The sequence below is a fragment of the Lathyrus oleraceus genome, chromosome 6 (genome assembly GCF_024323335.1).
Source record: "Lathyrus oleraceus cultivar Zhongwan6 chromosome 6, CAAS_Psat_ZW6_1.0, whole genome shotgun sequence".
Classification (NCBI taxonomy): domain Eukaryota; kingdom Viridiplantae; phylum Streptophyta; class Magnoliopsida; order Fabales; family Fabaceae; genus Lathyrus; species Lathyrus oleraceus.
Genome location: NC_066584.1, coordinates 151,425,700 through 151,569,878, shown reverse-complemented (window position 1 = coordinate 151,569,878; position 144,179 = coordinate 151,425,700). Strand labels below are relative to the sequence as shown.

General features: G+C 36.2%; 1 protein-coding gene across 1 annotated transcript; it reads left to right on the top strand.

The window, feature by feature from the left end:
• The first annotated feature begins 97,068 nt into the window (after positions 1-97,068).
• Positions 97,069-98,241, top strand: LOC127094495 (uncharacterized). Its single transcript, XM_051033322.1, has 2 exons — positions 97,069-97,244; positions 97,359-98,241. The coding sequence occupies exons 1-2, from the start codon at positions 97,069-97,071 to the stop codon at positions 98,239-98,241; spliced, it is 1,059 nt and encodes a 352-aa protein (XP_050889279.1).
• The last annotated feature ends 45,938 nt before the right edge of the window (positions 98,242-144,179 follow it).

Genomic DNA, 144,179 nt, shown 5'->3' with positions numbered 1-144,179 from the left:
TCAATTGAATGGTTTGCTTCCATCTTGTTAATGATGGGTAGATTGGTGCTTGATGTACTTTCATCATTTCCAATCTACCTCTTATTAATCTTGGATCATTTAAGGTAATTTGGATTGATGCTAAGTTTGTCCTAAGTATGATGAAGTATTGATTGATGTAATGGACCAATCTACTAGCCTTTATGCTTGATCCTTTCCTCTTTTTCTTTTTGTGTGGCATAGCCCTAGGAGAGTGATATACATATTATTTCTCTAGCATGTACTAACACAAATATTATTATTGACCGACCTCAGATAGTTGTGACTTCTACATGAGTCCCATTACAATTTTTTAACATATCGCTAAATTTGTCCCGAAAGTAACTCATTTTCCTACTCCTCATGGTATTGTGTGAAAAATATTGTTTTCTTTTCACTTATGAGAGCTAGTGGCATATTTTTTTATTTTATTCAAGTTCGAGCCCTTCTTATGATGGTGTAGAGGTCCATATTTTCATACTTGTGGGTGAATAGTTGAGTGTTTTCTAAAAGAATGACCAAATCATCTTTCCTTTTCTTGATTACGAACGTCATTTAGTAACATCATTTTGTATTAACTTTACTTTAATGTCATTTAGCTTATTTTCTTTATCCTTTTGTCATTTACTTTATGCTTTTATCTTAGCATCTCATACCATGTTGTTTATGTTTATGTTCTTTTACTCTCTGTCAATTTGGATTTCTTTTTCTATTCAAGATGTTAATAAAGGAGAACCCCCCTAAAAAACAAGGTTCTCTGGCTTCATGGACTTGTGGTGACTATCCCTAGCATTTTTTTTGGAGTTATGGACTTAGAACTAGGACCTTGACCCTTTGCTTTAGGAGTTTGTAATTTGAGACCCTGGGATTCATCTAGTACGTTTGACTTTGGATTTTTTTGGAAGACTTGGCTTGGTTATCCTGGTTTCATATGATACATGATTTATTCTTTGCTTATTTGGCTTGATTGAGGCTTAGTCCAAAGGAGGGGATTCTTATTCTACTTATGTCATAAAGCTTTCTATCTCTTGGTTAGATCTTTCCTCTCTAACTTTTTCTTTATGCTCTAGGATAGTCGCTTCTTCTCCTTAGCCTTCTGATTTTATTTCTTTCTTCATTTTAAATTTCTTTTTAATTAAATTCATATAAAAATTATTTTACATCCGAAAAATACCAAAATGATTTCTAAAATTCTTTTTTATTTTTCTTTATATGACTTTTATTTTTTATCATTTTATTTCCTTGATTTTCTATTTTTCTTGAATTTTCTCTTTTCTCCTTTGTTTTAATTGGTTCAAAAAGACTTTTGTGCACTTTAAAATTCTTAAACTTTTATAATATGCTTTTTATTTTATTTCCAACCTTACATCATTTTCTTGCCATTTATTTAGTGTTTTGAAGGACTTAATGGATTTTCTGTTTTATTTCCCTTTAAAATTCATTCTGAAAAATGTTTTTATTTTATTTTATTTTATTTTATTGCATTTTGTATTTGTTTTACCTTTGATGACTTATGTTCGGCTTGGATCATGATTGTTTTGATCATAGGTCTCATCAAACTCAATGGATCTTGGGTATTGATGGGATGAAAACCCTAATCCACCAAAATGGATGATTGATTTTGATGATGACTTGATCAAACCCTTGATACAATTTGTGTTTGGTCTCTCTTGTCCTTTTCTTCTTCATCTATTTCTTTTCACCTTGATCAATTGAATGGTTTGTGTCCATCTTGTTAATGATGTGTCGATTGGTGCTTGATGAATTTAATTCATTTCAAATCTACCTCTTAATTGATCTTGAATCAGTTAAGGTACTTTGGATTGATGCTAAGTTTGTCCTAAGTATGATGAAGTATTTACTGATGTAATAGACCAATCTCCTAGCCTTTATGCTTGATCCTTCCTCTTTTTTTTTGTGGCATAGCTGTAGGAGAGTGATTTACATATTATTTCTCTAGCATGTATTAACACAAATATTGTTATTGACCGACCTCAGATAGTTGTGACTTCTACATGAGTCCAATTACGATTGCTTAAAATAATGCCAAATTTGTCCCAAAAGTATGTCCTTTTCATAAGTGAGGTTATAAGTCTCCTACTCCTAATGGTATTGTGTGAAAAATATTGTTTTCTTTTCACTTATGAGAGCTAGTGGCATATTTTTTTATTTTATTCAAGTTCGAGGCCTTCTTATGATGATGTAGAGGTCCATATTTTCATACTTGTGGGTGAATAGTTGAGTGTTTTCTAAAAGAATGACCAAATCATCTTTCCTTTTCTTGATTACGAACGTCATTTAGTAACATCATTTTGTATTAACTTTACTTTAATGTCATTTAGCTTATCTTCTTTATCCTTTTGTCATTTACTTTATGCTTTTATCTTAGCATCTCATACCATGTTGTTTATGTTTATCTTCTTTTACTCTTTGTCAATTTGGATTTCTTTTTCTATTCAAGACGTTAATAAAGGAGAACCCCCCTAAAAAACATGGTTCTCTGGCTTCATGGACTTGTGGTGACTATCCCTAGCATTTTTTTTGGAGTTATGGACTTAGTACTAGGACCTTGACCCATTGTTAAGGTTGTCCTAAGTATGATGAAGTATTTATTCATGTAATAGACTAATCTCCAAACCTTTATGCTTGATCCTTCCTCTGTTTATTTGTGGCATACCTGTTGGAGAGTGATTTACATATTATTTCTCTATCATGTATTAACACAAATATTATTATTGATCGACCTCGGATAGTTGTGACTTCTACATGAGTCCAATTATGATTGCTTAACATAACACTAAATTTGTCTCGAAAGTAAGTCCTTTTCTTAAGTGAGATTGTGAGTCTCCTACTCCTAACGGTATTGTGTGAAAAATATTGTTTAGTTTTCACTTCTGAGAGCTAGTGACATTTTTTTTTATTCAAGTTGGAGCCCTTCTTATGATGATGTAGAGGTCCATATTTTCATACTTGTGGGAGAATAGTTGAGTGTTCTCCAAAAAATTGACCAAATCATCTATCGTTTTCTTGATTACGTTCAGCATTTGCTTTAGGAGTTTGTAATTTGAGACCCTGGGATTCGTCTGGTACCTTTGACTTTGGACTTATTTTAAAGACTTGGCTTCGTTATCCTAGTTTCATATGATACGTGATTTATTCTTTGCTTATCTGGTTTGATTGAGGCTTAGTCCAAAGGAGGGGATTCTTATTCTACTTATGTCATAAAACTTGTTATCTCTTAGTTAGAGCTTTCCTCTCTAACTTTTACATTATGCTCTAGGATAGTCGCTTCTTCTCCTCAGCCTTGTGATTATTGGATATACCACGTCAAATAATGAAGTCCGATCCAACGCTCCGTGTTTTTTCTGATTTTATTTCTTTTTTCATTTTAAATTTCTTTCTTATTAAATTCATAGAAAAATTATTTTACATCCAAAAAATACCAAAATAATTTCTAAAATTCTCTTTTATTTTTCATATGATTTTCTATTTTTCCTAATTTTATTACCTTGATTTTCTATTTTTCTTGAATTTTCTCTTTACTCCTTTGTGTTAATTGGTTTAAAAATATTTTTGTGCAATTTAAAATTCTGAAACTTTTATTATATGCTATTTATTTTATTTCCAACCTTATATAATTTTTTTTGGACATTTATTTAGTGTTTTTAAGGGCTTAATGGATTTTCTCTTTTATTTCCCTTTTAAAATTCATTTTGAAAAATGTTTTTGATGCATTTTGTAACACGGTGGGAGAACTGACTTTAGTTAAATGTTGCGGATAGCAAGAGTCGCCACCGACTTTTATTTTATCCAAAAGGAAAGGACATAAAAGAACAGGAAAGACCTTAAAAAGATTTTGGGTTCGGGGGGTAAGTTATACAAAGGGAAGGTATTAGCACCCTTTATATCCATGGTTATCCATGGGCTCTTAGTTACTTAGCTCACTTCGTTTGTTTGCAAGAGTGTAGTGTGTGATTAGAAAAATTTCTTTAAGTACTTTGTAATGACCCTCGTATGGGTGTATACAAAGCCTAGTTTAGAAATTGTGAGGTGTAAAAGTAATTTTGAAAAGTGTGAGCAAGTAACTATGAGATACCTACCCTAGCTTAAGTCTTTCGTGTTCTCGTATATTCTTTCAATGGTAAGACTGTCCCTATTATTAAGAAATAGGTTGTCATTACCTTGGATGTGTTTAAGGGACGGGTGTAGGGTCATCGTATGGTCAATGAAGGCAACATAAGGGGTGTCTTTAGCAACTCGTAGGGACTATCATCATATTTACCGATGGGACAAGATCATTATATCATAGGCAACCTCGTAGGGACTTGATCTTTTAAGTTTATAGGGACTTGATGATTTTTCTGTTTGATGGGACTTTGCTTAAGACACCCCTATTTTCGAGGGACTTGACCATTTAAAGAAGGCAACCAAGAGGAATACCCTAGGAAGTACAGATGGCGATCAAAGATTGACTTACGTGTGTGAGTGTTATTTTTCAGATATTTGTCGTGAATTTAATTTTCTAAGTTCAATTATTTACAGTTAGTTTTTTTTTCACTCCTTAAATTACTAACCACGCAATAAATATTTACAAAAATAAAAGCAAGAAAAATAAATTCCTAAACTATTACATGGCTATGGGACAGATACATAATAATCAGGCGAGAAAGAATAAATTTACAACCTATACATTTGTTCCTAATATTATAAACAAAATTAAAATAAGGAAAATAATGAAGCAAAAATAGAATAGATAAAAGCAAATAATGATAAAATAATAAATAAACAATGGTAATAAAGCAATAATAAAATAACAATAATAATAAAGTGATAATAAAAAGGTTAGAATTTTAAAAGAAATTATTTTAGGTTAAACAAGTTAGATTTTTTTAGAAGTTATTAGAAAAATATGAGTTTAAAATAAATTAGTAATAATAAAAGAATTTAAAATACATTAATGTACAAATTATAAAATAAAAGAGTTATATGAAAAATATTAAGTTAGTTATTTACAAAATAAATAAAGATTATAGAAAATATCAAATTATTAGATTAATAGGTTTATTATTATTATTCAATTAGAAAAATGGTCAATTAGATTTTATTTACAAAATATATAAGGATTTATTATTATAAGTAAGTAATAAAAAAAAGTTATTAAAATAGTTACTATTTATTATTTATTTACAAAAAAAATATAAAGGTTATAGAAAAATATTAAATAATTAATTTAGTAGGTTTTCACGCCCTACATTACTAAACCACGCAGTTAATATAGGATCAATGGCATGAATTTAAATGACAGAAAAATAAATGGCAGAAAAATAAAATGGCAGAAAATCAATGGCAGAAAATAAAACCCTAATTATTACAACGCTTTGGTGCAGTTACATAATAAAGATGGCGAAAAATATTACAAGTTAAAACTTAAAATATTACAAGGGCGAAGCAGTTACAGTGTATGAATAACATAAATATGAGCGAAAATAGGAAATAATAATAAGGTTTGTTAAGTTTTAAGAAAAGGTTTATGGTTTAGAGGAAACAACACGGTTAAAGTTTTAGGTTTGAAATTTAGAGTTTGTGGCAAAATTGTCAGGGTTTAGGAAAAATCAGGGTAGTTAGTTATGAAAAAAATGTGCAGATCTAAATATATGTATATATAAAAAAAATATGAATTAAAAAAAAACAACGGCGTTGCTAGCGCAAAATTGCGATCATCGCAACTGGATCGGATAACACAAATGTCACGCCTCATACACGTATATGTGAAAACGGCGTATTGACACGATCCGATCCGAAAACATAATCAAATTATAACATAAAATAGAAATATATATATATATATATATATATATATATATAAACTATTACCAAACTGTGTGTATATATAGGAACAAATTAGGTTAATGATAATGGGCCTAAGTTTATTTTGAAACCCAATATTAAATTAAAAACTGAATAAAGTTAAATAATTAAAATAGTTAAAATTAAAATAAAAACTAATTAACTTATTTATTTATTCTAGACCCAATATAAAAATAAATAGACTCAAAAAAAAATATATAAACTATAAACTATAACTCTCAGTTTCTCTTTTTTGTTCTGTCTTTTCGGCCCCTTTCTATCAGTCATGCTAGTAAATAAATATAGGAACAAATTAGGTTAATGATAATGGGCCTAAGTTTATTTTGAAACCCAATATTAAATTAAAAACTGAATAAAGTTAAATAATTAAAATAGTTAAAATTAAAATAAAAACTAATTAACTTATTTATTTATTCTAGACCCAATATAAAAATAAATAGACTCAAAAAAAAAATATTATAATAGTTAAAACTGAATAAAGTTAAATAATTAAAAACTGAATAAAGTTAAATAATTAAAATAGTTAAAATTAAAATAAAAACTAATTAACCTATTTATTTATTGTAGACCCAATATAAAAATAAATAGACTCAAAAAAAATATTATAATAGTTAAAACTGAATAAAGTTAAATAATTAAAAACTGAATAAAGTTAAATAATTAAAATAGTTAAAATTAAAATAAAAACTAATTAACCTATTTATTTATTCTAGACCCAATATAAAAATAAATAGACTCAAAAAATAAAAGTCGGGCACCAAAATGCTCGAAAAAATAAAATGAACACGTCAAAATAATCATCGCGAAATAAATGACTCGGAAAAATACAGCGTTTGGTCGGATTTTGAATTAAAAATTATGACCGTTTAAACTGCTCAGACTGATCAACATATGACCAAAAATAGTCGTAAAAATATTTTTAGCATGTCAAATTAAACCACGTGAACCGCAGATTAATGTTACCGACATTTGCAAACTTAAACTTGACATTTTTTCGTTGACTAATTTTAGGCACAGTTAAAAAGTTAATTTGACCAGTCTGTTTGTAAATTCCGAGAAATTATTCCGGCTAATATTAAGACAGAAAAAAATGTTATGCTATGAAGATGATGCAAATGAATGTGAAACAAAAAATTGGTTAGAGTTAAAAATAGAGGGCAAATTTTGGGGTGCAACAGCTGCCCCTGTTCAATTTTCTGAAACCTAGGAGTTAGATTGGCTTGTGTGCCATTCGTGACTTGGAAGGTTGAAGGGGATTGAACACAAAAGCCCAAAAATTTGCACTCGCCGGTGCGTAAAGTAACACTGATGACTGGTTGTATATGCTTAAGTGGGCTTGAAGATGCCACTTGGAAGAACTGGAGATGGGCTTATAGATGCCATCCATAATATCAGGAGGTGATAATATCTTGATGTTGATACTGGATATCAGTACTAGGTCTTCGTATAGGCCGTCTCTGAATCGTATCTAAGAACATACTTTTAATTTAAGTGTCAGAACCAAATCTTCGTGGCGATTTCTTTCTGAATTAAGTATCAGCACTAGACCTTCGTATAGATCGTCTCTGAACTGTTTTGAATTGTTGAATAGACCAGTAGAAATAAATCTTCGTGATGATTATCTCTTCTGGAAATATCCTGGATTAGGGAATAGATCTTCGTATAGACCGTTTGCCTACTATCCGAGGACAAAAGAGTATCAGGATTAACTCTCCTGAAAACATCCTGGACTAGGGAATAGATCTTTGTATAGACCGTTTGCCTACTATCCAAGGACACCTTGAGTAATGATTAAGTATCAGCACTAGATCTTCGTATAGATCGTTTCTGACCTGTTGTGAATTGTTGATAGTATTTTATCTGTATATAACCATCCTGCAAGGAAAAGGTTAGTTTATGCAATATGTATGCATGCATGGCATGGTGCATCTAAGTAAATGTATTATGCACTTATGGATATGCTATGGTATGATGTAAGTGATGTATGTATGAATCATGCGGCCTGAAGCGTCTGAATATCTTTGTATAACAACTGTTGGCTAGGGAAAATAAATCCCGATTCGTTGCTGAAGAGTATGAGGAACTCGTTCCCGTCTTGTTTGATAGTATAGTATTTGTCACTTCCCGTATTCGTTCGTCATACTTCTATTGAAGGAATAAGTTCCTGAGTATCCCGACTGAGGATAAAAGAGATGGACATAAATTCAAGGGGAGACGTAATTCGAAGTATCTATAAAGATAGATTTGCTCTACTGGGGATTTGTAGTGGGGATGAACCGGCGAAGCTTCGTTGAACTACTACCCTCGTTCGTCCTTAGTAAATACTATTACTGCATTTTATGCATTTCTGGTAGACATCAATCGTATTCAAAAGCATACATACATTCAAACACAACCAATGGACGTTTTCGCTTATGTAAATAGAGTAAAAGTAAATCTGGATTCAAAGATGAAATTTTATTTATAGCACAAAGTGACCTATACATAGGCAAGTTTGTACAAGGAGACAGAAATCCTAGTAAGAGGAATTCGTCGTAAATTTTTTATAAAACAAAGAAAACAGCTATGTGAAAAATGATCCTATTGAGTTTCAATTCTACTATTGCCATTATCTTCAAATATCTCATCTTCTGCTGTTGAGACAGAAACGATTGGATTGATCTTTATCTGTTTGAACTTGATTTAGGTAGCACCATCAGTTGAAGTTACATGAGTGATCCAAACGAGACATAGTCATACGCTTTAATCCCTAACTTTTGCCTGGATTGCCCTTTCAGGTTTTCAATCCACCGGGATACCCTTTTTTGCCCAAGCCGCCTTTTCAGGTTTTCGACTTGCCGGGTGTACATTTTTTTATATATATCCCTAATTTTTGCCCGAACCCTTTTGGTTTGCCGGGATGCCCTTATTTTTGCCTAGGCCAGTCAACCTAGCGGGTCTCTTTTTATGTGTAGTATTTTTTAACTATGTCTGCGTTTACAGGCTGTGGAAAGTCTTCACCATCAATAGTAGTAAGCATCATGGCACCTCCTGAGAATACTCTTTTGACCACAAATGGTCCTTCATATGTAGGAGTCCACTTGCCCCTAGGATCACCCTGTGGTAGTATGATACGCTTGATTACCAAGTCACCAGCCTGATATACCTTTGGCTTAACCTTCTTATTGAAAGCTTTGATCATCCGTTTCTGGTACATCTGACCATGACAAACAGCTGCCAACCTCTTCTCATCAATCAAATTTATCTGGTCGAGTCGAGTCTGAATCCATTCATCCTCGTCTAAACCTGCCTCTTTCATGATTCTTAGAGAGGGAATCTGAACTTCCACTGGTAACACGGCTTCCATTCCGTAGACCAAAGAGAAAGGAGTTGCCCCTGTCAAAGTGCGCACTGAAGTGCGATAACCATGAAGAGCAAAGGGTAACATCTCATGCCAGTCTTTGTATGTTACTGTCATCTTTTGTATGATCTTCTTAATATTCTTATTAGCAGCCTCCACGGCGCCATTCATCTTTGGCCGATACGGAGAAGAGTTATGGTGTTTTATTTTGAACTGCGTGCAGAGTTCAGCAATCATCTTGTTGTTCTTCCGGAGAGAGCAGGTTTCTCAGATGTATATTTGATAAGATCCATCTTAGATATCAATAAAGTGGTATGATTCAACATATACTGTCTTAGTCGGCGAGCAGCCTAAGCCAAAGCATAGCAAGCTTTCTCGAGCTGGGAGTATCTTGTTTCACAGTCGGTACCTTTTGCTAAGGTAGTATATTGCATGCTCTTTTCGACCAGACTCGTCATGTTGCCCCAACACACACCCTATTGAATTTTCTAACACGGTCAAATACATGATTAGAGGTCTTCCTTCAACTGGTGGCATCAGATTTATAGGTTCTTGGAGATACTTCTTGATTTTGTCAAAAGCTTCTTGACATTCATCATTCCATATCATCTCTTGATTTTTCCAGCGAAAACCTCTACATAGTCACGTAACATCCGACTCAATCTTTCTTTGACACTGTTTTCCAAGCCTGCTTCTATTTTGACTTCTTTCTTGTCTACTTCAGTACCCAGATTTACAACCTCAATTGATTCCTCATGCGGCTGTGTAACTTTCTCTTCTTGTTGTAATAACCTAGCAAGCTCTACAGGTACTTCACAATCTTCATCCTTTCCATCTTCAGCTTGATAGATCGGATTCTCGAAATTATAATTGGCAATAGTAGAATTGTTATCAACAGGATCCAGAATGGATGAGGATATGCATTTTAGTGATGTGGGTGTGTGTAAGAACACATAGCTAATGAAAATAAAATAAAAGAAAAACAAAGAGCCCAATATTTACGAAAACGAAACGTCCATTGATTTTTATTGAATGAAGTATGCAAATGAAATGACATCCCGAAACAAGCATACCATTGTGCCCCGGGTAAGGCACAAGGCTTAAAAGTTTAATTACAAACTTAAAAATAACAACACAGTAATAGTATTTACTCCTGACTAAAGGAGATAGGAATAACGTCTTCAGCCTTCCAATTATTGAGCCCATCACCCACAGTAGGAAAAGTCCAGTTATCCAGATTGTAGTCTTCATTATAGTCACCCACAACATTGATTTGATCTTTCATGTTCCCTGGATTGGTGATACGAACAGCACGAGCACGACGAACAGCCTTCTGGGACTCTGCAGTGAAACCCAGACCAAACTTGTCAGACGTGTAAGGAATGTCGGGAAGCTGACCCCAAATAGTACAACCACCTTCTTCAACCACAACTCTAGCATCTTTGAGGGAAGCCATTGTAGGAGGTACTCTGGTAACCACAGGAACTCTTTTAACCACAGGAGGAGCTTCAGTAGCGGGAACGACCCAAGGAACTACTTCAAATGTCTGGAAAGGAGTCTCAACATATTCACCTTCCCCTTCAACATACTTAAATGTATTCACATGACTGACCATATATTCTTCCTCTCCATAAACAGTTACGATCTTTCCCTTCACTGGATATCTCAACTTCTGATGTAGAGTGGAGGTCACAGCACCTGCCCCGTGGATCCAGGGGCGCCCAAGCAAACAAGAGTACGCAGGACGAATATCCATTACATAGAAGGTAGAATCGAAGACTTGAGAGCCTACTTTGATCGGGAGATCTATTTCTCCATGCACCACTCTTTTTGAACCATCAAAGCCTCTCACCACTATATTACTTGATCTTAACATAACATCTTCAGGACTGAGCTTGTTCAGAACCTCTTTGGGAAGTACATTCAATGAAGAGACATTGTCTATCAACACATGAGACAAGGTAGTGCCCCTACATTCAATGGAGATATGTAAAGCTCTGTTATGGTTTCTTTTGGCAGGAGTCAAGTCAGCATCAGAAAAACCTAACCCATTATCATAAGTCAGATGTGCAACACAATTTTCAAATTGATCCACAGAAATTTCATTTGGTACATGAGCAGTCCTTAAGAATTTGATCAAGGCTTTAGCATGAGCCTCAGAACACAGCAACAAAGACAACATGGAAATTTTGGAGGGAGTATGCCCCAACTGGTCAACAATATCATAATCACTCTTACGAATGATCTTCAGCACTTCTTCCATCTGTTTAGAGAGATTTTCAGCAGTGGGTGCTTCAGCTTGCACAGGTTCAACCACAGGACCTTTGCCTCGAGCATCAGTACTTGGACCAGAAGTGGAGGTAGTAGTTGGAAGAACTGTATTTTTTTGAGGTAGCTGGAGGAGAGAAAATTCTTCCACTTCTGGTGATCTTACTAGATCCAGCAATATTATCAACATCAAGGTTATCATGAGTAACAGGTGTATCAGTCAAAGGTTCCTGCTTAACACCATGGATATAAACATCAGAACCATAATTCCAGGGTATAGCTTTATCAGAAGTATAAGGAATAGGGCCAGGAGTGGTTGAATCCTCCGGACATAGGATCTTAAATGCAGCTTGGGACATGAGACACCATCATACATCACAAAAGCAGGAACCTTGAAACCAATAGGTATAACCACTCCAGATATTAAACTCAGATCTTCAAAATCCAGCCCAGAAGATTTTTGTAACTCCATAGCATTCATTCTATCCACCAGCATCTTGTACTTATCTTCATTAGGATCATGATAATAATTTGCTTCAGAATCAGAATCTCCCACAGTATCATGGGGACTACCTCCCTCTTTCTCAGAATTTTCAGACTCATAATCATCAACCTGTTCCTTTGTCTTGATAGGGCCTCTGAATCTTCTTCCCAGATTGATAAGGCCTCATGATCTTCTAGTCTTCTTCTTCTTCTTAGCCAGCAATGTCTTCAACTCATCTTGCCCTTGGACAAGTTCAGAATCAACTCTTGGAATTGTGCATTCTGAGCCTGGAGATCTTTGACAGTCTGTTCAAGAGCCATTTCTGCTGAAATAAACAGCGAGAAGATAAGATACCTGTTCATAAGAAACCTGTGATGCAATAATATGGTATGTAGATGCTTATGCAATGTTTTCAAGGACCGTAGGATTTAAATTTGTTTAAACCACCAAAAAGTAAACTTTTATTAGTAATAAACTTGTTTGCCCCTTGGGCTTACAATAAAAATGAAATGAATACAAAAAATGGGGTTTTAAGTCTCCCATGGACGTTTCCTCTTTGTGTTGAGGTATGAGTTGAGATTCCGCTCCTCGTGAAGTTGTTTTGTTAGCTCCAGGATTCTTTCCTTACTTGCCTTGTAATGAGTCTCAAAAGTATCTCTTTGCTCCTTCAACTGGATCCAGGACCTCTGTAACTCTTCCATGTCAGTGGGCATGTCTGGATGAAGAATGATGTAAGAAGTATCTCCTTCAGCAACAGGCTCCATGGTAACTGGCAGGATAGCAGGATATGGCATCATAAGAGTCTGAGCACGAGATCGTACCCATCTGAGATATGGTTCCATAGGAATAGTGTACTTGGGTTCCAGAGTCTTGCTATCAACCTTGTTCACTTTACCCCATGCTCGTATGAACCTTTGACGGTAACCTTGAAGATCGTTGTCGTAGTCGAACACAATACCCTGAATAAGCATGTCATGGGGACCCTCAGTCCGAGCGTAACCCAAACCGACGTAGAGCTAAAGAAGGGTTGTAGGTAATGCCCCCTCTTATGCCAAGGAGTGGCACATTAGGGAACTCCCCACAACGGTCAATGATGGTAACATTCTCCATAGATCTAGAGCACCAATGAATATCTGAATGAGAAAGTGACATAATCCTCTTGGACCACCTGAACCCTTGTTCATTCTTCATCACTGATCGAGGAAGGTGAGAAATAAACCACCTAGATAATAGAGGTATGCAACACATCAGAGTTCCTCGTGCCTTCGTAGTACGGGTATGAAGAGAGTGTAAGATGTCTCCAAGTAATGTAGGCACTGGATTGCGAGTCAGAAATATGTTGATGGCGTGTACGTCTATGAACTGGTCTGGATTGGGGAACAGTACTAAGCCATAAATCAATAGGGCTAAGATCTCCTCCAAAGCATCATAATTCATAGCCTTCAGGAATACTTGAGCTTTCTCCATCAATACCTTAGCAAGAATACCCTTAACTCCACTCCTTGTTTCTAGGACAATGTCTGATTTCTTTAAATGTAAGGCTGCAGCAATGACTTCAGGTTTAGGCTCTTTTTCCAAGCCTGTGAAGGGTTTCTGATCAAGAATAGGTATACCCAGAAGCTTGGAGAACTCTTCCATTGTAGGAACCAGCTGATAGTCGGGAAATGTGAAGCAATGATGTTTAGGGTCAAAGAACTGAAACAAGACACTCATCATGTCTTCATTGAACCCTGAAGTGACTAGATCCAGTAGGTGACCATGCCTCTTGATGAACTGGGAGTTTTCAGAAACTTGAGAGACCAATTCCTTAAGCTTAGGAGGTATTCCTACAAAGTTGATCCGGATAGTATTCCTACGAGCAGAAGCCATGACCTGCAACAAAGAACAAAGAAAAATCCTTTGGTCCTTGAAATGGTTAGTGAAAATGCTATGCTTATGATGCATGATGATGCTATGATGTTATGCTCAATCACAAACATGTGGCACACACAAACAAGTCACATAATAGCCCTAGGTTTGAAGGCTTGCATGAGGTTTAAAGGTAAGTACCCTCCCCTGAAGTTTAGTTGATTCATCCTGTCCTACAAAAGTAACCAGGTTCTAAGGGATCTCAAAATCATTGATCCTTCACAAGGGTGGTTGTTCAGTAGGCAACTTACTTGCCAAGCAAAACCCTCCAAGTTTAGGATCTCAATGAGTGTAGTATCGAGTATCAACCAACTTCAGTCTTCACCAAAGCCAGTTATCTCACTACTTTCTAAAGGCCAAGATGGGATGACTAGGGTTCTAAAAGTCAGTTAGTGTATTGACAACATATGGCAGCCTCATATTATCCTCAACTTGCTTAAGGAACATAAGCACCAACCAAGAAGTCACACTAACTATGGCCACCAGATCAACCATATCGATATACGCCGTACAGTTTCCTTGGTCTACTGCCATTTACCTAAGGTAAACTAGATCCGGGTTAGGGTCTTTCACACATAAGAGCACCCAACAGATAAGTATAAAGCAAACAAGGCAAAAAAATTTAAAGTGATCTAATTCCTAAGGGTACCCCTCTTTTATTAAATCCCCAGCAGAGTCGCCAGTTCTATAACACGGTGGGAGAACTGACTTTAGTTAAATGTAGCGAATAGCAAGAGTCGCCACCGACTTTTATTTTATCCAAAAGGAAAGGACATGAAAGAACAGGAAAGACCTTAAAAAGATTTTGGGTTCGGGGGGTAGGTTATACAAAGGGAAGGTATTAGCACCCTTTATATCCATGGTTATCCATGGGCTCTTAGTTACTTAGCTCACTTCGTTTGTTTGCAAGAGTGTAGTGTGTGATTAGAAAAATTTCTTTAAGTACTTTGTAATGACCCTCGTATGGGTGTATACAAAGCCTAGTTTAGAAATTGTGAGGTGTAAAAGTAATTTTGAAAAGTGTGAGCAAGTAACTATGAGATACCTACCCTAGCTTAAGTCTTTCGTGTTCTCGTATATTCTTTCAATGCTAAGATTGTCCCTATTATTAAGGAATAGGTAGTCATTACCTTGGATGTGTTTAAGGGACGGGTGTAGGGTCATCGTATGGTCAATGAAGGCAACATAAGGGGTGTCTTTAGCAACTCGTAGGGACTATCATCATATTTACCGAAGGAACAAGATCATTATATCGTAGGCAACCTCGTAGGGACTTGATCTTTTAAGTTTATAGGGACTTGATGATTTTTCTGTTTGATGGGACTTTGCTTAAGACACCCCTATTTTCGAGGGACATGACCATTTAAAGAAGGCAACCAAGAGGAATACCCTAGGAAGTACAGATGGCGATCAAAGATTGACTTACGTGTGTGAGTGTTATTTTTCAGATATTTGTCTTGAATTTAATTTTCTAAGTTCAATTATTTACAATTAGTTTTTTTGCACTCCCTAAATTACTAACCACGCAATAAATATTTACAAAAATAAAAGCAAGAAAAATAAATTCCTAAACTATTACATGGCTATGGGACAGATACATAATAATCAGGCGAGAAAGAATAAATTTACAACCTATACATTTGTTCCTAATATTATAAACAAAATTAAAATAAGGAAAATAATGAAGCAAAAATAGAATAGATAAAAGCAAATAATGATAAAATAATAAATAAACAATGGTAATAAAGCAATAATAAAATAACAATAATAATAAAGTGATAATAAAAAGGTTAGAATTTTAAAAGAAATTATTTTAGGTTAAACAAGTTAGATTTTTTTAGAAGTTATTAGAAAAATATGAGTTTAAAATAAATTAGTAATAATAAAAGAATTTAAAATACATTAATGTACAAATTATAAAATAAAAGAGTTATATGAAAAATATTAAGTTAGTTATTTACAAAATAAATAAAGATTATAGAAAATATCAAATTATTAGATTAATAGGTTTATTATTATTATTCAATTAGAAAAATGGTCAATTAGATTTTATTTACAAAATATATAAGGATTTATTATTATAAGTAAGTAATAAAAAAAAAGTTATTAAAATAGTTAGTATTTATTATTTATTTACAAAAAAAATATAAAGGTTATAGAAAAATATTAAATAATTAATTTAGTAGGTTTTCACGCCCTACATTACTAAACCACGCAGTTAATATAGGATCAATGGCAGGAATTTAAATGGCAGGAAAATAAATGGCAGAAAAATAAAATGGCAGAAAATCAATGGCAGAAAATAAAACCCTAATTATTACAACGCTTTGGTGCAGTTACATAATAAAGATGGGGAAAAGTAAAACTGAAAAAATAAAAGTTGGGCACCAAAATGCTCGAAAAAATAAAATGAACACGTCAAAATAATCAGCGCGAAATAAATGACTCGGAAAAATACAGCGTTTGGTCGGATTTTGAAATAAAAATTATGATCGTTTAAACTGCTCAGACTGATCAACATATGACCAAAAATAGTCGTAAAAATATTTTTAGCATGTCAAATTAAACCACGTGAACCGCAGATTAATGTTACCGACATTTGCAAACTTAAACTTGACATTTTTTCGTTGACTAATTTTAGGCACAGTTAAAAAGTTAATTTGACCAGTCTGTTTGTAAATTCCGAGAAATTATTCCGGCTAATATTAAGACAGAAAAAAATGTTATGCTATGAAGATGATGCAAATGAATGTGAAACAAAAAATTGGTTAGAGTTAAAAATAGAGGGCAAATTTTGGGGTGCAACACATTTTATTTTATTTTATTACATTTTGTATTTGTTTTACCTTTGATGACTTATGTTTAGCTTGGATCATGATTGTTTTGATCATAAGTCTCATCAAACTCAACGGATCTTAGATGTTGATGGGAAGAAAACCCTAATCCACCAAAATGGATGATTGATTTTGATGATGACTTGATCAATGGTTTGATACAATTTGGCTGTGATCTCTCTTGTCCTCTTCTTCTTCATCTATTTCTTTTCCTCTTGATCAATTAAGTGGTTTGTGTCCATCTTGTTAATGATGTGTGGGTTGATGCTTGATGAACCTTCTTCATTTCAAATCTACCTCTTAATTGATCTTGGATCATTTAAGGTACTTTAGGTTGATGCTAAGGTTGTCCTAAGTATGATGAAGCATTTATTCATGTAATAGACCAATCTCTAAACCTTTATGCTTGATCATTCCTCTGTTTATTTGTGGCATAGCTGTAGGATAGTGATTTACATATTATTTCTCTAGCATGTATTAACACAAATATTATTATTGACCGACCTCAGATGGTTGTGACTTCTACATGAGTCCAATTACGATTCACTAAACATAACACTAAATTTGTCCCGAAAGTAAGTCCTTTTCATAAATGAGATTGTAAGTCTCCTACTCCTAACGGTATTGTATGAAAAATATTGTTTTGTTTTCACTTATGAGAACTAGGGACATACTTTTTTAATTTATTCAAGTTGGAGCCCTTCTTATGATGATGTAGAGGTCCATATTTTCATACTTGTGGGTGAATAGTTGAGTGTTCTCCAAAAAAATGACCAAATCATCTTTCCTTTTTTTGATTACTAACATCATTTACTAACATCATTTTGTATTAATTTTACTTTAATATCATTTATCTTAAGTCCTTTATCCTTTTGTCATTTACTTTATGCTTTTATTTTAGCATCTCATACCATATTGTTTATGTTTATGTTCTTTGACTCTTTGTCAATTTGGATTTCTTCTTCTATTAAATACATTAATAAAGGAGAACCCCCCTAACAAACTTGGTTCTCTGGATTCATGGACTTATCGTTACTATCCCTAGCTTTTTTTTTGGAGTTATGGAATTAGAACTAGGACCTTGACCCTTTGATTTAGGAGTTTTTAATTTGAGACCCTAGGATTCGTCTGGTACCTTTGACTTTGGAATTCTTTTGGAGATTTGGCTTGGTTATCCTAGTTTCAAATGATACATGATTTATTCTTTGCTTATCTGGCTTGATTGAGGCTTAGTCCAAAGGAGGGGATTCTTATTCTACTTATGTCATAAAACTTGTTATCTCTTGGTTAGATCTTTCCCCTCTAACTTTTACTTTATGCTCTAGGATAGTCGCTTCTTCTCCTCATCCTTGTGATTGTTGGATATACCACGTCAATTAATAAAGTTAGATCCAAAGCTCCGTGTTTTTTCTGATTTTATTTCTTTTTTCATTTTAAATTTCTTTTTTATTAAATTCATAGAAAAATTATTTTACATCCAAAAAATACCAAAATAATTTCTAAAATTCTCTTTTATTTTTCTTCATATGATTTTTATTTCTCATCATTTTATTTCCCTTATTTTCTATTTTCTTGAATTTTCGCTTTTCTCCTTTGTTTAAATTGGTTTAAAAATACTTTTGTGCACTTTAAAATTCTGAAACTTTTATTATATGCTTTTTATTTTATTAGCAACCTTATATAATTTTCTGGGACATTTATTTAGTGTTTTGAAGGAATTAATGGATTTTATCTTTTCTTTCCCTTTTAAAATTCATGTTGAAAAATGTGTTTGATGCATTTATTTTATTTTATTGCATTTTGTATTTGTTTTACTTTTGATGACTTATGTTCGGCTTGGATCATGATTGTTTTGATCACAGATCTCATCAAACTCAATAGATCTTGGGTGTTGATGGGTTGAAAACCCTAATCCACCAAAATGGATGAAAGATTTTGATGATGACTTGATCAAACCTTTGATATAATTTGGGTGTCATCTCTCTTGTCCTCTTCTTCTTCATCTATTTCTTTTCCTCTAGATCAATTGAATGGTTTTTGTCCATCTGGTTAATGATGTGTGGATTGATGCTTGATGAACTTTCTCCATTTCAAATCTACCTCTTAATTGGTCTTGGATCATTTACGGTAATTTGGATTGATGCTAAGTTTGTCCGAAGTATGATGAAGTATTTATTGATGTAATAGACCAATCTCCTAGCCTTTATGCTTGATCCTTCGTCTCTTTTTTTATGGCATAACTGTAGGAGAGTGATTTACATATTATTTCTCTAGCATGTATTAACACAAATACTATTATCGACCGACCTCAGATAGTTGTGACTTCTACATGAGTCCAATTACGATTGCTTAACATAACACTAAATTTGTCCCGAAAGTAAGTCCTTGTCATAAGTGAGATTGTAAGTCTCCTACTCCTAACGGTATTGTGTGAAAAATATTGTTTTCTTTTCACTTATGAGAGCTAGTGACACATTCTTTTATTTTATTCATGTTGGAACCCTTCATATGATGATGTAGAGGTCCATATTTTCATACTTGTGGGTGAATAGTTGAGTGTTCTCCAAAAAAATTACCAAATCATCTTTCCTTTTCTTGATTACTCACGTCATTTACTAACATCATTTTGTATTAACTTTACTTTAATGTCATTTATCTTATGTCCTTAATCCGTTTGTCATTTACTTTATGTTTTTATTTTTACCATCTCATACCATATTGTTTATGTTTATGTTCTTTTACTCTTTGTCAATTTGGATTTCTTTTTCTACTAAAGACCTTAATAAAGGAGAACCCCCCTAAAAACCTTGGTTCTTTGGCTTCATGGACTTATCGTTACTATCCCTAGCATTTTTTTGGAGTTATGGACTTAGAACTAGGACCTTGACCCTTTGCTTTAGGAGTTTGTAATTTGAGACCCTGGGATTCGTCTGGTACCTTTGAATTTGGACTTCTTTTGGAGACTTGGTTTGGTTATCCTAGTTTCATATGATACATGATTTATTCTTGGCTTATATGGCTTGATTTAGGCTTAGTCCAAAGGAGGGGATTCTTATTCTACTTATGTCGTAAAACTTGCTACCTCTTGGTTACATCTTTCCTCTCTAACTTTTACTTTATGCTCTAGGATAGTCGCTTCTTCTCCTCAGCCTTGTGATTGATGGATATACCATGTCAATTAATGAAGTCAAATCCAACGCTCCGTGTTTTTCCTGATTTTATTTCTTTATTCATTTTAAATTTCTTTTTTATTAATTTCATAAAAAAATTATTTTATATCTAAAAAAATACCAAAATAATTTCTAAAATTCTCTTTTTTTTTTCATATGATATTTATTTCGCATCATTTTATTTCCTTGATTTTCTATTTTTCTTGAATTTTCTCTTTTCTCCTTTATTTTAATTGGTTTAAAAATACTTTTGTGCACTTTAAAATTCTGAAACTTTTATTATATGCTTTTTATTTTATTTCCAACCTTATATAATTTTCTTGGCCATTTATTTAGTGTTTTGAAGGAATTAATGGATTTTCTCTTTTATTTCCCTTTAAAAATTCATCATGAAAAATGTTTTTGATGCATTTTATTTTATTTTATTGCATTTTGTATTTGTTTTACCTTTATTGACTTATGTCCGGCTTGGATCATGATTGTTTTGATCATAGGTTTCATCAAACTCAACGGATCATGGGTGTTGATGGGGTGAAAACCCTAATCCACCAAAATGGATATTTGATTTTGATGATGACTTGATCAAACCTTTGATACAATTTGGGTTTCATCTCTCTTGTCCTCTTCTTCTTCATCTATTTCTTTTCCTCTGGATCAATTCAATGGTTTTTGTCCATCTTGTTAATGATGTGTGGATTGATGCTTGATGAACTTTCTTCATTTCAAATCTACCTCTTAATTGGTCTTGGATCATTTAAGGTACTTTGGATTGATGCTAAGTTTGTCCTAAGTATGATGAAGTATTTATTGATGTAATAGACCAATCTCCGAGCCTTTATGCTTGATCCTTCCTCTTTTTTTTATGTGGCATAGCTGTAGGAGAGTGATTTACATATTATTTCTCTAGCATGTATTAACACAAATATTATTATTGACAAACCTTAGATAGTAGGGACTTCTACATGAGTCCAATTACGAGTACTTAATATAACACTAAATTTTTCCCGAGAGTAAGTCCTTTTCATAAGTGAGATTGTAAGTCTCCTACTCCTAATGGTATTGTGTGAAAAATATTTTTTTCTTTTCACTTATGAGAGCTAGTGACATATTTTCTTTATTCAAGTTGGAGCCCTTCTTATGATGATGTATAGGTTCATATTTTCATACTTGTGGTTGAATTAACTTTACTTTAATGTCATTTATCTTATGTGCTTTATCCTTTTATCATTTACTTTATCCTTCTATTTTAGCATCTCATACCATATTGTTTATGTTTATGTTCTTTTACTCTTTGTCAATTTGGATTTATTTTTCTTTTAAAGACATTAATAAAGGAGAACCCCCATCAAAAAATTGGTTATCGTGCTTCATGGACTTGTGGTTACTATCCCTAGTTTTTTTTTTGGGGTTGTGGAGTTAGAACTAGGACCTTAACCCCTTGCTTTAGGAGTTTGTGATTTGAGACCCTGGGATTCCTCTGGTACCTTTGACTTTGGACTTCTTTTGAAGACTTGGATTGGTTATCCTGATTTCATATGATACATGATTTATTCTTTGCTTATCTAGCTTGATTGAGGCTTAGTCAAAAGGAGGGGATTCTTATTCTACTTATTTCATAAAGCTTGCTATCTCTTGGTTAGATCTTTGCTATCTAACTTTTACTTTATGTTCTAGGATAGTGACATCTTCACCCCTGCCTTGTGATTGTTGGACCTACCATATTAATTAATGAAGTCAGATCCAACGCTCCGTGATTTTTCTGACTTTATTTCTTTTTCATTTTACATTTTAAATTTCATTTTATTTTAAAATTCAGAAAAAAAAATCATTTTACATTCAAAAAATACAAAAATAATTTCTAAAATTCTCCTTTATTTTTCTTCATATGATTTTTATTTTTCATCATTTTATTTCCTTGATTTTCTATTTTTCTTGAATTTTCTCTTATCGACTTTGTTTTAATTGGTTTAAAAATACTTTTCTTCACATATAAATTCTGAAAATTTTATTATATGCTTTTTATTTTATTTCCAACCTAACATAATTTCCTTGCCCATTTATTTAGTGTTCTGAAGGAGTTAATGGATTTTCTCTTTTATTTCCCTTTTAAAATTCAATTTGAGAAATGTTTTTTATGTATTTTATTGCATTTTGTATTTGTTTTACCTTTGATGACTTTTGTTTGGCTTGGATCATGATTGTTTGGATCATATGTCTCATCAAACTTAATGGATCTTGGGTGTTGATGGGGTGAAAACCCTAATTCACTAAACATGATGATTGATTTTGATGATGACCTTATCAAACCTTTGATACAATTTGGGTGTGATCTCTCTTTTCCTATTCTTCTTCATCTATTTCTTTTCCTCTTGATCAATTGAATGATTCGTGTCACTCTTGTTAATGATGTGTGGATTGATGTTTGGTGAACTTTCTTCATTTCAAATCTACTTCTTAATTTATCTTGGATCATTTAAGGTACTTTGGATTGATGCTAATTTTGTCCTAAGTATGATGAAGTATTGATTGATGTAATACACCAATCTCCTAGCCTTTATGCTTGATCCTTCCTCTCTTTTTTGTGGCATAATTGTAGGAGAGTGATTTACATATTATTTCTCTAGCATACTTAAACACAAATATTACTATTGACTGACCTCAGATAGTTGTCACTTCTACATGAGTCCAATTACGATTGCTTAACATAATGCTATATTATCCTGGAAGTAAGTCCTTTTGATTAGTGAGATTGTATGTCTCCTACTCCTAATGGTATTGTGTGAAAAATATTTTATTTCTTTTCACTTATGAAAGCTAGTGACATATTTTTTTATTTTATTCAAGTTGGAACCTTTCTTATGATGATGTAGAGGTCCATATTTTCGAATGTGTGGGTGAATAGTTGAGTGTTCTCCAAAAAAATTGCCAAATCATCTTTCCTTTTCTTGATTACTAATGTCATTTACTGACATCATTTTGTATTAACTTTACCTTAATGTCATTTATCTTATGTTCTTTATCCTTTTGTCATTTATTTTATGCTTTTGTTTTAGCATCTCATACCATATTGTTTATGTTTATGTTCTTTTACTCTTTGTCATTTTGGATTTATTTTTCTATTAAAGACGTTAATAAAGGAGAACTCCACTATTAAACTTGGTTCTCTCGCTTCATGGACTTGTGGTTACTATCCCTTGCATTTTTCTGGAATTATGGATTTAGAACTAGGACCTTCACCCTTTGCTTTAGGGGTTTGTAATTTGAGACCCTGGGATTCAACTTGTACCTTTGACTTTGGACATCTTTTGAAGACTTGGCTTGGTTATCCTAGTTTCATATGATACATGATTTATTCTTTGATTATCTGGGTTGGTTGAGGCTTATTCCAAAGGAGGGATTCTTATTCTACTTATGTCATAAAGCTTGTTATCTCTGGGTTAGATTTTTGCTCTCTAACTTTTACTTGATGCTCTAGGATAGTCGCTTCTTCTCCCCTGCCTTGTGAGTGTTGGACCTACCACGTCAATTAATGAAGTCATATCCAACGCTCCGTGATTTTTCTAATTTTATTTCTTTTTCTTTTTACATTTAAAATTTCATTTTCTTTTAAAATTCATAAAAAATTCATTTTACATCCAAAACATACAAAAATAATTTCTAAAATTCTCTTTTATTTTTCTTCATGTGATTTTTGTTTTTCATCATTTTAATTCCTTGATTTTCTATTTTTCTTGAATTTTTGCTTTTCTCCTTTGTTTTAATTAGTTTAAAAATACTTTTTTGCACTTTAAAATTCTGAAAATTTTATTATATGCTTTTTATTTTATTTCCAACCTTACATAATTTTCTTGAAGGACTTAATGTATTTTCTCTTTTATTTCCGTTTTAAAATTCATTTTGAATAATGTTTTTCATGCCTTTTATTTTATTTTATTTCATTTTGTATTTCTTTTACCTTTGATGACTTCTGTTCAACATGGATCATGATTGTTTTGATCATAGGTCTCCTGAAACTCAATGGATCTCTGGTGTTGATGGGGTGAAAACCCTAATCCACCAAAGGAGATGATTGATTTTGATGATGACTTGATCAAACCTTTGATACAATTTGGGTGTGATCTCTCTTTTCCTCTTCTTCTTTATCTATTTCATTTCCTTTTGTTCAATTGAATGGTTTGTGTCCATCTTGGTAAGGATGTGTGGATTGGTGGTTGATGAGTTTTCTTCATTTCAAATCTACCTATTAATTTATCTTGGATCATTTAAGGTACTTTGGATTGATTCTAATTTTGTCATATGTATGATGAAGTATTGATTGATGTAACATATCAATCTCCTAGCCTTTATGCTTGATACTTCCTCTCTTTTTTGTGGCATAACTATAGGAGATGGTTTTACATATTATTTCTCTAGCATGTTTTAACACAAATATTACTATTGACCAACCTCAGATAGTTGTGACTTCTACATGAGTCCAATTATGATTGCTTAACATAACGCTAAATTTGTCCCGAAAGTAAGTCCTTTTCATAAGTGAGATTGTAAGTCTCCTAGTCCTAATGGTATTGTGTGAAAAATATTGTTTTCTTTTCACTTATGAGAGCTAGTGACATATTTTTTTTCTATTTTATTCAAGTTGGAGCCCTTTGTATGATGATATAGATGGCCATATTTTCATACTTGTGGGTGAATAGTAGAGTGTTCTCCAAAAATATTACCAAATCATCTTTCATTTTCTTGATTACTAACATCATTTACTAGCATCATTTTGTATTAACTTTACTTTAATGACATTTATCTTATGTTCTTTATCCTTTTGTCATTTATATTAGGCTTTTATTTTAGCATCTCATACCATGTAATTTATGTTTATGTTCTTTTACTCTTTGTTAATTTGGATTTATTTTTCTTTTAAAGACGTTAATAAAGGAGAACCCCCCCCCCCCCCCCCCCACCTAAAAAACATGGTTCACTGGCTTCATGGACTTGTGGTTACTATCCCTAGCATTATTTTGGAGTTATGGACTTAGAACTAGGACCTTTACCCTTTGCTTTAGGAGTTTGTGATTTGAGAACTTGGGATTCATCTGGTACCTTTGACTTTGGACTTCTTTTGAAGACTTGGCCTTGTTATCCTGGTTTCATATGATACATGATTTAATGTTTGCTTATCTGGCTTGATTGAGGCTTAGTCCAAAGGAGGGGATTCTTATCCTAATTATGTCATAAAGCTTGCTATCTCTTTGTTAGATCTTTGCTCTCTAACTTTTACTTTATGCTCTAGGATAGTCGCATCCTCTCCCATGCCTTGTGATTGATGGACCTACCACATCAATTAATGAAGTCAGATCCAACGCTCCGTGATTTTTCTGATTTTATTTCTTTTTCTTTTTACATTTTAAATTTCATTTTCTTTTAAAATTCATAAAAAAATCATTTTACATCCAAAAAATACAAAAATAGTTTCTAAAATTCTCTTTTATTTTTCTTCATATGATTTTTATTTTTCATCATTTTATTTCCTTGATTTTCTATTTTTCTTGAATTTTCTCTTTTCTCCTTTGTTTTAATTGGTTTAAAAATACTTTTGTAAACTTTAAAGTTCTGAAAATTCTATTATATTCTTTTTATTTTATTTCCAACCTTAATTAATTATCTTGGCCATTTATTTAGTATTCTGAAGGAGTTAATGGAATTTCTCTTTTATTTCACATTTAAAATTCATTTTGAATTTTTTTTGATGCATTTTATTTTAGTTTATTGCATTTTGTATTTGTTTTACCTTTCATGACAATTTTTCAGCTTGGATCATGATTTTTTTGATCATAGGTCTTATCAAACTCAATGCATCTTGGGTGTTGATGGGGGGTGAAAACCCTAATCCACCAAAATGGATGATTGATTGTGATGATGACTTGATCAATGCTTTGATACAATTTGGGTATGATCTCTCTTGTCCTCTTCTTCTTCATCTATTTCTTTTCCCCCTGATCAATTAAAATGTTTGTGTCCATCTTATTAATGATGTGTGGATTGATGCTTGATGAACTTTCTTCATTTCAAATCTACCTCTTAATTGATCTTGGATCATTTAAGGTACGTTGGATTGATGCTAAGGTTGTCCTAAGTATGATGAAGTGTTTATTCATGTGATAGACCAATCTCCTAACCTTTATGCTTGATCCTTCCTCTATTTTTTTGAGGCATAGCTCTAGGAGAGTGATTTGCATATTATTTCTCTAGCATGTATTAACACAAATATTATTATTGACCGACCTCAGATAGTTGTGACTTCTACATGAGTCCAATTACGATTGCTTAACATAACACTAAATTTGTCCCGAAAGTAAGTCCTTTTCATAAGTGAGATTGTAAGTCTCCTACTCCTAAACGTATTGTGTGAAAAATATTGTTTTCTTTTCACTTATGAGAGCTAGTGACATATTTTTTTTATATTCAAGTTGGAGCCCTTCTTATGATGATGTAGAGGTCCATATTTTCATACTTGTTGGTGAATAGTTGAGTGTTCTCCAAAAAAATGACCAAATCATCTTTCCTTTTCTTGATTACTAACGTCATTTACTAACATCATTTTGTATTAACTTTACTTTAATGTCATTTATCTTATGTTCTATATCCTTTTGTCATTTACTTTAGGATTTTATTTTAGCATCTCATACCATATTGTTTATGTTTATGTTCTTTTACTCTTTGTCAATTTGGATTTCTTTTTCTATTAAAGACGTTAAAAAAGGAGAACCCCACTAAAAAAATTGGTTCTCTGGCTTCATGGACTTATCGTTATTATCCTTAGCATTTTTTTTGGAGTTATGGATTTAGAAGTAGGACCTTGACCCTTTGCTTTAGGAGTTTGTAATTTGAGACCCCGGGATTCGTCTGGTACCTTTGACTTTGGACTTCTATTGGAGACATGGCTTGGTTATCCTAGTTTCATATGATACATGATTTATTCTTTGCTCATCTGGCTTGATTGAGGCTTTGTCCCAAGGAGGGGATTCTTATTCTACTGATGTCATAAAACTTGCTATCTCTTGGTTAGATCTTTGCTCTCTAACTTTTACTTTATGCTCTAGGATAGTCGCTCCTTCTCCTCAGCCTTGTGATTGTTGGATATACCACGTCATTTAATGAAGTCAGATCCAACGCTCCGTGTTTTTTCTGATCTAATTTCTTTCTTCATTTTCAATTTCTTTTTTATTAAATTCATAGAAAAATTATTTTACATCCAAAAAATACCAAAATAATTTCTAAATTTCTCTTTTATTTTTCATATGATTTTTATTTTTCATCATTTTATTTCCTTGATTTTCTTTTTTTCTTGAATTTTTTCTTTTCTACTTTGTTTTAATTGGTTTAAAAATACTTTTGTGCAATTTCAAATTCTGAAACTTTTATTATATGCTTTTTATTTTATTTCCAACCTTACATAATTTTCTTGGCCATTTATTTAGTGTTTTGAAGGACTTAATGGATTTTCTCTTATATTTCCCTTTTAAAATTCATTTTGAAAAATGTTTTTGATGCATATCATTTTATTTTATTGCATTTTGTACTTGTTTTACCTTTGATGACTTATGTTCGGCTTGGATCATGATTGTTTTGATCATCAGTCTCATCAAACTCAATGGATCTTAGGTGTTGATGGGGTGAAAACCCTAATCCACCAAAATGGATGATTGATTGTTATGATGACTTGATCAATGCTTTGATACAATTTGGGTTTCATCTCTCTTGTCCTCTTCTTCTTCATCTATTTCTTTTCCTCTGGATCAATTCAATGGTTTTTGTCCATCTTGTTAATGATGTGTGGATTGATGCTTGATGAACTTTCTTCATTTCAAATCTACCTCTTAATTGGTCTTGGATCATTTAAGGTACTTTGGATTGATGCTAAGTTTGTCCTAAGTATGATGAAGTATTTATTGATGTAATAGACCAATCTCCGAGCCTTTATGCTTGATCCTTCCTCTTTTTTTTATGTGGCATAGCTGTAGGAGAGTGATTTACATATTATTTCTCTAGCATGTATTAACACAAATATTATTATTGACAAACCTTAGATAGTAGGGACTTCTACATGAGTCCAATTACGATTGCTTAACATAACACTAAATTTGTCCCGAAAGTAAGTCCTTTTCATAAGTGAGATTGTAAGTCTCCTACTCCTAACAGTATTGTGTGAAAAATATTATTTTCTTTTCACTTATGAGAGCTAGTGACATATTTTTTTATTTTATTCAAGTTGGAGCCCTTCTTATGATGATGTAGAGGTCCATATTTTCATACTTGTTGGTGAATAGTTGAGTGTTCTCCAAAAAAATGACCAAATCATCTTTCCTTTTCTTGGTTACTAACGTCATTTACTAACATCATTTTGTATTAACTTTACTTTAATGTCATTTATCTTATGTTCTATATCCTTTTGTCATTTACTTTAGGCTTTTATTTTAGCATCTCATACCATATAATTTATGTTTATGTTCTTTTACTCTTCGTCAATTTGGATTGATTTTTCTTTTAAAGACGTTAATAAAGGAGAACCCCCCCTAAAAAACTTGGTTCCCTGGCTTCATGGACTTATCGTTACTATCCCTAGCATTTTTTTGGAGTTATGGACTTAGAACTAGGACCTTGATCCTTTGCTTTAGGAGTTTGTAATTTGAGACCCTGGGATTCGTCTGGTACCTTTGACTTTGGACTTCTTTTGAAGACTTGGCTTGGTTATCCTAGTTTCATATGATACATGACTTATTCTTTGCTTATCTGGCTTGATTGAAGCTTAGTCCAAAGGAGGGGATTCTTATTCTACTTATGTCATAAAACTTGCTATCTCTTGGTTAGATGTTTCCTGTCTAACTTTTACTTTATGCTCTAGGATAGTCGCTTCTTCTCATCAACCTTATGATTGTTGGATATACCACTACAATTAATGAAGTCAGATCCAGCGCTCCGTGTTTTTTCTGATTTTATTTATTTTTTCATTTTAAATTTCTTTTTTATTAAATTCATAGAAAAATTATTTTACATCCAAAAAATACCAAAATAATTTCTAAAATTCTCTTTTATTTTTCTACATATGATTTTTATTTCTCATCATTTTATTTCCCTTATTTTCTATTTTTCTTGAATTTTTGCTTTTCTCCTTTGTTTAAATTGGTTTAAAAATACTTTTGTGCACTTTAATATTCTGAAACTTTTATTATATGCTTTTTATTTTATTACCAACCTTATATAATTTTCTGGGACATTTATTTAGTGTTTTGAAGGAATTAATGGATTTTATCTTTTCTTTCCCTTTTAAAATTCATGTTGAAAAATGTGTTTGATGCATTTATTTTATTTTATTGCATTTTGTATTTGTTTTACTTTTGATGACTTATGTTCGGCTTGGATCATGATTGTTTTGATCACAGATCTCATCAAACTCAATAGATCTTGGGTGTTGATGGATTGAAAACCCTAATCCACCAAAATGGATGAATGATTTTGATGATGACTTGATCAAACCTTTGATATAATTTTGGTGTCATCTCTCTTGTCCTCTTCTTCTTCATCTATTTCTTTTCCTCTAGATCAATTGAATGGTTTTTGTCCATCTTGTTAATGATGTGTGGATTGATGCTTGATGACTTTCTTCATTTCAAATCTACCTCTTAATTGGTCTTGGATCATTTACGGTACTTTGGATTGATGCTAAGTTTGTCCCAAGTATGATGAAGTATTTATTGATGTAATAGACCAATCTCCTAGCCTTTATGCTTGATCCTTCCTCTTTTTTTGTGTGACATAGCTGTAGGAGAGTAATTTACATATTATTTCTCTAGCATGTATTAACACAAATATTATTATTGACCGACCTCGGATAGTTAGGACTTCTACATGAGTCCCATTACGAGTACTTAATATAACGCTAAATTTGTCCCGAAAGTAACTCATTTTCATAAGTGAGATTGTAAGTCTCCTACTCTTAATGGTATTGTTTGAAAAATATTGTTTTCTTTTCACTTATGAGAGCTAGCGACATATTTTTTTTATTCAAGTTGGAGCCCTTCTTATGATGATGTAGAGGTCCATATTTTCATACTTGTGTGAATAGTTGAGTGTTCTCCAAAAAAATTTACAAATCATCTTTCCTTTTCTTGATTATTGACGTCATTTAGTAACATCATTTTGTATTAAGTTTACTTTAATGTCATTTATCTTATGTTCTTTATCCATTTGTCATTTACTTTATGCTTCTATTTTAGCATCTGATACCATATTATTTATGTTTATGTTCTTTTACTCTTTGTCAAAAAATTGGTTCTCGTGCTTCATGGACTTGTGTTACTATCCCAAGATTTTTTTTCTGGAGTTGTGGACTTAGAACTAGGATCTTTGCTTATCTGGCTTGATTAAGACTTAGTCAAAAGGAGGTGATTCTTATTCTACTTATTTCATAAAGCTTACTATCTCTTAGTTAGATATTTGCTATCTAACTCTTACTTTATGCTCTAGGATAGTCGCATCTTCACCTCTGCCTTGTGATTGTTGGACCTACCACATCAATTAATGAAGTCAGATTCAACGCTCCGTGATTTTTCTGATTTTATTTCTTTTTCATTTTACATTTTTAATTTTATTTTCTTTTAAAATTCATAAAAAAATCATTTTACATCCAAAAAATACAAAAATAATTTCTAAAATTTTATTTTATTTTTCTTCATATGATTTTTATTTTTCATCATTTTATTTCCTTGATTTTCTATTTTTCTTGAATTTTGTCTTATCGACTTTGTTTTAATTGGTTTAAAAATACTTTTGTGCACTTTAAAATTCTGAAAATTTTATTATATGCTTTTTATTTTATTTCCAACCTTACATAATTTCCTTGCCATTTATTTTGTGTTCTGAAGGAGTTAATGAATTTTCTCTTTATTTCCCTTTTAAAATTCAATTTGAAAAATGTTTTTGATGCATTTTATTGCATTTTGTATTTCTTTTACCTTTGATGACTTCTGTTCGGCTTGGATCATGATTGTTTTGATGATGACTTGATCAATCCTTTTGATACAATTTGGGTGTGATCTCTCTTTTCCTTTACTTCATGATCTATTTCTTTTCCTCTTGATTAATTGAATAAGTTGTGTCAATCTTGTTAATGATGTGTGGATTGATGCTTAATGAACTTTCTTCATTTTAAATCTACCTCTTAATTAATCTTGGATCATCTAAGGTACTTTAGATTTATGCTAATTTTGTCCTAAGTATGATGAAGTATTGATTGATGTAACATACCAATCTCCAAGCCTTTATGCTTGATCCTTGCTCTTTTTTTTTTGTGGCATAACTGTAGGAGAGTGGTTTTAGATATTATTTCTCTAACATACTTAAACACCAATATTACTATTCACCTATGTCAGATATTTGTGACTTCTACATGAGTCCAATTACGATTTCTTAACATAACACTAAATTTGTCCCGAAAGTAAGTCCTTTTCATAAGTGAGATTGTAAGTCTCCTAGTCCTAATGGTATTGTGTGAAAAATACTATTTTCTTTTCACTTATGAGAGCTAGTGACATATTTTATTTTATTTTATTCAAGTTGGAGCCCTTCGTATGATGATATAGATGTCCATATTTTCATACTTGTGGGTGAATAGTTGAGTGTTCTCCAAAAAACTAACACCATCATCTTTCATTTTGTTAATTACTAACATCATTTACTAACATCATTTTGTATTAACTTTACTTTAATGACATTTATCTTATGTTCTTTACCCTTTTGTCATTTACTTTAGGCTTTTATTTTAGCATCTCATACAATATAATTTATGTTTATGTTCTTTTACTCTTTGTCAATTTGGATTTATTTTTCTTTTAAAGACGTTAATAAAGGAGAACCCCTCTAAAAAACTTGGTCCTCTGGCTTCATGGACTTGTGGTTACTATCCCTAGCATTTTTTTGGAGTTATGGACTTAGAACTAGGACCTTTACCCTTTGCTTTAGGAGTTTGTGATTTGAGACCCTGGGATTCATCTGGTACCTTTGACTTTGGACTTGTTTTAAAGACTTGGCTTGGTTATCCTGGTTTCATATGATACATGATGTATTCTTTGCTTATCTGGCTTGATTGAGGCTTAGTCCAAAGGAGGGGATTCTTGTTCTACTTATGTCATAAAGCTTGCTATCTCTTTGTTATATCTTTGCTTTTTAACTTTTACTTTATGCTCTAGGATAGTCGCATCTTCTCCCATGCCTTATGATTGATGGACCTACCTCATTAATTAATGAAGTCGGATCCAACGCTCCGTGATTTTTCTGATTTTATTTCTTTTTCTTTTTACATTTTAAATTTCATTTTCTTTTAAAATTCATAAAAAATCATTTTACATCCAAAAAATACAAAAATAATTTCTAAAATTCTCTTTTATTTTTCTTCATATGATTTTTATTTTGAATCATTTTATTTCCTTGATTTTCTATTTTTCTTGAATTTTCTCTTATCGACTTTGTGTTAATTGGTTTAAAAATACTTTTGTGCACTTTAAAATTCTGAAAATTTTATTATATGTTTTTTATTTTATTTCCAACCTTACACTATTTCCTTGGCCATTCATTTAGTGTTCTGAAGGAGTTAATGGATTTTCTCTTTTATTTCCCTTTTAAAATTCAATTTGAAAAATGTTTTTGATGCATTTTATTGCATTTTGTATTTGTTTTACCTTTGATGACTTTTGTTCGGCTTAGATCATGATTGTTTGGATCATAGGTCTCATCAAACTCAATGGATCTTGGGTGTTGATGGGGTGAAAACCCTAATTCACCAAACAGGATGATTGATTTTGATGATGACTTGATCAAACCTTTGATACAATTTGGGTGTGATCTCTCTTTTCCTCTTCTTCTTCCTCTATTTCTTTTCCTATTGATCAATTGAATGATTTCTGTCAATCTTATTAATGATGCGTGGATTGATGGTTGATGAACTTTCTTCATTTCAAATTTACATCTTAATTGATCTTGGATCATTTAAGGTACATTGGGTTGATGTTAATTTTGTCCTGAGTATGATGAAGTATTGATTTATGTAATACACCAATCTCCTAGCCTTTGAGGTTGATACTTCCTTTTTTTTGGCATAGTTGTAGGAGAGTGATTTACATATTATTTCTCTAGCATGTATTAACAAAAATATTACTATTGAACGACCTCAAATAGTTGTGACTTCTACATGAGATCAATTATGATTGCTTAACATAACGCTAAATTTGTCACGAAAGTAAGTCCTTTTCATAAGTGAGATTGTAAGTCTCCTACTCCTAATGGTATTGTGTGAAAAAATATTGTTTCCTTTTCACTTATGAGAGCTAGTGGCATATTTTTTTATTTTATTCAAGTTGGAGCCCTTCTTATGGTGATGTAGAGGTCCATATTTTCATACTTGTTTGTAAATAGTTGAGTGTTCTCCAAAAAAATGACCAAATCATCCTTCCTTTTCTTGATTACTAACATCATTTACTAATATCATTTTGTATTAAATTTACTTTAATGTCATTTATCTTATGTTCTTTATCTTTTTGTCATTTACTTTATGCTTTTATTTTAGCATCTCATACCATATTGTTTATGTTTATGTTCTTTTACTCTTTGTCAATTTGGATTTCTTTTTCTATTAAAGACGTTAATAAAGGAGAACCCCCCTAAAGAACAAGGTTCTATGGTTTCATGGACTTGTGGTTACTATCCCTAGCATTTTTTTTGGAGTTATGGACTTAGAACTAGGACCTTGACCCTTTGCTTTAGGAGTTTGTAATTTGAGACCCGGGGATTCTTCTGGTAACTTTGACTTTGGACTTCTTTTGAAGACTTGGCTTGGTTATCCTGGTTTCATATGATATATGGTTTATTCTTTGCTTATCTAGCTTGATTGAGGCTTAGTCCATAGGAGGGGATTCTTATTCTACTTATGTCATAATCCTTGTTATCTCTTTGTTAGATCTTTCCTGTCTAACTTTTACTTTATGCTCTAGGATAGTCGCTTCTTCTCCTCAGCCTTCTGATTGTTGGATATACCATATCAATTAATGAAGTCAGATCCAATGCTTAGTGTTTTTTCTATTTTTTTTTCTTTTTAAATTTTAAATTTCATTTTCTTTTAAAATTCATAAAAAATTCATTTTACATCCAAAAAATACCAAAATAATTTCTCCTTTGTTTTAATTGGTTTAAAAATACTTTTGTGCACTTGAAAATTCTGAGACTTTTATTATATGCTTTTTATTTTATTTCCAACCTTACATAATTTTCTTGGCCATTTATTTAGTGTTTTGAAGGACTTAATGGATTTTCTCTTTTATTTCCCTTTTAAAATTCATTTTGAAAAATGTTTTTGATGCATTTTATTTTATTTTATTGCACTTTGTATTTGTTTTACCTTTGTTGACTTCTATTCAGCTTGGATCATGATTATTTTGATCATAGGTCTCATCAAACTCAATTGATCTTGGGTGTTGATGGGGTGAAAACCCTAATCCAACAAATTGGATGATTGATTTTCATGAGTACTTGATCAAACCTTTGATCTAATTTGGGTGTGATCTCTCGTCCTCTTCTTCTACATCTCTTTCTTTTCCTTTTGATCAATTGAATAGTTCGTGTCCATCTTGTTATTGAAGTGTGGATTGGTGCTTGATGAACTTTCATCATTTCAAAGCTACCTCTTAATTGATCAAGGATCATTTAAGGTACTTTGAATTGATGTTAAGGTTGTCCTAAGTATCATGAAGTATTGATTGATGTAATAGACCACTCTCCTAGCCTTTGTGTTTGATCCTTCCTCTTTTCTTTTTTTGTGTGGCATAGTTGTAGGAGAATGATTTACATTTTATTTCTGTAGCATGTATTAACATAAATATTATTATTGACCGACCTCAGATAGTTGTGACTTCTTCATGAGTCCAATTATGATTGCTTAAGATAACGCTAAATTTGTCCCGAAAGTGTAGCAATAAATTCATGACCATCAAGCTATGGATAAGCTTAACGTCAATAAAACCAGGAGTCGCCGCCGCGAACAAGTACGAACAAAACCCAAAGATAAGAAGTTTTCAAATCAAAACTAATAAAATGCCAGAGATTATAAGTAAGGGGGTTGGTTACACAGAGGGAAGGTGTTAGCACCCAAAGTGTCATAGGTACTCCTAGGGAGCCTTTTTTTTATGTGTGTATGTGTTTTGGTATAAAAGATGTTTGAGAAAAATAGAATGTGGGGTTGAGAAAAGAATTTATTGATTATATTTTTGTGTTTGACAAGACTTTTGGTCACGTGCATACGTACCAACATAAAAATGAGGGATCAAAACCTCATAGTTCGTGGTATAAATTTCAAAATGAGTGGATTGCTTTTAATAAAAAGTTAAGCACAAACGGCCCAAAAGTTTGAATGAGTGTTAGTTCTTTTTGTCTTTTGAAATTTTAAGTCAATATGGTTAAGTTCATTTACAAGTTTGATTTAAGAAAAGAAATAAAAATGCAATGGCATAAGGCCAAAGTTTCTAATTTGAAATAAGGTCTAATTTTTAAATCACAAGCAAAGAAGATTTTAAAAAAGAGGGGAGAGATTTTGAAATTTTGGAAATAGAAGGAGATGAAAAGGCTAATCCTAAACATAAAATTAAAAGATTAAGAGTTGAAAAGATCTTACCAATGGAATGCAATCCAATATACAAGAATGTCATATAGAAAACCCACTTTTCCTTTGGACTTTGAATCAAGCAATAATCAGCAAGCAATTAGAAATATGAAGAGCAAGGCATCAAATAAATATAGCTACATCCAAGCAAGCAAATTCCATAACTAACAGTCTCCTTTGCCTTATTATGCACCAGATGAAACACTCATTGATTAACTCAGAATAAAACATTAAACATAGGTTAAGAGTAACAGTTGCATCAAGATCACGTAGCGGATGAATTCATGTGGATCCCAATACTTGTATCAGATGAAAGCTAAAATCACAATAACTTGGTCTCAAATATGTTGGCATTGGCCAAGTCCTTTTTCATATGGAATGTTGCCTAATTCTAAGTGCAAAAGTTCATACCAGACCTAACAGTCCACTCAAACATTTTTTAGGGTTTTTGTTGTTTATTAAGTATTTGAAGGTCCTAAGACCACAAACATAAACAAAATCCACAAGCATATATATATACAATCACAATATATGGCTTAAATGAGAAAAGTGAAAATGGCATAAACATAAACAAGTTAAATGATATGTAAAATGACAAATGAAATGGTAAATGACTTAAATTTAAATTGCATAAACTAAATGACTTGAAAAATAAAAGCAATATTAATACAAGTTAGTCACATGTTAGTTGGTTAGATGTTAGTGATGTTTTGCCTTTTAATTGAATAAGTCATTCTTTGGAGAACACTCAACCCTCTATTCACAAGCATGGATACTTGAACCAAGACATCTTCCAAAGGAAGGAAAAATGGCCAAGTTTCCATACAATACCATGAAAGGCGGGAAACTTACAATCTCACTCACTAGAATGATATGCCTTTAGGGTCAAATTTAGCTCTATGTTAAGCAATCATAACTGGACTTATGTAGAAGTCACAACTTTCTGAGATCGGGCAATAAAAATTTAGGTGCTAATGCATGTTAGAGATTTGGTATGATGAACCAAACTCCTAAAACATACCACACAATAAAAGAATAGATCAAATGGATGGACATATCTCATCCATATTTGTATTGGTTCATCTAACACAAGGTTATTGATGAACCAACTAGCCTTAGGATTTTGAGATTTCATTGGTCAATAAAAGGGATGGGGAAGAATGGGATTGAAGATGAAGAGGGAGGGGGAAGATGAGAGAAACACAAATTGGTCATAGGAGGAATGTTATCAAATTAAAATCATTCATTCATTTTGGGAGATAAAATGTACATTTCATCAATCCCCTAAATCCAATAATTTTAACTTAACAAAAGTCAAATCAACCTTGACCAAGGCCCAAACATATAGTCAAACATCACAAGTCAATAGAAATGGCTCAACACAATTTCTATACAATTAATCAATTAAAAATAAAATTAAAAATGCATTTTAATTCAAATAAATTTGGTCAAAACCTAATACCTCTTTAAAACACCAAATGATTGACCAAGGGATTTATCCTAGGTCAAAAAAGGTCAAACGACCTTAGACAAAAAATTTCATGATTTTTGAAAAGTTAGAAGTATTTTTAAACAATTAAAAATATGCACAAAAATAATTAATTCATGAAAAATATCAAAATTAATCCAAAAAATAATTTTAATTCAGAAAACGAAAGAAAAATATTTAAAGATTTTTGGTGAAAGTCCTATATTTTTTGGATTAAAAATGAAATTAATATGAATTAATCAATATAAATGGATTAAATAAAAAATCAGAAAATAAGAAAAAACAAGGGCCGTCAGATCTCCCTCATTAATTGAGATGGCAGATCTGATGGCCAAGCGCGTTAGTTCCATGTTGCACTGCAGTCAACGCGCCACACACTTGGTAATCAGAACAAAGGCTAAGATTAAAATAATTTAAATGGATCATGTGGCTAAGAGGTGTGACAACATACCACCGGAGCTAGGGCTCCGGTCTTCTTCTCCGCTGGACCTCACCGGACTGGTCCAACATCAACCATCACCAAAATGAAAAAGAAGGACATGGATTCAAAGAAAAAATGCTCAGGAGCTCGAATCTGACCTCAATTTTCTCCAATTTCAAGTATATAAAAAGATACAGAGATTTGAATTTTGAGGATCATGAACTGAGTTGCTTCGATTTGACCTCAAAGCAACTCAATCTTCTTGCCTACATTGAAAAACTTCAAGATTATCCTTTAATGGTGAGGGTTTGGATTTCAGGTTCAAAGCTTGGGCATGAGGTCCTCAATTCTGAGCAATGAGGGTTGTATTTATAGCCAAAGATATTCATTGCCTCACACTTCCAAAAATTGCCAATTTTAGTAATTCTCTTTGCATGCTTGCATGGACGTGTGATATGCCCGTCAAGTGATGTATTCAGGTCCAAAAATGAGTGAGAATCATGTTAAAATCATGTCATGTGGCCATGCATTTCTGTACGAAATGTGGAAGTGAAAATCATCCAAATGGTACCTCACATTGCACCCATGTGCAAGTCCTTCATTCTTTGGCCAAATGAGGTGAATTTTGACATTTTGGAAACGTGAGATCAAGGGTAACAATTTTCATGTTGAACACATTTTCATTTGAAGCTTGGATCATGATGAATTTTGAGCTGGATGTTTGTGAAATCAAACATATTTGAAAAATTTCTATGTCCCAAGTCAAACGTTCACTTCTTCCACCTTGAATAATGTTTTCTATGGACTTCAAATGAGAACAGTTCCCTCATCAAAGTTGTATCCCTTTCAATTATCTTCAATTTGGTCACAAATTTGATCTCATTTGGATTTTTCATGAAGGAGTTATGTATTGTAGAAGTTGAGGAAAATCACTTATTCAATGGTATTGGCCCAAAATGACCTATAATGTTTCCTCTTGGCACGTGGATTTTCAAGTTTAATTTGAACTTCCTTCAAACATCAAAGTTTAAGTATACATATTGAATTTGATCAATAAATTTTAATGGTTTTCATATCATAAATGTTGAGCAAGTTATGGTCATGGGAAGTTGACCTCCAAACTAGGGTTCAAACAAAATGACCTATAATCTTTCACCATAAAGGATGAATTTACACGAAAAACTAGCTATTGACTTCAACATGAAAGTTGTATATAATGTCAATTTGAGTTACTTTTATTTTGTAATGTCAAATTGTAAGCGATAGGGTCAAGGGAACCCCAGTTTTGACTAGTTGACTTTCTCTGGTCAACCACCATGAACCAACTTGCTAGCTTGGTATTCTCTTGACTTTTGGGACTCATGGAGGATCATATATGCATAAGATGATGTAGTATGAAGTATCCCTTGAAATATTTGATCAATTGTTGAATAAACTTATTGAAGAAGTCACACAAGATACCCAGATGAATTAGGGGTTCCAAGGCAAACAAACTCCAAACTCTTAATGATTTCTTGATCAAAATTATATGTGAAGAACATAGGGGTCAATATATGATGCTTAGAGCCAATGTGAACCATTTCTTGATTGAAATCCTTTCATTGAGGGCCTCAAACCCTAGATATAAACTTGATACAACATGGGTGAAGACACACACTACCTACAAAGTAACAAACTATACATTGACATATTTTTGGTATTTTGGTTAGTAGATAATGAAAAACAAAGTATGATACAATAAAAAATGTGCTTGGTGATCTCTCCCAATGCACACCCAATGAATGATGGGTAAGGAGGATGCCAAGGTGTGATCCCAATGCTAATGCATATTATGAGATAGCATGAGGGACCTTAGGGTCAAAATTTGGGGTCTTACAGCTGCCCCTATTTAAGGACATTCTAGCTGAGGAGACGAAGGTTAAAATCATCGTATCGACTCAATAGAATGGGCTTAAGTAACAACATATAGAAACAAATTTTGGTCCCTAAGAGACCTCATGATGCATATGATATGAAATGTTAAAAATAATCTATGTGGGGAAATAGTTCCACAAAGGAAAAGAACCCGGAGAGACTGAAAGTCCACAGGAGTATAACACATTCCATAAGGAAAACTCACTAGGGAGACAGAGACTCTAGGGAAAAAGTTGTGCGTAGGCCAGGCTACGACTTAGAAACTACTGAGGACACGAGGGTAATTCCATGAAAATAAATCAATGGAAAGACTCAGCCGGGGATAAAGGGAAAATTTGTAAGGGAATCGGGTAAATCAGAACAAAACTGAAATACTCGAACCAAATAGGAGATTGGCGACTTCACTGAGGAAATGAGCACTCAAACTCAACTGGGGAAGAATGAACTACAATATAGGAGTACCAGAAGTATATTATCTATTACCAATTACTCGGTAGAAGGATAACATAATCTGACAGAGACACATCTGTTACTGGTTAGGGTAAACATATCAAGGATGACTCATTGAGGAAATAAGGTATGTTCGTCACCGGCTACTGGGTAAGAACAACCTGCTAGGGAAAATATCAAATAGGATTTATAACTACCAGTTACTGGGAAGAACACCAAAGAAAGAGAATATTCGTCACTGGTTAAAGTGAACATATCAAGGATAGACTCAAAGGGAAGAATATCCATCACCGGTCAGGATGAACATATTAAGGATAGACTCAGAGGGGAAAGCAGGAATTACATCTATCGGTTATTCGGCAGAAGACCGAAAAGAGAAGAAAATTCGTCATCGATTAGGATGAACATATCAAGGATTAACTCTCTAGGAAACGAAATAGGGATTACAACTACCTTTTTACTGGGTAGAAAACCAAAGAGAGAGTATCCGTCACCGGTTGAGGTGAACATATCAAGGATAGACTCAAGGGGAAGAATATCCGTCATCTGTTAAGATGAACATATCAATGATAAACTACCTGGGGAAATGTAACATGAATCCGTTGGGAAAGATATGAGGAAGTAGATTACTTTTACCAGGTATTGGGTAAAAATAAGGTACTCGTAAATCGAGAAGAATACTACTAGTTGTCGGGTAATAGGCTCTCAAGGAACCAAAACATCTATCTAGGTAAGAGCTAGAAAGAAACAGTCAAACAAAGACTCAACCCGGTGAGGATATAACTCAGGGGGAGTGGTTCCATCCAGATAATCAACTATGGAGGAAGCCGAAATAATAACCATCCACGGGGAAATAACTCAGTGGGGAATGAGAAAGGCTAGATTCTTTCTGCTTAAGGGGATGACACTCTATAATTGAGGGAGGACAAATGCACCAAATATGTATGGGGAAGAGTAATGTCACCATAGCAGAGGATCAGTAAAAAAAGGAATCAAAAAATGCGATAATAATGCATAATGAAATATCTGACATATGAATGTATATGTATATATGATGGATGATTATGCTGACAAAACAATCACAAAGGATACAGATGTCACTGATTGAATCATCACTACAACACTCAGCTAATCTCGACAGGATGGAGGCATCAACTGGAGAAAAAGTTAAGGATGAATATAAATCATCCATCTTTGAATATCTCAAATTCTGTTGAGAGAGGAGAAAAGATCTGCTGAGGATCTGATTCATCAACTCTACGGGAAATTTTAGATCAAAGGACCAAATATACTACTCAAGAATTTGTGCTGGAATGGATCAGGAGTGAACTCCACTAGCGACCTGAGGGGAACAAAATATGGTGCTGGATTTATGCGAACCGTTGAGAAAATGCGCCTACAACTCAGATGGGGAGGCGATTACGAATCTCGATCGGAGAAACTGAATTGTCGTCGAGGGGGGGGGGGGGTGATCAAACCAACTGCTTTGGGAAGACCAACAATGTTCCGCACTTTCAAGACTTACCTATTATCAGACTGCTGTTCATATTCCTTACTGAAATCGATTGCTTTTATTAAAAAAATGATTTTGATTTTTATTGATTTAAATATTTCAAAATTATCATCATAAAAAAATCAATTCTATTTAGCTGAAAGATAAATAAGAGTAAAACAAATTGGATAAAAAGCCCAACTTTATTTAATAGAATGGTAGTTTGTAAATGACAAGACTCCATAGATCTTTACAAAAGTTGAAAAATGGTAATTTACATGGAAAAGGGCTATATTGAATACAATGATCACTAATCCTTTCACCAATTTCAATATCCATAATGCTTTTGGCTTCGGTTGAGAATGATGAATCCGAGTTGACTGGCCTGCTCAAGACCGGAGATCAACCGAGTGCAGTTACTTGCCATAATCCCTAATTTTTGCATAAATTACCCCAAGATGGGGTACTCAATCTATCGGGATAAATAATTTCTGTTTTATCTCTCTAATGTTTTCCTGGATCGCCCTTTCGGGTTTTCAATCCACCTAGACGTTCCCTTTTGCCTAAGCCGTCCTTTCAGGTTTTTAACTTAGTGAGCTATTCTTTTATTTTTAGGCGAAGTATTTTTTGACTACATCAACATTCACAGGACATGTGAACTCTTCACCATCCATAGTTGTAAGAGTCAAAGCACCGCCTGAAAAGGCTCTCTTTAAAACATATGGGCCTTCATAGTTAGGAGTCCATTTCCCCCTAGCATCTGGTTTAAAAGATAGAATCTTCTTGAGCACAAGGTCACCTTCTTTAAACACATGAGGCTTGACCTTCTTATCAAAAGATTTCTTCATTCTCTGCTGGTAATACTGACCATGACACATGTCAGTCAACCTCTTCTCTTCAATCAAATTCAGTTGGTCATATCTGGTTTGGCACCATTCAGCTTCAGTTAACTTGGCTTCCATCAAGACTCGCAATGATGGGATCTCAATTTCTACTGGGAGTACAACTTCCATACCATAAATAAGTGAGAAAAGGGTTTCCCCTATTGAAGTGCGGATGGATGTACGATATCCATCCAAAGCAAATAGGAGCATCTCATGCCAATCTTCGTATGTCACAACCATTTTCTGAATGATCTTCTTAATGTTATTGTTTGCAACTTCAACAACCCCATTCATCTTAGGTTTGTAGGGAGAAGAATTATGATGTGCAATCTTGAAGTCTTTGCAAAGAGCTTCCACCATATTATTGTTCAAGTTCGATCCATTATCAGTAATGATCTTACTTGGCACCCCATACTAGCATATAATTTGATTCTTGATAAACCTCACAACAACTTGCTTGGTTACATTTGCATACGATGTTGCTTCAACCCACTTTGTGAAGTAATCAATAGCCACCAAAATAAAATGATGCCCGTTCAAAGCTTTAGGCTCAATCATGCCAATCATATCAATTCCCCACATGGAGAAAGGCCATGGAGAAGAAATGACATTCAACAGTGTCAGAGGAACATGAATATTATCTGCATATATTTGACACTTGTGGCACTTCTTCACAAACTTGCAACAGTCAGATTCCATTGTCAGCCAATAGTAATCTGCTCTCAACATCTTCTTAGCCATAGCATGTCCATTGGAATGAGTACCAAAGGAACCTTCATGGGCTTCAGTCATCAATAAGTCTGCTTAGTGTGTATCCACGCATCTGAGCAGAACCATATCGAAGTTTCTCTTGTAAAGCACATCACCATTAAGGTAGAAGTTTCCAGCTAATCTTCTCAAAGTCTTCTTATCTTTCTAAGATGCCCTAAGCGGGTAAATCTGACTTTGGAGGAAACATTTGATATCAAAATACCATGGCTTTTCATCTTTAACCTCTTCAACAACAAACACATGATCTAGCCTATTAAGACGCATCACAATCAGAATAGGGACTTCATTCCAGAACTTCACCATAATCATTGAAGCCATCATTGCAAGAGCATCTGCCATCCGATTTGGCTCACCAACCGATTTTGCTCAACAGTCAGAGACAGAATCGGAGGCTCAAGCAAATACTCTTTGATACTGTCAAAAGCTTTCTGGAAATCTTCGGTCCAATTACAAGACTGATCTCTCTGAAGAAGCTTGAATATAGGTGAACATATAAATCTTGAGATGTAATTCAAGCGACCGAGAAAACCTCTGACTTGCTTCTCAGTTTTGGGTGCAGGCATATCTTGTATTGCTTTGACCTAGGCAAGATCAACTTCAACACCCTTCTCGCTGACAATAAAGCCCAACAACTTACCAGAACAAACACCAAAACTACACTTATTGGAATTCAAGCAGAGTTTATACTTTCTAAAACGCTGGAATAAGTTCAACAAATGCTCAACATGTCCTTCTGCATCACTTGATTTGGAAATCATGTCATCAACATAGACTTCAATCTCTCTATGCATCATATCTTGAAAAAGAGTGGTCCTAGCTCTCTGGTACATTACACCAGCATTCTTTAAACCGAAAGGCATCATTCTATAACAGAATGTTCCCTAGGGTGTAATGAATGTGGTCTTCTCCATATCTTGGGTTCCATCTTGATTTGATTATAACTGGAAAATCGTCCATAAACAAAAAGACTTTGAATTTAGCTGTATTGTCTACCAACATATCAATATGTGGCAGTGGGAAATCATGTTTCGGCCTAGCTTTATTCAAATCTCTATAATCAACACACATAGAGACTTTTCCATCTTTCTTCGGAACAGGCACAATATTGGCCACCCACTGCGGATATTCAAAGGTAACAAGAAAACCAACATCAATTTGTTTTTTCACTTCCTCTTTGATCTTCACTGCCATATCGGGATGAGTCCTCCTCAACTTCTGCTTGACCGGAAGGCATTCTGGCTGCAACGACAATCTATGCTCCACAATCTCAGAGTCCAAACCAGGCATGTATTGATAGGACCAAGCAAACACATCTGAATATTCTCGAAGAAGATCAATCAACCCCTTCTTAGCCTCTAGACACAGTTGAGACCCGATCTTGACTTCCTTCACATCATCTTCGGAACCCAAGTTGACCAACTCAATCTACTCTTCGAACGGCTGGATGGCTTTTTCCTCGTGCTCTAGTAGACGATATAATTCATCAGATACTTCTTCATCAGTCTCTTCCCCAGCCTCAAACACAGGGATATCAAAGTTTGGAAAGGGAGTAGGATCATTGTATTCAATGGGTTTGAGAACCAACCTTCGTAATGATTTGATATTTTGATATTAGAGAAGTGAAATGTGACCAAATATTATGGAGATGGACAATTATTTATTTATTTATGTTTTTTTGTGATTACCATTTTCGAAAAGGCAAAAAGTAAAAATAAAACATCATATATGTGGATGAATAGAATTGTATTTTATTAATGATAATTGAGAAATGCCTACCAATGTTCACTTCTCCCTTATGCATAGGAGAAGGATTTTTCTTAAAACATGGAAAACAAATTACTTAGAGCGATGGACAATAACGGGAACATCAACAGCAACCAAATTGTTGCAAGTTTTGCCATGCATCAGAAAGTTGGCATAGTCTTCATCTTCATCGTCCTCAATTACAATAGCCGAGTGTTGTTCATTACCATGAATGAACCGTCCACTACGGAAACTAGGTTGTACTTCTTCAACTTTGTTACTAAATGACCCATGTTGAAATCCCAATCCGACTATATTCTTGTTCTCTGCAACTTCTGCCATACGGCCCCATTGATCTGTACTTCCTGCCTCAATAGCTTTCTGCGCATCTTTGAAAGAAGACATGGGTGCCCCAGTTTTCTTCACCTAAACAATAGACAAGGCTTGGAATGGAGTCCCAACCTCCTCCCCAGCTTCAACATATGTAAAAGATGACAGATGGCTCACCAAAAGCGTTTTCTCTCCACCAACAACGACAAGCTTTCCGTTCTTCACAAATTTCAATTTATGGTGCAGAGTAGACATTACAACCCCAACTTCATGAATCCATGGCCTTCCCTAATAAACAGCTATAGGTCGGGTGGATATCCATTACTTGAAAAGTAATTTGAAAATCACACGGACCTATCTTGACTGGAAGGTTCACTTCTCCAATGACGGTTTTTCGAGAACCATCAAACGCTTTAACGATCACACCAATATACCTCATCGGGGTGCCTTGATAGCATAACCTAGACAGAGTTGATTTTAGGATTACATTCAGAGAAGGACCGGTATAAACCAGCACATTGGACAACGCATCCTCCTTGCAGTTCATCCAAATATGGAGCACCAGATTGTGATTTCTGCCATCCTCAGGAAGCTCTTCATCACAAAAAGTCATATTGTTACAAGAAGTAATGTTAGCCACAATGTGGTCAAATTGATCCACAGTAACGTCATGCTCAACGTAGGCTTGATCTAACACTTTTTGCAAAGCTTCTATGTGCGCTTCAGAATTCATCAGCAGAGACAACACCAAAATCTTCGACGGAGTTTAGAGCAGTTGTTCCACCATATTAAACTCACTCCTCTTGATTAATCGTAGTACCTCATCATCATCATTAGGATTTAGCTTGCTGAATTCACCAGACTGACAAACTGGAGCATTAATCGGATTCACCACAGGTACATCCACCTTCTTACTAGCTGAAACATCCTCTACTTCCTTTGGAAAGACTGGGCCAAATACACGACCACTATGGGTCACCTTCGTAATATCAACTATATTCACAACAAAATTTGTCGTAGGTAATGGAACCTCTTGACCATTCTCCACAGTGGTGGCATTATACTAATAAGGAATAACTTTATCGAATGCATATGGGACAGGGCCCGCTAATCGTATTACTAACGGCGACACCGATCTATTGACGCTATTGCTGTTGCTACTATCAAATTGAAATACAACCCGCTAAGGGGTCTTAAACACTAGTATTATCACATTGACATCATCTACCTCTCTTCACTAACCAATATGGATAAGCCCTTCATCCATCAATCTCTGAATATCCCTCTTGACAATGACATATCCTTGAGGGTTCACAATGTATACAACACAACCATTATGGTCATGCTCACAATCATTGACTGAACAAATATCTTTATGAATTGCAACCAAAGACTGTGTGATATGGTGAACATCATAAACCTCATATTCTCCAGGACAACCATCTACCATGTTGACAGAAGAGTTACCATGGGCGGGCAACAAATTGGCTTTTACATTAGGCGCAAGGTCCTCAAAGGACACCATCCCACTCTTCACAAGTTTATGTACCTCATACTTCAATGAGTAACAGTTCTCAATATCATGGACGGGAGATCCTTGATGAAAGCCACATCGGAGTTCAGGCTTATACCACCATGGAAGTGGCTTGGGAATTTGAGATGGATTTCTTGGTTGAAGTAGGTTCTTGAGAACCAAAGATGGGTAGAGTTCGGTGTATGACATAGGAGTAGGGTCAAAAGAGACCTTCTTCCTCTCGAAGTTTTGTTGTTGATTATTGTTGTTGTTGTAGTTGGTTCTTTGTTGCGGTTGTTGTTGACATTGTTGTTGAATTGGAACTGATTGATTATTGGAATTGTTTGAAAACACTGGGAGTACTGATGAAACTTGATGTTGATGATGACGCGGTTGAGGATTTCTTCTGATATGAGTCCTCCTCTTCCTCCCCACGGACACTGCATTGGTTTCCCCTTCCTTCTTTCTATAAAAACCACTTCCATACTTCTTACTGGACAACACCTCTTCCTTAGACAAACGTCCCTCACGGACTCCTTCTTCTAACCTCATCCCCATGTTTACCATCTCGGTAAAGTCACTGGGGGCACTGGCAATCATGCGCTCGTAATAAAACGAACTCAGGATCTTCAAGAAAATTTTAGTCATCTCCTTCTCTTCCAATGGAGGATTAATCTGAGCAGCATGTTCCCTCCATCTTTGAGTGTCTTCTTTAAATGTATCCTTATCCTTATGAGAGATAGACCTCAACTGGTCTTTGTCAGGCGCCATATCCACATTATACTTATACTGTTTAACAAAAGCTTCTCCCAAATCGTTGAAAGTACCAACACTTGCACTGTCTAGCCCCATATACCATCTCAGAGCAGCACCAGTCAAATTGTCTTGAAATTAGTGAATCAATAACTGATCATTATCAGTTTGAGTTGACATCTTTTTGGCATGCATAACAAGGTGACTAAGTGGACAAGTATTTCCCCTATACTTTTCAAAGTCAGGGACTTTGAACTTTATCAGGATCTTTACATTCGGTACTAAGCAGAGTTCAGCAACACTCTTACCAAACAGGTTCTTTCCTCTCAATGTTTTCAACTCCTTGCGCAGCTCAAGGAACTGATCCTTCATTTCATCCATTTTCTCGTAAACATTTGGGCCGTCAGACGGCTCAGAATGGTAGATAATATCCTCAACATGAGGAAGAGTGTGAACAACTAGAGGTGGCAAAGACATGATCGAGCTAGATGTCGATGTAGAAGCAAAAGTGGGTGCAAACCCTTCAGGCATGAAATTTGGTGGCATCCCCCACGGGAATCCAGTATGCATAGTTTGACCGGATTGAGTAGAAGCAACATGCATAGTTGAGGTAGCAACCTCAAAGATGACAGTCCTCTGGGGAGGAGTTACGGGTGTTGGTGAAGACTGATTCTGCACAGCAAGAACAGACTCCATCATGGCAGTCAGTCGGGAAATCTCATCCTTCAGTTCTCTGTTCTCTTATTCCAAATGCTCCATAATTCTGGGTTGATTGGCGCGAGTGTTGTATCGGTGAGTCAACTTGGTTGAATCATAGAAGAATAACTAATAAGACATCTGGCAGAAGAAAACCTGTTATGCGAATGATGTATGAAATGCAATGTTTTTGTTTGTTTTTAATTTTAAGGAACATATTGTTTTATTTGCAAATATATAATGATAATAACTATTTGATTGTCCATAAAAATCTCTTTTATTCATAAAGTTTGGAAGGATTACACTGAGTACAATTTCAGAAACCAAAGTACAAATACAAGAGAAAAGGAAACTAATCATCCTAAGGACCCCTTAACAGCAGTGTCAGATGATCTGGCTGCTGGTGCATACTTCCTTCGGATGCGTCGAATCTCGGTCCCAAAAGATGTCTTTATCTGAGCCTTCTCAAGGACAAACTGATCAACAATCTTCTTCAGGCACCGCAAGGTTGAGTCATACTAGAGGAAGATGGAACCTCTGGCTCCCTCTGTCTCTTCACTGCTCGGTCTTCAAGAAGTTCAATAAGCGCGTCTTTGTCCTTTGACTCAAGATGTAACTCCTCATGCTTTCGGCTTAAATCATGGAACCACTCTTCCCACATAACTCTCTCTTGCTTCATCTTGGCGGCTGAATCTTCCCACTCCTCTACATCTTGATTAGGGAGATTTAATGACTCATCCACAACCAAAGACATAGGTCTCTCACAAGGATATGGCATCTTCAATTCCAAAGTTCTCTTCTTCACCCAAGTAGTATAAGCTTCCAAAGCTACACAGTTGCACGGACCAAGCTCGAATCTTCCTTTCCTATGCACATTATGCCAAGCATGTAACATCTTCTACTTCAAATGTTGGGGATCTTTACCCTCTTGATAGAAAAGACCTTCTAATTGAGTGTTATTAGGTTTGTCTCTCAAGGGGAACCCAAGTTGACGACGAGCCAAAGCAGGGTTGTAGTTGATTCCTCCTTGTGTACCAATGAGAGGTACATTAGAGAATTCACTACAATTGTTAATAATATCCAAGTTACCCAAGAGAGATTCATACCAAACAATTTCATCATTAGTGAGAGACATAAGTCTTTGATACCATCATAGACATTTCTTGTTCTCCACGAAAGCAGACGTCTGAGGCAAGTGCGAAATAAACCACTAGTACAGAAGAGGAACACATCACACAATAGTCCCACCACCTTTAAAATTCCTCAAATGCAAAGAGAAGTACATATCACCCAACAGAGTAGGCACAGGATTCCCAATCAAGATGATTCTGATGGTGTTAACACCAACAAAACCGTCAATGTTAGGGAACAAAGCAAAACCATAGACGAGCAACACAAAGATGACTTCAAAAGCGTCCATACTACCGGCTTGAGCAAAGACATTAGCTTTCCCTATGAGGAACTCATAAGTCAACCCAGACATTCCTCCTCTCTTCCTCCAATGAGCCTCAATCTCAGACTTCTACAGAAACAAGTATTCCCAAGATGACACAGATAAAAGCTTCCCATGATGTTGCTTGAAGTCCAAGGGATCTAATACAAAGGATGACAACTTCCTTAGCACTTTCAAATCAGGACATCTGAAACTGTACTTCTTAGTGTTCCTTCATGCATAATCCATGGTCTGAAAATATTTGCAAATAAGACCTTAGTTCCTTGAAGTTATTTTTCGTGTGGTGAATGTTATGATGCGCATGAATGCATGAATGCAACAATCACAAATAAGGGATCACACACAAGGAAAACAAAAAAAGGTCAAGGGATGAATCAAGTCATTGTCAAGATCAATCATCCATTTTGGTGGATTATGGTTTTCACCTTATCAACACCCAAGTTCCATTGATATTGGCAAGACTTTATTGGATCAACCAAGAATCAAAGGGTTTCTTGTGAGTCACGAGCATGGAGGCAGGTTAAGAAACATCCCAAAGGAGTGTACTAAGGATAAAAACCTGTAGATCATGTTCTAAAAAGTTGCCAGATTCTTAATTCCATCTATCGGATATTATAGGTTAGGATGACTAACTCATCAACCCATAATATTCTCAAGAAAAACTCATCTGAGTGTAGTATCGTGTAGCAACTGTTATCAAGTCTACACCTGAACAGTCTCCGCACTACGTCCTAAATAGGCCAAGTTAGGTTAAATGTTCTACATTCCTCAGCTTCTCGGACCACAAATCAGAGAAAGTAACGCCTAACAATAAATAACTTGTGTGGCATCAATAGCTCCAAAAAGGTCTCCACTGAGCAGATGGTTCTCAAGCCAACATGCTAAGGACTACTCCACACAAGTCGAACATGACTATACCATCCTCCTATCTTAATTGCACTAAAGTTGGGGTCAAAACTTATCTCACCACTCAGAGATCACCAAGCACAACAAGCAGATTATATCACACAAAACAAATATACAAACATAAAATATACAATTATATACACATAAAAAAGTAGGCTAAACCCACTGAGACTACTCCCCAACAGAGTCGCCATTTAATTTCTATAGCGTTAAATTCATGACCATCAAGCTATGGATAAGCTTAACGTTAATAAAACCAAAGTCGCTGTAGCACCTCAAATTTGCACCTATCATTATACATACATTTTCATATTAGGTCATAGCATGTCATGATCCATTTCATAGCATTTGCATTGTTCCTCAGTTGCCTCAAGTGCAAGCAGTCAAGAATTAGGTCAAACTAATCTCCTGATCAGTCAACCAAGCAAGCAAAGGAATTTCTCATTGAATCAAGGCCTTGGGGTTTGTCCAACAAGTTCACATGACTTGGAGGTCTATTTGAAGAGTTCATGTCAAGGGTTGAAGGCTCAGAGGTCATCAGTTCATGCACAGACAGTCAAAAACCCTAGAAAAGTCAACTGTCAGTCAAAGCAGTGGATGGTGGTCATTCTTGTGGAATTTGGGCACCATGGTCAATAATCAAGAGTTCATACAACTTGGGACATCATTTGAAGTCAAGTCCTCAAGGAATTAGGGTTTGGAATTCATCAGTCAATGCATAATCAGGCAGAAACCCTAAAAGTCAACTGTTGGTCAACTGTCCATTTAATCAGCGATTGGATGATTGGGATTGATTTGTGAGAGTTCATTCATGTCCAAATAGTCATCATATATCATGCCAAACACCATCATGGAGGAATTTGAAGCCAGATCAGAAATTTCCCAAAACGGAAACTGGGCCTGTAACTGAAACTTGCCATAAATGGAAAGTTTTGATCCTCAAACTTACATCATGATACAAGCCTCAAATGAATTTTTGCCCAACATGAAAGTTGAAGATCTTGTTCTCCCATTTCCAAAAAGTCCTAGAACTCTCAATTCCCATGTGTGGTTGGCAAGTTATGATCGAATCGATTTCAGAAAATCTTGAACTTCAGAAGGCCATATCTCCCAAACCGTTTGGCCAATTTTGGTGGGGTTTTTTCCTACAAGTCACATTTGATCCCCTCTTTCCAAAAATATAAGTTTCATGAGCCAAAACTTCACCAATCAAAATGGCATATTTTGACCTTTTTCATTTAAATGAAAGTTTGACCAAGAGTTGACTTTTTGATTTAAACATTTTTTCAACATTTGGCCAATTGGGACAGCTCATAAATGTCATTTAGGAGGTGTTTGCAAAGTCAAAATATGCAGCACATGTGAATATTGCTTGGTTGCTTGGATTGTAAGAAAAGTACCATTTAACCATACTTGCACCATACTTGTCCATGCCTTGCCTTGTACCTCAAAAGGACAGCAATTATGCAGCATTTCTTCTGTCCTTAGAGCCTCATTATGCAGCAAAATAAACAATTGTACAAGAAGCCATTCCTTGCTTGCTTAAATTTTGAAAAGGACACTTCCACTCCTTGCTTCCAACAATACCTTGTACTATCCAAGCAAAGCTTATGCAGGATTTTTTTCTGTCCTTTTGGACACAAATGCTGCAGCCAGCACAAATAGAAACCAATTCACTAATGCAAAAGGGCTGACCATCTCAATTGGCAAGAATAGCAAAATTCCATCAAAAGGGAAGCAACTTGGCCAAGGCAAAGGGACCTCATTTTTACTGTCATCAAAAAATAATAACAGCAACATTTTTACCACAAAGAGCCTTCACTCATATTTTTCCAACCACAAACCCTTGGCAAATGCTAAAACCACACCATGCCATGTACTATGCAGCAGAATTGAGGCCATTCTTTCTGTCATGACAGTAGTAGCAAGGACAGTAGGACAAGACCTTTTTCTTTGGCCAAGGCAATTGGTGGAGACATGCTGATTTCAAGGAATCTTGCCTTGCCTTCACAATCCTGCCACCATACTGCAGCAGAAGGAAAAAGCATGGCCTTTTTGATAACACATCCATATTCATCATTGTGGAACAACATAGCAAAACCAACTATTCTCACATTTTCATTCAGCATTTTTGAATCAACAACAGTAGCCTAACAACCTTCATCTGAAAAAGCATTGTCAAACCCTGCTGTGCAATTAAAAAAGGGACCATACCATGCCATGTACCAAGCAGCAGAACTCATGCTATTTTTCTGTCATGGGAGAGTAGCAGTTGCTGCAGGACAAAACCACTTGGCCTTGGCATTCTTAAAACTGGCTGTCAACAAAAGCTTGGCTAGGACCTAACATGAGGCCATGCCTAGTACTGCACATAGCAGCCATGCCCTCTTCCTGTCATGAGTAACAGCCAAGCCAACAGGACCAACACACACACCCTTAGCCATCCCTCAAGGAAAAAACCTGCTAACTGCCCTTGCACTCCCCTTTTCCTGTCAAAACATAACAAAACCTTACAGCAGCAGACCAAGAAAAAATCCCACCCGCTTGCAAGACTCACCATGAACCAAACATGACTTGGCCTTGGCATCTCATTTCTTCTGCAACCAACCAGCACCTAACACTGCAGCAGCAATTGGCATCACACAAAAACGGTTTGGCCAAAGCAAATCAAAAGGAGGGATTCTCATTTTTTAAGACAGGAAACACTGGTGGTAGCAGTAACAGCAAGGGGGCATCACAAGATTGTTGGCCAAGATAGAAAGAAGCTCATCCAAAAAAACCAACTCACTCACTTTGGCATGATCAAAATGGATTCTGCTCAGATCCATTCAAAAGGAACCTTGCTATTTTGCCTTTGAGATCTTCTGTCCAAAACAAAAGCTCCAAACCAAACCCAACCTTGCCTTGCACATTATTCTTCACCATTTCCCTGCCATGACAAACCAGTAGCATAGCCAACCCTGACCTTGCTATTTTACATCTCCTTCACTCTGTCCAAACTCAAGCATCTCAAAAAACCTGTCTGCAGCAGGAAAATCCATAGCAGCCACAAGCACAGAACTCCCTCTACTCTCAAACCATCATTTTTCACCAATTTGATTTTCTGCACAAGACCTTGAAGAAACTCGAGCAAACCTTCATTCCTTCATCATCCAAGCACCATTTCTTTCTGTTTCAGCTTCAAACCAAGTAAGTTTTTCGACCCTATATTTTCTCTTATCCATGCTATGACATGTGTACAATTACCATGTTGTTAATACCATGAAGATTCCATGGCCATGCTGAAACCCTAGTGTTTGTTCCAGCAAATCTGCCCTGCTCACATATTGCTAAGTGTTGCCTGCTATTGTTGTCTGTATTGGTTGCTATGCTGTTGGTCATGCTGTAGACTGACATTGAGTTTTATGCTGCTGCTGTGCAAATTTATGACCTGTCCAGAATTTCCATGAGTAATGTTGGTTTGGTCGTTGGTTAATGTTGTTTGATGCTCATTATGCCATGTTATTATGTGATTTTGCTTGAAGTTTGTTTACAATGTTGAACACACAATGCCATGTTGTTGCTGCTGTTTGTTTTTGATTGGTGCTGCATGATGAAGTTCTTGCTATACTGTTGTGAGGTTTGGTCGAATCATGTTTTGTTGGATATGGTTGAACATGAGCAAATGCCCTGCTATTAAACATTAGGAAACCATGCCTAGAGAATCCATGAGAATCATGTTTGAATGCTGTTTGATTGGTTGCTTGTTTGTTGGAATTTCAATTGATAATGATTGATGAATACATGATGCCATGCTAAGACCTTGCTGCAGTTTTGAAACTCTTTGATCATTTGTCCTAAAAATCCATGAGACCATGTGGTATGCTGTTGATTGCTCGATGAGTGAACATTGCCCAACTGCCATGCTTTTGTGTGGTTGATGATTGAACTTGTTTGGATGTTGATTTAAATGTGCATGAAGCTTGCCATGGCTGTTGTAAACCCTAAGGGTTCATGTGAAACTCAGAATTTTCAACTTGTTGGCCGTGTTACTGTTCCATTGGCTGGGAGCCAATAGGAACATTTTATTTGCCTTGCCAAAACGCAGTAGTTTTGATTAATGAGCCCAGAATTACACTTCTGCCATTCGTTGACTCATTGTTGACCATTTGCCATGCTATGTGTTTCATACTTTGTTCAATTATCCATCCAACTTCAACAATTCATTTTAAATTCATTTTAACTCCAAAAATTGTGGGACTTTTTGCATTAAACTCATGAATGTGTCCTTCATTTTATTGTGAATTTTAATTAATTTTTCAGTGGCTGGATTTTAAATGATAAATGATTTCCCAACATGTATGCTAAAATGATACATGGAGCCATTCCTTTTGTGAAATTGTCATGTTGTATCCAATGAGCTTGAAATTTTTTGTGGTGAAACTAGACACATTGACCTTCATTTCCATATAAAGTTTGTGCATTTATCATTTGTGGATTGAGAGTTATGATTTTTTGAAATCATGTGTTACATTTGTTGCTACATGGATAACATACACTTTCACAATTTTTGTTCACATACTTCCTTACATCCAAATGACCCCAAATTTTGCATGAGCCTACTCTTGTATGTCTAGTTTACTTGTGATTTTTCTTGGATTTAATTGAACTATTTTCCATTTGTTTGAGATTTTCCCTCTCTGCCTAGTCAAATGTTGCCCTTGTGTGACACATGCTCCCATTTCATTTGTGAAATTCTCATACTTCATTAGATGGACATGAAATTTTACAGGAGATAACTAGACATCCTCATCTTCACCATGGTTTTGATCCCATTCATTTATCATACACCATTCTTGACTTATGATTTTTCTAAGTTGATGCATGTTTGGTTGACTTCTTTGAGCATGTTCAAATTGGCTTTGACTTTCTGATTTTCATTGACTGCCTTCCACTTGTCTAAATGGGATGAAATTTGACATGCTCACCATGCTATGTGTTGGGTTTGATCATGATTTATTTGGTGATTTTTGGAAAATGTTTAGATTGCTTTTGAGTTAAGTCTTGCTGTTGACTTCTATGAGCTTCTGTTTGCCTTACTTTGACCCAATTGGTTCATGAAATGATGATAGTGATTGATATGGATGTGAGCCCAATTGGTTTTGTTTCCTAATTGTTTGAACATGATTTTGGATACTTACCCCTTGCTGTCTTGACTTTCTCATTCACTTTTGACCCTAGGCTAGCCCTAGTGGTCCTGTTACTCACCTTTGAGTTTGTGATTTCAGGTTGACCATCAAATGGCCATTAAGACCAATTCTTTTGATTGAGCTTACCCAAGTATCATTGCCTAACCTCTTTGTTTTGTAGGTGACTTGGCCCACATGCCATAAGCCTTGTGCCTTGCACATCCATGTGCCTCCAATTGACTGTTGGTTTCTGTTTCTGTTTGTTTTGTTTGAAGTTGCATACTAACATCTGCTTGACTGTTTCAGGTGCTTTAGTTGCTTAGTTCCTTGTGAACTTTTTGCTTTGCTGTGCTTGTATAAGCAATTTGCATTGAGGTATGTCTCTTTTACTTCATGTAGTCTGGAAGACCTGGCCTGTTACTTGGCCAGGCAACTGTCTGAAGTCCTCCTTAAGAGGCAATGTTTGTGATTGTTTACTTTTGTCCTTGCATAGAGTCAAAGACCTCCTAAGTGAAGAGGCAATTGGTGGAAGGTAGGGATATGCAATCTATCCCCCACTATTCAGTGTGTCATCTGCTTTGCTCACACCACTGTGTTGATGCATTACAGATAAAAAACCCAAGATCTTGTACAATTGTACAGTTGAGTCAGTTTTAAATGTGTAGAAGGGTTCCCACTTTCTGAACCCACACATTCTTGTCTTGAGCTCTCCCAGGCCAGGGATGTGAGCTGTGAGGTCTCATCCTCACTTCATCCTTTCATCTGCTTCACCTTAGCCCCTCAATGGCAAGGTTAAGAGCACATTCACCCCATTCCAGAGGTTTGTTTGTCGAGGTTGATATGACCCCTTGACTAAAACCTAACCCTTGTTTGAGCCACTTGTTTGTGTATAGCGTGTGCTATCTGTGCTTGTAGGATTGTTTGACTTGCTTCCTGTGCAAGATAGGATTGTTTGACTTGCTTCCTGTGTAAGATAGGATTGTTTGACTTGCTTCCTGTGCAAGATAGGATTGTTTGACTTGCTTCCTGTGCAAGATAGGATTGTTTGACTTGCTTCCTGTGCAAGTTAGGATTAGTTTAGACTTGCTTCCTGTGCAAGTTAGGTTTTTGCTTGGCTTGCTTCCTGTGCAAGTTAAGTGCGTGTGGCTTGCTTCCTGTGTGAGCCATGCTTAGGATAGGTTGGCCCTTGTGCCGTTTAGCTAGAAACCATAACTTAGGGATGATTTGCATGACAACATCTAGGCTCGAGTCGTAGTCTCCCTAGAGTCGTGTCTCCCTCTGTTATCTGGTTAGGCTAGATCCTTGTCCCTGCGTAGGGGAACTACATCGCCCTGATCTTCATACCAGATGAAGTATGTAGGCAGGAGATTGAGCTGATCTCTCCGGGCGCCTTTTCTTTTTTTTGTGTGTGTTGTCTGACCTTTGCTAGGCTCGAGTCCCTGACTCCTTAGCATTTGCTGTCTGTCTGTTTGTTTGTGTTCGACAGTTGTAGGCTGAGTCCCCGACTCCCTATCAACCTGTTGTGTTGCTGTGTGCTTGGAAGCTGATGTAAGTCCATCGAGTGGCATTTGGGTTCCAGTGTGCGTGTGTTTTGGTTCGGATGCTGATGTAAGCCCAGTGATTGGCATTCGGGCTCCACGTTTGCCTACCTGTGTTTTGTTTGTGTGCGTGTCAGCCGAGCTACGAATGCTCTGATTCTTCTCTCGTCCGAGAAGATACGTATGCATAGGATGCGATATCCTAGCGAGCATGTGTCGTTTCCCCAGTCCGAACTACTTCGACTCTGATGTCTATGCCTGATAGACTAAGTAGGCCCAGGATGCGACATCCTGCCGAGTCCAGTTTCAGTCAGTCTCTTTCGTTTCTTTCAGCCAGTGTGTGTAGATGTTTATGAGCAGTGTTTTAGCAACCAATTTTCCTTTCTAGTGTGCGTGGATCCCGTAGAGTACTACGGATGCGTAGGGGTGCTAATACCTTCCCTTCGCATAACCGACTCCCGAACCCATACTCTTTGGTCGCGAGACCATGTTCTTTCCCAGGTTTACTCTGAGCGTTTCCTTTCCCTCTTTTGGGATAAATAACGCACGGTGGCGGCTCTGTTGTTCTTTCTTTTCCCGCCGGTTTTTCGCGCGATGCGACAGCTGGCGACTCTGCTGGGGACATAGAGAAGTTGACCTGTGCTGGTCCATCTTCCCTAAGCGAGTCTCTCCTAGCGCTCTTTAGGTTAGGGTTTTGGTTGCTTTATGCTGTGTTTATTTATTGCATTCATTATTTACTGTTTGCATTCATTGTCTATTGTTTGCATTTATGTTTGCATTAATGTTTGCATTTATTCATCTGTTCACCTGGCTGGTTGTTTGTTTCTCTCTGTGTGGGGGGAAGAGTCAGTTGAGGTAAAAGGTCCAATACCCAGACCATGAGTGCAATCTAGGATACCTAGGAATAGAGTGATTCATGGGAAGCGGGTGGTATGGCGCCACTTAGCGGAACATTGATATCACGAGCAGTTCAGACCCTGGTGGGATGCTGTCGTTACATACTTCGGGTGTGTATATGACAGTATTCTACGAAAGGTTATTTATGCTGCGTTTCTCTCAGCCTTACCCTGGCCTAGACTACACCCGTGAGTGGGGAGGGAATGATCATTATTACAGGTACCGTTGGTGACTCGGTTCTGTTGGTGACTTGATTCTGATGGTGACTTTGTGTTCAGACAGTGTTCAGTTAACCTTAAGTGGGATTTATGTTCCGATCTTGACTGAAGCTTCGACCTAGTGATCAGAGATTGCACAAACAGCCAGTCCAGTCTGCATCATTCGCATCATAGCATATTTATTTTTCAAAAGAAACGCAATGAAAAAAAATCAAAAAAAAAAAAAAGAAAAAAAAGAAAAAAAAACTAATCTCTGCATGCATATCATTTCTCAGGTACATTCCAGAGCTGGTCTACTGATAGAGATGGCAACAGTCTCAGAGCCGAAGCGGAAGACCTGTTCCTACAGTTTCCACCGTGAGCCGTTGACTCCGCTAGTTGAGTTGGGTAGCCTCGTGACAGACGATCGACTGAAGAGTTTTGTTGGGCGGTATGGAGATATCTTGACAGTATTGAAGACGGTAGTGGATCCAGTGCCTCTGCAGACGCTTCTTCAGTTCTACGATCCAGAGCTCAGATGCTTCACTTTCCAAGATTACCAGTTAGCACCTACTCTCGAGGAGTATTCTATCATGTTGAGTATCCCTATTCAGCATCAGACTCCCTTCTTGGACGTCCCAAAGGAGGTCGACTTTAGATTGATTGCCAGAGCTCTCCACTTGGGTATCAAGGAAGTCAGTGATAGTTGGAAGTCCAGTGGGGATGTTGTAGGATTGCCTTTGAAATTTCTGTTGAGGGTAGCTAGAGAAGAAGCAGAGAAGGGAAGTTGGGAAGCCTTTCATGCTCAGTTGGCCGTCATGATCTATGGGATCGTCTTGTTTCCGAGTATGCCCAATTTTGTTGACTATGCTGCAGTCAGTATTTTCATTGGAGGAAATCCAGTTCCTACTCTATTAGCTGACACTTACTACGCTATTCACAGTAGGCATGGTAAGGGTGGGGCTATCAGGTGTTGTCTCCCGCTTTTGCTCAGATGGTTCATGTCTCTTCTGCCAGTCAGTGGACCTTTTGTGGATACCCAGAGCACGCATAAATGGACTCAGAAGGTTATGTCTCTTACCTCCTATGATATCAGGTGGCAATCTTACCGGATGGATGTGCGTAACGTCATTATGAGCTGTGGAGGATTCCGTAATGTGCCACTCATAGGGACTAGGGGTTGCATCAATTACAACCCGGTTCTTTCTCTTCGCCAGTTGGGGTTTGTGATGAAAGGAAGACCACTTGAGGCTGAAGTAGCTGAGAGTGTGTATTTTGAGAAGAAGAGTGACCCAGCTAGATTGGAGCAGGTAGGGAGAGCTTGGAAGTCTATTGGTGTGAAGGATGGATCTGTCTTAGGGAAGAAGTTTGCCGTTGCTATGCCCGATTACACTGATTGGGTCAAGAAGAGAGTAGAAACTTTGTTGTTACCCTACGATAGGATGGAGCCGTTGCAGGAGCAACCACCTTTGGTTCTTGCTGATAGTGTGCCTGCTGAGCACTATAAGCAAGCCCTGATGGAGAATCGTCGGTTGAGAGAGAAAGAGCAAGACACTCAGATGGAGCTGTACAAAGCCAAAGCTGATAAGCTGCACTTGGCCCATCAACTCAGGGAGGTGCAAGGAGAGGATGCTAGCAGAGCAAGAGGTAAGAAGAGATCCTACGAGGAGATGGAGAGTATGTTAGATGCAGAACACCGGGAGCGCTTGAGGCTGCAGAGGGCTGAGACCAGTTATCAGAAGAAGATCAGAGACTTGGAGAAGCAACTCAGAGACAAAGATGCTCAGATGAAGAAAGAGATGGAGTTGAGACAGAAATCAGAGGACCACCTTGGAGGAGAAGTCTTAGAGCTTAGAAGACAGTTGAAGGAGAAGATTACCCCTCTACCAGAATGTTCAGAATGCACACTGTTGATAGACCAGTGCCATTACCTGAAGACCCTCATTCCGGAAGACCGTCTGTCTTAGTTTGTGTCTCTGATTGTATTTTGTTGAGAATCACCTCCAGACTTGTTGGATGGGATTCATTTGCGTGTAAGCCATCTCTTGGATCTTTTGTTAAGAATCACCTCCAGGCTTGTTGGATGGGATTCTTTTTCTTTGTACGTTGTTTATTCAGATATTCTGTTGACATTGGTTGTATGCCTTTTTACCCTTATGTATGTATAAGGATGTCAGCATTTCCTTGTATCTGTTTTGTTCTCTTGATGCTGCAGGTTGCCATCTTTTCAGAACGGGTCAGGCTCTTTGAATGCCTGGGAAATGAGCATATCATGTGCATCATACGCATCATTAGCATCATACTCATATCATTTTGCATAACAGGTGTTCTTGATCGTGACTTCTCACTCTTGGTTCCTGTTCAGGCAGGATAGCTGATCAACGTCCGCACCGCTACTCAACAAGACTGAATCAACAGAGAAGTATGGATCAATTTCAAGCGGAGTTGGCTGAGATGAAGGCTAGCATGGCCCAGTTTATGAATATGATGCAAGGGGTTGCGCAAGGTCAAGAAGAGCTTCGAGCTATGGTTCAGAGACAAGAGGCTGCAAATCCACCGACCAACCATGCTCCGCCAGAGGGAGGTCCGGTCAATGATAACAATGTTGCTGCTGCTGTACCCGTCAACAACTATGCTGTAGGTGACGAGTTGGGGGGTATTCGAATCAACGGTCAACCTATTGTTCCAGATGCTGCTAATGCCAGAACAGTCCGTGCTCCGGCCCGTAATCCTGTTCCGATTGTTGACAGACAAGAGGATATGTTCTCTCTGCTCAGTGAAGACGAAGACGTTCTGGGAAGGGTCAATGAGAGAGACCGCAAAGTTGAGGCGCTTGCTGAGAAGATCCGTGCTATGGAAAGTCAGAATTCTCTCGGTTTTGATGTTACTAATATGGGATTGGTTGAAGGTTTGAGAATCCCTCACAAGTTCAAAGCACCATCCTTCGACAAATACAACGGTACTTCTTGCCCTCGCACCCATGTGCAGGCTTACTACAGAAAGATCTCTGCGTATACCGATGATGAAAAGATGTGGATGTATTTTTTCCAAGACAGTCTATCTGGGGCTTCTTTGGACTGGTACATGGAATTGAAGAGAGATTCTATCCGCTGTTGGAGGGATCTGGGTGAGGCCTTTTTGAGGCAATACAAACATAACATGGACATGGCGCCTAGCCGGACTCAGCTGCAGAGTCTATGTCAGAAATCCGGAGAAAGCTTCAAGGAGTATGCCCAGAGGTGGCGTGAACTGGCCGCTAGAGTTCAACCCCCTATGCTGGAGAGGGAGCTGACAGACATGTTTATTGGTACTCTTCAAGGTGTGTTTATGGACCGGATGGGGAGCTGCCCGTTCGGTAGTTTTTCTGATGTTGTCATTTGTGGAGAGAGGACTGAGAGTCTAATCAAAGCTGGTAGGATCCATGATGCTGGTTCCTCGTCTTCATTAAAGAAACCCTTCTCTGGGGCACCTCGCCGTAGAGAAGGAGAGACCAATGCTGTACAGCACAGAGGGGGTGTGTACAGAACAAATGCTAACAGAGATCAATATCGTCCAGTGGCTGCAGTGACTATTCCGGCACCTCAACCCCGTCAACAACAACAACCAAGAGTTCAACAACCGCAACAACAACAACAACAGCAGCGTCCTTATCAGCCCAGACAGAAATTGCAGGCTGATAGAAGATTTAATCCTCTGCCTATGTCTTACGCAGAGCTACTACCCGAACTACTCAGGTTGGGGATGATTGAGTTGCGAACAATGGCTCCGCCTACAGTATTGCCTCCTGGATACGACGCCAACGCCCGTTGTGACTTTCACTCTGGGGCACCAGGCCACCATACCGAGAAGTGTCGAGCTCTCCAGCACAAGGTCCAAGATTTGATCGATGCCAAGGCAATCAACTTCGCACCAGTGCCTAACGTCGTAAACAACCTTATGCCTCAGCATGGTGGGCATAGAGTGAACAACATTGAGGGGAAAGAAGCTGAAGATCTGGTTGTTAATGTGGATGATGTTCAGACTTCTCTGCTAATTGTGAAAGGCCGTCTGCTGAAGGGGGGTGTCTACCAGGGCTGTGATGAAGATTGTTTGGGCTGTGCAGAATCTGAGAATGGTTGCGACCAGTTAAGGGCCGGTATCCAGGGTATGATGGATGAGGGTTGTTTGCAATTCAGTAGGGCTGTAAAAGATCGTGGAACAGTATCAACTATCACCATTTACTTTAAACCGTCTGAAGAACGTGGACAAAGGGTCGTCGGTGCACCTGCAGCAAATGGTACCCCAGTTACCATCCCCGTGCCTGTAACCATCAGTGTTCCAACTACCATCGTTGCGCCTGGGAGAAGGGTTGTTGAGAATAGTAAAGTCGTGCCGTGGAAGTATGATAATGCTCACCGCAATTACAGAAGGGCTGAAAGTCAGACAAGACCAGTGAATCCAACTCCAGTGACAATTGGTGTACCGAATAGAGTTCCTACAACTGTTGGTCCGGCTGTGGATAATGTAGGGGGTCCAGGAGGTTTTACCAGAAGCGGTCGTCTGTTCGCACCACAGCCTTTGAGGGACAATAACGCTGAGGCTCTCGCCAGAGCAAAGGGTAAACAAGCTGTGGTTGAGGGAGAGCCTGTTCAGAAAGAAGCGCCCGAGGGGTCGTTTGAGAAGGACGTGGAGGAGTTTATGAAGATAATCAAGAAGAGCGACTACAAGATTGTGGATCAGTTGAATCAAACTCCGTCCAAGATTTCTATACTTTCACTGTTGATGTGCTCTGAAGCACACCGTAACGCCTTGCTGAAGATGTTGAATCTGGCTTACGTACCTCAAGAGATTTCTGTCAATCAACTGGAGGGTGTGATGGCCAATGTGAGCACCAGGCATGGTGTAGGATTCACCAACTTGGACTTACCGCCTGAAGGGAGAAACCATAACAAAGCCTTGCACATCACCATGGAGTGCAAGGGGGCAGTGTTGTCTCACGTATTGGTAGACACCGGGTCGTCGCTGAATGTGCTGCCTAAGCAGATTTTGAAGAAGATTGATGCAGAAGGGTTTGTGCTTAATCCCAGTGATCTGATCGTTCGTGCTTTCGACGGATCCAAGCGTTCTGTGTGTGGGGAAGTTACCTTGCCTGTGAAGATAGGTCCTGAGGTATTCGATATCATCTTCTATGTTATGGACATCCAGCCTGCCTACAGTTGTTTGTTGGGGCGTCCATGGATTCATGCAGCAGGGGCAGTATCGTCGACTCTCCATCAAAAGCTCAAATATGTCTGGAACGGTCAGATTGTGACTGTGTGCGGTGAAGAAGAGATTCTGGTGAGCCATCTATCCTCGTTCAAATATGTTGAGGTGGATGGCGAGATCCACGAAACCTTATGCCAGGCGTTTGAGACTGTGGCTCTGGAGAAGGTGGCGTACGCTGAGCAGAGGAAGCCAGGTGTTTCAATCACTTCTTACAAACAGGCTAAGGAGGTTATTGATTCTGGCAAAACTGAAGGCTGGGGCAAGATGGTGGATTTGCCGGTTAAAGAAGACAAATTTGGCGTTGGTTACGAGCCTCTCCAAGCAGAGCAGAATAGTCAAGCGGGTCCGAGTACCTTTACCAGCGCTGGGCTGATGAATCATGGCGACGTCTCTGCAACCAGTAGTGAAGACTGTGACAGTGGCTGTAATCTGGACAACTGGGTTCGCCCGTGTGCACCAGGGGGGTCTATCAACAACTGGACGGCTGAAGAAGTGGTTCAAGTTACTCTTCTGACAGAGTAATTTTCTGTTGTTTTGTCATTTTGCATGAAAATCCTACGTTCTGCCCAAGGCGTAGTGATTCATTTTTGTAGGGCCTCATCATGTTTTAATGATTATCATTAATGAAGGACATTTTTTGAACAAATTTTGTGATCCCTGTCTTTCTGTTTTCTGTTTTCACTTTTTTTCAAAACAATAAAAATGGCAATGTTTTTTGTTTTTGTGACTTTATTGAACTCTTTTTCTAAAACAAAGCATCAAACATGCAGAAGCGACCTTATGGCATTCACTATGAACAGTTCTGTTATGGCTCAATATGATTTCGATAATCCCATCTACCAAGCTGAAGAGGAGAGTGAGGAAGACTGTGAACTCCCTGCAGAATTGGCCAGACTGCTGAAGCAGGAGGAAAGGGTCATCCAACCTCATCAGGAGGAGTTGGAAACTGTTAATCTGGGTACTGAGGACGACAAAAGAGAAATCAAGATTGGGGCTACTTTAGAGGACTCTGTCAAGAGGAGGCTGATTGAGATGCTGAGAGAATATGTGGAGATATTTGCCTGGTCATATCAAGATATGCCTGGATTGGATACAGACATTGTGATGCATCGATTACCCCTTAGAGAAGGATGTCCTTCGGTCAAGCAGAAGCTTCGTAGAACGAGTCCTGACATGGCAACTAAGATCAAGGAAGAGGTTCAGAAGCAGTGGGATGCAGGTTTTCTGGCTGTTACAAGTTACCCACCCTGGGTTGCCAACATCGTTCCTGTGCCGAAGAAGGATGGTAAAGTCAGAATGTGTGTCGATTACCGGGATTTGAACAGAGCAAGTCCAAAAGATGATTTCCCATTACCTCACATTGATGTATTGGTTGATAATACGGCTCAATCCTCGGTATTCTCTTTCATGGATGGTTTCTCCGGATATAATCAGATCAAGATGGCGCCAGAGGACATGGAAAAGACGACATTCATTACACCTTGGGGCACGTTTTGCTATAAGGTGATGCCATTTGGGCTAAAGAATGCGGGTGCTACCTATCAGAGGGCAATGACGACTCTCTTTCATGACATGATGCACAAAGAGATTGAAGTGTACGTAGACGATATGATTGCGAAGTCGCAGACAGAAGAGGAGCACCTGGTTAATTTGCAGAAGCTGTTTGACCGGTTGAGAAAGTTCAAGCTGAGGTTGAATCCTAACAAGTGTACGTTTGGGGTGAGATCAGGGAAGCTCTTAGGCTTCATTGTCAGTGAGAAAGGGATTGAGGTTGATCCAGCGAAAGTCAAAGCTATTCAGGAGATGCCTGAACCGAAAACGGAAAAGCAAGTCCGTGGGTTTTTAGGGAGGTTGAACTACATTGCAAGGTTCATATCTCATCTAACTGCTACATGTGAACCAATCTTCAAACTGCTTAGAAAGAATCAAGCGATCAAGTGGAATGATGATTGTCAGAAAGCTTTTGACAAGATTAAGGAGTATTTACAGAAACCTCCAATCCTGATTCCTCCAGTTCCTGGGAGACCACTGATCATGTACCTTTCAGTCACTGAGAACTCGATGGGGTGTGTATTGGGACAGCATGACGAGTCTGGTCGAAAAGAGCATGCCATATACTACCTTAGCAAAAAGTTTACCGACTGTGAAACAAGATATTCACTGCTCGAGAAAACTTGCTGTGCTTTGGCCTGGGCTGCTCGCCGACTGAGGCAGTATATGTTGAACCATACTACCTTATTGATTTCTAAGATGGATCCAGTAAAATACATCTTTGAGAAACCAGCTCTCACCGGACGCGTTGCCCGTTGGCAGATGATCTTAACAGAGTATGACATTCAGTACACGTCGCAGAAAGCCATCAAAGGTAGTATTCTGTCAGACTACCTCGCCGAACAACCGATTGAAGATTATCAGCCTATGATGTTTGAATTCCCTGATGAAGACATCATGTATCTCAAGATGAAAGATTGCGAAGAGCCTCTCGTCGAGGAAGGACCGGACCCGGATGACAAATGGACACTGATGTTTGATGGGGCTGTGAATATGAATGGTAACGGTGTTGGGGCAGTATTAATCAATCCTAAAGGTGCTCATATACCTTTTTCTGCCAGATTGACGTTTGACGTCACCAACAATGAAGCTGAGTATGAGGCTTGTATCATGGGGATAGAAGAAGCCATTGATCTGAGAATCAAAACACTTGACATTTTTGGAGATTCAGCTCTAGTGATCAACCAAGTCAATGGAGATTGGAATACGAACCAGCCGCATTTGATTCCGTATAGAGATTACACCAGAAGAATACTGACGTTCTTCAAGAAAGTGAAGTTGTATCACGTCCCCCGGGATGAGAATCAAATGGCTGATGCCTTGGCTACTTTGTCATCTATGATCAAAGTTCATTGGTGGAATCATGTGCCACATGTTGCGGTGAATCGACTCGAGAGGCCTGCGTATGTGTTTGCAGCCGAGACCGTTGTGATTGATGAGAAGCCATGGTACTATGACATCAAGAATTTCCTCAAAACTCAGGAGTATCCTGAAGGTGCGTCGAAGAATGACAAGAAAACCCTGAGGAGGCTAGCTGGAAGCTTCTATTTGAATCAGGATGATGTGTTGTATAAGAGAAACTTTGACATGGTCTTGCTCAGATGCGTGGATAGACCCGAGGCAGACATGTTAATGCAGGAAGTTCATGAAGGTTCCTTCGGTACTCATGCCGGTGGACATGCAATGGCTAAGAAATTGTTGAGAGCGGGTTATTACTGGATGACTATGGAATCCGATTGTTTCAAGTATGCTCGGAAGTGCCATAAGTGTCAAATCTATGCTGATAAGGTGCACGTACCACCAAGCCCTCTGAATATCATGAATTCGCCTTGGCCGTTTGCCATGTGGGGCATTGATATGATTGGGAAGATTGAGCCTACTGCTTCGAATGGACATCGCTTCATTTTGGTTGCGATTGATTATTTCACCAAATGGGTAGAAGCAGCTTCCTACGCTAACGTTACCAAACAAGTGGTTACCCGGTTCATCAAGAAAGAAATCATATGTCGTTATGGAGTTCCTGAGAGAATCATCACTGACAATGGTTCGAATCTCAATAACAAGATGATGAAAGAGCTTTGCAAAGATTTCAAGATTGAACATCACAACTCTTCTCCGTACAGACCGAAGATGAATGGTGCTGTAGAAGCGGCGAACAAGAATATCAAGAAGATTGTGCAGAAGATGGTCGTTACATACAAGGATTGGCATGAGATGCTGCCTTTCGCTTTGCATGGGTACCGTACCTCAGTACGTACGTCGACCGGGGCAACCCCTTACTCCCTTGTGTATGGTATGGAAGCTGTCCTACCTGTTGAAGTGGAGATTCCTTCTCTGAGAGTTTTATTGGATGTCAAGCTGGACGAAGCCGAGTGGATTCGGACAAGGTTTAACGAGTTGAGCCTTATTGAGGAGAGACGGCTAGCAGCTGTATGCCATGGACAGTTGTATCAGAGAAGGATGAAGCGAGCCTTTGATCAGAAAGTGCGTCCCCGGACATTTCAGATCGGTGATTTAGTTTTGAAGAGGATCCTTCCTCCCGGTGCAGACAACAGGGGCAAGTGGACTCCTAACTATGAAGGTCCGTATGTTGTGAAGAAGGTGTTCTCCGGTGGAGCCTTAATGCTTACAACTATGGATGGTGAAGACTTTCCATCTCCCGTCAACTCAGATGTAGTCAAAAAATACTTCGCATAAATTGACCCGCTGGACAAAAAGAAAAAGAGTCCAGGCAAAAAAAGGGCATCCCGGCGAACCAAAAAACAGAAAGAAAGGTTCGGGCAAAAATTAGGGATAAAATGAAAAGAATTTGTACACCCGGTAAGTCGAAAACCCGCAAGGGCGGCTTAGGCAAAAATGGGTATCCCGGTGGATTGAAAACCCGAAAGGGCGATCCAGGCAAAAGTTAGGGATTAAAGCGAAGACTACAGTCTGAGTTATCTATACTTCATCAAGCTTTGTCGTCTGCCGTCTCGAAAGATGTGATCTGTCCAGTCATTCTTCTCAGAAAGCAAGGAGTTGGGAGGAAAACTGATGATCTGTGAGTTATAACAGAATTGGGAAATAGTGGATGCCGTGTTCACATTGCCATTAGGATAGATTTTTCCTTTTATGCGCAATTACCTCTTTCTAGGAATTGCTTCCCAATGTATTTTGCCTCTTCAGGCACATTTTCAATCAATAAAAATTGTTATTCAGATAAATAGCTCTTGTTTTTATTTTTACTGTTTTGTTTGCAAAATGTCCGAATTTTTGATAAGCATTGCATATAAAAAACATGAAGGCTACACAACAATATGCAGAAAGATGAAACATTTGAAAATCATTTTGAATGTTGAGGACACTTGAGCGTATCGTGTCCATGAATCCCCTGGGGCATTTTGTTGTGCTATTTTTCAGATTGGCATCTGTGAGGACGTTTCCCCAGCAGATATTTTCCCAAGCAAGTTTGGAGGCTATCAGAGCTATGTTCCCCTGCAAAGACATCTGCGGATAGTGCCTTCTATCCCCCAACAGATCTAAGGATTGCCTATCCCCAGCCGGCCTGTATTTGCCAATTTCCTCCCCGAGTGAGGCAGGTTCATTAAAGTTATCTCCAGCATTTATCCTACCTGTGGACTGAAGGATATCCCCGGCGGAGTTTACCCTTCCCCAGCAGCAGTGCTCTTCTTCAACAGGAGTGTGAAGTCGCTTTACCATTCCTCAAGCAGAGTTCCCCGCAGAGTATTTCCCCAAGAGGAGTCTCCCCACAGAGTCAGAGTATCTGATCATTTCGGCTCCCTAGCCAGGGTTCATTTGCATTTGGCATGTAGTAATCATTGCATCCTCAAATTGCGTAGCATTCCCATTCAATATGGAGCATTACGCCATAGAAAAATTCAAACATATGCATTCATGTGTTAACCACATCAGACTGTATCCCCGGCAGAGGCGGATCATTTCATTCGACACCAGCACAACAAATCTGCTACAGTTGCTCTTGACAGCATTCAGAATTGTTTATCCCCACAGAGGTTTATTTCCTCACCCGATGGTGACAGAGGTTTATTTCCTCACCCGATGGTGACAGAGGTTTATTTCCTCACCCGATGGTGACAGAAAGTTTGTTTCTCCCCAGTGAGACCCTCCAGCAAGTGGTCAACCTTGCCTTGACATATCTAAGATGTCGTTCTTGTGATACCAGTAAGTGTCACGTCAACACCCGCGCGTGTTTCTCATTTTTTGGTGTCGGTAAACACCATTGTTTCGGTGTCGGTAAACATCGAGTATTTTCTCCAGTCATCAGTAAATGTCTGGTCATCATTTTTGGTGTCCGTAAACATCATCTTTCGATGTCTGTAAACATCGAGTCTCACTCCAGTCATCGGTAAATGTCTGGTCATTTTTTTTTGATGTCGGTAAACATCATCTTTCGATGTCTGTAAACATCGAGTCTCCACCCAGTCATCGGTAAATGTCTGGTCATTTTTATGGTGTCGGTAAACGCCATTGCTTCGGTGTCGGTAAACATCGAGTCTTTCTTTCAGTCATCGGTAAATGTCTGATAATCCCCAACTAGAAATCCCCAGTAGAGTCATCTGTAAATGTCCTATCTGGTTTCCAGTTACAAATATTCGTATCTCCCCAATAAATTTCTCGTTCCCAGTCATCGGTAAATGTCTGGTCATTTCTTTGGATGTCGGTAAACATCACCTTTCGATGTCGGTAAACATCGTGTCCCACCCCAGTCATCGGTAAATGTCTGGTCATTCTTTTGATGTCGGTAAACATCATCTTTCGATGTCAGTAAACGTCGAGTCTCATCCCAGTCATCGGTAAATGTCTGGTCGTGAAATCAAGATCCCCAGAAGTCGTCGGTAAACGTCTCGTCTGGTATCACCACAAGGATTTTGTTCCTCCCCAAGTGGAGATGCCATCGGTAAATGGCCCCGTTTTCTTCGATATCGGTAAATATCGGATCCCCAGTTGCAGCAGCCATCGGTAAATGGTCTTGCTGAGTTGACATCGGTAAATGTCAAGTTTCTTCGAAGCCACCATCGATAAATGGTCTTGCTTCCCTTTTACATCAATTCGTTTTTCCCAGCAGCCATCGGTAAATGGTCGTGCTGAAGTTGATATCGGTAAATATCAAGTTCTAACCATCGGTAAATGGTTTTTGTTTTCCAGAAGTTTGTTTTCCCCAGCCGCCATCGGTAAATGGTCGTGCTGAAGTTGATATCAGTAAATATCAAGATTCCAGTTCCTCAACCATCGGTAAATGGTTTTGCTTTTCTGAAGCTGTCATGCAGTTTTTCATCGGTAAATGACGTGGTTCTTTTGTATTATATCCAGTCTGTGCAAATTCTACGGTTCTTTGGTATTCAATCCCTGTTTACCCTGAAAGTCTGACAGCCATCGCTATCATCCATTCGGGTTCCCAGCTGATTGAATAGGGGCAGCTGTAGCACCTCAAATTTGCACCTATCATTATACATACATTTTCATATTAGGTCATAGCATGTCATGATCCATTGCATAGCATTTGCATTGTTCCTCAGTTGCCTCAAGTGCAAGCAGTCAAGAATTAGGTCAAACTAATCTCCTGATCAGTCAACCAAGCAAGCAAAGGAATTTCTCATTGAATCAAGGCCTTGGGGTTTGTCCAACAAGTTCACATGACTTGGAGGTCTATTTGAAGAGTTCATGTCAAGGGTTGAAGGCTCAGAGGTCATCAGTTCATGCACAGACAGTCAAAAACCCTAGAAAAGTCAACTGTCAGTCAAAGCAGTGGATGGTGGTCATTCTTGTGGAATTTGGGCACCATGGTCAATAATCAAGAGTTCATACAACTTGGGACATCATTTGAAGTCAAGTCCTCAAGGAATTAGGGTTTGGAATTCATCAGTCAATGCATAATCAGGCAGAAACCCTAAAAGTCAACTGTTGGTCAACTGTCCATTTAATCAGCGATTGGATGATTGGGATTGATTTGTGAGAGTTCATTCATGTCCAAATAGTCATCATATATCATGCCAAACACCATCATGGAGGAATTTGAAGCCAGATCAGAAATTTCCCAAAACGGAAACTGGGCCTGTAACTGAAACTTGCCATAAATGGAAAGTTTTGATCCTCAAACTTACATCATGATACAAGCCTCAAATGAATTTTTGCCCAACATGAAAGTTGAAGATCTTGTTCTCCCATTTCCAAAAAGTCCTAGAACTCTCAATTCCCATGTGTGGTTGGCAAGTTATGATCGAATCGATTTCAGAAAATCTTGAACTTCAGAAGGCCATATCTCCCAAACCGTTTGGCCAATTTTGGTGGGGTTTTTTCCTACAAGTCACATTTGATCCCCTCTTTCCAAAAATATAAGTTTCATGAGCCAAAACTTCACCAATCAAAATGGCATATTTTGACCTTTTTCATTTAAATGAAAGTTTGACCAAGAGTTGACTTTTTGATTTAAACATTTTTTCAACATTTGGCCAATTGGGACAGCTCATAAATGTCATTTAGGAGGTGTTTGCAAAGTCAAAATATGCAGCACATGTGAATATTGCTTGGTTGCTTGGATTGTAAGAAAAGTACCATTTAACCATACTTGCACCATACTTGTCCATGCCTTGCCTTGTACCTCAAAAGGACAGCAATTATGCAGCATTTCTTCTGTCCTTAGAGCCTCATTATGCAGCAAAATAAACAATTGTACAAGAAGCCATTCCTTGCTTGCTTAAATTTTGAAAAGGACACTTCCACTCCTTGCTTCCAACAATACCTTGTACTATCCAAGCAAAGCTTATGCAGGATTTTTTTCTGTCCTTTTGGACACAAATGCTGCAGCCAGCACAAATAGAAACCAATTCACTAATGCAAAAGGGCTGACCATCTCAATTGGCAAGAATAGCAAAATTCCATCAAAAGGGAAGCAACTTGGCCAAGGCAAAGGGACCTCATTTTTACTGTCATCAAAAAATAATAACAGCAGCATTTTTACCACAAAGAGCCTTCACTCATATTTTTCCAACCACAAACCCTTGGCAAATGCTAAAACCACACCATGCCATGTACTATGCAGCAGAATTGAGGCCATTCTTTCTGTCATGACAGTAGTAGCAAGGACAGTAGGACAAGACCTTTTTCTTTGGCCAAGGCAATTGGTGGAGACATGCTGATTTCAAGGAATCTTGCCTTGCCTTCACAATCCTGCCACCATACTGCAGCAGAAGGAAAAAGCATGGCCTTTTTGATAACACATCCATATTCATCATTGTGGAACAACATAGCAAAACCAACTATTCTCACATTTTCATTCAGCATTTTTGAATCAACAACAGTAGCCTAACAACCTTCATCTGAAAAAGCATTGTCAAACCCTGCTGTGCAATTAAAAAAGGGACCATACCATGCCATGTACCAAGCAGCAGAACTCATGCTATTTTTCTGTCATGGGAGAGTAGCAGTTGCTGCAGGACAAAACCACTTGGCCTTGGCATTCTTAAAACTGGCTGTCAACAAAAGCTTGGCTAGGACCTAACATGAGGCCATGCCTAGTACTGCACATAGCAGCCATGCCCTCTTCCTGTCATGAGTAACAGCCAAGCCAACAGGACCAACACACACACCCTTAGCCATCCCTCAAGGAAAAAACCTGCTAACTGCCCTTGCACTCCCCTTTTCCTGTCAAAACATAACAAAACCTTACAGCAGCAGACCAAGAAAAAATCCCACCCGCTTGCAAGACTCACCATGAACCAAACATGACTTGGCCTTGGCATCTCATTTCTTCTGCAACCAACCAGCACCTAACACTGCAGCAGCAATTGGCATCACACAAAAACGGTTTGGCCAAAGCAAATCAAAAGGAGGGATTCTCATTTTTTAAGACAGGAAACACTGGTGGTAGCAGTAACAGCAAGGGGGCATCACAAGATTGTTGGCCAAGATAGAAAGAAGCTCATCCAAAAAAACCAACTCACTCACTTTGGCATGATCAAAATGGATTCTGCTCAGATCCATTCAAAAGGAACCTTGCTATTTTGCCTTTGAGATCTTCTGTCCAAAACAAAAGCTCCAAACCAAACCCAACCTTGCCTTGCACATTATTCTTCACCATTTCCCTGCCATGACAAACCAGTAGCATAGCCAACCCTGACCTTGCTATTTTACATCTCCTTCACTCTGTCCAAACTCAAGCATCTCAAAAAACCTGTCTGCAGCAGGAAAATCCATAGCAGCCACAAGCACAGAACTCCCTCTACTCTCAAACCATCATTTTTCACCAATTTGATTTTCTGCACAAGACCTTGAAGAAACTCGAGCAAACCTTCATTCCTTCATCATCCAAGCACCATTTCTTTCTGTTTCAGCTTCAAACCAAGTAAGTTTTTCGACCCTATATTTTCTCTTATCCATGCTATGACATGTGTACAATTACCATGTTGTTAATACCATGAAGATTCCATGGCCATGCTGAAACCCTAGTGTTTGTTCCAGCAAATCTGCCCTGCTCACATATTGCTAAGTGTTGCCTGCTATTGTTGTCTGTATTGGTTGCTATGCTGTTGGTCATGCTGTAGACTGACATTGAGTTTTATGCTGCTGCTGTGCAAATTTATGACCTGTCCAGAATTTCCATGAGTAATGTTGGTTTGGTCGTTGGTTAATGTTGTTTGATGCTCATTATGCCATGTTATTATGTGATTTTGCTTGAAGTTTGTTTACAATGTTGAACACACAATGCCATGTTGTTGCTGCTGTTTGTTTTTGATTGGTGCTGCATGATGAAGTTCTTGCTATACTGTTGTGAGGTTTGGTCGAATCATGTTTTGTTGGATATGGTTGAACATGAGCAAATGCCCTGCTATTAAACATTAGGAAACCATGCCTAGAGAATCCATGAGAATCATGTTTGAATGCTGTTTGATTGGTTGCTTGTTTGTTGGAATTTCAATTGATAATGATTGATGAATACATGATGCCATGCTAAGACCTTGCTGCAGTTTTGAAACTCTTTGATCATTTGTCCTAAAAATCCATGAGACCATGTGGTATGCTGTTGATTGCTCGATGAGTGAACATTGCCCAACTGCCATGCTTTTGTGTGGTTGATGATTGAACTTGTTTGGATGTTGATTTAAATGTGCATGAAGCTTGCCATGGCTGTTGTAAACCCTAAGGGTTCATGTGAAACTCAGAATTTTCAACTTGTTGGCCGTGTTACTGTTCCATTGGCTGGGAGCCAATAGGAACATTTTATTTGCCTTGCCAAAACGCAGTAGTTTTGATTAATGAGCCCAGAATTACACTTCTGCCATTCGTTGACTCATTGTTGACCATTTGCCATGCTATGTGTTTCATACTTTGTTCAATTATCCATCCAACTTCAACAATTCATTTTAAATTCATTTTAACTCCAAAAATTGTGGGACTTTTTGCATTAAACTCATGAATGTGTCCTTCATTTTATTGTGAATTTTAATTAATTTTTCAGTGGCTGGATTTTAAATGATAAATGATTTCCCAACATGTATGCTAAAATGATACATGGAGCCATTCCTTTTGTGAAATTGTCATGTTGTATCCAATGAGCTTGAAATTTTTTGTGGTGAAACTAGACACATTGACCTTCATTTCCATATAAAGTTTGTGCATTTATCATTTGTGGATTGAGAGTTATGATTTTTTGAAGTCATGTGTTACATTTGTTGCTACATGGATAACATACACTTTCACAATTTTTGTTCACATACTTCCTTACATCCAAATGACCCCAAATTTTGCATGAGCCTACTCTTGTATGTCTAGTTTACTTGTGATTTTTCTTGGATTTAATTGAACTATTTTCCATTTGTTTGAGATTTTCCCTCTCTGCCTAGTCAAATGTTGCCCTTGTGTGACACATGCTCCCATTTCATTTGTGAAATTCTCATACTTCATTAGATGGACATGAAATTTTACAGGAGATAACTAGACATCCTCATCTTCACCATGGTTTTGATCCCATTCATTTATCATACACCATTCTTGACTTATGATTTTTCTAAGTTGATGCATGTTTGGTTGACTTCTTTGAGCATGTTCAAATTGGCTTTGACTTTCTGATTTTCATTGACTGCCTTCCACTTGTCTAAATGGGATGAAATTTGACATGCTCACCATGCTATGTGTTGGGTTTGATCATGATTTATTTGGTGATTTTTGGAAAATGTTTAGATTGCTTTTGAGTTAAGTCTTGCTGTTGACTTCTATGAGCTTCTGTTTGCCTTACTTTGACCCAATTGGTTCATGAAATGATGATAGTGATTGATATGGATGTGAGCCCAATTGGTTTTGTTTCCTAATTGTTTGAACATGATTTTGGATACTTACCCCTTGCTGTCTTGACTTTCTCATTCACTTTTGACCCTAGGCTAGCCCTAGTGGTCCTGTTACTCACCTTTGAGTTTGTGATTTCAGGTTGACCATCAAATGGCCATTAAGACCAATTCTTTTGATTGAGCTTACCCAAGTATCATTGCCTAACCTCTTTGTTTTGTAGGTGACTTGGCCCACATGCCATAAGCCTTGTGCCTTGCACATCCATGTGCCTCCAATTGACTGTTGGTTTCTGTTTCTGTTTGTTTTGTTTGAAGTTGCATACTAACATCTGCTTGACTGTTTCAGGTGCTTTAGTTGCTTAGTTCCTTGTGAACTTTTTGCTTTGCTGTGCTTGTATAAGCAATTTGCATTGAGGTATGTCTCTTTTACTTCATGTAGTCTGGAAGACCTGGCCTGTTACTTGGCCAGGCAACTGTCTGAAGTCCTCCTTAAGAGGCAATGTTTGTGATTGTTTACTTTTGTCCTTGCATAGAGTCAAAGACCTCCTAAGTGAAGAGGCAATTGGTGGAAGGTAGGGATATGCAATCTATCCCCCACTATTCAGTGTGTCATCTGCTTTGCTCACACCACTGTGTTGATGCATTACAGATAAAAAACCCAAGATCTTGTACAATTGTACAGTTGAGTCAGTTTTAAATGTGTAGAAGGGTTCCCACTTTCTGAACCCACACATTCTTGTCTTGAGCTCTCCCAGGCCAGGGATGTGAGCTGTGAGGTCTCATCCTCACTTCATCCTTTCATCTGCTTCACCTTAGCCCCTCAATGGCAAGGTTAAGAGCACATTCACCCCATTCCAGAGGTTTGTTTGTCGAGGTTGATATGACCCCTTGACTAAAACCTAACCCTTGTTTGAGCCACTTGTTTGTGTATAGCGTGTGCTATCTGTGCTTGTAGGATTGTTTGACTTGCTTCCTGTGCAAGATAGGATTGTTTGACTTGCTTCCTGTGCAAGATAGGATTGTTTGACTTGCTTCCTGTGCAAGATAGGATTGTTTGACTTGCTTCCTGTGCAAGATAGGATTGTTTGACTTGCTTCCTGTGCAAGTTAGGATTAGTTTAGACTTGCTTCCTGTGCAAGTTAGGTTTTTGCTTGGCTTGCTTCCTGTGCAAGTTAAGTGCGTGTGGCTTGCTTCCTGTGTGAGCCATGCTTAGGATAGGTTGGCCCTTGTGCCGTTTAGCTAGAAACCATAACTTAGGAATGATTTGCATGACAACATCTAGGCTCGAGTCGTAGTCTCCCTAGAGTCGTGTCTCCCTCTGTTATCTGGTTAGGCTAGATCCTTGTCCCTGCGTAGGGGAACTACATCGCCCTGATCTTCATACCAGATGAAGTATGTAGGCAGGAGATTGAGCTGATCTCTCCGGGCGCCTTTTCTTTTTTTGTGTGTGTTGTCTGACCTTTGCTAGGCTCGAGTCCCTGACTCCTTAGCATTTGCTGTCTGTCTGTTTGTTTGTGTTCGACAGTTGTAGGCTGAGTCCCCGACTCCCTATCAACCTGTTGTGTTGCTGTGTGCTTGGAAGCTGATGTAAGTCCATCGAGTGGCATTTGGGTTCCAGTGTGCGTGTGTTTTGGTTCGGATGCTGATGTAAGCCCAGTGATTGGCATTCGGGCTCCACGTTTGCCTACCTGTGTTTTGTTTGTGTGCGTGTCAGCCGAGCTACGAATGCTCTGATTCTTCTCTCGTCCGAGAAGATACGTATGCATAGGATGCGATATCCTAGCGAGCATGTGTCGTTTCCCCAGTCCGAACTACTTCGACTCTGATGTCTATGCCTGATAGACTAAGTAGGCCCAGGATGCGACATCCTGCCGAGTCCAGTTTCAGTCAGTCTCTTTCGTTTCTTTCAGCCAGTGTGTGTAGATGTTTATGAGCAGTGTTTTAGCAACCAATTTTCCTTTCTAGTGTGCGTGGATCCCGTAGAGTACTACGGATGCGTAGGGGTGCTAATACCTTCCCTTCGCATAACCGACTCCCGAACCCATACTCTTTGGTCGCGAGACCATGTTCTTTCCCAGGTTTACTCTGAGCGTTTCCTTTCCCTCTTTTGGGATAAATAACGCACGGTGGCGGCTCTGTTGTTCTTTCTTTTCCCGCCGGTTTTTCGCACGATGCGACAGTCGCCACCGCGCTTTTATTATTTCCAAAGGAAAAGGGAAAAGTACGAACAAAACCCAAAGATAAGAAGTTTTCAAATCAAAACTAATAAAATGCTAGAGATTACAGATAAGGGGGTTGGTTACACAGAGGGAAGGTGTTAGCATCCAAAGTGTCATAGGTGCTCCTAGGGAGCCCTTTTTTATGTGTGTATGTGTTTTGGTATAAAAGATGTTTGAGAAATATAGAATGTGGGGATGAGAAAAGAATTTATTGATTATATTTTTGTGTTTCACAAGACCTTCAGTTTCGTGCCTACATACCAACATAAAAATGAGGGATCAAAACCTCGTAGTTCGTGGTATAAATTTCAAAATGAGTGGGTTGCTTTTAATCCAAAGTTAAGTTTAAAAGAGGCAAAAAAGGCCCAAAAGTTTGAATGAGTGTTAGTTTTTTTTGTCTTTTGAAATTTTAAGTCAATATAGTTAAGTTCATTTACAAGTTTGATTTAAGAAAAGAGTTAAAAATGCAAAGGCATAAGGCCAAAGTTTCTAATTTGAAATAAGGTCTAATTTTGAAATCACAAGGAAAGAAGATTTTAAAAAAGGGGGAGAGATTTTGAAATTTAAGAAATGGGAGGAGGAGAAGAGGCTAATCCTTAGCATAAAATTAAAAGTTTAAGATTTCAAAAGATCTGACCAATGGGGTGCAATCCAATAGACAAGAATGTCATATAGAAAACCCTCTTTTCCTTGGGACTTTGAATCAAGCAATAATCAACAAGCAATTAGTAATATGAAGAGCAAGGCATCAAATAAAGATAGCCACATCCAAGCAAGCAAATCCCATAGCTAACAATCTCTTTTGCCTTCTTATGCACCAGATGAAATACTCCTTGATTAACTCAGAATAAGACATTAGACATAAGTTCAGAGTAACAGTTGCATCAAGATCATACAGCAGATGAATTCATGTGGATCTCAATACTTGCATCAGTGGAAAGCTCAAATCATAATAACTTTGTCTCATAAATGTTGGCATTGGCCAAGTCCTTTTGCATATGGAATGTTGCCTAATTCTAAGTCCAAAAGTTCGGACCAGACCCAACAGTCCACACATACATTTTTTAGGGTTTTTGTTGCTTATTAAGTATTTTAAGGTCCTAAGACCACAAACACAAACAAAATACACAAGCATATATATACAATCACAATATATGGCTCAAATGAGCAAATTGAAAATGGCATAAACATAAACAAGTTAAATGATATATAAAATGACAGATGAAATGGTAAATGACTTGAATTTAAATTGCATAAAGTAAATGACTTGAAAAATAAAAGTAATATTAATACAAGTTAGTCAAATGTTAGTTGGTTAGATGTTAGTGATGTTTTGCCTTTTAATTGATTAAGTCATTATTTGGAGAACACTTAACCCTCTATTCACAAGCATGGATCTTTGAACCAAGACATCTTCCAAAGGAAGGAAAAAAGGCTAAGTTTCCACATAATACCATGTAAGGCGGGAGACTTACAATATCACTTATGTAGAAGTCACAACTATCTGAGACCGGGCAATAAATTTTTTGGTGCTAATGCATGTTAGAGATTTGGTATGATGCACCAAACTCCTAAAACATACTACACACTAAAAGAAAAGATCAAATGGATGGACCTATCTCATCCATACTTGTATTGGTTTATCTAACACAACGATATTGATGAACCAATTAGCCTTAGGATGTTGAGATTTCATTGGTCAATAAAAGGGATGGGGAAGAATGGGATTGAAGATGAAGAGGGAGGGGGAATATGAGAGAAACACAGATTGGTCATGGGAGGAATTTAATCAAATTAAAATCATTCATTCATTTTGGGAGATGAAATGTACATTTCATCAATCCCCTAAATCCAATGATTTTAACTTAACAAAAGTCAAATCAACCTTGACCAAGGGCCAAACACATAGTAAAATATCACAAGTCTATAAAAATGGCTCAACATAATTTCTATACAATTAATCAATTAAAAATCCAATTAAATATGTATTTTAATTCAATTTGATTTGGTCAAAACCTAAAACCTCTTCAAAATACCAAATAAATGACTAAGAGATTTATCCTAGGTCAAATAAGTTCAAAGGACCATAGACAAAAAAAATCATAATGTTTGAAAAGTCAAAAGTATTTTTAAACAATTAAAAATATGCACAAAAACAATTAATTAATTACAAATATCAAAATTAATCCAAAAAATAATTTTAATTCAGAAAATGAAAGAGGAAAATATTTAAAGAATTTTGATGAAAGTCCCATATTTTTTGGATTAAAAATTAAATTAATATGAATTAATCAAAATAAATGGATTAAATGAAAAATCAGAAAAGAACAAAAAACAAGGGCCATCAGAACCAAGGGCTAAGATTAAAACAATTTAAATGGATCCTTTGACTAAGAGGTGTGACAACACACCACCAGAGCTAGGGCTCTGGTCTTCTTCTCTGGTGGACCTCACCGGACTGGTCCACCATCACCCATCACCAAAATGAAAAACAAGGACATGGATTCAAAGAAAAAATGATCAGGAGCTCGAATCTGGGCTCAATTTTTTCCAATTCCAAGTATATAAAAAGATACAGGGATTTGAATTTTGAGGATCATGAATTGAGTTGCTTCAATTTGACCTCAAAGCAACTCAATCTTCTTGCCTACATTGCTAGGACTTCAGTAACCCAAAAATCACAGAATAATGACGAATTGTGGGAGAATCGAAGAGATGAATATTCTGGAAAATTACCTTCGAGGGAGCTTCAGACTTGCTTGATCTTGATTCCAATTGTGCTTGGCTTTGTTTCAGAAGCTTGTAGGAAGTGATTAGGATCAAGAAAAGGCCTGGACTCTTGGAGTTTCAATCTCAAAACAGATGGAGATTTGAAGCTCGATTTTGAAATGAAAACCTTCAAGATTATCCTTTAGTGGTGAGGGTTTGGATAGCAGGTTCAAAGCTTGGGCATGAGGTCCTCAATTCTGAGCAATGAGGGTTGTATCTATAGCCAAAGATATTCATTTCCACACATTTCCAAAAATTGCCAATTTTAGTAATTCTCTTGGCATGATTGCATGGGCGTGTGATAGGACCATCAAGTGATATATTCAGGTCCAAAAATGAGTGAGAATCATGATGAAATCATGTCATGTGGCCATCCATTTGTGTATGAAATGTGGAAGTGAAAATCATCCATATGGTACCTCAGATTGCACCCAAGTGAAAGTCCTTCATTCTTTTGCCAAATGAGGTGATTTTGGACTTTTTGGAAATTTAAGATCAAGGGGAACAACTTACATGTTGAACACATTTTCATTTGAATCTTGGATAATGGTGAATTTTGAGGTGGATGTTTGGGAAATCAAACATATTTGAAAATTTTCTATGTCCTAAGTCAAGTGTTCACTTCTTCCACCTTGAATAACTTTTTCTATGGACTTCAAATGAAAAGTGTTCCTTCATCAAAACTGTATATATTTTAAATATCTTCAATTCAGTCATAAACTTGACCTCATTTGGGTTGGGCATGAAGGAGTTATGCATTTTAGAAGTTGAGGAAAATCACTTATTCAATGGTATTGGCCCAAAATGACCTATAATGTTTCCTCTTGGGACATGCATTTGCAAGTTGAATTTGAACTTCCTCAAAACATAAAAGTTGAAGTATACATATTGCATTTGATCGTGTAATTTTAATGGCTTTCATATCCTAAAAATTGAGCAAGTTATGGTGTTGGGAAGTTGACCTCCAAACTAGGGTTCAGACAAAATGACTTATAATCTTTCACCATAACTGATGACCTTACAAGCAAAACTTGCTCTTGACTTACACATGAAAGTTGTTTGGAATTTAATTTTGAGTAAATTTTATTTTCGAATCATTTTCATATGATAAATATTGTAGGAGATAGGGTCTAAGGAACCCCAGTTTTGACCAGTTGACTTTCTCTGGTCAACCACCATGAACCAACTTGCTAGATTGATATTCTATTGACTTTTGGGACGCATGGAGGATCATATATGCATAATATAATGTATTATAAAATATCCCTTGAAATATTTGATCAATTGATGAAGAAACATGTTAAAGAAGTCACACAAGATACCCAGATGAATTAGGGTTTCCAAGGCAAACAAACTCCAAACTCTTAATGATTTCTTGATCAAAATTATATTTTAAGAAAATAGGGGTCCATATATGAAGCTTAGAGCCAATGTGAACCATTTCTGCATTGAACTCCTTAGATCGAAGGTCTCAAACCCTAGATATAAACTTGATAAAGCATGGGTGAACACACACACTACCTACAAAAGTAACAAACTATACATTGAGATATTTTTGGTATTTTGGTTAGTAAATAATGAAAAAAAAAGTATGATACAATCAAAAATGTGCTTGGTGATCTCTCCCAACGCAAACCCAATAAATGAGGGGTAAGGAGGATGCCAAGGTGTGATCCCAATGCTAATCCATATGGTGAGATAACATGAGGGACCTTAGGCTCAAAATTTGGGGTCTTATAGAAAACAAGTCATTTTCATAATTATTATTTAAGTCTCCTACTCCTCATGGTATTGTGTGAAAAATATTGTTTCCTTTTCACTTATGAGAGCTAGTGGCATATTTGTTGATTTTATTCAAGTAGGAGCCCTTTTTATGGTGATGTAGAGGTCCATATTTTCATACTTGTGGGTGAATAGTTGAGTGTTCTCCAAAAAATGACCAAATTATCTTTCCCTTTTTTTATTACTAATGTCATTTACTAACATTATTTTGTATTACATTTACTTTAATGTCATTTAGCTTATGTTCTTTATCCTTTTGTCATTTACTTTATGCTTTTATTTTAGCATCTCATACCATATTGTTTATGTTTAAGTTCTTTTACTCTTAGTCAACTTGGACTTCTTTTTATTTTAAAGACGTTAATAAAGGAGAACCCCCCTAAAAAACTTGTTTCTCTGGCTTCATGGACTTGTGGTTACTATCCCTAGCATTTTTTTTGGAGTTGTGGACTTAGAACTAGGACTGCTTTAGGAGTTTGTGATTTGAGACCCTGGGATTCATCTAGTACCTTTGACTTTGGACTTCTTTTGAAAACTTGGCTTGGTTATCCTGGTTTCATATGCTACATGATTTATTCTTTGCTTATCTGGCTTGCTTGAGGATTAATCCAAAGCAGGGGAATCTTATTCTACTTATGTCACAAAGCTTGTTATCTCTTGGTTAGATCTTTCCTCTCTAGCTTTTACTTTATGATCTAGGATAGTCTCTTCTTCTCCTCTTCCTTGTGATTGTTGGATCTACCACGTCAATTAATGAAATCAGATCCAACGCTCCTTGTTCTTTCTTATTTTATTTCTTTTTCTTTTTTCATTTAAATTTCATTTTCTTTTAAAATTCAAAGAGAAATCATTTTACATCCAAAAAATACCAAAATAATTTCTAAAATTCTCATTTATTATTCTTCATATGCCTTTTATTTTTCAATTTTTTGTTTCCTTGATTTAGTATTTTTCTTGAATTCTCTCTTTTCTGTTTTGTTTTAATTGGTTTAAAAATACTTTTGTGCACTTTAAAATTCTAAAAAAATTACTATATTCTTTTTATTTTATTTCCAACCTTACATAATTTTCTTGGCCATTTATTTGGTATTTTGAAGGACTTTATGGATTTTCTATTTTATTTCCCTTTTAAAATTCATTTGGAAAATGTTTTTGATGTGTTTTGTTTTATTTTATTGCATTTTGTATTTGTTTTACCTTTATTGACTTCTGTTTGGCTTGGATCATGGTTGTTTTCATCATAGATCTCATCGAACTCAATGTATCTTGGGTGTTGGGGTGAAAACCCTAATCCACCAAAATGGATGATTGATTTAGATGATGACTTGATCAAAGCTTTTATCCAATTTGGCTGTGATCTCTCTTGTCCTCTTCTTCTTCATCTCTTTATGTTCCTCTTGATCAATTGAATGGTTTGTGTCCATCTTGTTCATGATGTGTGGATTGGTGCTTGATGAACTTTCATCATTTCAAAGTTACCTCTTAATTGATCATGGATCATTTAAGGTACTTTGAATTGATGCATAAGTTTGTCCAAAGTATCAGGAAGTATTGATTGATGTAATGGACCACACTCCTAGCTTTTGTGCTTGATCCTTTCTCTTTTCTTTTTTTTATGTTGCATATATTTAGGAGAATAATTTACATATCATTTCTCTAGAATGTCTTTCCACAAATATTATTATTGATCGACCTCAAATAGTTGTAACTATTACATAAGTCAATTACGATTGCTTAACATAGCGCTAAATTTGTCCCAAAATTAAGTCATTTTCATAATTTAGATTCCCATCTCTTATTCCTCATGGTATTATGTCAAAAATATTGTTTACTTTTCACTTATGAGAGCTAGTGGCATACTTGTTGATTTTATCCAAGTTCGACCCCGTCTCATGGTGATGTAGAGGTCCATATTTTCATACTTGTTGATGAATAGTTGAGTGTTCTCCAAAAAAAAGGTCAATACTTCTTTCCGTTTTTTGATTACTAACGTCATTTACCAACATTATTTTGTATTAACTTTACTTTAATGTCATTTATCTTATGTTCTTTATCCTTTTGTCATTTACATTATGCTTTTATTTTAGCATCTCATACCATATTGTTTATGTTTATGTTCTTTTACTCTTTGTCAATTTGGATTTCTTTTTCTTTTAAACTCGTTAATAAAGGAGAATCCCCCTAACAAAACTTGGTTCTCTAGCTTCATTGACTTATGCTTACTATTCCTTGCATTTTTTTGGAGTTATGGACTTAAAACTAGGACCTTGACCCATTGCTTTAGGAGTTTGTGATTTGAGACTCTGGGATTCATCTGGTACCTTTAACTTTGGACTTCTTTTGAAAACTTGGCTTGGTTATCCTGGTTTCATATGATACATGATTTATTCTTTGCTTATCTGGCTTGCTTGAGGCTTAATCCAAATGAGGGGATTCTTATTATACTTATGTCATAATGCTTGCTATCTCTTGGTTAGATCTTTCCTCTCTAGCTTTTACTTTATGCTCTGGGATAGTCTCTTCTTCCCCTCAGCCTTGTGATTGTTGGATCTACCACGTCAATTAACGAAGTCAGATCCAACGCTCCGTGTTTTTGTTGATTTTATTTCTTTTTTCATTTTAAATTTATTTTTTATTAAATTCATAGAAAAAATATTTTACATCCCAAAAATACCAAAATAATTTTTAAAAATCTCTTTTATTTTTCTTCATATGATTTTTATTTTTCAACATTTTATTTCCTTGATTTTCTACTTTTCTTGAATTTTCTCTTTTCTCCTTTATTTTAATTGGTTTAAGAATACTTTTGTGCACTTTAAAATTTTGAAAATTTGATTATATGCTTTTTATTTTATTTCCATCCTTACATAAGTTTCTTGGCCATTTATTAGGTGTTTTGAATGACTTTATGTTTTTTCTCTTTTATTTCCCTTTTAAAATTCATTTTGAAAAATGTTTTTGATGCATTTTATTTTATTTTATTGCATTTTGTATTTGTTTTACCTTTGTTGAGTTCTATTCGGCTTGGATCATGGTTGTTTTCATCATAGGTCTCATCAAACTCAATGTATCTTGGGTATTGGGGTGAAAACCCTAATCCACCAAAATGGATGATTGATTTAGATGATGACTTGATCAAAGCTTTGATCCAATTTCGGTGTGATCTCTCTTGTCCTCTTCTTCTTAATCTCTTTCTTTTCTTCTTGATCAATTGATGGTTTGTGCCAATCTTGTTCATGATGTGTGGATTGGTGCTTGATGACCTTTCATCATTTCAAAGTTACCTCTTAATTGATCATGGATCATTTAAGGTACTTTGGATTAATGCATAAGTTTGTCCTAAGTATCAGGAAGTATTGATTTACATATCATTTCTCTAGCATGGATTAACACAAATATTATTATTGATCGGCCTCAGATAGTTGTGACTTTTATAAGTCCAATTACGTCTGCTTAAAATAGCGCTAAAATTATCCTGAAATTAAGTCATTTTCATAATTGAGATTCTTAGTCTCCTATTCCTCGTTGTACTGTGTCAAAAATATTGTTTCCTTTTCACTTATGAGAGCTAGTGGCATACTTGTTGATTTTATCTAAGTTTGAGCTTGTCTCATGGTGATGTAGAGGTCCATACTTTCATACTTGTGGGTGAATAGTTAAGTGTTCTCCCCAAAAAAAGACCAAATCATCTTTCCCTTTCTTGATTACTAATGTCATTTACTAAAATTATTTTCTATTAACTTTACTTTAATGTCATTTATGTTATGTTCTTTATCCTTTTGTCATTTACTTTATGCTTTTATTTTAGCATCTCATACCATATTGTTTGTGTTTATGTTCTATTACTCTTTGTAAATTTGGATTTCTTTTTCTTTTAAAGACGTTAATAAAGGAGAACCCCCCCTAAAAAACTTGGTTCTCTGGCTTCATGAACATGTGGTTACTATCCCTAGCATTTATTTGGAGTTATGGACTTAGAACCAGGACCTTGACCCTTTGCTTTAGGAGTTTATAATTTGAGACCCTGGGATTCATCTGCTACCTTTGACTTTGGACTTCTTTTGAAAACATGGCATGATTATCCTTGTTTTATATTTCATAAAGCTTGCTATCTCTTGGTTAAATCTTTTCTCTCTAGCTTTTACTTTATACACTACGATAGTCTTTTCTTCTTCTCAGCCTTGTGATTACGTCAATTAGTGAAGTCAGATCCAACGCTCCGTGGTTTTTTATGATTTTTTTCTTTTTTCATTTTATATTTCATTTTCTTTTAAAATTCATAAAATATCATTTTACAACAAAAACATACCAAAATAATTTCTAAAATTTTCTTTTATTTTTGTTCATATGATTTTTATTTTCAACATTTTATTTCCTTGATTTTCTATTTTTCTTGAATTTTCTCTTTTCTCCTTTGTTTTAATTGGTTTAAAAATACTTTTGTGCACTTTAAAATAATGAAAATTTTAATATATGCTTTTTTATTTTATTTCCAACCATACATAATTTTTTTGGCCATTTATTTGGTATTTTGAAGGCCTTTATGGATTTTCTATTTTATTTCCCTTTTAAAATTCATTTTGAAAAATGTTTTTGATGCATTTTATTTTATTTTATTGCATTTTGTATTTGTGTTACCTTTGTGGACTTCTGTTCAGCTTAGATCATGGTTTTTTTCATCATAGGTCTCATCAAACTCAATGTATCTTGGATATTGGGATGAAAACCCTAATCCACCAAAATGGATGATTGATTTAAATGATGACTTGATCAAACCTTTGATCCAATTTAGGTGTGATATCTCTTGTCCTCTTCTTCTTCATCTCTTTATTTTTCTCATAATCAATTGAATGGTTTGTGTCCATCTTGCTCATGGTGTGTGGATTGGTGCTTGATGAAATTTCATCATTTCCAAGCTACCTCTTAATTGATCATGGATCATTTAAGGTACTTTGGATTGATGCATAAATTTGTCCGAAATATCAAGAAGTATCGATTGATGTAATGGACCACTCTCCTAGATTTTGTGCTTGATCCTTCCCTTTTTTCTTTTTTTATGTGGCCTAGATTTTGGAGACCGATTTACATATCATTTCTCTAGCATGTAATAACAAAAATATTATTATTGACCGAACTTAGATAGTCGTGACTTCTACATAAGTCCAATTACGATTGCTTAACATAGTGCTATATTTGTCCCGAAAGTAATTCATTTTCATAAGTGAGATTCTCAGTCTCCTATTCCTCATGGTATTGTGTCAAAAATATTGTTTCCTTTTGACTTATGAGAGCTAGTTGCATACTTGTTGATTTTATCCAAGTTATAGCCCGTCTCATGGTGATGTAGAGCTCCATATTTTCATACTTGTGGGTGAATAGTTGAGAGTTCTCCGAATAAATGAGCAAATCATCTTTCCCTTTTTGATTACAAACATCATTTACTAACATTAATTTGTATTAACTTTACTTTAATGTCATTTATCTTATGTTCTTTATCCTATTGTCATTTACTTTATGATTTTATTTTATCATCTCATACCATATTGTTTATGTTTATGTTCTTTTACTCTTTGACCATTTGGATTTCTTTTTCTTTTAAAGACTGCTAATGCTGATAGTATGGTGGCTTTTGAGACTGTTCTTGCCTTACTCATCTATGGTTTAATCTTGTTTCCTAACATTGACAATTTTGTTGATGTTAATGGTATGAGGATCTTCTTGATTGGGTATCCGGGTCATACTTTGCTCGGTGATACTTATTTCTCCATTCATTACAGGACTTCTAAAGGGGGTGGAACTATAGTTTGTTATGCGCCTTTACTGTAAAAGTGGTTTATTTCGCACTTGCCGCAGTCTCCTGTCTTCCAACAAAACAATGGTTGTTTGAAGTGGTCTCAAAGACTTACGTCTCTCACCAATGATGATATTACTTGGTATTCTTCTGTTTATGACGACGTTGAGATTATTGATAGTTATGGGGAGTTCTCTAATGTGCCTCTTCTTGGTACACAAGGAAGAATTAACTATAATTCAACTTTGGCAAGACGTCAACTTGGGTTCACTATGAAGGACAAACCTAATAACACTTTATTATAATATTTATTCTTTCAAGAAGGGAAAGACACGCAGGGGTTGAAAGCTAGGATAGTGCAGGCTTGGCACAACGTTCATAGGAAGAGAAAATGTGAGCTTAGATTGAGGACTTTTTCAGCTTTAAAGCCTTACAATAGTTGGGTGAAGAAGAGAGAAAAGTAATTCAAGATGTTGTAGCGGTAAATTCATGACCCCCTAGCTATGGATAAACTTGACATCAATAAAACCAGAGTCGCCACCGCACTTTTATTGTTTCCAAAGGAAAAGGGAAAAAGTACGAACAACACCCAAAAATAAGAAGTTTTCAAATCAAAACTAATAAAATGTTAGAGATTACAGGTAAGGGGTTTGGTTACACAAAGGGAAGGTATTAACATCCAAAGTGTCCTAGGTACTCCTAGGGAGCCCTTTTCTTGTGTGCAAGTGTTTTAGTTGAAAATGATGTTTGTTAAAAAAGAATGAGGAGGTGAGAAAAGAATTAATTAATTATATTTTTGTGTTTGACAAAACCTCCGGTCTTATGCCTACGGACCAACATAAAAATGAGGGATCAAAATCACGTAGTTCGTGGTAAAGATTTCAAAGAAGTTGGTTAATTGATTTTAATCAAAAAGTTTAAAATAAAAGGCACAAAAGGTCAAAGATTTGAATGAGATTGTTAGTTCCTTTCTTATTTAGAAATTAAAGTCAATATGATTAAGTTCATTCACAAGCTTGATTTAAGAAAAAAAGTTTTCAAAATTCAATGGCGTAAGGCCAAAGTTTCTAGTCATTAAAACATGTCTAAGTTTGAAATCACAAGCAAATAAGGGTTTTGAAAATAAGGAGAGATTTGAAATTAAAGAAGTGGGAGGAGATGAAGGGACTATCTGTAGGGGTAAATTCATGACCATCAAGCTATGGATAAACTTGACGTCAGTGAAACCACAGTCGCCACCGTGTTTTTATTGTTTCCAAAGGAAGAGGGAGAAAGTACGAACAAAACCCAAAGATAAGAAGTTTTAAAATCAAAACTAATAAAACGCCAAAGATTACAGGTAAGGGGGTGGGTTACACAAATGGAAGGTGTTAACACTCAAAGTGTCCTAGGTACTCCTAAGGAGCCCTTTTTGTGTGCATGTGTTTTTGGTATAAATGATGGTAGATGAAATATAGAGTGAAGGGATCAGAAAAGAATTTATTGATTATATTTTTGTGTTTTACAAGACCTTTGGTCTTATGCCTACATACCAACATAAAAATGAGGGATTAAAACCCTGTAGTTCGTGGTAAAAATTTCAAAGGAGTTAGTAAATTGATTTTAACAAAGGTTTAAAAGAAAAGGCACAAAAGGCCAAATAATTTAATGGGGTTGTTAGTTCTTTTTTCCTTTTTGAAATTAAAGTTAATATAGTTAAGTTTATTTACAAGTTTTATTTAAGAAAATGTTTGAAAATTCAATGGCATAAGGCCAAAGTTTCTAATCATTAAAACATGTCTAAGTTTGAAATCACAAAAAAAAAGTTTTTGGAAAAAGGGAGAGATTTGAAATTTAAGAAGTGGGAGGAGATGAAGATACTACCCTAGACAAAAATTAAAAGTTAAGGGTTGAAAAGATCTAATCAATGGGATGCAATCTAATAGACAAAAATGTCATATAGAAACCCATTTTCCTTTGGACTTTAGCAAGCAACAAGCAATATGCAATATCCAAGCATCATATGAAGACCGAGGCATCAAATAAATATAACCATACTATCCAAGCAAGAATTCCAATAGCTAGCAGTCTTCAACATCTTCAAATGTATCAGATGAAGTATTCCTTGATCAACTCAGAATAATCATCAGACATAGACAAAAATAATAATATAACAATAAGCACAGAGACAAAGTAGTAGATGAATCCAAGGCATCCAATGTCTTGCATCAGATGGAGGCACAAGCAGAGATAGTTCAGTCTTAAATGTTGGCATTGACCAAGTCCTTCAGCATAGGGAATGTTGCCTAATTCTAAGTCCAAAAGTTTAGATCAAATCCCAACTGTCCAACCAGATGTTTTTTTAGGGGTTTTGTTATTATTAGGTGTTTTAAGGTCCTAAGACCACAACTAAAACAAAGACAAACAAACAATATATACAATCACAAGGTATCGCTCAAATGAGCAAAGTGAAAAGGACTTGAAACATAAACAAGTTGCATGAAATGTAAAATGGCAATGAATGATAGAGGTACTAAAATTTAAATTGCATAAAGCAAATGACTTGAAAATAAAAGAACATTAATTAATAAGTTAGTCAATTGTTAGCCAAATGTTAGTGATGAGTTTTAATTGATTAAATCATTCTTTGGAGAACACTTAATCATTCATTCACAAGTATGATCCTTGAACCAAGACATCATCCATGAGAAGGACTCCAACTTGGATAAATCAATAATTATGCCACTATCTCTCATGAATGGGAAAAAGGTCAAGTTTCCACACAATGCCATGAAGAATGGGAGACTTACAATCTCACTTACTAGAATGCTATGCCTTATGGGACAAATTTATCTCTATGTTAAGCAATCGGAATTAGACTTATGTAGAAGTCACAATTATCGAAGGATGCGTAATAAAAATATAGGTGTTAATGCATGTTAGAGATTTGGTACGGAAAAAAAAACTCCTAAAGCATACCACACATTAAAAAAAGGGGGGAAAGACCTATCTCAGTCAGACTTGTGTTGATTCGTATGGCATAAGGTCATTGATTTATCAACTAGCATTTAGACATTAGAGAAATCATTACTCAAATGAAGGAATGGGGAAGAATAGTGATGAAGATGAAGATGGAAGGGGAAATAGAAACACAAATTGATCATGAGAGGAATTTCATCTAGTAAATACCATCCAATCATTTTGGGAGATGAAATGTACATTTCATCAATGCCCTAAATCTAATGGTATTGATTAAACAAAATTCAAATCAACCATGACCAAGGCCCAAACAGAAAGTCAAACATCACAAGACCATAAAAATGTCTCAACATAATTTTTAAACATTTAACCAATTAAAAATCAAATTAAAAGTGAATTAAAATGCATTATTAAATGGACAAAACCTCAAATCCCTTCAAACCACCAAATAAATGGTCAAGGTATTTATCCTAGGTCAAAGGATCTTAGACAAAAAATTTCATGATTTTTGGAAAGTCAAAAGTATTTTAATATAATTAAAAATATGCACAAAAACATTTAATTCATGAAAAATATCAAAATTAATCCAAAATATAATTTTAATTCAAAATATGAAAGAGAAAAATATTTAAAGATTTTTGGTGAAAGTCCCATATTTTTTTTTGATTAAAAATGAAACTATTATGAATTAAACAAAATAAAGGGACTAAATGAAAAATCAGAAATAAAATAGAAAATAGAAAAAACGAGGGCCATCAGATCTCCCTCATTAATTGAGGTGGCATATCTGATGCCCAAGCGCGTATCATCCACCATAGTCCACAGTCAACACGCATGTACGATTGGTAATTAGAAGGAACGATCAATCTTAGAACGTGGACATCATATCAAATGGTTGGAACCTTGCCAACACATCACTAGAGCCCTAACTCCGGTTGTCTTCTCCGGTGAACCTCACCAGACTGTTCCACACTCAACCAAAGAGAAAATGAAAAACAAGGACACTATTTCAAAGGAAAAATGCTCAAGAGCTCGAATATGGCCTCAATTTCTTCCAATTCCAAGTATATTGAAAAATACATAGATTTGAAATTTGAGGTGCATGATCTGAGTTGCTTCGATTTGACCTCAAAGCAACTCAATCTTGTTGCCTACATTGGTAGGACTTTATTCAATCAAATGTTAATCAAAATAGTTGAGAATTGGGGGAGAATCAAAAAAAAGAAAATTGAGAAAATCCTCCTTCTATTTGGCAGTGATGAAGCTCGATTTGGATCTCAATTGGCTTGGCTTGCTTCTGATTGCTTGCAGGGAGTGAAATAGAGGCTCAAATGGTTGTACTCTTGGAGTTTCAACTTCAAAACAGAAGTGAGATTGAAACTCGTTTTTCAAATGAAAACCTTCAATATTATCGTTTAATGGAGGTGAGTGTCATACCCTAATTTTCAACCCTAAGATGCCACCATCATTTCTATCATTTGAATGACATCTAACATCTATGCACTACTAACCTATTGAAAATACAAAAAGATTTTCTACTTTGTTTGTCTTAAGTTAGGGTTTTCCACCAAGAGCTTTCAAAGATTGATCAATCAAGACTTGGCATGAGTTTTAATATTTCAAAATCCTCATCCTTCCCAAGTAATCAAGTGACTTCCATCAATAAGAATCAATTTCAAGATCATTCCATCTCAAATTTATCAAGGCCAGAGTTCATCTAATACCCTCATTTAGGGTTTTGACCCAAAGTCAACTGGTTGACTTTTTAGCCAAGGCATGATCCCAAAGCTTGAAGTATGGTTCAATTACTTCAAATACATCATAAGTGATTCATTCACATCATCCAATATGCCTAAGAGATCCCATTCATTAAAGATTTCAAGAATTGAATTCATCTGATACAAAGTCAACTAAGGCAAAGTCAAAGTTTGACTTTCGACATTTTTGGTCAACCATGGACTTCTCAACTCAAATATAATTAAAATATGGTTGGTTGATGCATTTTATCAAGAGTAAACAAGAAATTTGAGGTTACTTGCAAAAAGGGCAAGATTTGGTTTTGTAAAATTTTCTAAGTTATGAAAAAATACACGTTCAAGTACCCATCTTTCCAAGGCCATAACTTGTGATCCAGGCCACCATTTTCTTTGCTCCAATGATCATATTAAAGGTCTTACTTTATACTTAAACTTTGTCCTTGATGATTAATTTCCAAAGAATTCAAGGATTTCAAATTATGAAGCCATGAAGTTGGTACCATGAACTTAAAACACTTCGAAAAACTTTCAACCAAATATGCCTTCAAAAAGTGGCTTACTTGATCTTAACTTTTCAGTATGATACACATTGATTCAAGGAAAACTCCCATCATGAAAGTTGTATAGAATTGTATTATCTTTCCAAAAAGTCCAATATCATGAAATTATCATATTTGAGCTAGGAGTTTCGAAGAGTTGAAGTTGGGTATCCAAATCTGAATTTTTGGGTCATTTTCATGACAAATTCATCATGTAACCTTGAGCCAAAGCTACAAGATCTTGCTTTAAAGACTATCTTGCTTATAAATCTCACCTTAATCAGAAGATTAAACAAACCTTTGATGCATTACACAAGGGATTGAGCCATTGACCAAGTCTTGATGCCATATTTGGAAGTTTTTGCAAAAAGCTTCATATCCATTTTGATAAAGGCCAACTTTTCCAACCACACTTGCATTGAGCTTCTAACTTGTTTCTTCTGATCACACTTAACCTTTAAACTAGAAGAAACATCCTATTAGTACCTCTAAACTCCTCCTTTCACTCCACCTTTTCATCACGATCCATTATGATTTTTTGTGCAAAATGAAACCAAGTCACCAAACTAGCATTCCAATTGAACCAAGATTAATTTCTGCAAGTTACATGAACCATATGGAGCTTCTATAAATAGAGAGACAAGCCTCATAAATCAATACACCAGAATTGGCATAAAAATCCATTTTAGCAAATTCTCCAAACCTCAAACTTCCAAATTCCATTGTGCTTGTGTTTTCTCCAAACCAACACTTCAAACAACTTCTAAACATCCATTAGAAGTTGTCCAAACACTTGAACAACTTCTGTAACAGCCCTACCATCATCCTCTGAATCACATTCACATATCTTGCAACTTGATTTGGAAAGGAAGAACCAAGCACTCTCAGCTCAAGCCAGGCATTTAAACACCTTCCTAGAGGTTTAAGGAAGCTGTTCAGATCATAAAATCACATCTGGAACACCCCTACTTCAAAAGACGATTTTCATTTTTGAGGTATGTATTCATTTATTAAATTTATGATTTAAGGCACCAATTTGCATCATTCTTGTTATCATTACACTTGCCAAGATGTCAGGAACAAAACCCTTATGATCATTGGTCTTAATCGGTGATGTTTTGAATTTAATTTGAAATTCAATTTTTCAGGTTCATATGCATTTTATTTTATTTATGGATATTTATGAACAATAAATGAAATTGGTGAAAACCTTTAGATTCCTTATGAAATTCTATGCAATTTTGGTCTTTACAACTTTTGATTTTGTTAAGAATTGAGGGAGTTAGAGTTTTAACAGTAAGTCAAAATGGTGTAAACTATGGACTATGGGATGAATGAGGAAGATAAAGTTTGGAGTCATTTTTAAAATTTTAAAAGTCACTTTAATATATATTTTTATTGATGTAACTAAATACATGAATTGACATTGCGCCCCAGTGGTAAAACACTGGTTTGTTGAGTTATTGGGTGTGGGTTCAAATCTGAGTATTGTAATGATTTTTTTTTTGTTTTTCACTTGTTAAATGTTCATTTTTCTTCATAACTTCAAATATCCATAACTTCTTGATCCCTTAACATTTTTGACCCATTCTTTTTGCCATGTGTTCATGAGAATGTCTATTTTATGATGACACCAAAAAATCCCAAAAAAATATTATTTATTTCACCACTTTTGATTGATAGAAAAACATGTGTTTTAAGTGTTTCTTTAAGGCTCCTAATTGATTCTTTTGTCTTATGTCTTATTTGTTCTTGTTGGAAGTTTGTATGATTAAAGCATACTCTTTTAAATATTTATTTTTATCCTTAACATGTTTGAACTTGATTGTCTTCATATAGTTTAATTGATTCACCTTAAAAACATGCTTGAATGAATAGTTAGGAGGTGATTAGGTTTCCACTTAAGTTTGATCTTATCATGAACTTTGATTCAAATCTAATGTTTATTTTGTTAAGACTTATAATGTGATGCATGTTTTACCTAAATTGATTCATGTTATGTTTACCATGTCCCAATGAATGCTTTCACCATGTCAAATATGATTTTGTCTTCACCATCAATATGTGGTATCTTGTGATGTTATGTGAAACTTCGTCGTTGTCTTGTTTATGTTGATCTCAATGCCTAAAAACCATGATTAGTATTGTCATCCATACCTCACCCACCTTGTGGTTGTCATTGTACTTAGCCATATTTTGTACCCTAATGTTAATGCAGGTTCAATCTTGTTATTGTTTATATCCAAGGGAAAAGAATCATGACATTATTGTCATTTTGCATGTGTGTGTTCATCTATATTCTATACAACCTTTTATTCCCCTTAATCCAAAAACTTCTAGATAAAATCTTAGGTTCCCCTCAATTTAAACCTTAGGATTCTATCTCTCTCTCCTTCTTATAACCACTTTCATAATAAACTTTGACTTAGGTCATTGTTTCTCCTTTTATTTCTTAATCAAATGCTTCAAAACACTTAAGCATATTCAAATATCTTTTCCTAAGACCTAAAAAACACAAACTTAACTCAAACCCTTTTGCCACTTTGGCTTTTCCATGTTTAAAACCTTTTCATAAAAGTATTAGACGTGAGTAATCCCTAGTTGAGATTTAAATCTCCTACCCCATAACATTGTTAAGATTGATATTGATTCTTTTCCACTTGGAAGAGATATGTGGCATACTTGTTGATTATATATCCAAGTGAGACCCCTTCTTTCAATTTGATGCAAAGATCTATCATCCACATGTTTGTGGTGGTTTAAATGTGAGTTTTCTCCTTAAGATGACAATTTGTCTCTTTCTCATAAAATCAACCCCAACAAATCCCTTCTTACTTTTGAACCCGAACTATGAGGTTTTGATCCTTCACGGGTACATAGGCATAAGACTCAATGTCTTTCCAAATCATCAAACAATAAAAAATGTTCTTTTTCTCATCTCCCCAATCAAATAGCAAACAATTTTAAACCAAACACATATATCCAAAAGGTTCATGTAGATTACTACAGATGATTAGGGTGCTAATACCTTCCCTTTTCATAACACAACCCCGTACCTTTTGAATCTCCCCCCATTTTGCTTAGCCTAAGTTTAATCTTCTAGCTTTGCATATACATATTGGGTTTATTTTTTAATATTTTCCCATTCCCTTGTATAAATTAAAGTTAGGTGGTGATATTTTGATTCATGAGTCAAGTCTAATCAATAACTTGGTCTCCGATTCTTCACCGCGACAGAAATGGCGATTTCACTGGGGAGTGGAATATTAAGTGGGTGATACCTAACTTGTTTATATGTGTTTATTATTATTTCTTGCTATGTTTTCTTGGGTTTCATTATGAAGATCTATAAGTGGTGAGGAAATCCTTACCCGGATTAGAAAATACATATAAGATAGGATGGTGGTATAATCAAAGTTGCATGTCTAGAGTAATCCTAAGCATGATTAACATATGATATAACCCTGCTCAGTTGAGACCCCTTTGATGGTAATATTTGTTGTTACGAGTAAATCATAGTGGCATTATTATCTTCGATTTGGGAGTCTAAGAAACTGAGGACCTTTAGAACCCTTTCAACCCCTCTAAGCCTTTTTAGGATGTAGTGAGGAGATTATTCAGGTGTAGGATTTGAAGTAATTGTTACGCGATGCTACACTCGGACGAGTTTCTCTTCAGAATATTATTGGTCTACGAGCAAGTCGTTAAACTGATGATATCCGAAAGATGGATCTATGACTCTGGGGACCACTTTAGAACCTTATTCTACATGTACAAAATAAACATATTAGTTCATACATTATGGGATGGTTAGACCCTTGGCTCCATGCTTAATGTCAAAACCCTAAACTCATATTTGTGAACTATTCATTCATGCACTCATGCATCCATAAAAACCTTTTGCATAAAAACTAAGAAACTCAATAGTTTTCTTTTGCAAATATCGATAGGTAAAATGGAACTTAGAAGGAGGAATACAAAGAAATACACTTTCAAATGTCCTGACTTAACAGAGCTGGAGAAGCTTGGTTCTATGATAGTTAGTCCAGAGGATTTTAGAGCTCGGTATGGAAGACTTATGGGTATCTTGAAGACCAAGGTTGAAGATGGAGTTTTCAACACACTGGTACAGTTTTATGATCCACTCTACCATTGCTTCATATTTCCAGACTACTAGCTTATGCCTACTCTAGCAGAATACTCTTATTGGTTTGGTTTTCCAATCTCTGACAAATTACCATTCAGGGGTTCAGAGAAGACCCCTACATCAGCAGCTATTGTAGAAGCACTTCACCTAGAAACGTCTGTTGTGAAGGACAACTTCACTAAAAAAGGAGGGATTCTAGGTCTAACCTCTAGATTCTTGTTGGAGAAAGCCTTTATCTTTGTAGAAGCAGATAGTAGAGATGCCTTTGAAGCCATTTTTTCTCTACTCATTTATGGAATTGTACTCTTCCCAAACATTGATGACTTCGTGGATGTTAATGCTATACGAATCTTCTTAATTGATAACCCAGTACCCACATTACTTGGAGATACCTACCATTCTATCCATCACAAGACTAAGAAAGGTGGTGGAACCATTCTTTGTTGTGAACCTCTCCTATATAAGTGGTTTATTTCTCACTTGCCCAGATCTAGGCTCTTTAGGGAGAATCCGCAGAAGCTCAGATGGTCTCAGAGGTTCATGTACATTGATCAAGGGAGTATACATTGGTATGACCCCTCCTATGATGTTGGAGTAATTATTAACAGTTGTGGTGAATTACGTAATGTTCCTCTCCTTGGTGTACATGGGGGAATTAACTACAACCCTATCCTTGCCAGACCCCAATTAGGATATCCTATGGTGGATAAACCCGATAACCTTCTGTTGTCAGGTTTCTTTTACCTCAATGAAGAAGAGAGTTCCGGTCTGAAGGACAGAATCATACATGCTTGGCGCAACATTCACAGGAAAGGAAAAGACCAGTTAGGAAGAAAGAATTATGTTGCTTTTGAGCCATACACCCAATGGGTTTGTGCTAAAGCCAGTGAGTTTAAGATGCCATATACTCTTGAGAAACCTTTATTCCCTTTTGCTGTAACATCATCGTCCGCCATTCCTATTGAGAAGAGGATAGGTTGAAATTGGAAAGAGACACTTGGGAAGGCATGTATCATGTCTTGAATGATAAGAAGATGAAGATGGAGCAACAACTAAAGGAGAAGGATGATTTGATTGAGATCTTGGAACAACAAGTTATGAAGAAACATGAGGAACAAGAAGGTTTACTTCTCTCTAAAGTCCATCTATTTCATGAGTACTACAGCGTACCTCCCACCTCAGGTGTTTGGAAGGGAATCGTCGACAAGCTTATGATCGAGAATGCTCAGCTAAAGAGGCAGAAAAGGAAGCATCAGGACCTTCTACATATGAGATTCCTTAGGACTCATAGACTTAGCTGTTTTCCTTTTGTATTGTTTAGGATCGTTGAAATTGTATTTCACCCTATGTAATCCCTCAATTGTTTAATAAAAAGAGGTTTTTATTCACCTTATACCAAATTTTGTCTCTATAATATTTGCAATAAATTATTGAGTTTCTTAAGAATTAAAACACATATTTTGAATATGCATATCATGCAAGCATAAGTTCCTGCATTTCAAGAAACTTACACGTGTCTTCTCCCTCCAATAGTCAAACTGAATCACCAATACAATACTCGAGCCAGTCGCCGGAGAAGGATGAGTCAACTTGAACAAGAAAACCAAGAGCTCAGGGAGGAAGTAATCACCTTGAAAGACAGTTTGGAAAGGCTTACTGCTATGATGGACACTTTGGTGGCTGCTCAGAATCAGTCATCGAACAATTCTAAGGATCAATTGCAACGAACATCAATCTCTAAGAACGTCTCGACGCCCATTTCAGTGGCGGCCGTCAACGATCAACAATATCACATGCCACCTGGTTTCCCTTAGGGCATGCCTCACGGTTATATGCCAACAGGATACCGCCCTCAAAACATTGAAGCTTCAGTAGTGACTGTTGTGATGTCTGTACCTCCTCCTGTGGTGCATACAACTCCTTATAATGAAGAAAACATTTTTCACGCTGCTCCAAGCGAAGTTGTGGGAGTAGATGAAAGTTTAGAGGGATTTCAAGATCAGTTCTTAGAAATGCAAAGGGAAATCAACGCTCTTCGAGGTAAGGACCTTTTTGGCAAGACCGCTTCCAAACTCTGCTTGGTTCCTAATGTTCAAATTCGGCCTAAATTCAAAGTACCAGACTTCGAGAAATACAAAGGAAATTCATGTCCTCAAAGTCATTTGGTTATGTATGCTAGGAAGATGTCCACTCAGACTGACAACCATCAACTTCTGATCCACTACTTTCAAGACAGTTTAATTGGTGTCGCTCTTAAGTAGTACATGGGCTTGGACGGTGCAAAGATTTGTACATTTAACGACCTTGGTGAAGCTTTTGTTCGTCAATACAAATATAATATAGATATGGCTCTGGACAGAGATCAACTCCGGGCCATGTCTCAGAAAGACAAAGAGAGTTTCAAGGAATATGCTCAAAGGTGGCATGAAATTGCTGCACAAATTTTCCCTCCACTTGAAGAGAAAGAGATGACTAAAATATTTTTGAAAACTCTGAGTTCATTCTACTATGACCGCATGATCGCCAATGCACCCAATGATTTCACCGAGATGGTAAACATGGGCATGTGACTTGAGGAAGCAGTCCGAGAGAGACGCTTGACTAAGGAAGCCAGCTTTTCTAGTCATGTTAAGAAATTCGCCAATAATTTCTCCAAAAAGAAAGAATCAGATGTTAGTGTCGTTTCATATGGAAGACCAATAATTTCGCCAATTTTGTGCTTACCATCAAGGGGCACTAGGACATAGCATTGAAAATTGCTTTGGTCTAAAGTTAGATGTTCAGAGGCTCATCAAGAGTGGTATCCTTTCATTTAAGGACGTAAACCCCAATGTTCAAGTTAATCCTCTACCGCATCATGGTTCAGCCTCAGTTAACATGGTATATGGTTTCCCGGGCAATTTCCGGATCTATGATGTACGATTATTGGGAAAGAAACACGCCAGATATAGCAAGAATGGTTTTGTGCCTCCACATAACTATGCCTCTTGTAGGATTTGTTCTATGAACTCTCAAGGATGCCTAACTGTTGTAACAGATATCCAGGATCAAATGGACCAAGGTTACATTGAAGCATACCGAGACAGAGATTATAATCAAGTCAATATGGTCAATAGTAACAATGAAGTGAATGTCATAGTTCCTCAGTTCAACGAATCTGAGCCTATACAGATTACTTATAACAGTCGAAAGACTTTTATGACTCCTCTGGTCATTAACTTACCGGGGCCAGTTCCCTACCGATCTGATAAAGTCGTTCCTTACAAGTACAATGCTACAATGACTGAGAATGGAAAGGATGTTCCTCTACCCTCCATTGTTAACGTCGTTGATGTAAGCAGAGTCACAAGGAGTGGACGTATATTTGCAAAAAGGACCGAGGATGTCACAGCAGGAAAGCAGGCTCATGTTGAGGTCCCTTTTGAACTGGTTGGCTAATCTGATAACATGAATTTGAAAAGTGAATACAATGTGGTGGAATAATTTGTGTTATCTTTGTTAATGAACTCTGAGGCTCACTATGAAGCTTCGTTGAAAGTCTTAGGACAAGCCTATGTAGACCGTGATGTGACGGTTGGACAATTTGATGGTATCGTCGCTAACATCATGGCCTGCAACAACTTGAGTTTCAGTAATGAAGAGCTCCCCGAAGAAGGAAGAAATCATAACATGGCACTAAATATCTCAATCAACTGTATGAATGACTCTTTGTCAAGTGTGTTAGTGGATACAGGCTCGTCTCTCAATGTCATGCCGAAGTCGACACTTTCCAGACTTTCTTTTCAAGGTGCTCCTATGAGGAGTAACGAGATTATTGTCAAAGCTTTTGATGGTTCCAGAAAAACAATCATTGGGGAAGTTAACCTTCCTATGACCATCAGACCTCATACTTTCCAGATAACATTCCAGGTGATGGACATAGAAGTTGCGTATAGTTGTTTATTGGGTCGGCCTTGGATCCATGATGCTGGGGCAGTCACTTCCACTCTGCATCAGAAGCTTAAATTTGTGAAGAACGGGAAGCTAGTGACAGTCTGTGGGGAGAAACCACCGGTTGTGAGTCACTTATCATCTTTCTCTTATCTTGAACCTAAAGAAGTTGTTGGAACTCAATTCCAAGCCCTTTCTTTGATTGACAAAGATGTCAATAGAGGAGTAGCAATCTCTTCATTCAAGGATGCACAACGGCTAGTAAATGATGGTATAACCGATGGTTGGGGAACAATTTTGGATTTCCCAAAAAACAAACACCGAGAGGGTTTAGGCTTTTCTCCTACTTCCAAAAAGATTGCAGAAGGAAGTAGATCTGTTCGTTCAATCAAAGAAACTTTCCATAGTGGAGGGTTCATCAATCCCACTTTGCCAGAAGTTAGTGTCGTCACTGAGGATAATGATTCAACATGGGAACCCTACTGCGACGATCCTGAATATGATCTTGAGGCGGAAGATGCATATGTGCCTTTCTACTTTCCTCTTCATAAAGAACTTAAATACATCCCGGGGTCAGAAGACGAAGCAACTGAAGCCAATGCCATTGTGGAAGACAATCCTAAAGATGTTACGGTCGACTCCGTATCTCGCGGAGTAATTCACCAAAACTGGACCTCTGTTGATGTTCCTGTTGTTGTTCACATTTCAAAGTAATAATTTGTTGTTTGTTTTCTTTTCAAAAAAAATCCTTTCGTTATGCCTAAGGCGAAAGTGACAATGTTTGGGCTTATGTTTTAAGAATTAAATCAATGAAAATGTTATTTAATTCCATATTATCGTTTTTATTGTTTTGCTATTTTTTCTGGAAAAATGGTAATCTAAAAAAAACAAAAACAAATAAACACTTCCAGATAGCTGGACATGACTTCACACTTTTATCAGTTTCTAAAACAAGCATAAAATCACATGTGTAGATTAATTCATGACATATCCATTAAAACTACTAACCATATGCCCTCTTGCAACTTTGAATTCCCTGTGTATGAAGCGGAAGAAGAAGAAGAAGAAAACATTCCAGATGAAATCTCTAGACTGCTCGAAAATGAAGAAAATACCATTCAGCATTCAAAAAGCCAATGGAAGTAATCAACTTGGGGGTCTGAAGAGGATAGAAAAGAAGTCAAAGTTGAGGCACTGCTCGTGCCAGAGGTCAAAGAGAGGATGATAGAGCTTCTCCGAGAATATACTGATGTGTTTGCTTGGTCATACCAAGACATGCCAGGGTTGGACACCGATATTGTGTAGCATCGTTTATCGTTGAGGCCAGAGTGTCCACCGATCAAGCAAAAGTTAAGAAGAAGTCGGTCGGACATGGCGATCAAAATCAAAGAGGAAGTGCAAAAGCAGATTAATGCAGGTTTCCTTGTCACATCAGAATATCCACAGTGATTGGCCAACATTGTGCTAGTTCCCAAGAAGGACGAAAAGGTTCGCATGTGTGTTGACTATAGAGATATAAATAAAGCCAGTCCTAAGGATGACTTTCCTCTGCCACACATTGATATGTTGGTCGACAGCACCGCCAAGCTCAAGGTCTTCTCTTTCATGGATGGATTTTCTGGTTACATTCAAATCAAAATGGCACCCGAAGATATGGAAAAAGCAGCTTTAATTACACCTTGGGGCATATATTGCTACAAAGCAATGCCTTCAGGCTTGAAGAATGCTGGTGCCACTTATCAACGAGCTATGACTACTCTTTTTCATGACATGATGCATAAAGAGATTGAAGTCTATGTAGATGATATGATAGCAAAATCAAAGACTAAGGAAGATCATGTTGAGTATCTTTCGAAACTGTTTCAACATTTGAGGAAATACAAACTCCGCTTGAACCCAAACAAATGCACCTTTGGGGTTCGTTCAGGAAAGCTTTTAGGCTTCATCGTCAATCAAAAGGGTATTGAAGTTAATCCCGACAAGGTTAAAGCCATTCAGGAAATGCCAGCACCTCGAACAGAAAAGGAGGTGAGGGGATTCCTTGGACGTTTGAACTACATTTAGAGGTTCATATCTCATATGACTGCTACTTGTGCTCCCATTTTTAAGCTCCTCCGAAAGGATCAGGGTTGTGTTTGGACGGATGATTGTCAAAAAGCCTTCGACAATATCAAACAGTATTTGCTAGAACGTCCTATCTTGTCCCATCCAATTGAGGGAAGACCATTGATTATGTATCTGACTGTACTAGAAGAATCTATGGGCTGTGTCTTGGGTCAACAGGAAATTCACTGACTGCGAGTCCCGATATTCCATGCTAGAGAAAACTTGTTGTTCTCTGGCTTGGGCTGCCAAGCGTCTCCGTCAATATATGATGAATCACACAACTTGGTTGATATCCAAGATGGATCCGATTAAGTATATCTTTGAAAAACCTGCATTGACCGGAAGAATTGCTCGTTGGCAGATGCTCTTGTCCGAATATGACATTGAGTATCACACCCTGAAAGCTATCAAAGGAAGTGTCTTGGCCGATCATTTAGCTCATCACCTAAACGACGATTATGAGTCTATAAATTTTGAATTTCCAGATGAAGATGTGATGTACTTAAAAGCCAAAGATTGCAATGAACCACTGCCAAATGAAGGGCCAGAGCCAGGTTCTCAATGGGGCTTAATATTTGATGGAGCAGTTAATGCTTATGGTAATGGTATTGGGGCAGTAATCATCACTCCTCATGGCTCACATATCCCTTTTACTACAAGATTAACATTCAAGTGCACGGACAACATGACAGAATATAAAGCCTGCATCATGGGTCTAGAAGAATCCATTGATCTTAGAATAAAAAATCTTGATGTTTATGGAGACTCAGCTCTAGTTGTCAATCAAATTAAAGGAGAATGGGAAACTCGTCAACCCGGCCTAATCCCATACAAAGACTATGCAAGGAGGTTATCTACTTTTTTCAACAATATTGAATTTCATCACATCCCCCGTGAGGAAAATCAAATGGCAGATGCCTTGGAAACTTTGGCTTCCATGATCATTGTGAATCGTTGGAATGATGTGCTTAAGATCGATGTTATGCGTCTTGATAGACTTGCTCATGTATTTGCAATGGAAGAAGTCTTTGATGACAAACCATGGTACCACGACATCAAATGTTATCTTCAGAGTCAAGAATACCCACCTGGGGCATCAAACAAAGATAAAAAGACCTTGAGAAGACTGGCTAATAACTTCTTTCTGAATGAAGAAGTGTTATACAAGAGAAACTTTGACATGGTTCTGCTCAGATGCGTGGATACACACGAAGCAGACCTGTTGATGCAAGAAGTTCATGAAGGTTCCTTTGTTACTCACTCCAACGGACATGCAATGGCTAAAAAAATGTTAAGAGCGGGTTACTATTGGTTGACAATGGAAGCTGACTATTGCAAGTATGTGAAGAAGTGTCACAAATGCCAGATTTATGCTGACAAGATACATGTACCTTCGACTCTGCTCAACGTTCTTTCTTCTCCATGGCCTTTATCTATGTGGGGCATCGACATGATTGGTATGATTGAGTCTAAAGCTTCCAACGAACATTGTTTCATTCTGGTGGCTATTGATTATTTCACAAAGTGGGTTGAAGCGGCCTCATACGCAAATGTGACCAAGCAGGTGGTAGTTAGATTTATCAAGAATCGACTTATTTTTCGTTATGGTGTGCCAAGCAGAATCATCACTGATAATGGTTCAAACCTTAACAATAAAATGACGAAGGAAATGTGTGAAGAGTTCAAGATTGAACATCATAATTCCTCTCCCTACAGACCTAAGATGAACGGTGTTGTTGAAGCTGCCAATAAGAACATCAAGAAGATCATCCAGAAGATGGTAGTTGTAACGCCCTGATTTTTATTAAGTGTTATTATTATTATTTTTATAATGTTTGATTTATAATTATTTCGGTAAAATATTTTATTGTGTGTTAATATATTATTAGAGTTTAATTATGAGAATTGTGGTATAATAGCTATTGGGCCTAATGGTGTATATAGTAATTAAGGGAGGTGTAACAATTAAGCCCATTAGTTAGTTTTTATTTAATTAAAACAAAGAATAGAAATAGAATAGAAATAGAAAGAGTAGAAATAGAAAGAAGTAGAGAGAAGGAGGAGAAAAGAGAAGAAAAGAGAGAAAAGTTAGGGTTTGGAGGAGGAAGAGGAAATTGGAGAAGAAGAGCATCATCTTGATCAACCCAAGCTTGCTAGAACACTATAAAGTAACTCAATCATCATCTCTAAGGTAAGGTTGTGAGTTATCATTTCCTATAATTATGAAAACGATGGGTTTTATGTGGGTAAGGGTTGTTAGAGGATATTGTTGGGTTTTGATGTTGTGATTGGATTCCTTGCTTTGAAAATGTTGTTTGTGTTCTTGATGTAGTGTTGATTGTTTCTGATTATTGAACATGTATCAATTCTTTGCAAAATGTTAGGGTTAGGTTTAAAAGAATGATAAATAACATTGTGTGTTGTGTTGTTGTTGATGGTTTGGGGTTGATGTATGTTGTGAAAAATATGCTATTGTGTTGATGAATTAAAGTATGAGTAATTTCACAAATTGTGAATTTAGGAAGTGTTGAAAATTAATTGAATGATGTTTAGAATGATGAAATAAAAGTTAAATTGTGGATTAGAATGGCTTTGTAATACTGAAAATATTGTAGTTCGTTGAAATCTGAGAGTGAGACTTTTTACGGAATCGAAATCGAAGGTCCGGAAGGTATTAAACGGTCAAAAACGCATTTTCTATGTTTCCTGCTAAATTCGCGGCGCCAACTGAGTTGAAAACAAACTTTTTTTTTGTAAACTTCAAACAGTCATAACTTTCGAACCGTAACTCCGTTTTGGTCCCCGTTCGAAGCGTTGCGAAGCTTATGAAATTTTCTACATGTTGTTGATGTTTATAGGCCATTATAAGGGCTTATATTAATAAGTGATTATTTTGGAAAAGTGATTAATAATTGATATAGTAGGAAGCCTATTTGATTAATGAGGAATACCACTTAACTATAGTGTGTAGGTGTGCGATGTAAATAAACATAGCATGAGGTTGAATTACCTAAGAGATTGTATGATGAAACAATTGATTGTGATGAATATTCTCATTTGTTTTATATATAAACATATGTATGAATGTTGGTGAATATGATGTTGTGTGAATGCTTTTATGCATGTGAATGGCGATGTGGCCTAAATGGCAATAGCGACGTGGGCTTCAGCCATTGTGATGAGTTATGTTGATGCGATGATGATTTTGGTGTATGTGTATCATTTATCATGGAGTCACATACATTTGCATAAGCGTCGTGGCCTTTTGGCAATTGCGACGTGGCCTTTTGGCAAAAGTTAAGTGGGCATAAAGCCTTGGCCTTAATGGCAAAGCGACGAGTCGGTACCGCATAGCATTTGCATAGTTGAGTCACATATGTTGGTTATGTTTATTTCCGCATTTTTTGATAGTTGTTGTTATGTGACGGTTTATGATGTGCGGTGATATTTTTCGATGATGCGATGAATCGTAATGTTTTATGATGGATTGATGAAATGTTAAAGTGATGAGATGCTATGATGTAACATTGATGTTGTGGATGATTATTGACTTTGTTTATGATTAAATACATAAGCATTCAAGTGAAGGATTGTGCGATGTGGTAATAATATTTCTAACTTTCTGAATTTACTTATATATTGCTTATCATTATCTTGATTATATGATTTGAGTATCTCACCCTTTTGTTGTTGGCCGTTACCTTTATATTGGTAACGTGCAGGTGCTCCGCGTTGAGAGGAGGATAGTGGTAGCACACTTTTGGCGTCATTGCTCTGATTAGGATTGTAACACTCAGGGGTTAATGAACGCTTTTCATGATTTTGATAGTAACAATGCCCTTTTGTATATCATCGTATATGATAGTTGTGATGGGCATTTGTTTGCTTATTTTCATTTGAATGTGTAAATGTATGACTCAACTTAATTATCTAAATGATTTCCGTTGTGATGTTTTGTGTAATGCTGCTATATGGACTAGGTGAATCCATATACAATGTTGTTTATTATTTAACAAGGACTAAGTGGATCCTTTCGCAATTGCCATGTTGTGTAATTTGTTTAAGTGTTGATGAAATGATATATGTGATGCCTCAATTTTGTGTGAAATTTGTTTACTCTGATTTTTAATTGAATTTACGACGGGTAGAATTGGGGTGTTACATTAGTGGTATCAGAGCAGGTCGGTCCATCCGACCACGTTGTTGAGTCTTTTGTTGTTTAACGACCTTGTGTTGTTAATTTGTTGCTAATCCTTGTTTGTGTTGTGAGCAGATGTGTAAGATGGCCGAAAGAAACGCTGGGAGGAATGATGAGGCTCTTGCTGCAGCTATGCAGGCAATGGCTCAAGCATTCCAGAACCCACCCAATGCTGACGAGAACGTGGGGTCTCGTAGTCTGTCGATGTTTCAGAGGGAGAACCCGCCTACTTTTCTGGGTAGGTATGATCCTGAAGGAGCCTTGGCTTGGTTGAAGGAGATTGAAAGAATCTTCAGAGTGATGGATTGCACTCTTGTGCAAAAGATCCGTTATGGAACTCATAAGCTGTCAGGTGAAGCCGATAATTGGTGGGTGGACACTCGTCTAAGGTTGGAAACTGCGGGCGAGGAGATTACTTGGGAAGGGTTTCGTAGAGAATTTCTGAGGAAGTATTATCCAGAAGATGTGCGAGGAAAGAAAGAGATTGAATTCCTCGAGTTGAAGCAAGGGAACTTGTCAGTCACGGAGTATGCTGCTAAGTTTACTGAATTGGCTAAGTTCTATCCTCACTATGATGGAGCCAATGCCGAATTCTCTAAGTGCATCAAGTTTGAAAATGGATTGCGTCCGGAAATTAAGAAAGCTGTGGGATATCAAAAGATTTGCGTCTTTGCGGATCTGATAAATAGTTGTAGAATCTTTGAAGAGGACAACAATGCACACTATAAGATCTTGTCTGAGAAGAGAGGAAGGGGCCAACACAGCCGTGGTAAGCCATATGAAACTCCGGTTGGAAAAGGGAAACAGAAAGTGATTCCGGGTCGAAGAACAAGTGGGGGAGATGCTCCTGCTAATGTTATCTGTTCCAAGTGTGGAAAGCCGGGTCACAAGAGTAATGTATGTAGGCTTGGTGAAACGAGATGTTTCCGTTATGGTATGCCGGGACATGCGGCTCGTGATTATAAACAGAAGGATGTTGTTTGCTTTAACTGTGGGGAAGGAGGACATATCAGTGCTAAATGTCAGAAGCCAAAGAGGGGACAAGAGAGTGGTAAAGTGTTTGCTTTGTCGGGAACTCAGACGACAAATGAAGATGGACTTGTTCGAGGTACTTGTTTCATTAATAGCATTCCTTTAATTACTATTATTGATACCGGTGCCACACACTGTTTTGTTGTTGTGGATTATGTTGAAAGATTGGGTCTTTCTTTGTCTTCCTTGGGTAGAGATATGATTGTTGAGGTTCCCGCTAAGGGAATGGTATCTACGTCTCTTGTGTGTAAGAGTTGCCCCTTGTCAATATTTGGTAAAGATTTTGTAGTTGATCTTGTTTGTTTGCCGCTTGTCGGGTTGGATGTAGTATTGGGTATGGACTGGTGGAAATCCAACTATGTTGATATTAATTGCTACAACAACACTGTGAGGTTTTCTTCTGCCGAAGAAGAGGGAAGAACAGAATTGTTACCCAAGAAACAATTGAAGGAGTTCATAGAAGAAGACGCGTTGGTGTTCTTGTTGATGGCAAGCTTGTCTGTGGAGAGTCAGGCTGTAATTGCGGACTTGCCGATGGTGTGCAATTCCCCTGAAGTTTTTCCCGATGAGATTCCTAGTGCACCGCCAGAAAGAGAAGTTGAGTTCACTATTGACCTTGTACCTGGTACTAGACCCATCTCTATGGCGCCGTATAGGATGTCAGCATCAAAGTTGGCTGAATTGAAGAGTCAGCTAGAGGATTTGCTTGAAAGGAAGTTTGTGAGACCTAGTGTATCACCTTGGGGAGCTCCAGTTTTGCTGGTGAAAAAAAAAGACGGAAGCATGCGACTTTGTATTGATTATAGACAATTGAATAAGGTGACGATTAAGAATAGGTATCCACTCCCAAGGATCGATGACTTGATGGATCGTTTAGTGGGTGCTCGTATTTTCAGTAAGATTGATCTAAGGTCGGACTACAATCAAATTAAGGTGAAAGATGAGGATATTCAGAAAACTGCTTTCAGGACTCGTTATGGACACTACGAGTACACGGTAATGCCTTTCGGCGTTACTAATGCGCCGGGAGTATTCATGGAGTACATGAATTGCATTTTCCATCCTTATTTGGATCAATTTGTGGTGGTGTTCATAGACGACATTTTGGTTTATTCTAAGTCGGAGGAAGAGCATGTGGAACATTTGCGTATTGTTTTGCAAGTGTTGAAAGAGAAGAGATTGTATGCTAAGTTGTCTAAGTGTGAGTTTTGGTTGAGAGAAGTTAGCTTTCTTGGTCATGTTATTTCCGGTGACGGAATTGCGGTTGATCAATCGAAGATTGATGCGATGTTGAAATGGGAAGCTCCTACGTCAGTTACCGAGATAAGAAGTTTCCTAGGCTTGGCAGGTTACTATAGGAGGTTTATAGAAGGCTTTTCTAAGTTGGCACTTCCTTTGACTAAGTTAACTTGTAAGGGTGCTGCTTTTGTCTGGGATGTCCGATGCGAAGAAAGTTTCCTTGAGTTAAAGAAAAGGTTGACAACGGCTCCGACTTTGATTTTGCCAAATCCCGAGGAACCGTTTGTGGTTTATTGCGATGCTTCGAAGATGGGATTAGGAGGTGTGCTTATGCAGAATGGTAAGGTGGTTGCTTATGCTTCTAGACAATTGAGGATTCATGAGAAGAACTACCCTACGCATGATTTGGAGCTTGCGGGGTTGTGTTTGTTTTGAAAATTCAGAGACATTACCTTTATGGATCTAGATTTAAAGTCTTTAGTGACCATAAAAGCTTGAAGTATTTGTTTGATCAAAAAGAGCTGAACATGAGACAAAGGAGATGGCTGGAATTGCTAAAGGATTATGACTTTGCGTTGAACTACCATCCGGGAAAAGCGAATGTGGTGGTCGATGCTCTAAGTAGGAAGACTTTGCATATGTCGACCTTGATGATGAAAGAGTTGGAGTTGATTGAGAAATTCCGAGATATGAGCTTAGTGATCGAGGTGACACCAAGAAGTGTGATTTTGGGTATGTTAAAGATTAACAATGATTTTCTTGATAGCATTAGAGAGGCTCAGAAGCTGGATATGAAACTTGTTGATGTGATCATTGGACTCGGACGATCTGAGAATGAGGATTTCAAATTGGATGCACAAGGTGTGTTGAGGTTTCGTGATAGGATTTGTGTTCCCGATGATGTGGATTTAAAAAGGATGATCTTGGAAGAAAGCCATAGGAGTAATTTGAGTATTCATCCCGGAGCGACTAAGATGTCCCAAGATTTGAAAAGATTATTTTGGTGGTCGGGAATGAAGCGTGCAGTAGCTCAGTTCGTGTATGCGTGCTTGACTTGCCAGAAATCAAAGGAGGAACATCAGAAACCTGCGGGGTTGATGTAACCGTTAGAAATTCCTGAGTGGAAGTGGGATAGCATTTCCATGGACTTTGTGACTGGTTTACCGAATACATCTAGAGGATGTGATGCTATTTGGGTGATTGTTGATAGGCTTACGAAGTCGGCTCACTTTATTCCTATTAACGTAAGTTATCCGGTGTCGAAGTTGGCGGAGATTTATACCAATGTTATTGTGAAGCTGCACGGTGTTCCTCTTTGTATTGTTTCAGATAGAGATTCGAGGTTCACTTCAGAATTTTGGAAGAGTTTGCAAGAAGCTTTAGGTTCCAAGTTGAGGTTGAGTTCGGCGTATCATCCTCAGACGGATGGTCAAACGGAGAGGACTATCCAATCCTTGGAAGATTTGTTAAGGGCGTGTATTCTTGAACAAGGAGGTTCATGGGATACTCACCTTACGTTGGTGGAGTTTACTTACAACAATAGTTACCATTCAAGTATTGGAATGGCGCCTTTTGAAGCTTTGTATGGGCGGAGGTGTAGGACTCCGTTGTGTTGGCATGAATCTGGTGAAAGTGTGGTACTTGGACCCGAGATTGTTCAAGAAACTACCAAGACGGTTAAGATGATTCGAGATAAGATGAAGATTTCTCAAAGTAGGAAAAAGAGTTATCATGATAAGAGGAGAAAGGATTTGGAATTTCAAGAGGGTGATCATGTGTTTCTAAGAGTCACACATACGACCGGTGTTGGACGAGCATTGAAAGCTAAGAAGTTGACTCCTCGTTTCATTGGACCGTATCAAATTACGAGTAGAGTGGGAAAAGTTGCTTATAGAGTGGCGTTATCGCCAAACCTCTCGAATTTGCATGACGTGTTCCATGTGTCTCAACTTAGGAAGTATATTCCGGATCCGTCTCATGTGATTCAAATGGATGATATTCAAGTGCACGATAACCTTACGGTTGAGACGATGCCTTTGAGGATCGAAGGTCGTGAGACGAAGTCCCTACGGGGAAAGGAAATTGATTGGGTGAAGGTTGTTTGGATTGGTGCAGTCGGAGAAAGCACGACATGGGAATTGGAGAACAGGATGCGCGACTCCTACCCCGAGTTATTCGAATGAGGTAATTTTCGAGGACGAAAATATTTAAGTGGGGGAGAGTTGTAACGCCCCGATTTTTATTAAGTGTTATTATTATTATTTTTATAATGTTTGATTTATAATTATTTCGGTAAAATATTTTATTGTGTGTTAATATATTATTAGAGTTTAATTATGAGAATTGTGGTATAATAGCTATTGGGCCTAGTGGTGTATATAGTAATTAAGGGAGGTGTAACAATTAAGCCCATTAGTTAGTTTTTATTTAATTAAAACAAAGAATAGAAATAGAATAGAAATAGAAAGAGGAGAAATAGAAAGAAGTAGAGAGAAGGAGGAGAAAAGAGAAGAAAAGAGAGAAAAGTTAGGGTTTGGAGGAGGAAGAGGAAATTGGAGAAGAAGAGCATCATCTTGATCAACCAAAGCTTGCTAGAACACTATAGAGTAACTCAATCATCATCTCTAAGGTAAGGGTGTGAGTTATCATTTCCTATAATTATGAAAATGATGGGTTTTATGTGGGTAAGGGTTGTTAGAGGATATTGTTGGGTTTTGATGTTGTGATTGGATTCCTTGCTTTGAAAATGTTGTTTGTGTTCTTGATGTAGTGTTGATTGTTTGTGATTATTGAACATGTATCAATTCTTTGCAAAATGTTAGCGTTAGATTTAGAAGAATGATAAATAACATTGTGTGTTGTGTTGTTGTTGATGGTTTGGGGTTGATGTATGTTGTGAAAAATATGCTATTGTGTTGATGAATTAAAGTATGAGTAATTTCACAAATTGTGAATTTAGGAAGTGTTGGAAATTAATTGAATGATGTTTAGAATGATGAAATAAAAGTTAAATTGTGGATTAGAATGGCTTTGTAATACTGAAAATATTGTAGTTCGTTGAAATCTGAGAATGAGACTTTTTACGGAATCGAAATCGGAGGTCCGGAAGGTATTTAACGGTCAAAAATGCATTTTCTATGTTTCCTGCTAAATTCGCGGCGCCAGCTGAGTTGAAAACATAATTTTTTTTTTGTAAACTTCAAACAGTCATAACTTTTGAACCGTAACTCCGTTTTGGTCCCCGTTCGAAGCGTTGCGAAGCTTATGAAATTTTCTACATGTTGTTGATGTTTATAGGCCATAATAAGGGCTTATATTAATAAGTGATTATTTTGGAAAAGTGATTAATAATTGATATAGTAGGAAGCCTATTTGATTAATGAGGAATACCACTTAACTATAGTGTGTAGGTGTGCGATGTAAATAAACATAGCATGAGGTTGAATTACCTAAGAGATTGTATGATGGAACAATTGATTGTGATGAATATTCTCATTTGTTTTATATATAAACATATGTATAAATGTTGGTGAATATGATGTTGTGTGAATGCTTTTATGCATGTGAATGGCGACGTGGCCTAAATGGCAATAGCGACGTGGGCTTCGGCCATTGTGATAAGTTATGTTGATGCGATGATGATTTTGGTGTATATGTATCATTTATCATGGAGTCACATACATTTGCATAAGCGACGTGGCCTTTTGGCAATAGCGACGTGGCCTTTTGGCAAAAGCGAAGTGGGCATAAAGCCTTGGCCTTGATGGCAAAGCGACGAGTCAGTACCGCTTAGAATTTGCATAGTTGAGTCACATATGTTGGTTATGTTTATTTCCGCATTTTGTGATAATTGTTGTTATGTGACGGTTTATGATGTGCGGTGATATTTTGCGATGATGCGATGAATCGTAATGTTTTATGATGGATTGATGAAATGTTAAAGTGATGAGATGCTATGATGTAACATTGATGTTGTGGATGATTATTGACTTTGTTTATGATTAAATACATAAGCATTCAAGTGAAGGATTGTGCGATGTGGTAACAATATTTCTACCTTTTCGAATTTACTTATATATTGCTTATCATTATCTTGACTATATGATTTGAGTATCTCACCCTTTTGTTGTTGGCCGTTACCTTTATATTGGTAACGTGCAGGTGCTCCGCGTTGAGAGGAGGATAATGGTAGCACACTTTTGGCGTCATTGCTCTGATTTGGATTGTAACACTCAGGGGTTACGCTTTTCATGATTTTGATAGTAACAATGCCCTTTTGTATATCATCGTATATGATAGTTGTGATGGGCATTTGTTTTCTTGTTTTCTTTTGAATGTGTAAATGTACGACTCAACTTAATTATCTAAATAATTTCCGTTGCGATGTTTTGTGTATTGCTGTTATATGGACTAGGTGAATCCATATACAGTGTTGTTTATTATTTAACAAGGACTAAGTGGATCCTTGCGCAATTGCTGTGTTGTGTAATTTGTTTAAGTGTTGATGAAATGATATATGTGATGCCTCAATTTTGTGTGAAATTTGTTTACTCTGATTTTTAATTGAATTTACGACGGGTAGAATTGGGGTGTTACAACAGTGACTTATAAGGATTGGCATGAGATGCTCCCTTTTGCCTTGCATGGATATCGTACATCCGTCCGCACTTCAACAGGGGTAACCCCATTTTCTCTTGTCTATGGCATGGAAGAAGTGCTCCCAATAAGAGTAGAGATCCCGCCAATGCGTGTCTTGATGGAAGCTAAGTTATCCGAAGTTGAATGGTGTTAAAGCAGGTATGACCAACTGAATTTGATTGAAGAAAATAGGATGACGACTTTATGCCATGGTCGATTATATCAGTAGAGAATTAAGAAATCATTCGACTAGAAGGTTCGACCTCGCATATTCAAAGAAGGTGACCTTGTGCTTAAAATGATTCAATCTTTCATATCTGATTCTAGGGGCAAGTGGACTCCTAATTATGATGGGCCATATGTTGTCAAGAAAGCCTTCTCCGGGGGGGCCTTGATTCTTACAAATATGGATGGTGGGGAGCTCCCACGTCCTGTGAATACTGACGCAATCAAGAAATACTTTGCCTAGAAAAATAAAAGAATAGCTCGCTAAGTCGAAAACCCAAAAAGAATAGCTCGCTAAGTCGAAAACCCAAAAAGGCCCGCTGGGTGGATTGAAAACCCGAAAGGGCGGTCCAGGAAAAAATTAGAGACATAAACAGGAAATGATTATCTTGGTAGATTGAAAACCTGAAAAGGCAATCTAGGCAAAACAAAGGATTATGGCAAGTAACTGCATCAGATCAGATTGGATCACTTGAAGCAATGTCTGCCTGTCAAAGCTCTCAACTGGCTCTTATCAGAAGCCCAAATACATCTGGAATTCAAATTTGTTTGGGAGAATAATTTCATTGTATTTTAATGTAGCCTTTTCCCATATTACCATTTTTCTAACTTTTTAAATATCCATGGGATCACGCCATTTGCGGATCACCATTCTATCAATAAAATTTGAGACTTATCCATTTATTGGCAATCCTTATTTTGTTTTTGCTCCACAAAAATATCATTTTTATTTTGATAACAATTCTTGAAACGAATATTTGAATTATTTTTTTGTTTTTTTTCAAAATAAAATTTTGTTTTGATTTGTTAATGCAAAAAAGAACATTCATAGTTAAATCCCCAAGCGACGAGTAAGTTGTGAAGTGTTGGTTGTTGGAACTCAATGTTCCCCAGCAAAGTGCTAAGCCTGGATTTTCTATCAAGTTTTAAAATAAACATCAAGCTTTTTCAGTGATCTTCATTTTCCTCTGTAGAATCAAATTGTGATGATGTCCCTAGAAGAATCATTTCGAAGGTTTTCATGACCAATCTAGACCCACCATTGGTAGAGTCTACATTTTTTTCTCCTAAGTGTAGTCTTCTTCTCTAGAGAAATTGGAACCCATCAGCAAGATCTTTTCCCCATCAAAGGTTCACATTTCATCCCCAGACGAAGCATCTTCCTCTCCCTAGAGAGAATTGGATCTCGCGACGAGACTTTTTCCTTTGATGATCTTTAACTCATCTCCAGTGATGTTTTCCACCTTAATGAGACTAGCCAAATGTTGAGCTATGAAACATATTATGCCCCCAACGTGTCTGTTTTATCTGTTTTTGTCAGCATAAACATAATGTGCATACATGCATATATATCATGAATAACGAAATTCACATCCATTTTTGCATTCCTTGATGACGTTTACCTCAATTTCTTTGAATATGTTCATCCTTGGGTGTTATGTTTCCTTCCCTATAGGAGTCGTCAACCTTAAGCAGAAAGTTTATATCCTTTCTAACACCCCACTGAGTTCATTCCTCGTGGAAGATGGTTGTTTTAGTTGTCCTTTTCCATCTTTGGATATGATAAAATCCAAATTCAGCTTCATTTCCCATTGGTAGAGTCGTGTTTGATTTCTTTTTCTCTCAAGTTGTTCCTGGAGTGATCCAAATATTTGGAAATTAATGGTGAATCTCTCTAGGTTGTTAAACCTAGACCGAGAGTGCATTTATTTTGCACTGTCTCCCCAGGAGAAACATCTTCATTATCGCCAGTGAAGACATATCCTTTTCCCTAGTATGAACACAAGTGGTTATCTCTTTTAAGAAGCTTGTCTATCTCGAAGTAATTATCAATATAGAAGTTTTCTTCCATCATATGGTTTTCTCTCCAGAGAAGTTTGATGAAGACTTCCAACAGGTAGCTGTCTCTTCATTTGAGAAGCCTGTTTCATGATCTCTGATCCCCAATAAGTAACTATCTTTTCTCGAGAAGCTTATTGACTCCCATTTTGGATAACAAATGGCAGCCTCTTTTTGAGAAGTTTGTTCATCCCCAATGAAGTTATCAACATATCAAACATTATTTCCAACAAATGGCCATCTCCCAAGAAAATTTCGTCTAAGAGGTTTGTTTGAAGACTACAACCAACACTTTTTCTTTTATCACATGACTTTATATCCCAATGAGGTATTCCGTTACAAGGACTTATATCACCAGTGAGTTGTTAGTCACAGCCAATGGTACTTTCCCCAGTAAATCACAGTGGAAGTCTGTTGAAGATCCTTACTGCGATTTTCTCTTTATTTGAGAATGCCAGTTTTTTATAAGATTAACTGACCCACATCCTTCGAAGATACCCGATGAAGTTACTTATCTTTCCCCAACAAGTGGTCACCTTTTAGGAGCTTGTTCATTAATCCTTTCTGAGAGAAACACTTGGTTAAAGAAGAAACCAAGGCCTGTTTGCTGGTTTATGACCCGAATCGCAAATAAGTTAATTTTGTCTTTTCTAAGTTGAATACTTAAGTAAAGAAGAAGTTGAATCATGTTTTTATCATGTAAGCATATTTTGACTCATTATTTGAACATGCGGTCATCTCTACCTTTGAGAAACCTGTTGCGAAGATATTTCCTCAGTGAAGCGTAATTTTATTTTGACTCGTTATTTGAACAGGCGGTCATCTTTACATCTGAGAAACCTGTTGCGAAGATATTTCCTCAGTGAAGCGTACTTTTACTTTGACTCGTTATTTGAACAGGCGGTCATCTCTACATTTGAGAAACCTGTTGCGAAAGCTAGAACTCGTTATTTGAATAAATTGTCATCTCTACCTTTGAGAAACCTATTGCGAAGATGTTTCTTCAGTTGAAGTCATGATCATTTGGAGTGATCTACTCCATAGGGAGCCCGGATCCATTGGAATTTGCAAACTGAAGTTGTAATGTTTTCCTCGATGGAATTTCCTTTTGTCTGTCCCCATAGTGGTGTTCCTTTATCCCTATGTGTTTTATCAACTAATATTACTCCCCTGTGATATTGTTCCTCACAGAATTCCTGAATCTTGCATGCATATCATATCATAAGCATTTGGTGGCCTCTTAGGGCCAAAAATCGTGCATGTTTGTATTTAAATCTCTTCAATCACGTCGAGATGAAAATTCCAATATTCATATCTCCAGATTGAAGAAACTTAAATAGGGGCATCTGTTATACCCAAATTTTCAATCCTAAGATGCCACCATCATTTGTATCATTTGCATGACATCTAGCATCTTTGCACTACTAACCTATTGAAAATACAAAAAGATTTTCTACTTTGTTTGTCTTAAGTTAGGGTTTTCCACCAAGAGCTTTCAAAGATTGATCAATCAAGACTTGGCATGAGTTTTAACATTTCAAACTCCTCATCCTTACCAAGTAATCAAGTGACTTCCATCAATAAGAATCAATTTTAAAATCATTCCATCTCAAATTTATCAAGGCCAGAGTTCATCAGATACCCTTAGTTAGGGTTTTGACCCAAAGTCAACTAGTTGACTTTTTAGCCAAGGCATGATCCCAAAGCTTGAAGTATGGTTCAAATACATCATAAGTGATTCATTGACATCATCCAATATTCCTAAGAGATCCCATTCATTAAAGATTGCAAGAATTGGATTCATCTGATACAAAGTCAACTGAGGCAAAGTCAAAGTTTGACTTTTGACATTTTTGGTCAACCATGGACTTCTCAACTCAAGGATAATTAAAATATGGTTTATGGATGCATTTGATCAAGAGTAAACAAGAAATTTGAGGTTACTTGCAAAAAGGGCAAGATTTGGTTTTGTAAAATTTTCTAAGTTATGAAAAAATACATGTTCAAGTACCCATCTTTCCAAGGCCATAACTTGTGATCCAGGCCACCATTTTCTTTGGTCCAATGATCATATTAAAGGTATTAGTTTATACTTCAACTCTTTCCTTGATGATTAATTCCTAAAGAATACAAGGATTTCAAGTTATGAAGCCATGAAGTTGGTACCATGAACTTCAAACACTTAGAAAAACTTTCAACCAAATCCTCCTTCAAAAAGTGGCTTACTTGATCATCATGTTTCAGCATGATACACATTGATTAAAGGAAAACTCCAAACATGAAAGTTGTAGAGCATTGTCTTAGCTTTCCAAAAAGTCCAAGAGCATGAAATTATCATATTTTAGCTAGGAGTTTCGAAGAGTTGAAGGTGGCTATCCAAATCTGAATTTTTGGGTCATTTTCATGACAAATAAATCATGTATCCTTGAGCCAAAGCTACAAGATCTTGCTTTACAGACTATCTTGCTTCTAAATCTAAAGGGATTGAACCATTGACCAAGTCTTGATGCCATATTTGGAAGGTTTTGCAAAAAGCTTCATATCCATTTTGATAAAGACCAACTTTTCCAACCACTCTTGCATTGAGCTTCTAACTTGTTTCTTCTGATCACACTTAACCTCTAAACCAGAAGCAACATCCTAAAAGTACCTCTAAACTACTCCTTTCACTCCAACTTTTCGTTATGATCCATTATGATTTTTTGTGCAAATTGAAACCAAGTCACCAAACTAGCATTCCAATTGAACCATGATTGATTTCTGCAAGTTACATGAACAGTATGGAGCCTCTATAAATAGAGAGACAAGCCTCATAACTAAATACACCACAATTGGCATAAAAACTCCATTATAGCAAATTCTCCAAACCTCAAACTTCCAAATTCCATTGCGCTTGTGTTTTCTCCAAACCAACACTTCAAACAACTTCTAAACATCCATTAGAATTTGTCCAAACACTTGAACAACTTCTGTAACAACCCTACCACCATCTTCCAAATCACATTTACATAGCTTTCAACTTGATTTGGAAAGGAAGAACCAAGCACTCTCAGCTTAAGCCAGGCATTCAAACACCTCCCTAGAGGTGTAAGGAAGTTGTTCAGATCATAAAATCACATATGGAACACCCCTACTCCAAAGGACGATTTTCATTTTTGAGGTATGTATTCATTTTTGAAATTTATGATTTAAGGCACCAATTTGCATCATTCTTTTTATCATTACACTTGCCAAGATGTCAGGAACAAAACCCCTATGATCATTGGTCTTAATCGGTGATGTTTGGAATTTAATTTTAAATTCAATTTTTAGGGTCCATATGCATTTTGTTTGATTTATGGATATTTATGAACAATAAATTAAATTGGTGGGTACCATTAGATTCCTTACGAAATTCTAAGCAATTTTGGTCTTTACAACTTTTGATTTCGTTAAGAATTGAGAGAGTTAGAGTTATCACAGTAATTGAAAATGGTGTAAACTGTGGACTACGGGATGAATGAGGAAGATGAAGTTTGGATCCATTTTTTAAGTTTTAAAAGTCACTGTAATATATGATGTAACTAAATACATGAATTGGCATTCCGCCCCAGTGGTAAAATACTGGTTTGTTGAGTTACTGGGTGTGGGTTCAAATCTGAGTATTGTAATGAATTTTTTTTTGTTTTTAACTTGTTAAATGTTCATTTTTCTTCATAACTTCAAATATCCATAAGTTCATGATCACTTAACATTTTTGACCCATTCTTTATGCTCGTGTTCATGAGAATATCTATTTTATGATGACACCAAAAAATCCCAAAAAAATATTATTTATTTCACCACTTTTGATTAATAGAAAAACATGTGTTTTAAGTGTTTTTTTAAGGCTCCTAATTGATTCTTTTGTCTTATGTCTTATTTGTTCTTGATGTTGGAAGTTTGTATGATTAAAGCATACTCTTTAAATGTTGATTGTTATCCGTAACATGTTTGAACTTGATTGTCTTCATACAATTTAATTGATTCACCTTAAAAACATGCTTGAATGAATGGTTGGGAGGTGATTAGGTTTCCACTTAAGTTTGGTCTTATCATGAAATTTGATTCAAATCTAATGTTTATTTTGTTAAGACTTATAATGTGATGCATGTTTGACCTAAATTGATTCATGTTATGTTTACCATGTACCAATGAATGCTTTCACCATGTCAAATATGATTTTGTCTTCACCATCAATATGTGGTGTCTTGTGATGTTATGTGAAACTTCGTCGTTGTCTTTTTTATGTTTATCTCAATGCCTAAAAACCATGACTAATATTGTCATCCATACCTCACCCACCTTGTTATTGTCATTGTACTTAGCCATATTTTGTACCCTAATGTTAATGCATGTTCAATCTTGTTATTATTTATATCCAAGGGAAAAGAATCATGACATTATTGTCATTTTTCATGTGTGTGTTTATCTATATTCTATACAACCTTTTATTTCCCCTTAATCCAAAAACTTCTAGATAAAATCTTAGGTTCCCCTCAATTTAAACCTTAGGATTCTATCTCTCTCTCCTTCTTATAACCACTTTCATAATAAACTTTGACTTAGGTCATTGTTTCTCCTTTTATTTCTTAATCAAATGCTTCAAAACACTTAAGCATATTCAAATATCTTTTCCTAAGACCTAAAAAACACAAACTTAACTCAAACCCTTTTGCCACTTTGGCTTTTCCATGTTTAAAACCTTTTCATAAAAGGATTAGACATGAGTCGTCCCTAGTTGAGATTTAAATCTCCTACCCCATAACATTGTTGAGATTGATATTTATTCTTTTCCATTTGGAAGAGATATATGACATATTTGTTGATTATATATCCAAGTGAGAGCCCTTCTTTTAATTTGATGTAAAGATCTATCTTCCACATGTTTGTGGTGGTTTAAATGTGAGTTTTCTCCTTAAGATGACAATTTGTCTCTTTCTCATAAAATCAACCCTAACAAATCCCTTCTTAGTTTTGAACCCGAAGTATGAGGTTTTAATCATCACGGGTACGTAGGCATAAGACTTAATGTCTTTCCAAATCATCAAATAATAAAAATTGTTATTTTTCTCATCTCCCCAATCAAATAGAAAACAATTGTAAACCAAACACATATATCCAAAAGGTTCCAGTAGAGTACTACAGATGATTAGGGTGCTAATACCTTCGCTCTTATCAACACACCCCCGTACCTTTAGAATCTCCCCCCATTTTGCTTAACTTAAGTTTAATCTTCTAGCTTTGCATATAAATATTGGGTTTATTTTTGAATCTTTTCCCCTTCCCTTGGATAAATTAAAGTTCGGTGTTGATATTTTGATTCATGAGTCAAGTATAATCAATAGCTTGGTCTCCGATTCTTCACCGCGACAATGGGCGTGTGTAGCGGGAAATTCATGATCATCAAGCTATTGACAAGCTAGAGATCAATTAACAAGAGTCGCCACCGCGCTTTTATTGTTTCCAAGGGAAAAGGGAAAAAGTACGAACAAAACCCAAAAAGTAAGAAGTTTTCAAATAAAAACTAATAAAAGTCAGAGATCACAGGTAACGGGGTTGGTTACACAGAGGGAAGGTGTTAGCACCCAAAGTGTCCTAGGTACTCCTAGAGAGCCCTTTTTGTATGCATATGTATTTTGTATAAAGTGATGTTTACAAACAAATAGAATGGGGGGATGAGAAAAGAATTCATTAATTATATTTTTGTGTTTGACAAGACCTTCAGTCTTATGCCTACGTACCAACATAAAAATGAGGAATCAAAACCTCGTTGTTCGTGCTACAAATTTCAAAATATGTGCATTGATTTTAACAAAATTTTATGTTTGAAAGGCACAAAGGCCTGAAAATGTTTTGAATGAGTTAGTTCTTTTTGGCTTTTTGAAAGTTTAAGTCAAGTATAGTTAAGTTCATTTACAAAATTGATTTAAGAAAAGAAGTTTGAAAATGCAAGGGCATAAAGCCAAAGTTTCTATCTTTTTGCAAAAAGTGGTCAAAGTTTAGAACAAAAATAGTTCACACAAAGAAGATTTTGGAAGGGGAGGGAGAGATTTTGAAATCAAATAAATCGGGAGAAGATGAAGAGACTATCCTACATACAAAAATTAAAAGTTTAGAGTTGAAAAGATCTGACCAAATGGGCAGCAATTTAATAGACAAGTATGTCAATAGAGACCCAGAATTCCCTTGGACTTTTAGAATCAAGCAACACATAAATGCACAACTATATTATCTTGAAGGGAAAGCCATCAAATAAAGATGGCCTCATCCAAGTTTATCCACTTCATGATCTTCTTCCAAATAACCCATGTAGTAGATGAATTCCACAAGTCACGGGTTCAAAATAACAGCTACACCATGATCAATGTTGCAGATGAACTTAGAGAGATCTTGAAATATGTATCAGATGAATTTCAAATTGTAAACACTTGGTTTTTCAATAAGTTGGCATTGGCCAAGTCCAATAGCATAGGAATGTTGCCTAGATTCTAATTCCATTTGTTCAAGATCAAGCCAACTGTCCATTCAAAAGTTTTTTAGGGTTTTTGTTATTATTATGTGCATTAATGGTCAAAGACCACACAAGCAAACAAAGTAACACAAACAAAGTATATCACACAATATGGTCCAAATGGACAAAGTGAAAATTACATTAACATAAACAATTAGAATGATATGTACAATGACAAATGAAATAAAGTGCTAAAAATAAATTTCATTAAAGTAAAAGCTTGAAATTAAAAGTTAATGGTTAGTGAGTCAGAAGTTAGTTCTGTTTTGCTTTTCATTTCAAGACATTCTTTGGAGAACACTCAACCCACTTATCACAAGCATGGATCCTTGAACCAAAACATCTTCCAAGGGTAGGAAAAAAGGCCAAGTTTCCACACAATACCATGAAAGAGGGGAGACTTACAATCTCACTAACTAGAATGCTTATGCCTTTTATGTCACAAATTTAGCGCTATGTTAAGCAATCGTAATTGGACTTATGTAGAAGTCACAACTATTTGAGATCGGGCAATAGACTTTTAGTGTTAATGCATGGTGGAGACATAGTATTATGAACTATGCTCATGAAACACACAACACACAAAAAATATGCAAAATGTGTGGCCTAATCTCATCCATACCCATGTTAATTTTTCAATCAACTAGCATTAGGACTTTGAGATGTCATATGCCAAATGGAAATGAATGAATGAAGAAGAGGAATGAGATGAAGAGGGAAGGGGATGAATGAGATCACAAATTAGTCAAAGGAAGACTTTTACCAAATTAATATCATTCATTCATTTTGGGAGATAGAATATACATTCCATCAATCCCATAAATCCAATGATATTAACTTAACAAAGTCAAATCAACCTTGACCAAGGCCCAACAACAAACAAGCAAACTCAAACAAGTCAATACAAATGGTCAACAAAATTTAAATGGCATTTATTCAATTAAAAATAATAAAATAGTGCATTTAATTCAAATATGTTTTGTCCAATTCCTAAAATCTCATCAAAACACCAAAGAAATGGCCATGAGATTTATCATAGGTCTAACAAGGTCAAAAGACCTTGGAGAAAAAATTTCATAATTTTTTGACATTTAAAAATATTTTTAAACAATTAAAAACAAATGCAAAATCAATTAATTGATGAAAAATATTAATAATGATCCAAAAAATAATTTTAATTCAAAATATGAAAGAGAAAAATATTTGAAATTTTTGGGTGAAAGTCCCATATTTTTTTTGGATCAATATTGAATATAATATGAATTATTGAAGAAAATGCAATTAAAATAAAATTTTAGAAATTCTAAATTATGTGGACCATCAGATCTCCCTCATTAATTGAGGTGGCAAATCTGATGGTCCCTAGCGCGCGTTCCACATGGATGTTAGTTGACTGCGTTGTACCAATGGTAATTAAAAGGGACGATCAAGATTAGAACATAATACATGGATTTTGTGGTTCACAACCTTGCCAAGTCATCGCCGGAGCCAGAGCTCCGTTCATCTTCTCCGGTGAACCTCACCGGACTGGTCAACATGAACCATCACCAAAAAGAAAAACAAGGACATGATCTTAAAGAAAAAATGGCACTGAGCTCGAATCTGACCTCCATTCACTCCAATTCCAAATATATTGAGAGATATGTGGAATTGAAGTTTGAGGTACATGAACTGAGTTGCTTCAATTTGACCTCAAAGCAACTCAATCTTCTTGCCTACATTGGAAGGACTTCAGACAACCAAAGAATCAATAGAATTGAGCAATAATTTGAGAGAATCGAAGAGTTTAAAATTTCTGAAAAATACCTTCAATGGAGGTCTAAACTCGATGGATCTTGATCTTGCTTGTACTTGGACTCACTCTACTTACTTGCAAGAGAAGGATTGAGTGGTTTAGAAGCAATGGATTCCTGGAGAATTGAATTCCAAAACAGTGGAGATTCAAGCTCAAATTCAACCGAATTTATCAAGCTTATCCTTTGAGAAGTGAGGGTTTTCAATGGGGGATCAAAGCTGGCGCGATTGTGTTGTGAATTCTGAGCAATTGAAGCTTTATTTATAGGTGAATTGGTTGATAATTGCACACTCATTTCCACTTTCCAAAATTGGCAAATGATGATGTAATGGTGCATGGGCGCGCATAAGCCCGTGAAATGATAGCTAGAGGTCCAAATTTGAAGATCAGATGCTTTGAAGTAAGCTTGGATTGCAAGGAAACTGAACATTGATGCTTGAAGATTGATCCATGCCAAATGATATCAGCCTGTTTCAGCCATGCCCAGCCTATGCATTTCAAGTCCAAAATAAATGAATTTGAGCTCTTTGGAAAGGTGAGATCAAGAGTAACAAGTTTTATGTTGAACACTTTTTCATTTGGAGCTTGTAACTTGGAGAAATTTGAGGTGGAAGTCTGGAAATATTTGACATATCAAAAGTTTTCTAAGTGTCAAGCCATATGTCTCAATATCCCACCTTGCTTAACTTCTTATGGGAGCTTCAAATGAGAAACATGTCTTCCTCAAAGTTGTATCTATCTCAAATACCTTCAAAATGGTCACCTATTTCATGTTGTTTGGATTTGAAAGGATAGAGTTGTGCATTTTTGAAGTTTGGAAAAATCACTTGATCAATGGTATAGGTAAAAAATGACCTATAATGTACCCTCATGTCACATGCTCAAAAAAGTTGAATTAGCTCCTACTCCAAACATCAAAGTTGAAGTAGACACATTGAATTTGATTTTGCGACTTGGAAATCTTCCATTTCATAAAAATTGAGCAAGTTATGGCCTTGGGAAGTTGACTTTCAAATTAGGGTTTAGACAAAATGACCTATAATGTTTCAATATAAAAAATGATTTTCCAAGCAAAACTAGCTCTAGGTCTAAACATGAAAGTTGTTTGGAATGTCATTTAGAGTATGTTTTCTCTTGGAATCATTTTCATATGTGTAATACCCCAAAATTTACCCTTCATTCTTCCTGGAAGCATGGGATTGTATTTTACACTTCATTAGCATCATACTAGGTCATACTCATTGCATACTACATTAGTGACATGGAAATCAGGTTTTGATTGATCACTCCTTAATAGAAGGATCCCACACAAAGCAACATTAAGAATTAGACTTCATTCTCTAAGTATACAAGTCTCAAGGGTCTCAGGGGACTTCAGGCAATGTTTGGTTGGAAGTAGAGGAGCTCATCCATGTCATGATTGGAGAGGCAACTTGGCCTAGGAAGACTCACAATTATCTCAGAAAGATCCATTGGCAAGTAGTGCAATCAGTTCCCGATCCATTTTGCCCTAAAATTAGGGTTTGGTATAAAATCAGTTTATTTCTGATTCTTTGGGTGAAACTCTTTTCCATGGCCCTCCATATGTCCACAAGGGTCTACATACAAAAAATCAGCTTTTTATTTGAACCAGAGGTGCTTCAATTGATCATTGGAATCGGGAATCAGACAGTTTGGGAAAAGTCAACTCCTGACTTTTTGAGAGTGGAATCTTAAAATTCATGCCTAGGGGATCCGACATGTGAAATTTTATCAAGGTTGGATCATGGATTCATCATTTAATCAGGAATTGGAAAAGTTACTTAATTTGGAATTGGTTGACTTTCCATTTAGGGCAAGTTTTCATGATTGTTGCACTCACTTTAAGCCCATTTTCCACCAAGATATGAGCTCCATTTGAAACGTTTTCCAACATGAAAGTTGTTCCTCTTGTTCCAAGCTTTCTAGAAATATAAAGTTTTCTCCATTTGGATCAAAATTGAGAAAGTTATGCTTAGTCGAAGTGGGGCCTATTTTTAGGACACTTAGAAAAATTTCTAAGTCTCAAAATCTTCAAAGTTTATCAAGACTTCTTGGCCAGTTTTCTTGCACTTCAAGGCATTATTTGAAAATACTTTCTTCACAACAATTATACCTTGCCATGTCCTCTTTCACCTCCTTTTGGAATCATCTCATTTGGATCCATGGTTTGAGAGATGCACTCACTTAAAGTTGGCACCATGACTTGATTTTCTAGGCAGATTTTAGACCAAACTTGCCCAACCAGTTTTGCATGGTGAGACCTGAACTTGAGGCCCATTTTTCACCTTATTTCCACTCATTATTTCTACTCATGCCCAACATGAAACATGTTATGCTCCATGAGATCTTTCTACTATTTGCATTATTTCTTCAATTGATGGCTTGTTCATCAAGTTATGAAGCCACAAAGTCACCATCTTTGACTGATTTCATGTTGCACAAGCCAAGCCATGCATGCTGCACAAACCAAGCCAACTTTTTGCTTTCCTCATTTGGCCATGCATTGTAGTTCCTTTCACTTAAAATTTTTCCCAAAATAACAACATCTCACGTGCCATTTCCCTTTTCCTATTACACCTCACCCAATTGCAACCAAATGCACATTTTTTGCTCATGGACAAATCAGATTAGTTTGAGCCCATTAAGGAGCATTTGACCCACCATACTTAAAGCCATAAACCCTAAACATGAGAGGTGGCTATGAATTTTCGAGCTAAGCAAGGCAAGAAGCATTGGAGTCAGATTTCATTGCTCTTCAAGCTCTTGAGTTGAAGCTTTTGAAGCGCTAAGAGAACAACACCATTTCCTTCTATTCTCTCCATAGTCAAGAGGCAGTAGATCAAGCTTCCACTAGGTAACTTCCTTGCACCATTTCCATAGCTATGTTGTTGATACATTTGTGCTCATGCCATGCTTGCTTCATGCTCCTTACCATGTTAATCATATGTTATGCTTGCTTCTGAAGTCCTCAGTACGAGGCATTGTTCATGGTTGAGTTTGTGTTGTTATTTTTTGCTCATATCCGTGTCCGTATTGACATCTTGTTGATAACTTTTCTCCATGATTAAGCTACTGTTTCACTTAAACAAAGATACCATGTTAATCCTTGCATTTCATACTTGAGATTTGGGCTTTATTTAATGTCTTTTGGTGCATTATAGTGCTCGCATTTTGGAGTTGAATTTGAGAAAAAACCACTGTATATTCTGCATTTTTTGCATGGCATGGCTCTAGGGTTTGGCTCCATGAAGAAGATGACCGCGTGTCATCTTGAGAGCCTTCAGATCCAACACTTTTAATTTAATCCTGGCCATCTATTTGTTTTTTGTCTTTTAGTCACTTAAGTGAACTTGACCAATTGATGTCATGTTCACATGGATTTTTTAATTAAAACGTTACTTTAACGTGGCACACTCTGATTAAGTTAGTTTGGATCATGGGCCCTTCGCCAGTTGCTTTTGGCATCCCCTTTTCATGGCCCATCAGCACTAATATACTTTTCTTTTCATTTTCTTTTTTAATTCACATTTATTTTCTGTTTTGAATTTTATTGATATAAAATATTTTCTTTGTCCATAAAATTATCCAAAAATATTTTCCATTTTTCTTGGTGCCTTATTTAATTTTATTTAATTTTTATTTTCGCATTTATTTAATATTGATATTTTATTTTAATTATTCATTCCAAGTGGTTCATTTTAGCATACATTTTTTTATTGATTTTATTTTTATAACTTAAAATTATTTTCAGCCTTTGATTTTTGGGATGAAGGTTGACCACTGTCCCATGGTTAACCTGACCTTTTCTTGGATTTTTAAACTTAACGAGTTGTTCTTTTCTTTTTTAGCCGAAGTATTTCTTGACTGCATCAGCATTCACAGGACGAGTGAACTCTTCACCATCCATAGTTGTAAGAATCAAAGCACCGCCTGAAAAGGCTCTCTTAACAACATATAGGCCTTCATAATTAGGATTCCATTTGCCTCTGGAATCAGGTTTGAAAGACAGAATCTTCTTGACCACGAGGTCACCTTATCTGAACACACGAGGCTAGACCTTCTTATCAAATGCTTTCTTCATTCTTTGCTGATATGACTGACCATGACACATGGTAGTCAATCTTTTCTCTTCAATCAAATTCAACTGATCATATCTGGTCTGGCACCATTCAGCTTCTGTCAACTTAGCTTCCATCAAGATACGCAATGACGGGATCTCAACATCCACGGGGAGCACAACTTCCATGCCATAAACAAGAGAGAAAGGGGTTGCCCTTGTTGAAGTGCGGATAAATGTACGGTACCCATGCGAAGAAAATGAGAGCATCTCATGCCAATCTTTATATGTCACAACCATGTTTTGGATGATCTTAGGTCTGTATGGAGAAAAATTATGATGTGCAATCTTGAAGCCTTTGCAAATAACATCCACCATATTATATTTCCTGTTTGATCCATTATCATTAATGATCTTACTTGGCACACCATAACAACATATAATCTGATTCTTGATAAATTGGGCCACAACCTGCTTGGTCACATTTGCATATGATGCCACTTCAACCCACATTGTGAAGTGATCAATAGCCACCAAAATGAAACGATGTTTGTTCGAAGCTTTAGGATCAATCATATCAATTCCCCACATGGAGACGGGCCATGGAGAGGAAATGATATTCAACAGTGTCGGAGGAACATGAATCTTATCTATATAAATTTGTTACTTATGGCATTTCTTCACAAACTTGCAATAGTCAGATTCCATTGTCGACCAATAGTAACCTGCTGTCAACATTTTTTTTGCCATAACATGTCCATTGGAGTGAGTACCAAAGAAACCTTCATGGACCTCAGTCATCAATAGGTCTTCTTCGTGTCTATCTAGGCATCTGAGCAAAACCATATCGAAATTTCTCTTATAAAGCATATCACCATTCAGGTAGAAGTTGCCAGCTAATCTTCTCAAAGTCTTCTTATCTTTCAAACATGCCCTGGACGGGTAAATCTGACATTGGAGGAAATATTGGATATCATAATACCATGGCTTTTCATTTTTGACTTCTTCGACATCAAACACATGAGTTGGCCTATCAAGACAGATCACAGTCAAATTGGGAACTTCATTCCAAAAGTTCACCACAATCATGGAAGCCAACGTTGCAAGAGCATCTACCATTCGGTTTTCATCTCGAGGAATATGATGAAACTCAACCTTTATAAAGAAAGTTGATATCCTTCTCGCATAATCTCTATACGGTATTAAACTGGGTTGATTCGTCTCCCATTCACCTTTGATATAATTTACTACCAAAGTTGAATCTCCATAGACGTCAAGATATTTAATTATGAGATCAATGGCTTCTTTAAGCCCCATAATGCAAGCTTCATACTCAGCCATATTATTTGTACACTTAAAGGTCAATCTAGTTGTAAATGGAAAATGAGTTCCTTGAGGAGTAATAATCACTGCCCCAATGTCATTACCATACGAATTAACAGCTCCATCAAATACCATGCCCCAATGGGAACTAGGTTCTGGCCCTTCTTCAAGCAATGGTTCATCACAATCTTTCATCTTCAAGTACAAAATCTCTTCTTCAAGAAAATCATACTGCACTGACTGATAATATTCAATAGGTTGGTGAGCCAAATGGTCAGCCAAGACACTATCTTTAATATCTTTCTGTGATCTGTATTCAATACCACACTTAGACAACAACATCTGCCAACGAGCGATCCTCCCAGTTAAATCAGGGTTCGCAAAAATGTACTTGGTTGGATCCATTTTGGATACCAACCAAGTAGTATGATTCAACATAGATTGGCTAAACACTTAGCAACCCAAGCAAATGCGTAACATGTCTTCTCAAGCATAGAATATCGAGTCTCACAGTCGGTGAACTTTTTATTGAGGTAGTAAATTGCATATTCTTTCTTCCCAAATTCATCCTGTTGACCAAGAACATAACCCATACTTCAAGCACAGCAAATACATGATCAAAGGTCTCCCTTCAACAGGCGGAGACAAAATCAGAGGCTCAAGCAGATATTCTTTGATACATTCAAAAGCTTTCTGGCAATCTTCGGTCCAATCATAAGCCTGATCTTTCCAAAGAAGCTTGAATATAGGCGCACATGTGACAGTCATGTGCGATATAAATCTTGAGATATAGTTCAAGCGGTCGAGAAAACCTCTGACTTGCTTCTCAGTTTTGGGCGCAGACATCTCTTGTATTGCTTTGACCTTGGTAGGATCAACATCAATACCCTTCTCGCTGACAATAAAGCCCAACAACTTACTAGAACGAACACCAAAAGTACATTTATTGGAATTCAAGTGGATTTTATACTTCCTTAGACGCTGGAATAACTTTGACAAATGCTCAACATGCTCTTCTTCATTGCTTGATTTAGCAATCATATCATCAACATAGACTCAATCTCTTTATGCATCATATCAGGAAAAATAGTGGTCATATCTCTTCGGTACATTGCAATCACATTCTTTAAATCGAAGGGCATCACTCGATAATAGAATGTTCCCCAAGGTGTAATGAATATGGTTTTCTCCATATCTTCGGGTGCCATCTTGATCTGATTATAACCGAAAAATCCGTCCATAAATGAAAAGACTTTGAATTTAGTTGTATTTTCTACCAACATATCAATGTGTGGTAGAGGAAAATCATCTTTCGGACTGACTTTATTCAAATCTCTATAATCAACACACATACAGACTTTTCCATCCTTCTTAAGAACATGCACAATATTGGCCACCCATTGCAAATACACAAAGGTAACAAGGAAACCATCATCAATTTGTTTCTGCACTTCCTCTTTAATCTTTACTACCATATCAGGATGAGTTCTTCTCAATTTCTGCTTGACAGACGGGAATTCTGGCTTCAAAGGAAATCTATGCTCCACAATCTCATAATCCAAACCAGACATATCTTAATAGGATCAAGCAAACACATCAGAATACTCTCGAAGAAGATCAACCAACCCCCTCTTAGCTTCTGGACATAGTTGAGACCCAATCTTCACTTCCTTCACATCATCATCAGAACCCAAGTTGACTAATTCAATCTACTTTTCAAATACCAGAATGACTTTTTCCTTGTGCTCAAGCAAACGGTATAACTCATCAGATACTTCTTCATCATCATTTTTTTCCTCAGCTTCAAACACAGGAAAATCAAAGTTTAGAGAGGGAGTAGGATCATTACATTCAATGGGTTTGAGAACCAACTTTGAACGGTTTATAACAACAGGAATATCAACAGCAATCCAATTGTGGCAATTCTGGATGTGTGTTACAAAGTGGGCACAAACTTCCTCTTCATCACTGTCTTCAATAATGGCAGCTGAGTGTTGATCATCATTGTGAGTGAACCCTCTACTGTGGAAAACTTCTTGCATAGCTCTGACATTGGCGCTGAATGGCCCTTGCTGAAATCCCAGCCCATCCTTATTCTTGTTCTTAATGACTTCCACAATGCGACCCCATTTGTCGGTGCTACCAGCCTGAACAACCTCTTTGGCATCCTTCATAGAAGACATGGGTGCCCTAATCTTCTTCAATTCATCAGTAACAACCAAAGCTTGGAATGGCGTTCCAACTTCTTCTTCAGCATCTACATAAGTAAAGGATGAAAAATGGCTTACTAACAACACCTTCTCCCCACCAACAATGACAAGCTTTCCGTTCTTAACAAACTTCAACTTTTGGTGTAGAGTAGACGTCACGGAACCAACTTCATGGATCCAAGGCCTTCCCAACAAACATATGTAGGTCAGGTGAATACCCATCACTTTAAAAGTAATTTGAAAATCACTCTGACCTATCTTGACCGGAAGGCCCACCTTTCCAATGACAGTTTTTGGAGAATCGTCAAACGCTTTAACCACCACGCCACTTTACCTCATCGGGGAGCCTTGATAAGAAAGTCTTGCTAGAGTTGACTTGGGAAACACATTCAATGATGAGCCAGTATCAACCAACACATTGGACAGAGCGTCTGCCTTGTAACTCATTGAAATGTGTAGTGCCATGTTGTGATTTCTACCTTCCTCCGGAAGTTATTCATCACAAAAGCTCAGGTTGTTACAAGAAGTGATGTTGGCAACAATGTGGTCAAACTGATCCACAGTAACATCGTGTTCCATGTAGGCTTGCTCCAATACTCTCTATAAATCCTACATATGTGCCTCATAATTCATCAGTAACAAAAGCACAAATATTTTTGACAGTGTTTAGAGCAACTGCTCCACAATGTTGAATTCACTTCTTTTAAATAGGTGCAATACCTCATCATGATCGTTAGTCTTCAAACTACTTGATTCCCCAGACTGATAAGTTGGAGCACTAACAAGATCAATTGCAGGAACTTCTAACTTCTTACCCAAGGAAACATCTTCCACAACTTTAGGAAATACCAGGTTGAACAGACGACCACTACGGGCCACCTTCACTACGTCCTCAATACTCACCATTGAATCTGCAACTGGAAGAGGAACCTCTTGACCATTCTCAATCATGGTGGTATTATACTTGTATGGAATAACTTTATCGAATGAATAGGGGACGGGGCCCGCTAACCGTATAACCAACGACGATACCGATCTTGTTTCTTTCTTACTGCCACTATCAAATTGAATAACTATCGGTACAATTGATCTTGAACACTGGTACAATAACATTCACATCATTTCCCATATACCTCGATTGTTGAACTTGAATAACATTCTCATCCATTAACTTTTGAATATCCCTCTTAACAATTACACACCCTCAAGGGTTAACACTACAAATAACACAACCATCATGGTCATGTTCACAATGGCTTACTAGGCATAAGTCTCTATTAATATCCACCAAGGACCTACGGATACGACAGACATAAAAGACCCTGAAATTCCCAGGATAGTCGTCTACCATGTTCACAGAAGCGTTGCCATGAGCAGGCAACATGTTGGCTTTAACATTCGGCGCTCTGTCCTCAAATGACACCATACCGCTCTTGACCATCTTTTGAACCTCGTACTTCAGGGGATATCTGTTGAACTTAAATTTTTTTTGCTATGAGCTTAAAATTAAAATGGTTCCTTCTTAAAAGTTGTATCTCTTTCATTCGTCTTCAATTTAGTCACAAATTTGACACTGTTTGAATCTTGCATGAGGGAGTTATGGATTTTAGAAGTTGAGGAAAATTGCTTTATCAATGGTTATGGCCCAAAATGACCTATAATGTTTCCTCTTGGTACATGCCCTTGCAAGTTAAATTTGATATTTCTCAAAGAAGAAAAGTTGGAGAATACATCTTGAATTTGATCATGAAAGTTGTTTGGAATGCCATAAAGAGTAACTTTGCTCTGGGAATCATTTTCATATGACAAAAATGGTAGGAGATAGGCTCTAGGGTACCCTAGATTTGACCAGTTGACTTTCTCTGGTCAACCTCTTTGAACCAACTTGAAAACTTGAAGTTGTCTCACTCTTTGGGGCTCATGGAGGATCAATAAAGGAAATACCCCCTAAAAAAATGTTTATGTGGCTTCATGGACTTGTGGTTACTATCCTTAGCATTATTGTGGAGTTATCAACTTAGAACTAGAACCTTGATCCTTTGCTTTTGGAATTTTTGATTTGAGACCCGGGGATTCATCTGGTACCTTTGACTTTGGACTTCTTTTGAAGACATAACTTGGTTATCCTGGTTTCATCTGATACATGATATACTCTTTGCTTATTTGACTTGCATGAGGTTTAATCCAAATGAGGGAATTCTTACTTGGCTTATGTCATAAACCTTGCTATCCCTTGGTTAGATTTGTCCTCTCTAGCTTTTACTTTATCCTCTAGGATAGTTTCTTCTTCTCCTTAGCCTCGTGATTGTTCGATCTTTCACATCAATCAATGTAGTCAGATCCAACGCTCCGTGTTTTTTCTGATTTTATTTCTTTTTATTTTTTCACTTTAAATTGCATTCTCTTTTAAAATTAAAAGAAATTTCACTTTACATCCAAAAAATACTAAAATAATTTCTAAAATTCTCTTTTATTTTTCTTCATCTGATTTTTATTTTTCAACATTTTATTTCCTTGACTTTCTATTTTTCTTGAAAATTCTCTTTTCTCCTTTGTTGTAATTGGTTTAAAAATACTTTTGTGCACTTTAAAACTCTGAAAAATTTATTACATGTTTTTTATTTTATTTCCATCCTTACATAACTTTCTTGGCCATTTATTCGGTGTTTTTGAAGGACTTATGGATTGTCTCTTTTATTTCCTTTTTAAAATTCATTTTGAAAAATGTTTTTGATGCATTTTATTTTATTTCAATGCATTTTATATTTTGATTTACCTCTGTTGACTTCGGTTAGCCTTGGATTATGGTTATTTTGATCATAGGGCTCATCAAACTCAATGGACCTTGAGTATTGATGGGATGAAAACCCTAATCCCCCAAAATGCATGATTGGTTTTGATGATGACTTGATCAAATCTTTGATCCAATTTGGGTGTTATCTCTCTTGTCCTCTTCTTCTTCATCTATGTATTTTCCTCTTGATCAATTGAATGGTTTGTCTTTATCTTGTTCATGATGTATGGATTGGTGCTTGATGAACTTTCATCATTTCAAATCTACCTCTTAATTGATCATGGATCATTTAAGGTACTTTGGATTGATGCATAAGTTTGTCCTAAGTATATGAAGTATTGATTGATGTAATGGACCACACTCCTAGCCTTTGTGCTTGATCCTTCCTCTTTTCCTTTTTTGTGTGGCATGGCTTTAGAAGAATGATTTACATATCATTTTACTGGCATCTACTAACACAAATATTATCATTGGTCGGCCTCAGATAGTTGTGACTTCTACATAACTCCAGTTACGATTACTTAACATAGCGCTAAATTTCTTCCAAAAGTGTGTCATTTTGATAAGTGAGATTGTAAGTCTCCTACTCCTCATGGTATTGTGTGAAAAATGTTGTTTCCTTTTCACTTATTAGAGCTAGTGGCATACTTATTAATTTTATCCAAGTTGGAGCCCTTCTCATGGTGATGTAGAGGTCCACATTTTCACACTCGTGGGTGAATAGTTTAGTGTTATCCAAAAAAATGACCAAATTAACTTTCCCTTTTTGATCATTAACATCATTTAATAACATTATTTTGTATTAATTTTAATTTAATATCATTTATCTTACATTCTTTATCCTTTTATAATTTACTTTATGCTTTTTTTTAGCATTTCATACCATATTACTTATGTTTATGTTCTTTTACTCTTTGTCCATTCAGATTTATTTTTCTTTTAAAGATATTAATAAAGGAGAAACCCCCTTTAAAAAACATGGTTCTCTGGCTTCATGGACTTGTGGTTACTATCCTTTGCATTGTTGTGGTGTTATGAACTTAGGACTAGAACCTTGACCCTTTCCTTTGGGAGTTTGTGATTTGAGACCATGGGATTCATCTTGGACCTTTAACTTTGGACTTCTTTGGAAGACATGGCTTGGTTATCCTTGTTTCGTCTGATACACGATTAATTCTTTGCTTATTTGACTTGCTTGTGGTATAATCAAAAGGAGGGAATTCTTACTTGACTTATGTCATAAAGCTTTCTATCTCTAGGTTAGATTTTTCCTCTCTATCTTTTAGTTTATCCTATAGGATAGTCTCTTCTTCTCCCCAGCCTCGTGATTATTTGATCTGCCACATCAATTAATGTAGTCAGATCCAACTCTCTGTGTTTTTTCTGATTTCTTTTACATTTTCTTTTTTCATTTTAAATTGCATTATATTTTAAACTTAATAGATATTTCATTTTACATCCAAAAAATTCTAAAATAATTTCTAAAATTTTCTTTTATTTTTCTACATCTGATTTTTATTTTTCAACATTTTATTTTCTTGACTTTCTTTTTATCTTGAATATTCTCTTTTCTCCTTTGTTTTAATTGGTTTAAAAATACTTTTGTGCACTTAAAATTTTTAAAAAACTATTATATGCTTCTTAATTTATTACCCGCATTCCATAATTTTCTTGGTGATTTATTTGGTGTTTTATAGGACTTTATGGATTTTCTCTTTTATTTCCCTTTTAAAATTCATTTTGAAAAATTTTTTTGATGCAATTTATTTTATTTCATTGCATTTTATATTTGTTTTACTTTAGTTGACCTTGGATCATGGTTGTTTTGATCATATGTCTCATCAAGATCAATGGATCTTGGCTATTGATGGTGTGAAAACCCTAATCCACCAAAATGGATGATTTACTTTTATGATGACTTGATCAAATCTTTGATCCAATTTGGGTGTTGTCTCTCTTGTTCTCTTCTTCTTCATCTATGTATTTTCCTATTGATCAATTGAATGGTTTGTGTCCATCTTGTTAATGATGTGTGGGTTGGTGCTTGATGAACTTTCATCATTTCAAATCTACCTCTTAATTGATCATGGATCATTTAAGGTACTTTGTATTGATGCATAAGTTTGTCCTAAGTATCATGAAGTATTGATTGATTTAATAGACCACTCTCCTAGCCTTTGTGCTTGATCCTTCCTCTTTTCTTTTTTTGTGTGGCATAGCTTTAGGAGAAATATTTACATATCATTTCTCTAGCATGTGTTAAAACAAATGTTATTATTGACCAATCTCAGATAGTTGTGACTTCTAATAACTCTAGTTACGATTGCTTAACATAGCGCTAAATTTGTCCCGTAAGTATGTCATTTTCATAAGTGAGATTGTAAGTCTCCTACTCCTCATGGTATTGTGTGAAAAATATTGTCTCCTTTTCACTTATGAGAGCTAGTGGCAAACTTATTAATTTTATCCTAGTTGGAGTCCTTTTCATGATGATGTAGAGGTCCATATTTTCACACTTGTGGATGAATAGTTAAGTGTTCTCCAAAAAATTACCAAATCATCTTTCCCTTTTTGATTAAAAACATCATTTACTAACATTATTCTGTATTAACTTTACTTTAATGTTATTTATCTTATGTTCTTTATTCTTTTTTAATTTAATTTAAGCTTTTATTTTAGCATCTCATACCATATTGTTTGGGTTTATGTTCTTTTACTCGTTGTCCTTTTGGATTTATTTTTATTTTTAAGACATTAATAAATGAGAAACCCCCTTTAAAAAACATGGTTCTTTGGCTTCATGGACTTGTGGTTACTATCCTTTGCATTGTTATGGAGGTATGGACTTAGAACTAAGACTTGGACCCTTTGCTTTGGGAGTTTGTGATTTGAGACCCTGGGATTCATCTTGCACCTTTAACTTTGGACTTCTTTGGAAGACATGGCTTGGCTATCCTGGTTTCATCTGATACATGATTTATTCTTTGCTTATTTGACTTGCTTGTGGTTTAATCCAAAGGAGGGAATTCTTACTTGACTTATGTCATAAAGCTTTCTATCTATTGGTTAGATTTTTCCTCTCTATCTTTTAGTTTATCTTATAGGATAGGCTCTTCTTCTCCCAAGCCTCGTGATTATTCGATCTGCCACATCCATTAATGTAGTCAGATCCAACGCTCCGTGTTTTTTCTGATTTCTTTTTCTTTTTCTTTTTTCATTTTAAATTGCATTATATTTTAAACTTAATAGATATTTCATTTTACATCCAAAAAATTCTAAAATAATTTCTAAAATTTTCTTTTATTTTTCTACATCTGATTTTTATTTTTCAACATTTTATTTTCTTGACTTTCTTTTTATCTTGAATATTCTCTTTTCTCCTTTGTTTTAATTGGTTTAAAAATACTTTTGTGCACTTAAAATTTTTAAAAAACTATTATATGCTTCTTAATTTATTACCCGCATTCCATAATTTTCTTGGTGATTTATTTGGTGTTTTATAGGACTTTATGGATTTTCTCTTTTATTTCCCTTTTAAAATTCATTTTGAAAAATTTTTTTGATGCAATTTATTTTATTTCATTGCATTTTATATTTGTTTTACTTTAGTTGACCTTGGATCATGGTTGTTTTGATCATATGTCTCATCAAGATCAATGGATCTTGGCTATTGATGGTGTGAAAACCCTAATCCACCAAAATGGATGATTTACTTTTATGATGACTTGATCAAATCTTTGATCCAATTTGGGTGTTGTCTCTCTTGTTCTCTTCTTCTTCATCTATGTATTTTCCTATTGATCAATTGAATGGTTTGTGTCCATCTTGTTAATGATGTGTGGGTTGGTGCTTGATGAACTTTCATCATTTCAAATCTACCTCTTAATTGATCATGGATCATTTAAGGTACTTTGTATTGATGCATAAGTTTGTCCTAAGTATCATGAAGTATTGATTGATTTAATAGACCACTCTCCTAGCCTTTGTGCTTGATCCTTCCTCTTTTCTTTTTTTGTGTGGCATAGCTTTAGGAGAAATATTTACATATCATTTCTCTAGCATGTGTTAAAACAAATGTTATTATTGACCAATCTCAGATAGTTGTGACTTCTAATAACTCTAGTTACGATTGCTTAACATAGCGCTAAATTTGTCCCGTAAGTATGTCATTTTCATAAGTGAGATTGTAAGTCTCCTACTCCTCATGGTATTGTGTGAAAAATATTGTCTCCTTTTCACTTATGAGAGCTAGTGGCAAACTTATTAATTTTATCCTAGTTGGAGTCCTTTTCATGATGATGTAGAGGTCCATATTTTCACACTTGTGGATGAATAGTTAAGTGTTCTCCAAAAAATTACCAAATCATCTTTCCCTTTTTGATTAAAAACATCATTTACTAACATTATTCTGTATTAACTTTACTTTAATGTTATTTATCTTATGTTCTTTATTCTTTTTTAATTTAATTTAAGCTTTTATTTTAGCATCTCATACCATATTGTTTGGGTTTATGTTCTTTTACTCGTTGTCCTTTTGGATTTATTTTTATTTTTAAGACATTAATAAATGAGAAACCCCCTTTAAAAAACATGGTTCTTTGGCTTCATGGACTTGTGGTTACTATCCTTTGCATTGTTATGGAGGTATGGACTTAGAACTAAGACTTGGACCCTTTGCTTTGGGAGTTTGTGATTTGAGACCCTGGGATTCATCTTGCACCTTTAACTTTGGACTTCTTTGGAAGACATGGCTTGGCTATCCTGGTTTCATCTGATACATGATTTATTCTTTGCTTATTTGACTTGCTTGTGGTTTAATCCAAAGGAGGGAATTCTTACTTGACTTATGTCATAAAGCTTTCTATCTATTGGTTAGATTTTTCCTCTCTATCTTTTAGTTTATCTTATAGGATAGGCTCTTCTTCTCCCAAGCCTCGTGATTATTCGATCTGCCACATCCATTAATGTAGTCAGATCCAACGCTCCGTGTTTTTTCTGATTTCTTTTTCTTTTTCTTTTTTCATTTTGAATTTCATTCTATTTTAAAATTAATAGATATTTCTCTTTACATCCAAAAAATTCCAAAATAATTTCTAAAATTCTCTTATATTTTTCTTCATCTAATTTTTATTTTTCAACATTTTATTTCCTTGACTTTCTTTTTATCTTGAAAAATCTCTTTTCTCCTTTGTTTTAATTGGTTTCAAAATATTTTGTGCACTTAAACTTTAAAAAAAAATTATTACATGCTTCTTATTTTGTTTCCAGGATTCCATAATTTTCTTGGTGATCTATTTGGTGTTTTGAAGGACTTTATGGATTTTCTCTTTTATTTCCCTTTTAAAATTCATTTTGAAAAATGTTTTTGATGCAATTTATTTTATTTTATTGCATTTTATATTTGTGTTACTTTTGTTGACTTCTGTTGACCTTGGATCATGGTTGTTTTGATCATAAGTCTCATCAAACTCAATGGATCTTAGGTATTGGTGGGATGAAAACCCTAATCTACCAAAATGGATGATTTACTTTGATGATTACTTGATCAAACCTTTTATCCAATTTGGATGTGACCTCTCTTGTCCTTTTCTTCTTCATCTTTTTATTTTCCTCTTGATCAATTGAATGGTTTGTGTATCTTGTTCATGATGTGTGGATTGGTGCTTGATGAACTTTCATCATTTCAAATTTACCTCTTAATTGATCATGGATCATTTAAGGTACTTTGGATTGATGCATAAGTTTGTCCTAAGTATCCATAAGTATTGATTGATGTAATAAACCATTCTCCTAACCTTGGTGTTTATTCCTTCCTCTTTTATTTTTTTGTGTGGCATAGCTTTAGGAGAATGATTTACATATCATTTATCTAGCATGTATTAACAAAAATATTATTAATGACCGACTACAGATAGTTGCGACTTCTACATAACTCCAGTTAGGATTGCTTAATATATCGCTAAATTTGTCCCGCAAGTATGTCATTTTGATAAGTGAGATTGTAAGTCTCCTACTCCTCATGGTATTGTGTAAAAAATATTGTTTCCTTTTCACTTATGAGAGCTAGTGGCATACTTATTAATTTTATCCAAGTTGGAGCCCTTCTCTTGGTGATGTAGAGGTCCATATTTTCACACTCGTGGGTGAATAGTTTAGTGTTCTCCAAAAAAATGACCAAATCATCTTTCCCTTTTTGATCATTAACATCATTTAATAACATTATTTTGTATTAACTTTAATTTAATATCATTTATCTTATGTTCTTTATCCTTTTATAGTTTACTTTATGCTTTTTTTATCATCTCATACCATATTACTTATGTTTATGTTCTTTTACTCTTTGTCCATTCAGATTGATTTTTATTTTAAAGACATTAATAAAGGAGAAACACCCTTTAAAAAACATGGTTCTCTGGCTTCATGGAATTGTGGTTACTATCCTTTGCATTGTTGTGGAGTTATGAACTTAGGACTAGGACCTTGACCCTTTCCTTTGGGAGTTTGTGATTTGAGACCCTGGTATTCATATTGGACCTTTAACTTTGGAATTCTTTGAAAGACATGGCTTGGTTATCCTAGTTTCATCTGATACATGATTAATTCTTTGCTTATTTGACTTGCTTGTGGTTTAATCCAAAGGAGGGAATTCTTACTTGACTTATGCCATAAAGCTTTCTATCTCTTGGTTAGATTTTTCCTCTCTATCTTTTAGTTTATCCTATAGGATAGTCTCTTCTTCTCCCCAGCCTCGTGATTATTCAATCTGCCACATCAATTAATGTAGCCAGATCCAAGGCTCCGTGTTTTTTCTGATTTTATTTCTTTTTCTTTTTTCATTTTAAATTGCATTTTATCTTAAAATTAATAGATATTTAATTTTACATCCAACAAATATCAAAATAATTTCAAAATTTTCACTTATATTTTTCTTCATCGAATTTTTATTTTTAATATTTTTGTGCAATTAAACTTTTAAAAAATTTATTATATGCTTCTTATTTTATTTCCAGCATTCCATAATATTCTTGGTGATTTATTGTGTGTTTTGAAGGACTTTATGGATTTTCTCTTTTATTTCCCTTTTAAAATTCATTTTGAAAAATCTTTTTGATGCAATTTATTTTATTTTATTTTATTTTATATTTTTTTTACTTTTGTTGACTTCTATTGGACTGAGTTCATGGTTGTTTTCATCATAGGTCTCATCATACTCAATGGATTTTGGGTGTTGATGGGGTAAAAACCCTAATCCACCAAAATGGATGATTTACTTTGATGATGACTTGATCAAAGCTTTGATCGAATTTGGATGAAATCTCTTTTGTCCTCTTCTTCTTCATCTCTTTATTTTCCTCTTGATCAATTGAATGGTTTGTGTCCATCTTGTTCATGATGTGTGGATTGGTGCTTAATGAACTTTCATCATTTCAAATCTACGTCTTAATTGATCATGGATCATTTTAAGGTACTTTGGATTGATGCATAAGTTTGTCCTAAGTATTATGAAGTATTGATTGCTGTAATAGACCACTCTCCTAGCTTTGGTGCTACATCCTTCCTCTTTTCTTTTTTTGTGTGGCATAGCTTTTGGAGAATGATTTACATATCATTTCTCTAGCATGTATTAACACAAATATTATTAATGACCAGCTTCAGATAGTTGGGACTTCTACATCACTCTAGTTACGATTGTTTAACATATCGCTAAATTTGTCCCGCAAGTATGTCATTTTCATAAGTGAGATTGTAAGTCTCCTAAACCTCATGGTACTGTGTGAAAAATATTGTTTCCTTTTCACTTATGAGAGCTAGTGGCATACTTATTAATTTTATCCAAGTTGGAGCCCTTCTCATGGTGATGTAGAGGTCCATATTTTCACACTCGTGGGTGAATAGTTTAGTTTTTCCCAAAAAAAGACCAAATCATCTTTCCCTTTTTGATCATTAACATCATTTACTAACATTATTCTGTATTAACTTTACTTTAATGTCATTTATCTTATGTTCTATATCCTTTTATAATTTACTTTATGCTTTTTTTTAGAATCTCATACCATATTTCTTATGTTTATGTTCTTTTACTCTTTGTCCATTCATATTTATTTTTCTTTTAAAGACATTAATAAAGGAGTTACCCCCTTTAAAAAACATGGTTCTCTGGCTTCATGAATTTGTGGTTACTATCCTTTGCATTGTTGTGGAGTTATGAACTTAGGACTAGGACCTTGACCCTTTCCTTTGGGAGATTGTGATTTGAGACCCTGGGATTCATCTGGTACCTTTAACTTTGGTCTTCTTTTAAAGACATGGCTTGGTTATTCGGGTTTAATCTGATACCTTATTTATTCTTTGCGTATTTGACTTGCTTGTGGTTTAATCCAAAGGAGGGAATTCTTACTTGACTTATATCATAAAGCTTACTATCTCTTGGTTAGATTTTTCCCCTCTTGCTTTTACTTTATCCTATAGGATAGTCTCGTCTTCTTCTCAGCCTCGTGATTGTTCGATCTGCCACGTCAATTAATGTACTCAGATCCAACGCTCCATGTTTTTTCTGATTTTATTTCTTTTTATTTTTTCATTTTAAATTGAATTCTCTTTTAAAATTAATAAAAATTTCATTTTATGTCCAAAAAATACCAAAATAATTTCTAAAATTCTCTTTTATTTTTCTTCATATGATTTTTATTTCCTTGACTTTCTATTTTTCTTGAAAATTCTCTTTTACTTTTTGTTTTAATTGGTTTAAAAATACTTTTGTGCACTTTAAAATTCTGAAATTTATATTATATACTTCTTAATTAACTTCCAGCATTCCATAATTTTCTTGGTCATTTATTTGGTGTCTTGAAGAACGTTATGGATTTTCTCTTTTATTTACCTTTTAAAATTCATTTTGAAAGAACTTTCTGATGCATTTTATTTTACTTTATTGCATTTTATACTTTTTTTTTACTTTTGTTGACTTCTATTGGACTGT

What these genes read in the sequence shown, in the direction of transcription:
- LOC127094495 (XM_051033322.1), top strand. Translation starts at nt 97,069, where the DNA reads ATGGAACTTAGAAGGAGGAATACAAAGAAATACACTTTCAAATGTCCT. An exon ending in GTTTTCAACACACTGGTACA is followed by an intron (nt 97,245 to 97,358) that starts GTTTTATGATCC and finishes ATTACCATTCAG; the next exon opens with GGGTTCAGAGAAGACCCCTA.